Source organism: Chanodichthys erythropterus, chromosome 11 (assembly GCF_024489055.1).
Source record: "Chanodichthys erythropterus isolate Z2021 chromosome 11, ASM2448905v1, whole genome shotgun sequence".
Lineage (NCBI taxonomy): Eukaryota > Metazoa > Chordata > Actinopteri > Cypriniformes > Xenocyprididae > Chanodichthys > Chanodichthys erythropterus.
This window is the reverse complement of record NC_090231.1, coordinates 36,814,643-36,958,821: the sequence shown is the minus strand read 5'-3', so window position 1 is coordinate 36,958,821 and position 144,179 is coordinate 36,814,643. Positions and strand designations below refer to the sequence as shown.

The 144,179-nt window shown below is 37.1% G+C and overlaps 4 protein-coding genes across 7 annotated transcripts; 2 read left to right on the top strand and 2 right to left on the bottom strand.

The window, feature by feature from the left end:
• Window positions 1–2,502: 2,502 nt before the first annotated feature.
• Window positions 2,503–43,288, top strand: tspan18a (tetraspanin 18a). Of its 3 annotated transcripts, none has more exons than XM_067400912.1 (9): window positions 2,503–2,683; window positions 22,239–22,307; window positions 38,629–38,724; window positions 39,239–39,433; window positions 41,532–41,606; window positions 41,700–41,798; window positions 41,887–42,048; window positions 42,366–42,449; window positions 42,676–43,288. In XM_067400912.1, the coding sequence occupies exons 3-9, from the start codon at window positions 38,662–38,664 to the stop codon at window positions 42,721–42,723; spliced, it is 726 nt and encodes a 241-aa protein (XP_067257013.1). In that variant the 5' UTR covers window positions 2,503–2,683; window positions 22,239–22,307; window positions 38,629–38,661; the 3' UTR covers window positions 42,724–43,288. The 3 variants fall into 3 exon arrangements, with proteins under 3 accessions (XP_067257013.1, XP_067257012.1, XP_067257014.1); XM_067400911.1 differs by having other exon boundaries at window positions 22,239–22,316; XM_067400913.1 differs by lacking the exon at window positions 22,239–22,307.
• Window positions 43,289–46,169: 2,881 nt separating this feature from the next.
• On the bottom strand, window positions 46,170–48,916 carry si:ch211-107p11.3 (GT1 domain-containing protein). The gene is made up of 6 exons (XM_067400989.1): window positions 48,470–48,916; window positions 48,241–48,311; window positions 46,981–47,157; window positions 46,839–46,900; window positions 46,508–46,648; window positions 46,170–46,194 (listed from the first exon to the last, which is right to left on the bottom strand). The coding sequence occupies exons 1-6, from the start codon at window positions 48,628–48,630 to the stop codon at window positions 46,183–46,185; spliced, it is 624 nt and encodes a 207-aa protein (XP_067257090.1). The 5' UTR covers window positions 48,631–48,916; the 3' UTR covers window positions 46,170–46,182.
• Window positions 48,917–49,173: 257 nt separating this feature from the next.
• On the top strand, window positions 49,174–85,743 carry ext2 (exostosin glycosyltransferase 2). 2 transcript variants are annotated; one of them, XM_067399641.1, is made up of 15 exons: window positions 49,174–49,450; window positions 50,571–50,911; window positions 51,014–51,237; window positions 53,338–53,427; window positions 55,796–55,912; window positions 55,993–56,188; window positions 60,634–60,773; window positions 62,001–62,094; window positions 67,362–67,493; window positions 72,456–72,645; window positions 75,830–75,996; window positions 78,743–78,886; window positions 79,133–79,261; window positions 82,026–82,108; window positions 82,888–85,743. In XM_067399641.1, coding segments are annotated over exons 1-15 (2,187 nt in total). In that variant the 5' UTR covers window positions 49,174–49,449; the 3' UTR covers window positions 83,027–85,743. The 2 variants fall into 2 exon arrangements, with proteins under 2 accessions (XP_067255742.1, XP_067255743.1); XM_067399642.1 differs by having other exon boundaries at window positions 49,174–49,358; window positions 82,888–85,742.
• Window positions 85,744–87,558: 1,815 nt separating this feature from the next.
• Window positions 87,559–110,090, bottom strand: alx4a (ALX homeobox 4a). The gene is made up of 4 exons (XM_067399643.1): window positions 109,546–110,090; window positions 94,724–95,034; window positions 90,824–90,952; window positions 87,559–88,947 (listed from the first exon to the last, which is right to left on the bottom strand). The coding sequence occupies exons 1-4, from the start codon at window positions 109,889–109,891 to the stop codon at window positions 88,630–88,632; spliced, it is 1,104 nt and encodes a 367-aa protein (XP_067255744.1). The 5' UTR covers window positions 109,892–110,090; the 3' UTR covers window positions 87,559–88,629.
• Window positions 110,091–144,179: the final 34,089 nt, after the last annotated feature.

The window sequence follows — 144,179 nt, the reverse complement described above, 5'->3', positions numbered from 1 at the left end:
ATGTTGGGCTTCAAACAGAGCTATGGCTTATTAGACAACATTTCTCATTAAAAATCATTCCCAGTTTGATGGAAAAAAAAAAAAATGCAACTCAAATGCAATTACTTGCTCATACAGAAGGATTACATCCAACTATACAAGCAAGAAATCCCTATGTTAGAAATACACTGTTCTGTGATTACGAATGAAAAAAAAAAAAAGATGTCTATATTACTCAATTGCATTCACACTCCTTCAGAGAACATTTAATAGCTCATGCAATGCTGTAGTAATCAGCTTTGGTTTTAAGTTTTCAGTCATAAAGGGAGTGAGATTGCAAATGTGAGTTTTACTTTTGCTGTGAATTGTTTTCCATGATTTAAAAAAAAAAGTGTTGCGGCTCAAAAGTTTTCTGTTGCTCAAACAGTATATGGTGCTAGAGATGCCAAGGTCATAGGTTTAATCCCCAGGCAATGCAACTGTTAAAATGTGTGCCTTGAATGCTGATTCCTTTGAGTTGCTTTGTATATAATGTGTCTACCAAACATGCAAATGTAAATACTTGCCTATAGCCCTCTGACACAAAGAAATAAAACTGTGAATTATAGGTCATAGAATATATCATAGTCTTTAAAATAGACAAAATAGTATTTGGTTTACCATTATTGATAATTGAAAAACTGAAAACAGCTGGACACCTGTTACCTTTTGGATGTACTTCTACTAAATCAATATAAAATAATCCTGCAGAATATCAGAATTTGCTGTATGTGATAAATGTGTTTTACATTTATACTATCTATAGAGTCTATAAGTTTAGGAATAATCAAAACTTCAACATCCCCCTGAAATTTTTTTGCACTCATTCCCTTGAGCTTGCTGCTAAGCCCAAAATCCCTCTAAAAATGTGTGTACCATCACTGACTGAATATAGGGCTGAAATGTTCTGTGACAGGAAAGAATAAAGCAAAGAGTGCAACGTAACATTGTACCTGTGTAGTCTCTGTCTATAAAAATAAGCCTCAGGGCTCAAGTGGAGCGTGTAATGATCTAGGTTGGGTCACCTTGCCTTGAAGCATTATTTATGCGGTTCTCTCAAGACCTCACAGAGCAGTCAGATACAGTTCCTAAATGTAGCACTGAGTGCTCACTTGGACGTCACAGTCAATACAGAGTCTGACTGGTCAAGAGTGATGCCACAGACTTGTGTTTGTGTTAATATTCAAAAGAGCACACATATATTATCTGTCTCTCTGGGCTGGAAATAAGGTTTTTGGTTTGAGTCCTGAAAGGAGAAAGCCATGATGAGCCATCTTAAGCCCAGGCTTTGTCATAGTGCATACTTAATTCTTGTGCTATGTGTTCTAGAGGTGTTATATTTTTAATTAAATTACAATTTGATTTAATTACACTGAAATATTTTTATATGCATCATATGGCAACCCAAAGGGCATGGGTTCAGTTCTCAGGGAATGCATTAGATAAAAACTAAATGAAATAGTTTTTACCTGGTATACAGCAAAATCCCCAGAGTTAAATCAACTCTTCTCAGAGTACATATGGTCCCTCTCTAAATAGTGTTAAAGTAACACTGAAGCACAGTTAAAGTTAATGAGACAAGCAATTAATAAGGCTGTGACTGAAGTCAGTCGTAGTTCTTGTGTTTCTCTTTTCTTCAGTGATTCTGCTTGTTAACAGCAGGTGTTTATCACTAATGCATAATCATCACTTAATTGTTTAATTATCTCATTAACTTTAACTCTGCTTCAGTGTTATTTTAACACTATTTAGAGAGGGACCATATGTACTCTGGGCAGAGTTGATTTAACACTGGAGATTTTGCTGTGTAGGTATTTATTAGTATACTTTCTTTTAGGATTTAAAATGCTGCTGGCTGCAAGAATGTTCAAAAATTATTTTCAGAAACTTTTTTGATGAACTGATGCTGAGGTAAAACTAGCATTTTATATTTGGAAGATGAGGAGCTATTAGAATTACAGAGGGTGATGTATTGCATGTTCATTCTTTATTAAGGAGAGACAATTTGGTCTCAACTTTTCTGGACTGTATGATTTGCTGTAATATGTGACTTATCTGTCTGGTAGTTCATAAAAATAAAATCAACAGTAGGCTCAGTTGTGATTCTTCACTCTGAGATATGCTGAGTTTTTAACAAACCATGTAAATATGTCTTTAACAAAGCCTCTGGATCAAAAAGACACCTGCTAAGGTTGGGTCTTTTACTGGAGATTGAATGACTTGATTTAAAGACCACATAAAATAGGCTATAGCTGTACAGATCACTAAATCACTGTCATTGATTTCCAGCTGTATCGAGTCACATTCTACATGATATATAATAGGATAGTAGGTATAGCATATATAGCAGCCCCGTGATTTTGTCTGATTTACAGGACAATTCGTCACCGTTATGTGGAAAATGAAGAATTAATGACAGGAGGCGTGAAGGTCTAGTAGCCGCCCCTGGATGTGTGGCAGAGCAAAATCACACAGAGAGCAGCAGTGAAGTGTTGAGTGGAGTCAGTGCCGCTGAATGATTCAGAGCTGTCGAAAGGAATGAATAAACGGGGCGAAAGATTCACCCAGCAATTGAATGAATCCTAAGGACGTTTTCATCTTCTTGGATAGCTGGAGTTTGCCTTAAGTTCGCCTGTACTTAAACCCGAGGATACCACAAATCACGGTAGGTGTTTTAAACCACTGATAACATTTCTGGACGCTGAGAGCAGCAGATCACTGTGGAGACGAGAGTGTATTTCTGAGGATCTTAAAGTTTCTTAGCGGGCATGGCCATGTTTTTTGATGACATATCAGTTGATAAACAAAAGCGTTTTTTAATTGTTAAGTTGTGTTGCTTTTGGCAACCTTGCAGCAAGTTGCATCTGCTAAATGTCACTATAATACTGTAAAATAGATTGTTTGAATAAACCAAATATTACTAATTATTAGCTATATAGGCTAATTATTTATAACTTTTGTTTTATTTCATATCGATTACTTTACTGTAAGTGTACGCATGTACATTGCTTGGAGATGTGTTAGAGTAGTATTGTTTACAGGTTTAATAATCAGGTAAATATTACTGCTATCCGTTTGCATTGAACAAGGTGGGAGTGGCTACGTGATGTTTGGGTGTAACCTTAGTCATTTTCAGTGTGTTTTGAAGATGGAAGTCTGTTTTGTTTGTTGGAAGGAAGGCTATGTTTGTGGTTGAAATTACTTGCAATCATAGCAGGAGCCAAGGGTTTTTTTTTATTTTATTTTTTTACTTCTGCCTTGGTTAACTTGTATAATCTAATTTGGCAGCTGCCAAACCTAACACATGCTCTTTGAGATTATGTTGTATTTGAATTCATGCCAGCCATGTTTCTCCTTCTAAATATTCCCAGTTGGGACAGAATATATATACAAAATCATCAGCAGGAATTTTAAGTTTATACCAAGTTTATTCGCAACAATCTTAGAAGCAAAATATTTATAATGAATTTCTCAAAAGTGAGATTCAATAGGTATACTGTAGGCTATAGATTACATACTGAAAGAAAATAAACAGTAGGTTTTGTGGAACATGTAAGATGGTTTGTTAATGGTGAAAGGTGGTCTTCCAGGTCTAACCAATTTGATGATGGTCTTCCTAGTCATTCTCTGCGCTTCCAGCTGGTAGTTCACTGATTTATTATCTGGATCATCTTGGACCAGCTGATGGCCATAAATGTCCAGCTTGATCCTGCTGGAAATCTAAACAAGCTAGTCTCCAGCTGGCTTATGTGATCTCATATCTCCAGCTCAGCTTCAGTTAAGAAATATTCAAGTATTAACTAATGATCATAATCCTTCAGAACAAATTTATTTAGGCTGTGATACAATTTACAATAGTCCTTTATGATTGTTGCTTGTCAGATTGTATGAACATGATCCCCGCTGTAAACCATGTCACACTGTAGGATCTCAGTTGTCTTTAATGTCAGGCTATACAACAATTCGTTAAAATCAGACGCAAACAAAAAGACTCGTCCAGAGTTTTTCATCATCAATCCGTAACACGTTCAGTTAAGGTGAACTGCATTTACATGCGGAATTGAAATGCTGGCTAGCAAGCAAAAAAAGTCTCTAATGTTAATTTTGATCATGGCTTGTCTTGAAAAAAAAAAGGAAAACGACAACAAAAAATCTGAAGACGATGTGTGTGGACTGTGGAGTGAGTGGTGGTTTGTTGTCGCACTAATTGTGTCATCAGGTTCTGTGCTCTTTTTATTTGACGGTTGTTGTAGAGAAGCCACACTTGAAGGATATGCCTCAAAACTGACACTGGCAAAATTTCATCGGAGGTAAAATTTAATCGCAATGGTCATTATTAGGCTGTCGGAGAACAGGTCAAACTGGCGATCCATGAACAGAGATTTTAGCCTACGATCAAAGGAATCTTTCGGATTTGTAAAATCTGTTTCAGACCGCCAAAATCATACAGTGTGCACCCTGCTTAACACCTTAAGGCAAAGTACTTATGTAATTGACCATCAAATCATCATTTAAAACTAGGGATGCACTGATAGCGATACCAGTATTGGTATTGGGCCCGATACTGCGCTTGTGTACTCATACTTATTAAAATTAAAACTAAATCTTATGTGCAAGTAAAAACATGAACTGTTACATGATTTATGTATCACAAATGGTTCCCTACATTATTATTGGAAGGCAATACAGTAATCACATGACATTTTCAAGAAGATTTCTGTGCACAAACATCCAAAGCGCACGCCCAGAAAGCTGCTTCTCAGAGAGTGCGCGAATAGCCTATTAAATCAAGTTCTCTTTCGTGTCCTCTTGTGCTTGAATGGACAAATTCACACAAAATTACAGTCGGTACGGAAAGTATTCAGACCCCCTTAAATTTTTCACTCTTTGTTATATTGCAGCCATTTGCTAAAATAATTTAAGTTCATTTTTTTCCTCATTAATGTACACACAGCACCCCATATTGACAGAAAAACACAGAATTGTGGACATTTTTGCAGATTTATTAAAAAAGAAAAACTGAAATATCACATGGTCCTAATTATTCAGACCCTTTGCTGTGACACTCATATATTTAACTCAGGTGCTGTCCATTTCTTCTGATCATCCTTGAGATGGTTCAACACCTTAATTTGAGTCCAGCTGTGTTTGATTATACTTGATTGGACTTGATTAGGAAAGCCACACACCTGTCTATATAAGACCTTACAGCTCACAGTGCATGTCAGAGCAAATGAGAATCATGAGGTCAAAGGAACTGCCTGAAGAGCTCAGAGATAGAATTGTGGCAAGGCACAGATCTGGCCAAGGTTACAAAAAAATTTCTGCTGCACTTAAGGTTCCTAAGAGCACAGTGGCCTCCATAATCCTTAAGTGGAAGACGTTTGGGACGACCAGAACCCTTCCTAGAGCTGGCCGTCCGGCCAAACTGAGCTATCGGGGGAGAAGAGCCTTAGTGAGAGAGGTAAAGAGGAACCCAAAGATCACTGTGGCTGTGCTCCAGAGATGCAGTCAGGAGATGGGAGAAAGTTGTAAAAAGTCAACCATCACTGCAGCCCTCCGCCAGTTGGGGCTTTATGGTAGAGTGGCCCGACAGAAGCCTCTCCTCAGTGCAAAACACATGAAAGCCCGCATGGAGTTTGCTAAAAAAAAACACCTGAAGGACTCCAAGATGGTGAGAAATAGGATTCGCTGGTCTGATGAGACCAAGATAGAACTTTTTGGCCTTAATTCTAAGCGGTATGTGTGGAGAAAACCAGGCACTGCTCATCACCTGTCCAATACAGTCCCAACAGTGAAGCATGGTGGTGGCAGCATCATGCTGTGGGGGTGTTTTTCAGCTGCATGGACAGGACGACTGGTTGCAATCGAGGGAAAGATGAATGCAGCCAAGTTCAGGGACATCCTGGATGAAAACCTTCTCCAGAGTGCTCAGGACCTCAGACTGGGCCGAAGGTTTACCTTCCAACAAGACAATGACCCTAAGCACACAGCTAAAATAAGGAAGGAGTGGCTTCACAACAACTCCGTGACTGTTCTTGAATGGCCCAGCCAGAGCCCTGACTTAAACCCAATTGAGCATCTCTGGAGAGACCTAAAAATGGCTGTCTACTAATGTTTACCATCCAACCTGACAGAACTGGAGAGGATCTGCAAGGAAGAATGGCAGAGGATCCCTAAATTCAGGTGTGAAAAACTTGTTGCATCGTTTCCAAAAAGACTCATGGCTGTATTAGATCAAAAGGGTGCTTCTACTAAATACTGAGCAAAGGGTCTGAATACTTAGGACCATGTGATATTTCAGTTTTTCTTTTTTAATAAATCTGCAAAAATGTCAACAATTCTGTATTTTTCTGTCAATATGGCGTGCTGTGTGTACATTAATGAGGAAAAAAATGTCTGAATACTTTCCATACCCACTGTATGTTAAAATGCCCATATAGGCAAGTATCCTTGTGAAACATAGTTATGTCTTAAGTGAATGTAAACATTTGAGAAAGAAAATGTGTATGTGACGGTATGTTTGATACGTGCAGCTCTTAAAGTGACAGCAGCCTATAATAAACCTACTGCTGTCTTTATCCTCAATGTTAAAGGGTTAGTTAACCCAAAAATTAAAATTCTGTCATTTATTACTTACCCTCATACCGTTCCACACCCGTAAGACCTTCCTTAATCTTCAGAACACAAAATTAAGATATTTTAGTTGAAATCCAATGGCTCCGTGAGACCTGCATAGGGAGCAATGACATCTCCTCTCTCAAGATCCATAAAAGTACTAAAAACACATCTAGTTCATGTGAGTACAGTGGTTCAATATTAATATTATAAAGCAACGAGAATATTTTTGGTGCGCAAAAAAACAAACAAAATAACGACTTATATAGTGATGGCCGATTTCAAAACACTGCTTCAGGAAGCATCGGAGCATAATGAATCAGCGTGTCGAATCCGCAGTTCGGAGCGCCAAAGTCACATGATTTCAGCAGTTTGGTGGTTTGACATGCGATCCGAATCATGATTCAAGACGCTAATTCATAACGCTCCAAAGCTTCCAACGCTATCTCACGACCAATTCGTACTTATTCTACGAGGTGGCTATTTCGTATAAATTCATACGACCTCACTCTTGCGAATTCGTACGATTTGTCTAAACCCCAGTGACGGTTAGGTTTAGGGGCGGGGTTTGGGGTAGGTCATTCGTATGAATTCATACGAATTTGTCAACTCGTAAAATACATACGATTTAGCAAAAAACGTATGAATTAGTACAAGTGAGGTCATATGAATTCATACGATTTAGCCACCTCGTAAAATACGTACGAATTGCCGTGAGATCGGGTTGAAGCTTCATGAAGCAGTGTTTTGAAATCAGCCATCACTATACAAGTTTTGCCGCACCAGAAATATTCTCGTCACTTTATAATATTAATATTGAACCACTGTACTCACATGAACTGATTTAAATATGTTTTTAGAACCTTAATGGGTTTTGAGAGAGGAAATGTCATTGCTCCCTATGCAGGCCTCACTAAGCCATCGGATTTCAACTAAAATATCTTAATTTGTGTTCCGAAGATTAATGAAGGTCTTACAGGTGTGGAACGGCATGAGGGTAAGTAATAAATGACAGAATTTTCATTTTTGGGTGAACTAACCCTTTAATCTAACAACAAAAGACAGCGTAAATCAATCACTGCTCTTTACTGTTTGAGCCCTGCTAGAATAACTCTAAATATTCACTGTGGTATTAAATTAAAAATAAAATATGAGCAATAATATGAACAGTGAAGTAACAGTAGCTTCTACAATACAGTACATTTTAACAGGCATAATTAGGCATGAAAGTCACTGAAGGAAAGGTCTGTTTGCTAATTTGATTCATATTATTTTGGTTTCTCTGCCTAATATTTGTAAAAATTAAAAATGCATAGCAAATACAGGTATCAGTACTTGGTATCGGCAAGTACTAAAAATAAAAGTATCGATATCAGATTCCGGAAAAAGACACTCGTTCAGACACATGTTCGTCAGTACTCCTAATACCTCTGAAATGTGTTGTCATTCATGACGCTTCTGTCGCAAATCCCTGCTTCCAGAGATTCAATGGCCATTTAAACTTAAGGTAGATGTCAGGAAAAAATCCATTTTAAAGCAGCAAGAGCCGTCATCCCCTGATATCTATTGCTATTCATCCACTGGCTTTAGTTAAGACCGGCAAAGCCACTTAAAAGAAGCAGTCGCGCTGGGGAGGAGCTGATTGGCAGGTGAGCGGCTGATTTGGAGGCAGCGGGATTAGAGAAGTGTCTGAAAGAGAGGAGACGAGAAGCTCGGTCAGGACCTGATTCCCCTTCAGTGATTAAACCGATTATATGCATTTACTGGATGGAGAAAAAATCTGGGTGTGGAAGGGTTGACGTGCCAACACAAAGACTTTTCTCGCTGTGTATTTGCTGTTTAGAAGCATAAAACCTATTTCACGTATATCCATCAGAAACAAAGGGGCTCAGACAGTTTAAGTCAATTATATAACCTGTCAGTGTCGAAATGTTGGGTTTAGTAAGGCTTCATTGCTGGCAGGGGGCGAAGAAGAGCAGATCAGCACCACAGGCGCAGCTCTTGAGTGATAGTCTATATCTGTATACCTGTGATGCTAAATACTGTACAGAATATTATGTCTACTGTCTACTTACTTTATCTTGCTTGCAGACATTCTGTTAATGCTTGTCTTCATATAATTATGGTTAAATGTCTGACAACAGCATTACTGAACTACATTGGTATTTTTTTTTTTTTATTCAAGATGATAAACAAAATATTGGGTAACTAATAAAATATTTATCAAGAGGATTATTAAGCATAATGGTTGATACTGAGGAAGCATTTCTGATCACATAAAGTCAGCAGAATTGTACATCATTCTTTTAAATGAAGAAACTTGTTAGTTTCCCAAATTGCCCACATGGACTATCTCTCTCTCTTATGTTCTCTTACGTGTTCGATTTATTACGCTTTTTTTCTGGGGCACGTAAAGGGACTAACTGTTGTTTACTCAACCTATTGTTGTTTTAAACCCGTGTAACTTAAAAGGAAAGTTGACATTAGGTAGAATGAAAGCCTCAATACCATTTATTTATCTGCATTATTCCAATGAAAGTGAATAGTGAGGCTGTCATTCTGTCCGACATCCCTTTTGTATTTCACAGAAGAAAGTTTTGGAAAGGTTTGGAACAACATAAGGATGAGTAAATGACACAATTTTCATTTTTGAAAAATTAAGGACAAATTTCTATAGAAACAAATTTATCTGTCTGCCTGTAGGGCCTATAAAACAATGTTTTAAACTTTCAAACGAAACTTTGTCAAGCCATCATTCAAAGTTTGTCTTGATTAACCCTCCCTGCGTTTATTTACAGTTATATTTCAGTACATTTTAAAATCACTGCCTTCTGATTCAAAGAGCAATTCTGCATCCTGTTTGCTACCTCAATTCAAATTCAGGAATTTAAAAAACATTCTGCACTGAACAACCCTGCACCATGCAACATGTCAGAGCACATGCCCTTCCCACGAGGCCATGTATCCAACAATAAAGAATTCCTTTGTCCAGGTCTCCACCTGCGAGAATTTTGTGATTTTTATTCCCCTGCCATGATCAATGGCGACCCAGGAGATCCTAGATTTCAGCTTGTATAGGCTGGGGCTGTGCATTGAGGCCTCATCTGAAAAGCTTTTGAAGCTTCCAAATGTGGTTGAGCATGTGGATAAAGCTCACAGGTGTCTGTGTTCATTTCCACTTTCTGATGTGAGTCAGGGACCTGCATCATGCAGCGCATTGGCTAATTAGGAAGCAAAAGAGAGACAAAATTTTATTTCACAATGAGGCAGTTCTGTCAATCCATGCCGCATGTATGTGTAGACTGGTGTCTTTGTGGGGAGTCACGGTAAAATGTCCAGGGACACGCAGAAGTCCCATCTGTTCCTGTTTTTCATCTGCAGTCAAAGCCTTGCTGCTTTCTCTAAAGGCTTAACAGAGGGAAGTGTTTGAATTTATTCAGGTGTTACTTTTTCCAGAGCTGTTTGTATTACGTAAAATGTATTTGTATACATTTTATATATACAAGACCTTTTTTATGGAAGCTTTCCATAGACATAATAATTTTTATACTGTACAAACTGTATATTCTATTCTCTACACCTAAACCTACAAATTGCAGAAAACTTTCTGCCTTTGTACATTTTTAAAAAACATAAAGTATATTTTTAAGCAGTTTTCCAGGTTACTAAAAAATCCACAAGGTCAAAGGTTTCTGGTATGTCCCCACAATGTAGGGAATAACACACAACACACTTTTTTACGGGGTTTACGGGGACTCTCCATAATGATTTTTATACTGTACAAACGGTATATTCTATCCCCTTACACTACCCCTACCCCTAAACCTACATATCACAGAAAACTTTTGTAATGTTTTGAATAATAAAAAAAAAAAAACACAGTTTAGTATGTTTTTTTTTTAAAGCCATTTGGTTTTCGAGGACACGCAAACCATGTTTATGTTGTATTACCCATGTCATTACACACACACACACACACACACACACACACACACACACACACACACACACACACACACACACACACACACACACACACACACACACACACACACACACACACACACACACACACACACACACACACACACACACACACACACACACACATTTACATCTGCTGTACACTGATTGTTAGTCAGGCTTTCAAAATATAGGCTTAAATTCTTGTTTTATTTAAAAAAGGAAAAAAGCACCATTAACTCAATATTATGAAGTCAGTTGTTATGGTTTCAGACTTCCTTGTCACCGTCTGCGGCATAATGAACAATGGCCAGGTGGTGCCAGAAAACCTTCTGTCAAAAACAGTTTGATACGGCAGGATATTTTGCTTGTATTATCAGTAAGCTATGTCCTTCCTTAATTGCTTTCTCTGACAGACCTTTTTTGGTATGCACAAAATTAATTTCCAAGTGAAATGAGTTTAGTACATCAATGTACATCTCCCAAACCTTAGAAGTAATAAACTTATAATTACCATAGTCTTAACACTTGTGAGCCCCCAAGCTAAGAAAACTAAAGATGAAAAACGTGTCATCAAATAGATGTTTTTTTTTTTTTTTTTTTATGTACTGAAACTGATGAGCAGGTGGAAGAAGCTGTGTATTGAACATAAGAACTTGTGCCAGAACGCTGCTGTCTCTGTGTGTGCTCATGTTATGTTGGAGACCAGCTGATCCTGTGTTAATATACAGTACTGTGCAAAAGTCTTAGGCCACCACCAGCTTTGTTGTTTTAGCAACAAAGTTTAAATGTCCATCTATATTTATTTTTTGATCTTTATTACGATACAAACAGAAAATGCAGGAATGTACACAAAATGTAATAAAAAATGGCTTTTGAAAAAATATATATGTGGTGATACATATATATAAAAATATATATGTGGTGCGGCTCGGAGAATGAATTACTTGATTTTCAACAATTTTTAAATCGTAGTAGTGAACATCTTAAATTCACCATTGATTATAATGCTTCTCAGGTTAGCTTTCTTGATTTACTTATAATCAAAAATGATAATCAATTGGTGACAGATTTGTATAGAAAGCTTACAGATAAAAATACTATTTTACATGGTCCGAGCTTTCATCCTACCAATTTAAAGAAGAGTCTTCCGATTAGTCAGTTTAAGAGGATTCGTAGGATTTGTACGTATAATGAAAGGTACGAAATGCAATGTAAAGATCTGTGTCAGAGGTTTTATGAGAGAGGTTATGAAAACACTTGGATTAAAGAAGCTGTGGCACGTTTTGAAAATACTGCTTAGAAAGAGTGCCTTGCTAGAACAGTGTCAAAATCAACCAACAATAGGTTGTCTTGTATTATCCAATATTCTGCTTTAAGTAATGAGTTTGCAAACATAGTATGTAAACACTGGCATATTTTAAGCTCTGACCCTTTGAGTCAATGTTGTAAAGATCCTCCATGAATTGTCTATAAACAAGCCCCCAATATATGGCAAATGGTGGTGAGAGCTGACCAAGGGTCGGAACGATCTAGTAACACCTTTTCAGTCCCTGATGGCAATTATAGATGTGGACAATGTGCACAATTTAATTTTACAACAAAATGTCACACTTTTAGTCATCCTCACTCAAGGAAACAGTTTAAGTTTAGGGGATTATTTCGTGTAACACCAAAAATGTAATCTATATGATCAAACGTCCCTGTGGTTTGGCTTATATAGGTAAAACAAAGCATTGTTTAAAAACGAGTATAGCCGAACACATAAGTAATATACAGTTTAAGGACCAAAAAAATCCCATTGCCGTGCATTTTGACTCTTTCAAACATAGTTTGTCGACTCTTTGCTATTTGGGCATTGAACAAATAAAAGAAGGGGTGGTGATATTAATAAAATCTTATTACAGAGGGCAGCTTTTTACATTTACACATTAAATACTTTCTTTCTCCAAAAGGTTTAAATTTGGAATTTGATTTGAAACCTTTTTTGTGATTTGTGACTTTTAGTTTTTATATCTGATTCTATTTGTTACTTGTGTTAATTGGGTTATTAGTTTAATGAGTTGTTGCTTAAATGAATTGTAATCAGGTGTGATTGATTATGTTGATAAAATGATAAGAAATTGTCATCTTTTGATTATTCACTGTTTGTCTGACCTGACGAAGACCTTTTTGGTCGAAACGTTGTCTTTTTAATACATTTTGAGAGCAGCAGTGTGACGATTTTTGTTTTTTTGAAGTTACGGGTTTGGAACGACATGAGGGTGAATAATTAATGACAGAATTTTAATTTTGGGTGAACTATCCCTTTGAAATTCTGTCTGATGCTGATAATTGTTTTCATATTATGGATAAATGGCAATATTAAAAATTCTGTACTCTTTTGTCTGAATAAATGAACAACTATGAACTAAAGTACAAAGAGGCAATTACACTAAAAATTAAAAGTAATCATTTTGAATTCTACAATTGAATTTAGGCATCACAACTATAATGTAATTTTTGTAGGCCAAAATCATTGACTAAAAATTTTAATTGAATTATCAACTTTATTTTTGGTTTTGTTTTTTAGCTACATGAAAACGTTTTCCAGTTTTGGTGTTTCAGGGAAAAAAAAAAATCATTTTGGTGCATCACTACTTCCTGTTCTTAATGCTTCCCTTTATCAATCATCAGTCATTTCCACAAATCGATATCATCAGTCTCTCCACAAACCTCTGCACTGGCTCTATAGTGGTCCCAGCCTCCATAATTGTCCACTTTTATGTAACCTGGAATTTGAAAATGGATAACTCACATTATCACACAAGAATATTTCAGCAGCAGCATATTTCAGTCTCTTTTTTTTTTGTACACTCGCCTTTTTATCTGCACTTGTTTTTGTTTTTACACCGTTGTTCGCGATATGCATAAACATCTTGTTTATCTCTCCAGTGAAACAAAATCATCTTTAATTCCAATTTGGCACTCCTTGTGGACTAAAGTGATGTTATAATTAAAAAATAACACATCCATGCACCATATGCTTGAAATAAAAGCAGAAAGATGAGGATAAGGGGTGAGAAACTGCTTTCCACAATTCATTAGATGTGCTGCTTTACTGCTGTTCACTGTGTCCTACTGTGCTTTAATAGAAAGCTTCATGTAGGGGAAGAGAAACTCTTTAATGATCTTGAGGCCCAAATGGCTTAATTGAGACTGAGAGGGACATGTTCACCTTAGAAATTCAACTTGGCCCGACCACATGCTATATTATACACCAACTCTTCATGAATCCTGCAGAAATGGAAGCAGAATTCTAATGACCTCCTTGTAATTTCAGTCAGTTGTGCTTTGTGATGCTGATTATTGATTGTTATGGTACTGCAGCCTTCAGTTATGTACTTATTCTAATGTTTTAATTTTGCGTTCATGAAGTGGCATGAACTCTCTCCCAGAGGCCGTTTATTGGGAATATGCTGTTCGCTGTGAGGCTCTGAGAAGTGAAGTCAGAGCCTCTGTCGTTGACCAGTGCAGTAATAAATCACATTGACTCCCTCTGGAAGTTCAAATGTCTCTGAAAGTGAAACAGAGGGAAGAAATCTGGCCATGCAGTAAATAAGAATCTGTGACTGCGCCTTTTCCCTTTAGGTATTGCTTCTTTGTCTTTATAGGTGTCTCATGGTTGCTAGTTTAGTCTTTCGTACTGGCATCACTCGAGTTGTAGTAATAAAAAATTAAAAGTCTGTGAATTACAAGATTTTCATACTTTTTTTCCTTCATTGCTGAAGCTGGAATCGAGCTGGATCATTGACTTCTGTTACGTCCCTACGTGTATAGGGGGTTGGACGCAACCAGGGCTTGACATTAATACCCGCCAAATGCGGGTGGATTTTAGCAGTGGCGTGTAATGCAGTCACTCCTACTAGCCACTTTGGTGGGTTCAACTTTATATATAATATATTCTATACATTTTAAATATATTCTTTATGTATTTTAAAAGGGCATCTGAAATAATACTCAAAAAAATCTACAAAAATATAGATTTTTTCGATACTAATACTGAAATATCTGAAACCCTTCCAATACTTATTTTCCGCAGAATAGATACACAATACCAGCTGTGCTTTCTCGCTCTCTCATCTCTCCGACAGCGAGTTGACACACAAGCCTGCCTCCCCTCACTCAAGTGAACATAAACAGTTGTGATAGAAAACGCATGCGTAACAGAATAATGGATCCATGCGTCAGGTCTTAAAGTGACAGCAGCCTAAAATACCTGCTGCCAAATTATGAGATAATATAATAAAAATATCTATAAGGCAGTTTTTCCCCATTGTATGGATGTCAAAATTGTGGCCAGTGAAAATGTGACTATAACTGGAAAACCACTAGCCACAGTGGCTGGTGAGCAAAAAAGTTAATGTCAGGGCCTGGACGCAACATAAAGAAAGTGGAAATGTAGTAGTTATAAGCAGGTGATTACAGGTATTTAAACACTATTTAGAATATATAGATGAAGAGATACAGTTCTTGCTTGTTTATGATATATTTTTGTTAATGCAATAATACTGAAGGATACTTGAATAAGAATGTGGTGCTCTCACTCCATTATACACATTTTTAAATCAAAATGAATGCTGAATGATTTTCTTCTGAAGTCAGTGCACACCCATATATATAGGGGTGTAACGGTACACAGAAGTCACAGTTCGGTGCAATGTCAGTACAATAGAAAAAATGTTTACACCCCCCTTTTTCACAGGACAGTAAATGCAATGCGTATTTTTGTTTATTTACATGTATTCATTTTTATCTTTTAATAATTAGTTTGTAATAAACACTTTAAATGGGTTATAAAAAGTGTTATGTGTAGGTTTTTTTAAACAAGAACAACTATTTTTTACAGGTGCAAGAATAGGCAGAATTTCTATTTATAACATGCTGGCAAATCCTCTAATTATAACAAAGTGTATAATCCCCCTAACTATTAACTACTATAACTTTTGCCTCAATAAACCCCCAATTATGCCTTATTAGTAAGGTAGCTATGTTTAGGTATGGGGTAGGATTAAGAAATTTAGAATATGGTCAATGTAGAGTAAGGCATTAATATCTGCTTTATGAGTACTAATAAACGGCCAATATCCTAGTAATATGCAAGCTGGTAAGCAACTAGTTAATAGTGATAATTGGACCCTAAACTAAAGTGTTATCAGACAAAGGAACAAATCCACAATGCTATGTTTCTTTTAATTTATTTTGAACAGTCAGTAGTGCAAATCAAAGTTTGTTCCACCTAGCAGCATTTAGTCTCCTAGTTGGTAATCTCAGCCTCAGATGTCACGCCCACATTGGCTGAACGTCTGATGCATATGACACACCTAACAGGTAACACTTTAGGATATTCAAAGTTGTCATCTGGTTGGTTGAATTCTACAGGATGTTCAGGAGATACGTTCTTTAACGGTCCACCAGGAAACAAATGCTGTGATTCAGCCTCCTATAGTGTATTGAGCACTAATCAGTAAACAGAATGCATTCTTGTATGGGTCATATTTTTTTTTTTGCTGGGCTGATTAACAGTTGAGTGTGCGAGCCTTTAGAAGTATACTCCTTTGTCCACGAGCGTAGAAAGTTGCATTCGACGCATCTAGCGGACTTTGTTTTCAAATGCTCAAGTCATCCGTGTGCGCTGTTTCCTTTGTCTTTGTTCATCTATTGCTATGGTTTTTGATTTGCCCTTATGTGTTACACCTGTGTCTAATTAGTGTTTCTTTGTGTATTTATAGTCCTGTGTTTGTTTCAGTCTTTGTCAGATCTCGTCATTATTACTGTGGTTGTTCTATTTATTGTACTTTTGTTTCCTTAGAACCTGAGAACATTTTACCTGAGATTATTTTGATTAAAAAATTGCTTGCAAATAGATCCAGCACTTTTATTTCTGTCTTCATTTTACACCAGCATGACATGTATAGCATAGCCTGCATATAGGTTGGCATAGCCTTCGGTTTGCACATTGTTTGCAACAGAACGTTTGCCAAGGTTTTTTTTTTTTTTGTAAAATCCTGAACACAACATTTGTAGTAATAATTGACAGAATAATATTGAAAACGCTGCTAATTATCTCACAGCCTTTTGCTTTCAATGGCCATATTGTGACTTTGATTTAGTCATTAATTAGATTTAGATTAACTGGATTCAGTGTGCAGCCCTAGTTAGGATATTTGGGCCTATTTGATATTTAGGCCTGCCAGAAGATGTTGAATATTTTTCTCCCTTTAAATCTTTGTTTACATAAACTGATTTCGACAGCTGGCCCACAAGTCGATTGCCCATAGGGAAAGATCCTGGTGCTTTGCATGACTTGTCCATCCCTAGATGTTTTTAAGTGACTTTTATAATAGCACACCACCCACACTGAACCACTGCAGTATCCAGTGACTTCATGACGAAGGAATTGTTGAGCCGGTCATTGTTAGTGAAACATCCAAGAGACTAATGAACTTAATTGTCACGATTTATTCGATCAAACACACTGTTGAGTGGATAGTGGAGATCAATGGATGGTTGGTTGTAAATTGGCTGTATTTAGTGAATGTAAAGAGCGTTGTAGGGGTGTTATGTCTGAGGGAATGAAGAGAAGAACTGTGTGTATTAAGTCCTCACATATGTTATAAAATATTAACCAGATAAAATATACAAGATGTTACAAAAGCCATGCATTACTTCATAGGTTTGGAGAATAAGATCAAAAGGTATCTCATTCCTAACACACAAATACATACACAAAAAAAGATAAAAATGAGAGAACTAGTTTTTTTCTAGAGCAAGGCTGGACAAATGTTCCATGGCCTGATTCTGTGTCTCGACAGGAGTGTTTCTCAAACAGTAAGCTTCGGTTGTGAGCGGGACCCCAGGTACTGTATAGTAGCCGAATAGCTTTGTGCTCAGTAAGTGGAAGGATATGGGTCATGATTGATTCCCTTTGCCCCTGCCATACTGGAACGGACTCTAGAGACCGATAGAGAAGCCGGGCTCCTCAGTGTTTTCATCATGTTCTTTGAAGGTACTGCACATAATTGAGTCCTTAGGGTATAGAGCTTGGCCTTCAGTGCTCTCTTTTCATGCCCAAGGTTTTCTCTGATAGCTGTCATCTGAAACGGCAGAAAGTGAGCTTCTCAAAGCCTGATCTACATTTTACCATGTATTGCTCTGAGGGACTTGTACGGGAAGGGAATCCTTACAAGTAGTATTGTGGTATTAGTGATTTTTTTCTTTTCTACTTTTCCCAACTTTTTTTTTTTTTTTTTTTGAGGTCAACCTGACCAAGGACAACTCGTTTCTCAGAAAAACATTTGGGGGGGCTTTACTTAAATGCTAGCTATTTAGGCTTACGTTAAAGTGCAAACAGCCTCTAGTTGCAGAAAAGTGTTGAGAAAAGTGTCCATCAGATCTGTCCATCAAATGACACTGAATGGTGTTGAAGTTAAGTGCAAAGCACATGGTGTAATTCCCAGTGCACATAATGTCAATCTCTTGATGGGAAGGCTGCTTGTAATCTCCTATATTTCTCTTTATCAGTGGAGGTAACATTTATTTTTTGTGCTTTTGCAGTTGAAGCATGCAGTCAGAGTGGCACAGGAAGAATCTAGAGATCAAGATGGAAAGCTGGAGGTGTTGGTTGTTGATCCTCAACAGTGTTGTTATAGTTAACTAAAACTACTGAAATATTTTCGGCATTAAAAAAGATTGAAATAAAATATAAATATTTGAAGAAAATACTTAAACTTAAAAAAAACAATAAATATTGTATTGGCAACTAGCTGAAATAAGTTTAATTTGAAGTACTACAATTCCTAAAATTAAAACTGAAATAAAAATTAATTAAATTGCTTAAAGCTATTCATAGTGTTGTATAATATCAAGCAAGTGCAATTAACCTGCTTCCTTTTTTATTTATTTTAGATGCTTTTACACATTTTTGAAATTGGATAATGTATTTAGTATAGTGCATTGCTTACAATGTTATTGTAACACAGTTCGTATGTACGGGAAGGAGGAGGCGGGAACCGGCGAACGTCTAAACAAACTTTAATTCAAAATAAACAAATACAAAACGAAAGTTCCTCACGGACAACTGAAAGTTCCTCACGGACAACTGCCGGCCACACAAACATAACAAAACATAAAATAAATTCCAGGCCTGGTCCTCTCTTGTCCTTCACTGTCGTCGCTCCCCTTTTATGCTTCCGGAGCTCCTCCGCGAGAGACTCAAGACGGGTGCAGCGCGCAGTTGAAGTAACACGCTAAAGTTTAATACAATGATCATAATGCAAGGCAAGCACATCGCATGTATCTTACCTATTTTTAGTGCCATTCATTATTTGATCTGACTATTCATAATTTAAGTGTTCTTCCAAATGGATCGCATATACAGACTATTTCTGGGGGGCGGAGTTATACTAGTCAGTTGCAAAATTTCCATTTAAACGGTTATGAAATTAGAGTGAAACTGGACTGCCAGTACACAGAAGTGTGCTTATATGTGTGTGTTCAAGGACACAAAGAACTGTGGTTCTACTGTGATTCTACTCCTATAAACTTAAATGGAAATCAGCCATCTTGGTTGAGTTTACTGGAGTTCAAGGACATGAAAAGGTGGACAGCTTGCACCTGCGAGGCCTTGAGAAGGATCTTGGATCTTGGAAAAGTTACAACTTATGTCAATCAAGAAGATTATAGCCTAAATTTGGCGGTTAACAACAGAGTTGATTGCCTCTTTGGATACTGATACATCAGTACCCCCAACGCCTAGAAGCCTAAAGCTGAGGACAAGAAGCCCAGAGCTGACTACTCCTTTGATTCAAGGTGTGATTATTATATTTTATACTTTTGTGATATAGTTTTATTTGCCTTTACATTTTTGTTTATTATAAAAAGAAAAGTAACCAATTAAAACTGCCTACCGAGGCTTTGATTTATAGTGTTTTAAGACTTTGAAAAAGAACATACCATAGAGACTTCCATACATATCATACATTTTGTGTAAATAGCCTGTCTTGTTGGCAAAGGCTTTTTACACTAACTCCACCCACCAATGTCTGGTTGGGCCACACAAGATTACAAAAAAACGCATGCCACTTAACGTCTGCAGTGGCGTAGGCCGTTGGGAGTATGGCGCAAAGAAGTAGCTTTTGACAGGATCGACCCCATTTCGAATCCGAATTTTTGCCAAACTCGCTCTTCTCCCTTTTCCCATCACAAATCAGATCGGAAAAGCATTTATTTTCAGTAAAAATTAAGAAAATATTTGAAAAGTGGAAAATAAGTGCCTAACGAGTGCTCAATAATAAAGTATTTATTGGGTAGGGTTAGGGGTATGCATAGGGAGGGCTTTATTGTCCTGATAAGTATAATCATTTACACTCTGTTATAGTTCAACAATACTGAGGTGCAAATAGTATCTGCCACTATTTATAAGTATAAATAGCATCTAACAACTGTTTGCACTTTTAAGTGCTACTTTTATATAGTGTGAAAATAATATATCACAATTTTCACTGTGTAAATAGCATATCCCTAAGAAAATGCTGCTATTGTCACTTAGTCTAAATAGAATATATCGCTATGTTATTTTTCACTTTGTGTAAATACTATCTATTGCTACGAAAATGTTATTTTCAGTAGTGTAAATAGCATCTATATTACATATAGACACTGCCTAAATAATAAGGTAAACACACCGCAAAACAATAAAAATATAAAAAAATATAAAAAAGTTACTGACAAAAGCAACAAAACTTAAACTATAACTAAAATAAATGACTGAAAATGTAAAATTAAAAGCTAATTAATTAATAATTATTATAATTATTATTAATAAATATTAATAAATACTGTAATAAGTTTCACAGCATCTCTCCACTACCCCTTTGCCTCACTCTTGGCTGCTTTCTATCCCAGTTAAGGAGGGCTACTCTGGGTTCAGGCCAAATTCCAAGCTCGGAGCCCTCCCACGGACAGCACACAAAATATGCATAAATTACTATATTTGATTTCATGTACATGTGAACTTGTGAAAATAGCATTTGTCTTGAGTGCATTTGCTTTCTGTTGCACAAGGATGATTCCTTTTGTCTGATTGATCTTTATTGTCTAAAAGTCTCATGCAGGCCATTAACACTTTGCTCTATTTTGTCACATTGTTCTAGTCCATAGCCTGAATCTGTCACATGGTGTGATAGGTTATATGTTCAAGCAATCTAACAAGCACCTATTTTTTATTTTAACGTAAAATCACACATATATACTCATACTTTGGAGTGTATGCTGTTTTTCTGATAATAGCACAGTACACATCAGCACAATGCTCATCTCTTGTACATAAGTTAATTTCCACCAACCAAACTATAATACATTCATTTCACAATTAGTGACATCACTGATCTCTATACATTTTTGTATTTTAGATAATGGTTATATGGTTTTATTAGTAAATAAATAAAAAAAATAAAATAAAAATGCATAAAGATGCACATGTTTTCTGCCCAGTTGAGCTGAATCAAAACAGACTTACTTTTATTGTTATACTGCTTTTTATAATTGCCATTGTAGCCCTTATGGCAGCTGGAATCAAGTCTTGGTAATGAGTGCTGGTTTGTTTATCACAACTGTGATGAGTTCATCATCACACTGTGTTCCAGCCATGATAATGTTAATGTGCCGTTCTTTCTCAATCATCATTTCTCACAGTTTGTGAAGCATGCCAGGCAGTGGAGCCTACAGAATTGAACGGCTGCTGGAGGATGTAACTCCACTGTGCAACAGCTGGAAAGTTGCTACAGGCAAAGATCAATATGGCTTTGGAGCAGAATTAATGTTCAGGAAAAAGACAGCACATGTTCCTTTTTTTAAGTATTTTTTTTACAGGATATATAACTTAAGCTTGGTCTTTTGCCTCCCTATTCTGGTTCTTCTGAACATTTCATTGTAACCCACTTTGATGTGATCTAGTTGACTCCGTGCACCTCAGACAGTTTTCTGCAACATTTTATTCGTACTCCATTTTCCTCTCTGTTTGTTTCCATGGAAACAGATGAACAATTCAGTCCCTTAGCACCATGCCCTATACGAACTCCCCACCATGGCTAATCTGCTCTTGATGCTCAGAGGGTACAGGTTGACAAAGAGTGCATTAAGTACTCGGGACATAAGTGCCTCATATTGTTTCAGTTGTGTGGCCTCCTAGCTGATAATCAATGTGTTAATAATACTCTGTTCCACAGAAGAAATGGTCCTGTGAAGCATCCTTAAGCTTGAAGGTTAAACGGAATAAACTGATTGTGAGGGCCTCTGGAGAAATCCTTCTTTCTGTCAGTGCAGACATTGTTCATATTAGCCACCAATAGTCTCAGAGTCACTGGTCAGATTATAAGCATGAGGACTCTGTCTTAGTTGGATGCCCTTGTTGTTGCAGAAGGGATCCAAGCAGACTTCTAGCTGATCACACTTGAAGCACTACTAGATCGCATGAATACTAATAGCAAGATGGTTGCATCAAGAGAGTATCTCAATAAAAGTATTTGCATGACAATTATAAGTAACATTTTATGCCATCTAAAATAATCATATGTCATTTTATGCACATTTATTCACAGTCTCAGAGAAGAAGTGTGAAGCAGCTTTCTGAAAAGCATCACATCAGCTGGAAGGAGAGACATTTACAGGTACATATGGTATGGTGATTTTTGATCATTTTTTTAATCATGCCATCAAAATCTGATGGCTCTTGTCACTAAGGTCAGCATGAAAAAAAACATTCACTTGGTTCTTAATTTTAACCTCACATTAAAACCTGGGAATGTATCCTGTTTGGGTATCACACCACTAATGCTACAACTAGGGTTGTCAAAAATAGCAAAGTCGATATTGAGATTTTGAAAACATAGCAATACATGCCTTTCTGCAGTACCGGTAGTATAGTGTGTGTGTAAGCACAATGGCCAATTAGAGGTATTTAAGTTAGTTAGAATCCGCTCAATAGGATACAAACTCTTTCTCTGTGAAATTTTACTGGTATACTGACTAGTGAAATTGTCTGGTACTCTGACAACCCTAGCTACAACTATCCATCTAGGTATTCATCTTTTAATAAAACCCTCATCCTTCATCAGTTGTTATTTTAATCTTGGTTTTGCAGTGTTCCACAATATAATTTACTACACTTTCTATCTCCCTCAACAATTTATTGGAAAAATCAATAGTTTGTCTCTAATGCTTGCTCATATTGACATTATAATAATGGCAAATGCTCCTCCTAATCTTTTAAAGTTGGCATCAAACAGAAAATTGCTATTGTCTTTTTTCCCTTATTGTTACGTACACCAATCAGGCATAACATTATGACCACTGACAGGTGAAGTGAATACCACTGATTATCTCTTCATCACGGCACCTGTTAGTGGATGGGATATATTAGGCAGCAAGCAAACATTTTGTCCTCAAAGTTGATGTGTTAGAGCAGGAAAAGTGGGCAAGTGTATGGATTTGAGTGAGTTTGACAAGGGCCAAATTATGATGGCTAGACGACTGTGTCAAAGCATCTCCAAAACTGAAGCTCTTGTGGGGTGTTCCCGGTCTGCAGTGGTCAGTAGGCCTATCTATCAGAAGTGGTCCAAGGAAGAAACAGTGGTGAACCGGCGACAGGATCATGGGCGGCCAAGGCTCATTGATGCACGTGGGGAGAGAAGTAGAGGTCTGCATAGAGTGCATTAGGCGGGAGCGGGCGGTCTGACAATAACCCGGTCGCTCCCAAGATGCTTTGACATCAGCGCATATGTGCTTGAACTTGAAGTGAACAAAACTTTCTGCAGTGGTGGCGTTCACACAGTCACCAGTTCCCTGTCCTGAGAAACCTGTGTTCTTTGCATTAGAGACGTTCTGAAACGGTCGTCAGTCAGCGCCATTCTGTTCTTGCGTGGATGTTAAAAAAGATTTCATTTTGCAGTAGGCTATAGCTAGTAAGCCAACAGTTTTCCTTAATGTAATTTTGGCTTAGCCTATAGTTTTGAGTGATATGTTGTAGGCTATTTAATTTAGCTTATTTTTCTCTGTGATATTTAGCCTATTAACCTTATTATTCTTTGTGACATTTTTTTCTCTGACATTTGTTAGGGTGTTGACAGCATCATAGACAAATAACAAATACTTGTATATATGCAACATTTTATATTTGTTATCCCCAATCATTCTCTTTCTTTAGGGGAAGTTTAAACGCAACGCAAGATTCTGGAAACGATCTTTAGCGGGACCCGTCGGGTCGGGAAGAAAATCACTATATGCGGATAGTGGGTGAACACAGAGTGAATTTTAGGCGGGAGCGGGTTAGTGCTGAATAGAACCAGTGCGGGAGCGGGACGAAAAAACAGTCCCACGCAGACCTCTAGAGCGAAGGCTGGCCCCTGTGGTCTGATCCAACAGATGAGCTACTGTATGTTAAAGGTACAATATGTAAAATTTTTGCAGTAAAATATCCAAAAACCACTAGGCTAGTGTTATATATTTTGTCCAGCGGATTACTAACAATATCTCTAATGTTTTCAACTACTTGTAAATCATGAGAAAATTCCCATTCTAAACAGTGACACGGGGCAGAGCAGTCGCCTGTCAATGACATCAGTTACCTTTGTTACCGCCTTTACCGACGTAGAAACCACATGACAACAGTGCCGTGGACAAATGCGGAAGTAGTGTCTAGCATCCAGCAAACCACTAGCTTGCTTCAAGCAGTTCCTTATTTACTTCTTGCACGTTTTATAGTGGATTGTGTTACTTATTTATGGAACATAATTACTGTTTACCATCTGCCGCTGGTTCTGTCAACAAGGACAGCTCCCGTAAACTCATGACCGGAAAAGCGGAAGCGGCGCCGGCGGCTGTGTCATAATAAAAGTCCCGCTGCTCGTGAGGCGTGTGTTGATCAATCGCTCCAGCTCCTCGTTCAGCTCCCGCAACACTCGGTCCTGCTCTGCTTCATACTACAGTAACGTTAATAATCGCATCCACGAACATGAGTTCTTCCAGACTCCAATCCCTATTCTTTTGCACCGTCCATTGAGATGGAGACCACATGTCCCAAGTTTCCGCTCTAAAACTTGGCGTCATCAAACTACGGCTTTGTTTTGAATAGGCTTCTAGCGACCTCTAGCGGGAAAAAATATCACAAATTGTACCTTTAATGCTGGTTCTGATAGAAAGGTGTCAGAATACACAGTGCATTACAGTTTGTTGCATATGGGGCTGCATAGCCGCAGACTAGTCAGGGTGCCCATGCTGACCCCTGTCCACCGCCGAAAGCGCCAACAGTGGGCACGTGAGCATCAGCACTGGGCCACAGAGTAATGGAAGAAGGTGGCCTGGTCTGATGAATCACGTTTTTTTTTTTTTTTTTACATCATGTGGATGGCCGGGTGCGTGTGTGACGCTTACCTGGGGAACACATGGCAGCAGGATGCACTATGGGAAGAAGGCAAGCCGGCAGAGAAAGTGTGATGCTTTGGGTAATGTTGTGCTGGGAAAGCTTGGGTCCTGCCATCCATGTGGTTGTTACTTTGACACATACTGATCATTGTTGCATGGAACATGGAAATGGTATACCCTGGTGGCTGTAGCCTCTTTCAGCAGGATAATGGACTCTGCCACAAAGCAAAAATGGTTCAGGAATGGTTTGAGGAGCACAACAATGAGTTTGAGGTGATGACTTGGCCTCCAAATTCCCCAGATCTCAATCCAATCAAGCATCTGTGGGTTGTGCTGAACAAACAAGTCCGATCCATGGAGGCCCCACCTCACAACTTAGAAGACTTGCTGCTAAAAACTTGGTGCCAGATACCACAGCACACCTAGTGGAGTCCATGCCTCAATGGGTCAGGGCTGTTTTTGCAGCAAAAGTGGGACCAACACAATATTAGGAAGGTGATCATAATGTTATGCCTGATCGGTGTACATCCTTGTGGAATGGATTCTCTGACAAAAAAAAATAAAAAAATAGAATTGGATCGTTGTCTCTAATTGCAATAATTTTGTGTGTGTGAAAGGTTGCTGGAGGGGAAACTTGACTGGCAATTGTACATTTTGATTTTATGGTGACTTTAAGATATAATTTTTTTTTTTCACCTTTAAAGTATTTTAGGACCTGAAGGTTTTACATTTTTACATTTTTCCTAGTGCCATTATATGCAAAGAAGTGGAATTTGCCTTCAGCCTACAATCTTGAAAAAGAAAATCACAGCTAAGAGAGAACACACTCTGGACTTGTGTGACTAATTCTGAGCAATCTGAAAAGATGTTTTCAAGGGAGACTGCCATGGTTTCTGCTATCAGCAACGGCAGACAGTCCAACACTTTAAAAAAATGTCTTGTTCTCACGTTGAGTATATTGTGGCTTCTTACTAAATTCAGCCGCTCTCAGAATGTATAAAAAGAACAAGGGTAAATGTAATCTACTGACATGAAAAGTGACCTTTTCCCTTTGTTAACAATTGCTTTCTTCTTCCTTCTGAACTTTACACCAGTATACTAAACTTTCTCAAAACAGAAGCTCGGTTTGAAGTGTTTTAACATTGTTCTGCATTGTTTAATTCATGTTATTGTTAGTATTTAGAGCAGATGGTGCAAGAGGGTTTCATGCTGGCTATTTTCTAATGGGTTTTTTATCAATACTTCTCCCTCCAGCTTTGCTCTTTTTTCCCTCTCTGGCTCCCTGTGTCTGTCAAACCTTATCTCAACAGGGTGTTAACAGACATTCAATATAGCAAATGCTAAAGGTTTTCCATCGGTTTCACAGCTTTGATTGCTAAAAAACATGTACTTTTGAGGTTCCACTCCAGAAAGAGTGTCATGCAATCTGAAAGTTTATTAGAATGTGAGTGAACATTTACCTATAAATAAACCGATAAACCTAAAATTCCCTTGTTTTTAGGAGAACCAGACACCCACCCTATCTCGCGTACATGTTTGTATCATTCTCAGCATGTCGTCGAAAGTACTAGATGTCTTCTGGCAGATGTCTTTCTCTCAGATTGTGACTGGTATCCTCCAGAGAGAGAGAGAGAGAAGAACAGCACAGTTCAATGTCTATCATTTAGCAGATAGCACACAGTTGCCTTCCAACACTAACAGCCTCCTTTCCTTTTAGAATAATTAGAGCTGGGAACATTATGGTAATACCAAAAGGATGTTAATGTTCATGCACTGTCCTTTTTGCGTGATTTTCAGACTTGTTATTCTCTCCGTTGTCATAGTGAGAATTTTTGGACAAAATTAGAAAGAATGAGAGAGAATACACTACATCTAATTTATAGTGCACCTCAATTATAAGAAAACTATTTTTTCCCTTTTCCAAACCTATTTTAAGTTGATTTTTCAATAATTACTTTATTGGCAGGTTTCTCGGGCACTAATAAAGTCTAGTCCTTGGTATTTCAATGGAGAACCAACATTAAGAGCCTAATTTAATATAACTATTTGTTTGTGTGTGGGGAAATTGCTCAATAACCTAATATTTATTGCTGATATTAACTTTAAAATAACCATCTCTAATGAACCTTTGTGTGTGTTCTATGATATTGTTAGATTTCATAATTCCCTCATGTTTATTAACTCTTATTAGTTAGATGATTCTCTGAAATGTATTCATTCTGTCCAGATGAAATAATTTTTTTAGGCTTCATATGGTATGTTTGGTCCTGACATGTCCACCATGTTTTGTCCCTCACAGTATCATGCTTTGGACTTCTACTAAGAGATCTATTGTGTATTTTAGGGTCAGCATTTTCACTTTGTAAAAAAAAAATTCCTTTTGTCTGTCTGACCTTACGTCTGAGTCAAAACACATCATTTGAAGGTCATAACATTTTGTGTGAATCAGAGCAACGGCTCCTGAATACCAATGGGACCCTGCTACCCTGTGAAAACTAAATATACCTAAATATATTTAAAATACTTTTATTTAATTCTAAGTATACTACAAATATATTTGCATTTTTATGTACTTAATAAAAATACCCTGCAATTGTATACTTGATCTGCTAAATTGGAACAACTAATTTTATACTTAATGCATTTTAGTTATCCAGAAATAGTGCTGAGATCCAACTAAAGATATACTTATTGTGCTAAAATGGAACTGTTGCATGTATAGTTTAGGTACACTTTAAATATCTTGCATTTAAAGACTGATATTATACAGAGATCATATTATCCTTACTAATAGTGATTTTAAAACACATTTTAGGCATAATATTAAGACATTTGCATTGTGCAATAAATGAAGTAGCCTACTTAGTTTGAATTATAAAACGGTTAGTTCCTGTCCATGATTCTGATTGGCCATTAGCTGTTTTATTCACAATAAAACACGGCTATGACCGATTCATCCAACGGTTCTGTGTATCACTACACAACACCCTTAGCAACCACTCTTAGCAACGTAAACTGTATGTTCTCAATTGATATTGTTCTCTGAAGCTTACGGTTTTATGTAAAAGAGTATTGTGAGAAAGAGATCGAGTGAGCAAGTTTATTACCTGCATTCAGATTTAGCATTTTCCTTCAGGTTGGTCCTATTTTCATAATAAAAAATCAGTTTAAATGTCTGATGTATTATCTTGTCCTTTTAAAAGTCAAGGGGTTTTCCCGTGACTGACAGCGCTAGTCAAAGCATTTGTCAGTTGCGTCTTGTTCCGTGTTCACAACAATTCAGTCTTTTTATAATGTAAAAGTATTCGCTACTGACTGACACACTCATAAAGACAGTCTTTGCCGCCATCTAATGGCGTAATAATGTAACTTCTGTTGCTGTTCACAGTCAGGGACTATTTTTTTCCGGCGGAAGGAAGGCTTTTAGTGAAAGTTTACTTCATGAAAGCTGCATTAAAACATATTTTTGGTTTTAATATTTGTATTGTGTGTTAACCGTTTTATAAAAGCAATAAGGTGCTCAAGGCTAGTGCTGTATCGTGAATAAGTCACGGCTGAAGGGGTTGCACGCGGTACCTTATTGCTTACATAAATATATTTTAAATACATTTTGGTATAGGTTTTTTTAGGGTAGATATCTTGAGATCTCATACACGAAACTGTGATGAATTAGTCATCAAATCAAAGGCTTTGTAAATTGTACATAAACACACTTCTCTCTAGTGATACTGTATGCCAGATAATTTCGATAATAATAATTCATTTCGTCACAATAGGGAAGAAAAGATCTGTCACTACTTCTGTTACATCGCAGCTTTAAAGAGGACCTATAATGCTTTTTTACATTTTCAACATTCTTTAGAGTGTAATGTTGCTGTTTGATCATAAAAAAAGGTCTGCAAAGTTATAAAGCACAAAGTCCACTCAAAAGGGCGTTATTTTCTATATCAGTAAGCACTGTTTCTGAACTCCCTGAAACGCCTCAGTTGTATTCTTGAGATTTCTCCTGGAATTGTACACAATATTCCTCATCTAAATAATTCCCACCAAAAAGGCCTGGTTGAGTTTCCGAAACAATCAGAGCACATTACACTTTTTTAACGGAAAGGATTGATAGAGACAGGAACTAAACAGAGAATTACTGACAGACTGGGAAGAGAGGTGCTGCAACAATGTAAAATATGTGGAAAAATAAGGTGTTTTTTGAAATTTCTAATAGACCCCAAAAACAACCTCAAGGCTTTGTAAAAGGGAATAATATGGCCTCTTCAAGTACTGTAATACCAGTGATTAAAAGGCCGAACTGGTAAAAAGAATAACTTTGTCTACTGTATGAAACAGTCTGAGCTTTATATCCAAGAAGAGGTGGTGAGAATATTGGTGTAGCAACTAATCAACAGATCGATCCTTATCCTAAACGCATTGATTGCCTCTAACACTGGTTGTAAGCGTCTCTCCTGGGTAGGTTGAGGTGCTGACATAATTAGATACACGGGCATCTCTCTTCAGAAATACCATCCTCAGATACAGCATGCTCTATAATGCAGAGAGCCGTGAATGATTGAAGGTGTCGCGATGAGAAGGGAAAGATATAAATAATGGCTTGTGTTTACTGATGCATGCTATGAAAATAACTATATAATTACAGTAATGCATTAGCAGGATTTTGTGCTGCATCGTTCACAAAATATTATCAAATGAAAAGGTTTTTAAGTGTTGCCCTTTTGCTTAATACACTGTATTCCTTTAAGAAACAGAGTAGCATTTATTGACTGACTAGTTCTGCACAAGAGAGCGGTTCATTAATACAGAGGTTATGATGTATGTGCTGATGCCACATGAGATGTTAAGTTAGACACAGCCATTTCCCAAGGGCTTCAGTAACTGTCTAAAGAGAAGCGGCAAGTCCTATAAATTCACTTTATGCGTCTGCTTAGCATTCAGCTCACCTCGCACAGCAGCCATTGACTCCTGCTCTTTAATATGGATCTTTCCCCCAACCTCCTCCACATTTTTCCTATCAATTGAGAGCCATAAGAAGAATAATATATTTTTGTATGTATTTGATATCATGCCATGCCATTCATTTGAGGTTATTTGGTAGTGTGTGACTAATCATCAAAGGTAAAAGCAAGAGCCGTTTGTCCTCAGTATCAGGTGCTTGGAAATGAAGATCTGGAAGAAAAAGAAAGACCCCTCTGGGGTAAAATGCAATCTTTACTAGGTCAGTCTTAGTAGGAATGCATGCCAAAAAATATCATGGTTTTGTGAAGAGGGTACATTGAGGTAAATAAGTCTATGACAGTAGATCAGTGTATTACAAATAGACTTTTTTTTATTTGGCTAATTAAAGTTAGTGTCTGATCTTTGTGTAGCAAAGTGTTCACAGTCTTTCAGTATTAAGTATTTCCATCTCCTTCACATCATTATGATCAATAATAAAACTGTTGACGGAAGATTTGATTTTAGTCTACATAAGTTTGGCACCATTGAAGGGTCCATTAATCAGGCTTTAACTTTAAGTCATCTCTCTCTTTGTATTCTTAAATGCAAAGGAGAGAGTATTCAGTGCGAAGCGTTTGAAGTTCAATATATTCCACTGAAATCACCCCCCTGCTGGCACAGCAATGAGAAAAGTTAAATGCATTCTGTCTGGTTTATATCACTCAGTAGAATGCAAATTTTCTAAGTGGTTTTCTTTACAACACAGTATAGATGGCTTATTTTTCAGTTTTTTTCCCATAGCAAACATTAGTGTAATAATAGCCAGTGTAGTGCATGTCTGTAAGTCAGCCATTTTCTCAGCAAATACAATAAACAGCAAACAGCACTTAAAGAGATAATTTACCTCAAAATGAAAAATCTGTCACCCTTATGTTGTAAATGTGTATGACAAAACATTATTGGACTTTCAGTGGATATCTCCTTTTGTGTTCCACAGAAAAAAGAAAGTCATATAGGTTTGGAACGACTTGAGAGTGAGTAAATGATGACAGAATTTTAGTTGTTTGGCTGAACTATCCCTTTAAAGGGTTAGTTCACCCAAAAATGAAATTCCTGTCATTAAGTACTCATGTCGTTCCAAACACGTAAGACCTTTGTTCATCTTCAGAACACAAATTAAGATATTTTTGATGAAATTTTTTTTATTTTTTATCTCCCATAGAAAGCAATGAAATTACCACATTTAAGGTCCAGAGAATTAGTAAAGACATTGTTAAAATAGTCAACGTGACTGCAGTGATTCAACCTTAATGTTATGAAGCGACAAGAACACTTTTTGTGCACAAAAACAAAAAAAAATTACGACGTTATTTAACAATTTGAACTGTTGTCATATGCCAGTGGTCGGCAACAGACGGCCCCCGGGCCAAAACTGGCCCGCCAGCAATAATATCTGGCCCGCGCCCGCAGCCATTATTATTTTGATAGTTGCTGGTTCTGAAATATATCTGTCTGGAGAGTGCAGTTCATGGTTGCATAGCAACAGCAGATGCCACGGGAGCGCAAGTGCTTTGGAAAGGAGAAAGCGACACGACGTGTTTTTAGAAGTGACGTGTGAACGGCCCCTAAAATTATATTCTTGGCAAACAGCAACAACTTCATTGCAGTAAGACACACCAGCTTTGCATTCACAAAACTAGGTAGAATGTACGCATAGTTGTCTTTCCATTCTTCTTTGTATGCACTGTTTTCGCGGTCAACTTTCCTCTTTAGACTCTTTGATAGTGCCATTTTGTCTCACCAGCTAGCTTAAATGTTAACATCACTCTGCACACGACGTAATAGCGTACCTCCAGCACGCAAACAATTTAAAAAAATGCAGTTTAGTACGTGAGGATGCTATGGAATAATTCTGAGTGTAAAAGTAGGCTACGTAAAATATTTATTACAATAAGTTGGGCTCCATTGTGTAAAAAGCAAATTAAAATGACACACATTTATTATTCACAATATGGAAAGAGGAAATAAAACAGTTCGTTAAAGCGTAACTCAGTAAGATTTGCGAAGCTCCCCCTACAGTTTCCTTCAGTGAATGACATATCATGTCATAAATACTCCAAGCGCAGCTCTGGACTACAACGACTACAATGCTCACCAGCGCAGTAGTTTTGCAAATACAGTACAAGAAAGAGGAGTCGGGTAATTTGCAAATACAGTACACTCGATGGTGGTTTTTCTAGATTGTCTTATAAAGTCATAATATATACATTGTTTTTGAATTACCGTAAAGCATTTTGTCACTCTCGCGTGAACGTGAACATGAGGTGAGATTATTTCGGGTCGGTGCAGCTCAACTTGCAAGTGCTGTATTCTGGTGTAGACGTGCCAGAGGGGGTTAGTGCTCGCCTCAAATACACCACTACAAGTCCATTAACCATCGTAAGGACTTAAGGTAAAAAAAGTTACTTAGTTCTGCTTTAAGAGCATGACTCAAACATGCCATTAATGGGCTTATTCAAGTCCTCTTTTATTTTTTGAGTTATTTTTATCCATTCCACATCTCCCACATATGTGTTTTTTAGCAAGGCGGTCTGTGTTGCAAGTTGGTTAATGAAGATACTTGCCAGGTCATGTGTCACTACTCTGCTTTATTAATTTATCCAGTGTAAAACCTGGACACTGCCACACAAATGTGGCTTTTTGTTTATGACTGTCCTACTAGCTCACTACGAGTTACAAAAGACACTGTAACAGTTTGTAACAGGCAATTCTAGTTGCATTTCTTTTCATCAATTAATTGTTCTTGCCCGCCATGTAGTGGTGAAATTTTTATTTGGCCTGATACCAAACTTGTTATATGCAGTTGACGTTGTGAATGCAGTGCAGGCTTCCGTGTTTACATCAGAACGGCGGCTAAATATTGGCTGGAGCCGGCCAATAATGCGTCGGCGTTCTGACGTAGAACACGGAAGCCCTGAACTGCGTTCACAACGTCAGCTGCATATAACAACAGTTTAAATTGTTAAATAAAGTCATAATTTTTGTTTTATTTTTGCACACAAATGTATTCTCATGATCGCTTCATAACATTAAGGTTGAACCACTGTAGTCACATCGACTGTTTTAACAATGTCTTCACTACTTCTCTGGACCTTAAATGTGGTAATTTTGTTGCTTTCTATGGGAGACAAAAAAAAAAGAAACTCTCAGAATTCATCAAAATATCTTAATTTGTGTTCCGAAGATGAACAAAGGTCTTGAGGGTTTGGAACGACATGAGGGTGAGTAATTAATGACAGAATTTTCATTTTTGGGTGAACTAACCCTTTAAAGGACTAATAAAATAAGAAAGTGTTGGCAGAACAGTCCATATTTATTTATTCTCACTGAAGTTGCCAGTAAACATTTACCCCATTGCATCTTAATTCAGGCAATACTTTGTTCATGTGGTATTCCTGTTCTTGTTTCACTGAGCTTCAGATTGATTTGCCGCCAAAAGGGGCGATGCAATTTGTTACAGGGAATCGGAGAGAAATGTTAGAGGCAGTCATTTAGTCTGACAACCCTCTTCCATTTTTAATCGGTGAGCGTGACAGACCTCTGACAAAAGGCATCGAGACTTCAGAAAAAGCAGTGAGTAGGTGAGTTTACCAAAATAGAGTTGTCACCCTTTTTAGTTAGAAAACATGATAATCATTCAGTCAGCAACATCTTTTCCAATGCAATTATTTGTTAAGCAGTTTGTACTTCACAACCAGATGGAAAGATCTTACACCAAAGCTGGATCTCATAGGTCAGCTGAGACAAACATGCACAGATGGTTTGAAGAGCAATGTTCTCACGTCACACTCAAATAGCTTATAACGAGTGTTTACTCTCAATTTGAGGAGTGGATGAAGAAGATCCACCATACTGTCTGTCTCTGAGCTGTACCTCCCAGTTGGAGGCTGTCTCGTGATGGATGAGTGCAAAGTGAATTCAATGTTTTGCCAGAGCTCTGTGAAAATACTTCATGTGTATTCTACGATTCCTCCAGGCAGCTGTGACAGGTTGATTTATTCTGTAAGAGGCAGAGGCAGTGTGTGATTGGTTCTCTTCTGTAGCTGCATGCAGAAATCATAGCTCAATCCTGCTCTGCTATCTCCTCGGTCATTGACTTTCATCTACTGTTCTAACAGTGAAATGTTTTCTATTCTACAGTTCAAGAGGTCCTTTCGGCATTAAAAAAGACGGATCAGATTTTTGGGTGCTTTTTGAGTTCAATGATCAAATAACCCAAGACTGTGAAATTTGATATGTAGCTATTTAAGTTTTAACCGAGCAGAAGACAAATTACTTTTTTATTTGACAAATTGTATAATCACTGGATTAACTTTAAAAAGGTTTTTGTATCTTGGGGGATACAAACATTTGAGAGGCTGTGGGGAGAGGCAGTGAAAGTGTAGGTCTCATTTCTTGGCTTCATGTTGAAAGGGTGTTTGTTGTGCTTTGTTTAGCTCTCGGGCAACATTTAAAATCCACCTGTAGGGGAAAATCTACTCACCTTCAGATAAAAGTTGATATATTTCACATATTCACAATATTTGGAGCGGACTTACAAGTTTAAAAAGTTGTTGTTAAAGGATTAGTCCACTTTTAAATACACTTTTCCTGATAAATTTACTCACCCCCATGTCATCCAAGATGTTCATGTCTTTCTTTCGTCAGTCGAAAAGAAATGAAGGTTTTTGAGGAAAACATTCCAGGATTTTTCTCCATATAGTGGATTTCAATGGCTACCAACAGGTTGAAGGTCCAAATTGCAGTTTTTGTGCAACTTCAAAGGGCTTTAAACGATCCCAGACGAGGAATAAGGGTGTTATCTAGCGAAACGATCGGCCATTTTCGGAAAAAAATACAACCGTTTATGCTTTATAAACAAAATATTGCCTTGAACGTACTTTCCTTTTCTGCATTCTTCAAAAAGCTTACGCTGAATGTTCTACGCCTTCCCTATTCAACTTACAGAACGAACGTGGCGCCAGTTTCGTTTTTGTCTGTAAGTTGAATAGGGAAGGCGTAGAACATTCAATATTCAAAAAGCTAAAGCCCGGGACACACTTAACGATTGTAAGGCCGATTATGAATGTAAATTGATACTTATGACTGATCGCGCTCAAACGCGTCCAGTCAGAGCCAGTTGCGTTCAGTCTGCGATTGCAGTCGGTGTTCAAATTCCATGTGTAAGTATTTAATTCGGCTTCAGTCGCAGGAAACAATCGCTTGTAGGCTATGTTGAGCACAGTCTTAGAATGTTTTAGCTAGTCGCTAAATGTGTGCCCGGCTTTAGGCTGTATGTCCTACGCCTTCCCTATTTAACTTACGGAAAAAAAACGAAAACTGCCGCCGCCAGTTTTTGAAGAATGCGGAAACGGAAATTACGTTCAAGGCGATATTTTGTTTATAAAGTATAAACGTTTTTCGAAAATGACCGATCGTTTCACTAGATAAGACCCTTATTCCTCATCTGGGATCGTTTGAAACCCTTTGAAGCTGCACTAAAACTGCAATTTGGACCTTCAACCTGTTGGTAGCCATTGAAATCCACTATATGGAGAAAAATCCTGGAATGTTTTCCTCAAAAACCTTTTTTTCGACTGAAGAAAGAAAGACATGAACATCTTGGATGACATGGGGGTGAGTAAATTTATCAGGAAAAGTGTATTTAAAAGTGGACTAATCCTTTAAGTGTTAGCTTATTATGTTTATGTTGAAATTTTATTAATTTAATTTTCACATTTTTCATAATCTGTCTGTAAATGTTTGTATCTCAGGGGATATGTCACCATTTTAGGGTTAAGAAGCACTTTAGTGATTATGTAGTCATTGTAGTAATTCTGGTTTTATTTGTGTATAAATGGCATTCTGGTTTGTAAGATTCTGGTTTTTGTTAATTTCTATTGATTATGGTTTCAACATGTCACCTACCTTCCAGTTTTACTCACAAAGATGCTCTTACAATTTAAAAAAAAAAAAAAAAAGAAGAAAAAAGAAAAAACTTTTTTGTTTGTGAAAAAAAGTTTTGTTTTGAATACCATTTATTACAACAAAATTTGGTTGTAAATATGTATCTTTAATTACAAGTAACAGTTCCCCATTCATTTAAAATTAGATATAACCTAGGAAATGACTTGTGTTTCATTCACTAATCCGAATTAATCTAATTACATTTCAAATTCTGAAAGTTGTTTATATGTACCCTAAACATTGTAATCTGATTCATGTATTTGCATACATGTGTATTAAATCTATTCCAAAAAACAAACAAACAAAAAAAAACTTGCATGCGCAATGCATCAGTCGGCGCATTCAGAAACAGAGAAGGACATTGCAAGACTGTCACCGGAGCTCTAGTGAGTATAACTGGTGTTTCTTTTTGTAAAGCAAATGTGTAGCAAATATTCTGTCTCCACCACTGACCAGTTCATAAAACATAAGACATAAGAAAACAAACACACATTTGTAAGACGTATATAAATGTCTGTATCATGGCAGTGCATGTGACAACCCGTGATGTACTGTTCTTGTTCTCGGACTCAGAATTATGCATTTCTATGGCAACACTATCAACGCTGAAATGAATCTGCAGCAGTCAGGTGGTACGAGTCAGAGCTCTAAGTTGTTTAAGTACATTATTATATTATATGCTTTGGGTAATTTAAAGAAAGATTGTGTCTCTCATGACTCCTCTGTAGACTCTGCTCTGGCTCTGAAGGGAGGGTGGGATCTAATGCTATTCAATCTCACCGAAATTGCCAACCTTACCTTTAATCAGTCAACCTCACGGAATGATAACAAGACGACTGGTGCCATTGGTGACTAAATTTTAAATCATTGTCGCACATTAGTATTGTGTAGAATCTGTGACCATTTTGAACGATACCTGGATCCCTTCAGAGGAGGTTTAATCAAAACATCACTTATTACCAAAGTAAATGAATTACATAGAATGTAAAGAGACAAATAAATCCTTCCAGGTCCATTAATTGATGTAATATAACTCTTTTGCCCATTATTGTAGTGTCTGGATTGTTGCAGTGAGGTTTAAAGACTGTAGAGAAAAAAGCAGCTGTGGCTCTGTGATAATGGCCTTGAGACTTGAGGGCTGAGCCTTCTAACCTTCTGAGGCTGGTGGTCTTAATCTAAGAAGACTGATACGGCCAACCACCCACCTTTCCACACACATACAAATAAAATTGCTCACCCAGCTGCAAGTTAACCAAGTTTAGCAGGGCTCTTCTGCCACTTATAACACCTGACTGACTCACCGTGTTGCACAGGAAATTACTTTGGAAAAACCAGGCTGGGGGGATTATTGAATTATGCCACAACTGTTCCGTGAGAAGAGAGGTGGAATTATTTGCTGCCACGGCATCTACCGTCAGCTCCCGTGAAATCAGCCAGCTGTTCGGAGCTATTTTTACAGGGACCACAGCTGCAGAAGGCTAGCCGAGACACTGGCTGGCGAGTGCGTTTGTCATTATACGCACCACCTGATCCCAAGGGCCAGTTTTTGAGGCAGTAGCAAAGTCAAAGCTACCTGTGGGAGGTGAGCTCAGGACCCAGTGCACTAATGAAGAACTGTACCATCATTAACCTAAATTCCCCTAATGGCCTGTAATTATAGAGAGTGCATTGTCAGCGAGGGACACTTTAGCTTTGCACAGAGGGAGCACTTACCATCAACCTTATTGCTCCAAAAAGAAGTAAAAGCACCAAACATAATATTTTTTTTTCCATCACACAGCTGCAAAGCAGGACACTGTATAAATGGAGGGCAGGCTAAAAATGATCATTAATTTCAGGTAACCAGAATCTAATTCGACCACTCATTGTGTTGTATTAGCACCCTCTAATAGTGTTTTTGTACAGCGTGCACCCTCTATTGTCTCGTAGCGGAGCAAAGGGAAATTTACAACATTAAAGAAGCACAGGTGATGGAACACCGTTTGAAAGCACCTGGAGCATATCAACAGAAAAGAGCAGAGAGTGCTTGGATGAATTCAGGGAAGGTTTGGGGCACACAGCTTGCGGTCTGGGGTGTTGAAAGGACATGTTTATTTAGCTGGCTGAGTATCGCTCCTGGTGCGAAGATGAGCAAATGTGCTCCAGCAGTCCTGATGGTGTTTTTAAGCCATGCTGCCCGTTTTCAGTACTCCTCCTCCATATTTCCTTTTCGCGAACAACTCATCGCTTACGTCGAGTCAGCATGTGACATGCATGACCAGTCAGTGTGAAATGTTTTTATAGAGAAAAATATAGTGAATTCTGTTTTAACATCCATCTTTGTGTTACATTTCCGTGAATATATGATTACAGGAGCTGCCAGTCATTCTTTGAACTACATAATGCGGCATTATTCATCAGGAACGCCTGAATACAATATGTCAGTCAGTCAATGTGTGTTTTGTCAATGCCACTGTATTATTTAAGTGACAATTCCACAAAATGATCTCACTGAATGAACTTAAAAACACAAAAGCCCACCAGTCACTAACAACGCTGACTCATCTTTAAACGAAACATGTGACTTTCACGTCTCCTGTGCAGTAATGGCTGTCTTTGTTTCTCATGATGCTTTTTCAGGGGCTGGGAGAAGCTTCAGCAAGAGGCACAAGTATGGAGGGGGACTGTCTAAGTTGCATCAAGTACCTCATGTTCATCTTCAACTTCTTCATTTTTGTAAGTGCTCTCTTTCTTTTACTATCTCTTGAATGGTACTGGAACACTCCGTTACATGTTGTTCTATAAGTACTGTAGGCTGAGAAGATCTAGATTTGACTCTATTTCTGACTGATGATTTGCTTTGGTTGGAAGTGTGTGAAGTATCTGTTTTAGAAAACAATGTCTGATGATATGCAGGTGTGGATTCTTGCTTTCCTAACAAAATACGTAAATCAAAAGAGTCTGAATGAACCAAGTTGTTGCTTTGAACAAATATTAACGTTGCGGCATGAAAAAGTGCATTGATCTTGCGCCAACTTGTCTTCTTTTTGCTCGTGAACCACATTGCACTTCCTTTGTTTCTCAAAAGTGTTTTGTTAACAGCCTCATGAACTTCCTACTGCCACACTAGTGCTGTTTCATAGAAAAGTTGAGCATCATTTGATAAGCTCAATATAGCTATATCATAAAACCATATTTTGTGTTTATATTGTGCAGGGATCTTTACTAAAGCCCTTTTCTCCTCCTTTAGCTTGGAGGTTCATTCCTTCTAGGGGTGGGAATCTGGGTGCTGGTGGATCCGACAGGTTTCCGGGAGATTGTGGCAGCAAACCCTCTTCTGTTTACTGGAGTCTATGCAATTTTGATCATGGGCGGGATGCTGTTCCTACTGGGATTTCTTGGCTGCTGCGGAGCCATACGAGAAAATAAATGTCTCCTACTGTTTGTACGGGCTTTTCTTTCTTTCTAGATTTATAATTTTTTTGCCATGTGTCAATATGCAGTGTATATAGGTCGATAGGATATTTATTATTTAATGGTCATTTCCCACATTTGTACATTTTCGATTACCTTTGCTGTCATCTAATCCTTACTTACATTTAATCTAAAAAATAACAAATTAATTAATAACACAATAATTTAGTAACACTAAATGTAATCTTTAGCAAATATCCATATATATTTTTATACTGTACATTATATTATTGTTGTGATGCCTAAATTCACTTGTAGAATTTTAAATGTTTATTCTTTTCTTTAGTGTTTTATTTGTAATTTATTTAGACAAAATTATTTACATTTTTAATATTTGTGATAACATGAAAATTAGCTTATCAGTATCAGCCATAATTATGTTAATATTCTAAATAGGGATCTATTTAGCATTAAATAGCATTGTGTGTAACACAAAATAAAAAAAATATATATACAGTCAAACCAAAAATTATTCAATCATTTTTGGTATTTTGGATATATTTTTACTAGTGGGTGCAGGACATTATAGTTCATTTATGTAAGTGAGGATAGCAAAATAAAGTAAACTGTAACATATTATACCCAAAAATTCTTCATACAGTGGACTACCAGTAAAATTGATGATAATTTGGAACCAAAAATTATTCAGACACTTTGACCATACCATGTTTTGCTTAAGTGTTATCTGACATAATTAAGATTATTATTATTTTTTTACTGACACGGTTTAACTCTGAGATCTTGTCATATTTTATTACCATTTTTTAAACTAAATAAACTGTATTAATGAATGAAATGTTCAAGGTGTCTGAATAAATGTTGGTTTGACTGTATATACAGTACATGTGTGTGTGCTTTAGTATGAGGAACAATTTTCACTTTTAACTAGTTGCTTATTAGCTTGCATATTGGCTGTTTATTAGTACTTATAAAGCACATATTAATGCATATTCTGCATTACCATATTCTACATCCCTAAATCCTACCCCATACCTAACCTTAAATGCCACTAAAACTACCTTACTATTAATAAGCAGTAAATTAGGAGCTTATTGAGACAAAAGTCATAGTTAATAGTGAATATGTGTAGTGAATATGATAATAATAATTGCATCATCAATATCAGCCAGAATTATATTAAAGGATTAGTTCACTTTCAAATAACATTTTCCTGATAATTTACTCACTCCCATGTCATTCAAGATGTTCATGTCCTTATTTCTTCAGTCAAAAAGAAATGAAGGTTTTTGATGAAAAAATTCCAGGATTATTCTCCTTATAGTGGACTTCAATGGAGCCCAAACGGTTGTAGGTCAAAATTACAGTTTCAGTGCATCTTCAAGGGGCTTTAAATGATACCAGACAAGGAATAAGGATCTTATCTAGCAAAACGATCTGTCATTTTCGGAAAAAAAATGTAAATGTATATGCTTTATATAAACAAATGATCGCCTTGCACGTGGTTCCGCCAAAACCGCACTTTCATATTCTTTAAAAAGCTTAAACTGTATGTCCTACGCCTTCCCTATTCTACTTAAGGAACGAATGCGGTGCGTTCGTAAGGCGTAGGACATACAGCGTAAGCTTTTTGAAGAATACGGAAAGCGGAATGGTGGAAGCACATGGAAGGCGATCATTTGTTTATATAAAGCATATACATTTAATTTAATTTTTTTTTTTTTTTTAGAAAATGACATTGTTTCGCTAGATAAGACCCTTATTCCTCGTCTGGTATCATTTAAAGCCCTTTGAAGCTGCACTGAAACTGTAATTTTGACCTTCAGCCGTTTGGAGGCCATTGAAGTGCACTATAAGGAGAATAATCCTGGAATGTTTTCATCAAAAAACCTTGGATCATCAGAAAACATCTTGGATGACATGGGGGTGAGTAAATTACCAGGAAAATTTTATTTTGAAAGTGAACTAATCCTTTAATATTGTGCATTTCTGTTGTTTCAAAGCAGCATTACAGTGATAAACAGGAAAATAACACTAATACATATTTGCTGCATATTTATGCATCTGAACTACTGATTCAAATATCTCAGAATCCTGTTTTTCTCCCACAGTTCTTCATGCTCATACTCGTCATATTCCTGGCAGAGCTGGCAGTGGCCATTCTGGCGTTCATATTCCGGGAGCATGTGAGTATTTTTTTTTTTATAGCTGGATATCATCAAGCCACCTGTAATATACCTCTCCTCTCACTATTCACTATTCTATCTTTGGATCAACAGCTCACCAGAGATTACTTCACCAAGGAGCTGAAAACACATTACCAAGGCACCAATAGCACTGATGTCTTCACCTCCACATGGAACGCCATTATGACCACAGTACATAAAACTGAATAGCTCTACCCAAATCTACTAGTACACAATAATGGCATTCAGGATGTTTAACTGACTGTTGGTGTCTCCACAGTTTGATTGCTGTGGGGTGAACAGTGCTGAAGACTTTGATGATCAGAGTCTCTTCAGACGGCTGAACCCCAGCAGACTAGTGCCAGAGGTCTGTTGCCAGAGGAACGATCTGATGATGAGCAAAGACGAGTGTCTCAAGGGAATTATGCCAATCCGTAACAAGGTCAGCAATGAGTTTACAAATAAGTAAACACATGCATCAAGACATTTACAGTTTTTATTGGAGGAAAAAGGGGTGTGATATTATATATATATATATATATATATATATATATATATATATATATATATATATATATATATATATATATATATATATATATATGAGACATACCAGTCTTCTACCAATATAAATATATTGATTTTCTAACCAATTTAGAATGACAATGCTATGAATGATGAACAAATGAGAAATTCAATATCCATTGAAGCAACAACCTTTGGTTCACTCATATTGAAACTCGCACTTCTTTGAAACAGGGCTGTTATTCAGCAGTGGTGGACTATTTTGAGACATACATCTATATGGCTGGAGCTCTTGCTATTGTGGTGCTGACTATTGAAGTAAGGTTATGATTTTCATTATGAAAGGCAAAGTATAATGTGATCAATTTACATTTGGAATGCGATGGCAAAATGTTTTGCAAGAATTATGAGTTATGATCGCCATCTAGTGGAGAGTGTAAGAGCAGCTTTGCCATGAAATGTCAATCAATATAGAATATTTTTAAAACAGTATTTTTAGTGAACTTTCTACTAATTTTACTTGTTTTTCTTTCTCTTTCATCAGCTCTTTGCCATGGTGTTTGCTATGTGTTTGTTTAGAGGAATCCAGTAATTGTCCGTTACAGTAAGGACATTTTGAGGAGGAGGAACATGGCATGGCATGGAAGACAATTTTTAAATAAGAAAAAGAAGACACTTGTATATTTGCCATCTCTATGTTGTTATGTTGGAATATCTGAGAATTGCCAAAAATGTATCGTACTTCACAGCTGGGACTTTGAGGTACTTGTTTGTGAAAACAAAAGTAAAAGTAATTCGTAAATTAAAGGATGTTATCAATGGAGGGGCGCCTTGCACTGATATTTGGTGGAATATTTATAGATGACAAAAGACTGATTTATACTAAGATGTTTTACCTCTTACCTACAGTAGATTGTTCATCACTGCTCCAGAGCCATGCTTAAAAACCTACACTGTGTGAATGGAAGCGTGTCTGTGAAACCGAGAAGGTTGGTTTGTGTGTGTGCTTGTGTTTCTGTATAAAAGAGGCCAGCAGCTTCTATAAAAAATGTTTTGTGAGTTGCAATCGTGAATATTTTATGTGATTTTAGCAAAACTGTGGTGTATTTGTGTTGTATCTGTTGTACATGACATTGAATGATATTAAATAAGAAAAAAAGAACATCTGGAGAGCTTGTTTGCATCGTGTTTCCCATCATGGGTGGAATCTGGATTTTCCAATAACTAATAATTCTAGATGAAAGCTTTGAGTGGATTAATTTTGTAGCGCATACTACATTAACCAAAATATGGTTTTAAGGAGTATGTCTATAGACTGGGAATGGAAATGTACGATTCAAGTGTATCTCCAGAGTGGTGCATAAATATTGCATGAAGAAAATGAAAATATCTAAAAAGCTGGATTTTAAAACCAACTTAATAGGAAAGTGGTTTACAGTTCAAAGAAAAATAAATAAATAAATAAATAAAAAAGCGCTGCAATCTGATTTCCCTGCCTCCGGCTATACAATCTAAAAAGCCGGGGCTGTGCGTTGGTTCTCAAGACTCAAGCGACTGCAAGAGATGCACACACAAGCAGGTGAAGAAGCCTAAAATCACTGATTATTGACTCAGATGAGATGTATGGAGGGATGAATAGTTCTGGCTCCTTGGGACTAGACAGCTATTTTTTAACAGCTTGTCATTCGATTTGCTGCCAGAATGAGTTTGTTTTTTCCCCAAGTGCTAATCGTAATAATATTTTCTGAATACCAACTGCCTATGTTTCATTTTGTTTTACATATGACTTAATAAAAAGGATTTCTGAAATAAAGAGCACTTCAGTTGTAAAAAAAAAACTGATTTTGCTCAATGTACTGAAAATAATATACAGTACCAGTCAAAAGTTTGGAAACACTATTTTTAATGTTTTTAAAAGAAGTCTCTTATGCTCATTAAGCCTGCATTTATTTATTATTATTACAATTTAAAATAATGGTTTTCTTTTAATATCCTTTAAAATATAATTTATTTCTATGATACAAAGCTTAATTTTCATCAGCCATTACTCCAGTCTTCAGTGTCACATGATTCTTCAGAAATCATTCTAATATCTGATGTTTTAATATCAATGTTGAAAACATTTGCTTAATATTTTTTTTTGGTGACACTTTTCCAGGATTTATTGATGAATAAAAAGTTGAAAAGAACAGCATTTATTCAAAATAGAAATCTTTTTGGACAATATAAGTCTTTACTATCACTTTTTATCAATTTAACACATCCTTGCTGAATAACAGCATTCATTCATTTTTTTTTTTTTTTTTTAAAGAAAGAAAAAATACTGACCCTTAACTTTTAAACGGTAGTGTATATTGTTACAAAAGATTTCTATTTTAAATAAATGCTGTTCTTTTTTTTTCTTTTTTCACAACTGTTTCCATCATTCTTACTAAATCACTATATTATAATGATTTCTGAAGGATCATGTGACACTGAAGACTAGAGTAATGATGCTGAAAATTCAGCTTTGCATCACAGAAAAAAATTATATTTTAAAGTATATTAAAATAAAAAACCATTATTACAATATTACTGTTTTTTTATCAAAATAAATGCAGGCTTGATGAGCATAAGAGACTTCTTTCAAAAACATTAAAAATAGTAATGTGTCCAAACTTTTGACTGGTACTGTATATTTGTTTGTCAGCTATTTTTAACCTACTTGTTAGTGTCTTTTAATGGTAGCTATGTGGTAGATTTTGCATGCTGTAAATCACTCACACTGGACACAACCAACACTGGATGACATTCTTGTGATGCTTGAATTCTTTGGCATAACCAATGTAGGTCATGCAACATTTTACCAATGAGGTAAGGACAATAGTCGAATCAGAATCACAATTGGGGAACCTAGATTAATAATCACTGGTCCAACACATTCTGCATATATAGGCCATTCTACAGAATTGGTTCAAAGTCAGAATCGGAAACGTCTTGAAGAAATATCTTTTTGTATGCAAATTGTATAATATCCAAGGTACACATTTCTAGTAATTGTACAGTTCATTCTCATATTGTATTTTCAGAAGGTTTTAGAATATTTTTCCTCTCCACAAATTTGTCCCTACCGAAACACAATAAATAATTTAATATGAAGGGTTACATTGACCTATTAAGATTTTGTTTACATCTGTCTTGTAAATATATGTTTTGCTATTTAAAAAAAAAAAAAGTTTTCACAGGTAAATCAGTAACAATTACAATTTTAACAATATTTCAAGTGTAATTTATGAGATTTGTTGTATTTTGAATCCAATATTTCTTTGTAAAAAGCATAAAGTTTATCTGAACTGAGTTGTACACACAGAAAAACTAAATTTTATGGAATAACACCCAAAAAAGTTTGCTTAATTGCAGAAAAAACTGTTTGGTAGTGAGTTCAGATTTTGAACACATTTAACTCAAAATGATGGGACCTATCTACTATAGAGAGGCTATGATAGGGAGGGACACAGGAATATTTCCTGATCAAAAATGTAGAAGTGTGGTTAAAATCAGTCTCAGCCAATGGAGTAAAACATACACTGTTTCGGTAATGACATAAAGAAACTTTTATATATTAAGCTTACTTATATTTTAAATATTATTGTGGAATTGAATAGATAATAGAAGGATCTTAGTAAACAATTACATTTGAATATTTAAATGCTTTTTAAATGTGTTTTTGGTTGTGGGACAGCAGTAGAACGGCCCATATAACAGATGTCCACTGACTTTTCAATGTCCGTAATTGTTGAGATCAAATGTGCTAGTGTCAACTCCATTATATACATCATGGAGTCAGTTTTATGTCAGAAATTTTAGCAAGGTGAAAATCCCAACCCATTATGATTCAGTCTGGTGACAGAGGCTAAATATGTCAACCTTTTCTCATGGACCCGGCCATATCTTCCTCCTTGCCGAGCATCTCAGTTTAATAGTGTTCTTGCTACACATAAATGCTGTGAATTGTGAATTTTTAAAAATTGTAAGGAAAACAGTAGATTTATATAAAATGCTTTATTGCATATCAAAGATCAGCCTGTAATGAGAAGAAGAAAAAAACAGATTTAGACTGTTTTAGACACAAAAAAAAACAAATAATCATAATACATATTAAGGTAAGTACACCTAAGCCCACTTTCAACTTTAAAATTAAAAATAATAATAATAATAATTAAAAAATGTACATTTTTAGTTTATACTTTAAAAAGGAAGAAATTAACATAGAAAACAAATATTTTGTCCATCATTTACCAACTAAACTAATAAAAATGTCTGACCACAGATTTTAGTGGGTCTAAAAGGCACGCTTTTTCTTTATTCTGACAATCCACTATCAAAATATCACTTACATCCAACTTCCTGTCCAACAACTGTATTTCCTTCTCCACTTTGCGCATTTTTAAGGCTCTGTATGCCATTTCCTGCTTTCTGTTGGAGATCTCTACTTGGAGATACTTCATGTATAAGGTCTTAACATCTTCCACAGGTTCCTTTAAAAAAAGTGAGCATTAAAACGTTTGCATTTTATAATCACCAAAATAGTACTGTTATGCGCTGCCACATACTCTTTATTAAATAATGTATTAATATAATAATTTGTAAATGTTATTTAGTAAGCATTTATTGTGTATTACATATTTATTATGCTAATTGATATTCCATTAAAAATTAAAAACTTACAGAGTCCAGCTCATCGTCTGATAATATAGGAGGCGGAAGGAGGTTCAATCCATGATCATTCACTGAAATGATGTGATATGAATGAGATATATTTACTGCAGTATTGATTTCAAGAGACAAATAAAGAAAGTGGTGTACATACCTTTGACATAACTGCTGCAGCCAGCCTCATCTCCTGGATCAGAGCAGCAGCCGCCAATTATTCTCTCTATGATGGGACCCTCCTCATCATTCTCAGGGGGCAGCTCCTCTTCATCTATGTACTCCTCTTTGGTTGGGAGTAGTCCCATCTTCTTCAGGGCAGCCTTTCTCTTGTTAGCTAAATTATGTGCATCCTTGAAGTTATTCAATTCAAAAACACTTCAAAACAAATTGTGAGTTTTTCATATAGACCAGGGGGTTTTCAAACTGGGCCCAGGCCACAAGGGGGTGCTAGGGGTCTGCAGAAAATGTCACAGGAAAAAAGTGTAAAACATGTACAAGATAAATTTCAATCTGCTTTCTAAAGAGTCACCAAAGATCATAAGATTTATCTTTATTTACATATTTATATTGACAGCCATAACTAGAAATTGAATAAACAAATCTGTGCTGTACTGCACATGCTTTCAAGAATAGTTTGTATTTGTGCTGTATCATTCTAGAGAGTTTCTCCTGACCTCTTGCAACTCACTTGGGGTTTTTCAAGACCCTTTTTATCTCAACAGCTGTGTGAGAAAATATTTATTATGCTATATTATATTATATTATAGTGCTACATATAACTTTTAAAGGGATAGTTCACCCCAAAATGAAAATTTTGTCATAATTTACTCACCCTCAGGTTGTTCCAAACCTATATAAATTTCTCTGTACTGTTGAATGCCTAAGATGATATTTTGAAGGAATGGAATGAAAAATACTATGGAAGTCAATGGTGGCCCAAAGTGCCCTTTTTACAAACTTTCTTCAAAATTTCTTCCTTTGTTTTCAACAGAACAAAGAAATTTATACAGGTTTGGAACAACCTGAAGGTGAGTAAATGATGACAAAATTTTCATTTTTGGGTGAACTATCCCTTTAAAAAGTGTTTCTCTTCATATTTTTACCTTTATACTATAGGTTTTTTACAGCTGACATAGATAGTGACTAAAAAGAGATTGTCTTTCAGAACTTAGAAACAAACAAAAAATATCCAGATATAATTTTTGAAAACACTGTAAAAGCATGTTATTTAATTTTACAAAAACGTATTTATTATAATACTGTGCATATTATTTTTCACACACAGCATAAATGGGTCTTTATATATTAAAGCATATAGGCTATCTGCGTTTATATTTTAGGAAGGGAGTCCCTAACAAAGGGGATTATCACGGCCCTTGGGCTGGCATCACAAAAACTGAAAAACCCCATGACCTACCACTTTGAACGATGTTCTTGTATTTCGTCTTCACTTGCTGCCACGTTCTTCTAGGTCCCAGAGGGTTAGATCTGTTTTTGAAATGTGGGCGTGACAAAGAGCAGAATATGAGAGAAAGCAGCCTAGACATTAGATTCATACAGTAGTTGTCAACACAGCACAGGCGTCATGTATACTGAACTGTTTAATTAGTGCTCTCCCAGACTAATTACATGTAAAATATACTTACGCATTTAATTTGACAGATATTTTTCGCCACGCGTCCTGACGGACTTTCGCAGCCGCTATTGTATTCCCTTTAGTTTTTATTAAATGTTTAACTTCGTCATATCCTTCAATTAGAAGTTGCAATTCAGCAGGGCTGAAATAAGCAGCACGCTGTTTAGCCATGATGATGTTAGGTTAGACGAACTTTTCAATCCTCGCACGAACGCCCAGTTCTCTTAATAAACAACAGTCTTCTTGAAATTAAAATCCGAGATATTGTTGTTGGAAGAACCGAACAAAACTCAATTTCAGATATCGAGCTAGCTCAATCCGGGATATGTAAACTTATCCGGGCTTTGTTAAACCACAGTCGAAGAACAGGACCCCGTGGATTGTTTCTTGCCTGAAAAAACACCAGACATTTATGAATGTTTGCCCTAATGTCCAAACCAATGCACAATAATAACGTTTAAAGTTATTTACGCCTTAAGAAAAAATGGTGGCTGAAACGGTAAGCTGATTAGCTGTTGTGTATGGTTGTGTCTAAAAAACACGTGAGTTGGCTATCTAGACACATAAGGAACGTGGAATTAACCCCCCCGAAATGTTGTCTAGGTAGGCGGCTCACTAGGTTTCTAGACGCACCCTAATCCTCACATTCGTTCTTCCTCTACAGCAGATGGCGCTACGCGACCCGAATTAAAAGAAGACTGAATGGCACTACACGTGAAGGAGAGACGGATTTCTTCTTTCCTGTCAGCTGTCTGTTTAGCTTACGGAATGTGTTGTGGGATAATAAACAAAATTCAGTGAAAATTTTCACTTTCGTTTTTTATACTATACTGGACCAACAAATGAGATTATGGTTGAGGCGTGCTGAAATTTAAGGCCGTAAACTGGACACCGTGAAGGTTAGTTCATAAATTTATTGGCTAGCCTACGTTACCTGCTATCGTTAGCGAGTGTGTTTTGGATTTACAACTCAAGACGGGGCATATTTTGAGTAAGGCACTGTTTTTATTAATAAATATAAATCATAAAGAAATGAGAGTGACTGATCATAAGAAATTAACTGGAATTTGAGGGATTCATTATGTGATAAATTGTCGGTAGATCAGGCATGTAATAAATAAATCAGAATGAGAACAATCCATCATATAATAAATTATTTGGAGTTTGATGGCTTAAAATCATATCTAATACCAATGAATTTATTAATCCATTAAATTCCTAATAAGTTATTATAATATACAATAATAATTGGATTAATTATATGATAAATTGATTGGAATTAGATTGATTGATCAATCCAATAAAAAAAATATAAATTAGAAAAAACAATTATATATTAAATTTAGTTAAGACGAAAGATTTATGCGACAATGAAGAGAACCTCCCCATTTTTTAGCAACATCATTATTATTATTATAAATGTTATAATTACTTTTATAGTTATTGTTGTCAAAAGTTTTTGTTTTCCTTACTGTTTTATTGTTACACTTGTTATCTGTTATTATGTCTGTTAGATATTCTACTCTTTGATTTATATTTGATTCATATGTCTGCACTTTAACACCCAGGTACACTCACACACGGTCATCGTGACATGTTCCTGGATCAACATATTTTTGATCCTGGAACAACATTCCTATCTGAAAATTGAGTCCTAACCTTTTCCCAACCCCTAAACCTAACCCTACCCATAACTTATCCCTAAAATCAGAGGGAAATGATAGTTGAATAACACTGTTGTGGAAGCACCTAACCCAGGTTGTAATCTTAAACTTGACATAAACTAAACTTGTCCCTCAAATCTGATTGGTTGATTGGAATGTTGTTCCAGGATCAACAAAGATTTTAATCCAGGAACATGTTGTACTTGGTGAAATCACGTTCACCACTCACACACATATGCATACACACGCAAACACGTGCACATACATACACGTACAGGAGTTATTGTACTAGATTTGTACTTATTGTTGGCTGTTAATATATGTGTTTTGTAATGTAAATAAAAAAAAAAAATCTTTACACTTAAAAAAAAAAATAAATAATGTGAAATTAGATGAAACACTCTCTGAGGTGTAGATGTTCATCAGTGCTGTTTGTGTCTTCTGCAGTGGTTTTGACTCTGGACAGGCTCATCATGTGTGCATCAGTGAAGTATGGTTCCCGGGGCCCTGCTCTTATTCCCCGCATGAAGACTAAACACCGGATATACTACATCACCCTCTTCTCTGTGGTCCTGCTGGGGTTGATCGCAACGGGGATGTTCCAGTTCTGGCCTCACTCCATTGAGTCCTCTGCAGAATGGAGTCTGGACCGCCGTAGTGTGCATGACGCTCCTTTGGTCCGGATACCTGTGAGCAGCCCTATTCCTGAGAGGGGTGACCTAAGCTGTCGGATGCACACTTGCTTTGATGTGTATCGTTGTGGATATAATCCCAAGAATAAAATCAAGGTGATTCACTGTCAGAAACTATTGTATTATTGATTGATGTTTATTAGGCTGGATGTCATTGCAGTCAAAATGCCTTGATCTATTAATTGTTTGTGTCCACAGGTGTACATCTATCCTCTTCAGAGATTTGTGGATGAGGTAGGGGTGCCCATCAGCAGTACTGGCCTGTCTCGAGAATACAACGACCTGCTGAGCGCCATCTCAGACAGCGATTTTTACACTGATGATGTGACTAGAGCGTGCCTGTTCATACCCTCCATTGATGTGTTGAATCAAAACTCTCTGCGGATTCGTGAAACTGCTCAGGCACTGGCTATGCTGCCCAGGTATGTATGTTTATTTTTCACTATCTGCAAATTACTATTGCCTACTTCTGATGTACAGGGACCTCGATGGTATTTTAAAGTCTGTGTAACTTTAAAACAGTTTGTCACACCACAGAAAAATGTGTTATTAAAGGGTTAGTTCACCCAAAATTCTGTCATTAATTACTCACCCTTATGTCATTCCAAACCCGTAAGACCTTCGTTCATCTTCAGAACACAAATTAAAAATTTTTTGATAAAATCCGATGGCTCAGTGAGGCCTCCTTTGACAGTAAGTTAATTTACACGTTCAAAAACCGGGAAGGTAGTAAAGACATATTTAAAACAGTCCATGTGAATACAGTGGTTCAACCTTAATTTTATGAAGTGACGAGAATACTGTTTGTGTTCGCCAAAAAAACAACAACAAAATAACGACTTTATGCAACAAATTCTTCTCTTCCGTATCAGTCTCTGATGCGTGTATCACCACAACGCATGTGTGTAGTGATGACACAGGAGCTAGCATTCTGAAAGCATATCTCACATCACCAGACACATGAGTCGTGGTGCTCTCGTGAATGCGCGTTGGAGACTGATACGGAAGAGAGGAAATTGTTGAATGAAGTATTCTCATCGCTTCATAAAATTAGAACCACTGTAGTCACATGGACTTTTAAATATTCCTTTACTACCTTTCTGGGTATTGAAAGTGTAAATTAACTGTCAATGGAGGCCTCACTGAGCCATCGGACTTCATCAAAAATATCTTAATTTGTGTTCCGCCAAGGTCTTACGGGTGTGAAATGACATGAGGATGAGTAATTAATGGCAGAATTAAAATTTTTGAGTGAACTAACCCTTTAACCAGCCAGTCAAATATGAAACAGCCAAGTAAATGAAATAAGTTATCAAAAAAAAAGGGCATTATTCCCTGCTCTCAAATGCTGGGGGAGTGTCTGCTGTTGCCGCTGAAACCACCCCCACTTGCGAGAAAGTTGCCGTCTCTCATCTTACTTGTCTAATGAGTCTAACATACTGATGCATATAAACGAAAGAATCACCTTAGAGGGTTGCAAAATTTAGTAGAGTTACTATGGACTACCTACCAATTATAACATAACATTATAACATGAAGGCCCGGGACGGGAGATAGTCTGTCTGGCCCCATATCATTGGTTGTTGGTGGGACGGGAGGATTCATCCCCATTCACTAGTAACAGTATCTCGCGATTGAGCGGGCGAGCCACTTATGTTAATAAGCTATAGTTATTATAGTGTTAGGGGCAGGGCCATGCTCGTGTTAGCCCCACCAAAAAATAAACATAGAATTGGTGAAAAACTTTTTAACGGTCTAACTCTACAATTCAGTACTACATAGTTCATAGTCTTTATAATGTGTTTCAGCATTACATTTGTAACATTTATAATGTGTTTAGAAACAATTCTCAGAATTGACTTTACAGGGACTTTAAAGGATCAGTTCACTTCAGAATTAAAATTTCTTGATTATTTACTCACTCTCAAGTCATCCATGATGTTTGTCTTTCTTTCTTCAGTCGAAAAGAAATTAAGGTTTTTGAGGAAAACATTCCAGGATTTTTCTCCAGATAGTGGACCTCATTGGGGTACAACAGGTTGAAGGTCCAAATTGCAGTTTCAGTGCAGCTTCAAAGGGCTCTACATGATCCCAACCGAGGAAAAAGGGTCTTATCTAGAAAAACGATCGGTCATTTTCTAAAAAAAATAAAAATGTATGTACTTTTTAACCACAAATGCTTGTCTTGCACAAGCCCTTTGAAGCTGCACTGAAACTGCAATTTAGACCTTCAACCCATTGAACCCTGTTGAAGTCCATTATAAGAAGAAAAAGATGAAAAAACTTAATTTCTTTTTGACTGAAGAAAGAAAGACACGAACATCTTGGATGAAATGGGGGTGAATACATTTTCAGGATATTAATTCTGAAGTGAACCAATCATTTAATTACAGTTGCACCTATCTGTTTTTCTCTATATATTTTATATTATATTTTAGCTTTTAGGAACTCATCAACTTTATTTTTGAAGTCATAACTGACTGTTTCAAGCTATATTCAGCATGTTTATGAAACTTTTTCAGGTGGGACAAAGGCATGAACCACCTGCTGTTTAATATGCTTCCCGGAGGACCCCCTGACTACAATACAGCTCTGGATGTGCCCAGAGACAGGTGAGAGTTAGGAGTAATTAACAGGCATGCAAAATTGTTAAACTTGACAGGAAGTCTGCATGTTCTGAAATCATAATAAGTTTATGTAGACTACAATTCAAAAGTTTGGGATTCAAAGGATCCTGAAAAAAGTGTATCACTGTTCCACAAAAACATTAAGCAGCACAACTGTTTGTAACTGCTAATAAGTGTACATATAATAATGAGTGGTAATAATAAATGTTTCTTGAGCACCATTATCATTCATATGCAGATTTGGCTGCTGATAATTCTGCTTTACCTTCACAGGTATAAGCTATATTTTAAAATATATTAAATAAGAAAACAGTTATTTAAAATGGTTAAAAAATACATTTATAAATAAAATAATCAGAAAGTTACTTTGTTACAAGTAATTGAATATTTTTGGTTAAATAAATGTAGCCATGGTGAACAACTTCGTTCAAAAACATTACACTACCATCAACGGTAGTGTTGATGTCAGATAATCTCTATAATTCTTGTTAGTTGATTACGTATTTTGCATATTGTGAGGACAGTATTCAAATCCTCATATGAATTTATTTTTAACTTTTCAACTCACCAGATCACACATACACAACTATTTTGGATAACTGTTTCTCATTCTGGAATTTTGGTCTCATTCTGGTATGGTGTAACGTAGAAAAGATTTGTTTTCTCACATTTTATTATTCACATTATTCTAATTTCATTTTCTCTCAGAAGAAAATGGTGTTGAATGTGTAACTAATGTGAAAGGATTTTTTTTCTTCATTAAAATCCGCCCTGAAAAATCTAAACATGAACACTCCCAACAATGCCCAAATTTAAAACTAGGACTAAAGCTATTTACTTCTACTTTGAGCCCTCAATCCCCTTGGACAGCGCACCAAATATGCTAATTATATATTTATATTTTTTACTCTATTCAATCATTGAAGTGTGAACTCATGAAAACCATTGCCACAGGTAATCAGACAATATTTATTTATTTGTTAAAGATCGTTGAGAAAGATTGTCTCATCGTAGATTAAAGTCTATAAATCAAAATGCATTGCATTTATGAAGAAAAGGTTCAGCACCCAAGGCTCTATCGCTATTGTCTCAATGGTGTACAGTGTCTTTGGGTGGATTAGGACTGTTTGTGATTTGGTCTTAGTGACTTAGGAGTAGTCAAGAGGACTCCTAACGTTTCACAGATTTAGGAGCTAGTAACTAAAATGCTTTGTGAAATACTCTTAGAGCAAAAATTTAGGACTCCTAAAATAAGGACTGACACGCCCATTATTTCTCAGAGTTTCTCCTAAATCGACAAGTTAGGAGCTACTTTTAGCCTTAAGATGTTTTGTGAATATGACCCCTGGTTAATAGAGTTCTGATGTTATGTCTGCCAGTTGAGGGCAGTGTTGTCTCAATGTTTGACCTTCTGGAGCAGCAATGTCACCTGCAAAAGCAATAAATGGTCCCGTATTCTTATTCTTTTTTTTTTTTGATCTCCAGATAGTTGTTCACAGAAGTTTGCAACATGGCACTATTTTACCTTTTGTAGGTTAGTGAGAGTGGATTGACACATGTATGTCCATGATGACATTGGACAGATTTATGCCATGTTTAAGCAATCAGTGTTGGATTTGAGTGTCTTATTGGTGTTTCAGCACTCTTGCTATTGAGATAAATTGGAATGCTTGCAATATATAATTAAAATAGGCATCCATCCCAACAAATCTATGATCAGTGTTACTGAACTGTTCTTTAAACTAAAACTGTCATCTTGGCTTTTTTACAATTAAATTTCCTAATATTTATTTGTATCGAGATCAAAGATGCAGTGGAAGTGATTATGAAAGAGAAGAACACACTACTGCCTAGAGCAGGCAGACAAACATAATCTCCTGGTATTTACTGCAACATAGGCCATGTTTTTCAGCCTATTACTTGGCTGATCTTTTGCTTTGGGTGGAAAAGGTGAGTTTTATGTACTAGAAAGCCCTGAAATGATGAACACTTATCTGAAGCTGTAGGGAATTTCCTGGGCTCATCCAGCTGTGCTCCATTTGGCATACAGCCTCATCAGAACCAGCTGCCGTATGTGCATATGTGTAGGGTGAGATAAAAAGACAGTGTATGTTGCGTGGCCATATTTGCAGCTTTCCCTATACTCGCTCCGTTCCCTCAAACCGAGCTGTGTTTGAAGTTTTATTGACTCATCATATAACTTGGACGCAAAAGCAACTCTGTTAAATGCTTCAGAGTGGCATGTTCGCACATTTGTCGTGTAAAACCAGATTAAGGACGTGTTTTATCTTCAGCGCCTTTTGCAGATGCTCGCGGCGACAGAGTTGTCATCTTCATTGCGTTTGTTTCACAGAGCCCTGCTGGCTGGGGGAGGATTCTCCACATGGACATACAGGCAGGGTTATGATGTCAGCATCCCTGTGTATAGCCCTTTATCTGCTGAGGTGGACCTTCCTGAGAGGCAACCAGGGTGAGCTGCTCATCGACATTGATTAACCGGTTTCGATTTAATGAGGGAAAATGGCATCAAATAATATGCGTTTGCTCCAGGCCCCGGCGGTACTTCATTCTATCATCTCAGACGGCCATCCATCGGGAATACCGTGTGGAACTGGAGAGGCTGAAGGAGGAGAATGGGGAGGCCCTGCTGCTCCTAGACAAATGCAGTAACCTCTCTCAGGGTTTGGCCTCAGTCAGAAAGCGCTGCTATAAAGGACAGGTCTACGACTACCCACAAATCTTACAGGTTAGTGTCTCTGAATATCCATTCATATTAAACAACATTCAATTCACATGGACTTTGACATAATAAATGTACTTAAGCAGTGGTTCTCAACTGGTTTGGCCATGGGACCCACATTTACCCATAGTAATTAAGCCGTGACCTATTTGGAACCAACCGAATTGGAACCAAGCAAATTTATTTCTCAAAAATGGTTAACACACAGACACACACTCATACTCACTTTACTTAACATACACTTAAGTTGTAAGAATGTCACTAACACTGATGAACAAACAATATAAGGTAAGGCTATTAAATAGCAAACTAGTTTTTTGTTATTACATTAATGTTAGTAAGTTTGTATGAGCCACAGTCATCAGAAACATTGAAAATAAAGTAGTATTTTGGTTTAAGGTTACAGAAACTATGGTTACCATGGTAAATAAATACAATAATTTATTGATACTTTTTGGTAATTTCATGACCTAACTACGACGTTGCATGCTTGTCATTTCATTGATGTATGCCTCCATATTTTACTTCACTATACTTACTTTATTGTTTGTCACATCATTGATACAAGTGTTCAAGGAGTGAAAATCTGCTGGATCCCAGCAGCAATGCACCACAAGAAATGTAACACAATAATTAATTACAATTACACACACACAAAAATAATAATAATAATAATAATAATAATACATACAATAAATACATTTTACACAAAAATACAATAAGACAGGGATGCAATGTAAACGGTAACCAAAATTCAGTAAACGGAATTTACTCCATACAGTCTTATAAGGATATCAACTGGCATTAGGAAAGATGAAGCAGTACAGTGATGGAAATAAGTCTATGCAGATATATTATTCAGCGCCCTAATGGCCTGGGGAAAGAAACTATCTCTGAGCCTACTAGTCCGGGCCTTAATGTTACGGTACCATTTCCGTGATGGAAGCATTGAAAACAATATGTGGCTTGGATGACTTGAGTCCTTGATGATTTTCCTTGCCTTCCCCAGGCAGCGATCAGTGAAAATGTCCTGAAGGGAAGGGAGTTTGGTTCCAATGATGTATTCTGCCGATCGTACTACCCTCTGCAGGGCTTTACAATTGAGTGTAGTGCAATTCCCAAACCAGGCTATAATGCATCCAGTTAGGACACTTTCAATAGTGCAGTTGTAAAAAAAAGGTTCTGAGGATGCCTAGGCTCTCCACTGTTGGTAAACTGTCGCCATTGATGGTAATGGGTGTGTGTACTCCTTTCTGTCTCCTGAAGTCTACTATCAGTTCCCTAGTCTTGGCAACATTGAGGGAGATGTGGTTTTCCTGGCACCATTGTGTCAGTGCTCGTACTGACACACCTTATTTGCGCAATTGAAGAACTCATGCTATGAGAACAGTTTTCTGAGGTGATACTTTTTATTTAGTACGTTATGAAAATAACGTTAGAATATTGACACTAACATACAGAATGACAACAATATCATCTGACAAAAGATACTGAATCAGACGGTGTGTTTTTTTTTTTTCAGGCACGTTTTAACTGCGTCTGACAACTTTTCATGCACGTCTTTCAAAATAAAAGAAACATTCAGAAACTTTTTTTTTTGTTATGGTGGATGTTGTTTCTTTGACTACACACTCTGCGACCCACTCAAAATGGTCTTGCGACCCACCAGTTGAGAAACACTGTACTAAAGTATATTTTAAATACCACCAATTACATTGCATACATTATCAACTACTAGACTAACATCTGATTTAAAATGTTATTATAAACTGTTTTAGTTTATAATAACATATTATAAACAAATATTTCCTTCTTTGCTTTCTTTGCTGGCTCTGCCATGGTGTTGGATTTGAGACTTGCATGTTAGATTATTTCATCTTATAGTTAGCTGTTGGCTAACTCCACCCAGGCTACGAGTAAAATAGTGATGTATGCCGTAAAGCAGGTCACACTCTCCCGCTGGCAGGGGATGGCCGGCACTGTGTGTACCGGCCAAAACACGAAACTTGCAGAGTGTGGTTGTAGCTGCTAGGAGGCTGCTCAGGTGGCAGCGGCAGTAGAATTCACCCAGTTTAGAGTTGTTCTACCACTGAAATAATTTTAGAGACAAAAGGTCAAAAAACTACATAGTGTTGCTTTAAAGGGTTAGTTCAACCAAAAATCTAAATAATGTCATTTATTACTCAACCTCATATCGTTCCAAACCCGTAAGACCTTTGTTCATCTTCTGAACACAAATTAAGATATTTTTGTTGAAATCCGATGGCTCCGTGAGGCCTGCATAGCCAGCAATGACATTTCCTCTCTCAAGATCCATTAATGTATTAAACATATTTAAATCAGTTCATGTGAGTACAGTGGTTCAATATTAATATTATAAAGCGGCAAGAATATTTTTGGTGCACCAAAAAACCAAAATAACGACTTATATAGTGATAAGTGATTTTATATAGTGATTTTTGAAAACACTGCTTCATGAAGCTTCGGAGCATTATGAATCTTTTGTGTCAAACTGCCAGACTGCTGAAATCACGTGACTTTGGCGCTCCGAACCGCTGATTCGACACAAAAGATACATAACGCTCTGAAGCTTCATGAAGCAGTATTTTGAAATCGGCCATCACTATGTAAGTCATTATTTTTTATTTATTTTTTTTTTTGGTGCACAAAAAATATTCTTGTCGCTTTATAATATTATAATTGAACCACTGTACTCACATGAACTGATTCAGATGTGTTTTTAGTACCTTTATGGATCTTGAGCAAGGAAGTGACATTGCTCCCTATGCAGGCCTCACTGAGCCATCGGATTTCAACAAAAATATATCAATTTGTGTTCCGAAGATTAACAAAGGTCTTACAGGTGTGGAACAGCATGAGGGTGAGTAATTAATGACATTATTTTCATTTTTGGGTAAACTACCCTTTAAGCGAGGTATGAAAAACGGACCCCTGAACCAGCTAAACAAGGTCTTACAAGGCATTCTAGGGACTTCCAGGCAGGTGTGCTGAGGCAAGTTTGAGATAAACTCTCCAGGAAGTTTGAGGAGTTTGAATACCCCTGCTTTAATGGGTTGTAACATGAGAGATCAAATCTTCCTTGATCTTTATCTTGTAATATAGCTCTTTGTGCTATTAAAGCATCCTGCAAATCTCATGAAAATGTTCTCCTCTTGTAACACTTCCTCTAGAGCAAGACTTTGATGAAAAGTTATACATCACACAATAAACCCTGCCCACTGTCACTCAGTCACTTAATGGCTGACAACTGTCTTTATTGTTTTGTCGTGTCCTGTTTAAACAGCTCTTTTTTGCTTCTCTGGACTTCAGAAGGACACCCACGTCAGTGGATGGTACATTTTTAATGAGGTCTCAGAGCTTGTTGTAGGATTATATGTTTGTTCAGAGCATTTGAGTGGCTATTATTTTGTAAACGAGGCACAGTGTAAAAGCTGATTTATACTTCTGCGTCTGACCTACGCCGGAACCGCTGTGCCGTAGGCTATTTGTCTGTTTTCATTACTTCTGTGTCGTTGTCTGTGTCGGCATGCATGCAGAGAAGGCAGTGTCCACGGTCATGTTGAGTATTGAGGCAAAAACCAAAGAAGCAGCAGCTTGTCACGTACGTTGGCAGAGAAGCTTACAAATAGGATCGGCAAATAAGTAACAACTTTTGTTGCGGTTTCGACTGTATGTGTCCCCTGAAACAGTGTTTTTTCATTCCTATGGAAGTTGAAATGCTCGCTCTTCTCTGATTGCTCAGTGTCAGTTTTTTAACCTGAGGGAGGAGTTCTAGCAGACCAATCACAGCGCTTGTGGTCCGCGTAGAATTGACGCATTGTTACATTTTTTAAAAGGTGCACCTCCTTAATGGAGAGTTTCGCAAAGAAACATTTGTTGAAAGATGAAGCGGACAACTGTATTGGATTTGACAGCTGCTACATCGCAAACCATAAGTAAACAATTTCGTAATGCTTTTTCTGCAACTCATGGTTTCATATTACCTCAAGGAATATATTAAAATAACAAAAAAAATCCATGTCATGACCCTTTTAAATCTTCAACCCATCCAGAAGCAATCTTTACCACCACAACACATTTCTCCATCAGTGTATACAATAGAAACAAACGCTGTTCCTGTCCACCACTCTCATCTCCCGTCCAGCCCTGTCTAGACAGGAAGTATGCTTATCATCTGGGCTGGGTGCTGCAGCACATCTGGGAGACGTTCCACAGTGAGGAGGAGCGGAGGCCAAATCCCTGTGAGAGCCATCACCCCCCTTTTCAACACAAAGCCCCTCTAGACTCTGATCCTAGCACCTTTCATTACATCCCCTTCATTTGCACCACACACCTAGATCACACTACTGTCTGTTTTACAGCATCACTGAAGACGCCTTGGAGTGTATCGTTATTAGAGATAACAAATGTGTCTCCTGTGTGTTCTGTAGGAGTCGTCGTTCTGTGTGGTTCTGCGTGGGGCCCGGCTCGGACAGGCCACTCTCAGTGATGTGCTGCAGGCCGGATGTGTCCCTGTCATCATGGCTGATTCTTACATTCTGCCTTTCTCTGAAGTACTTGACTGGAAAAGGTAAACATCAAAATTGCAGTGTCATCAGTCACTTTCATCGTGAAAGTTAAAGGATTAGTTCACTTTCAAATGAAAATTACCCCAAGCTTTACTCGCCCTCAAGCCATCCTAGGTGTATATGACTTTCTTCTTTCTGATGAACACAAACGGAGTTATAATAATAAATATCCTGACGCATCAGCTTTATAATGGCAGTGAACGGGACCAAGTTCAAGTAAGTGCCTCCATCCACATCCATCCATCGTAAACATACTCCACATGGCTCCAGGGTTAATAAAGGCCCTTTGAAGCGAAGCGATGCGTTTGTGTAAGAAAAACATCCACGTTTAACAAGTTATAAAGTAAAATATCTAGCTTCCGCCAGACCGTCTTCCGTATAAAAAAAAAAAAACGGAGCTTTTTCCATAAGTTGAATACGGAAGGCGTAGGACGTAGCGTAAGTTTTTTTTTGAACTGCGAGAGGCATTACACTTTCTTCATATGTTGAATACAGAAGGTTGTCTGGCGGAAGCTAGATATTTTACTTTCTAACTTGTTAAATATGGATATTTTTCTTACACAAACGTATTGCTTTGCTTCAGAAGGCCTTTATTAACCCCCCAGAGCCGGTTGGAATACGTTTATGACGGATGGAGGCACTTTCTTTAGCTCATACTCGTTGGTCCCGTTCACTGCCATTATAAAGGTCAGGATATTTATTAATATAACTCCGATTGTGTTCATCAGAAAGAAGAAAATCATATACAGCTAGGATGACTTGAGGATGATTAAAGCTTGGGGTAATTTTCATTTGAAAGTGAACTAATCCTTTAATATGGTCAGTTATCTGAATTAATAATCACCTTATGTATATCTAATGAAGAAAATCATATTGAACACTTTATTATAGCTTTTGAAAGTCATGAGCTAACACTGAATATGTAATGCTTAACAGATCAGTAGTTCATGAACATTCAGATATGGAAATATGACAAACATGGGCACACACACAACAAACACAGCTAAGAAAAGACATGCCAGTGCAACTTAAAAGCACAGATGAAATCCATGATGCTGGCATGTTTTTTCTTTGCTCTGTTTGTTGCGCTTGTGTTTGTAGTATTTCCATATCTGAATTCATATCTGAACTAGTTCTGGTTATGTGTTTTTAACATTCATACAAGGTAATATTGACACAAGAAAATCAAGTAAATAGAATAAATGTCAGTTGCGTGTGCGTACTTGCAGGGCATCCGTTGTCATTCCAGAAGAAAAGTTGCCAGAGATGTACACTATTTTGAAGAGCATCCCTCACAGACAGGTGGAGGAGATGCAGAGACAGGTAAGAATGGGAATACAGCATTGTGATGTTCACTTTTTGAGCTCGATCTTGGGTCAGTCCAAAGGACTGAAAATGAAAGCAAAGACTCTCTCTTTTGTGCAATTCGCTCTGTCCTACACTTGGAGCTATTTGTAAAAAACGGTCCAACAACCCTCAACCCAATGTGACAGTTACTAAACAGTACCAAATGCCGTCAAAACTGATGGCTGAGTTCAATAGCAGCTGAGTCATTCTCAGAGTAAATGCAAGCAACCATCTCAGGTTTAATACAGGGTGAAGGCAAGGTTAAAGGAGTCACAACCTCTCTTCTTCTCCACTACATTCTTTCTTCCTTTCAATGGAGTGCTAGCTCCACTATGAAAATAACTGTTAGACAGGTGGGTTAATGCCAAAAACAATATTCCTGCAAGTGTGTGTTTTTGATTCTCTAAAGATGAAATTTCTCTCTCCATAGTAAATCATGATGAAAGCTAATTTTAAGTATTAGTGATATATCTTTATCCAAACAAATTGTTAACCGCACACTTTCGCTTTAATTTTTCCCTTCAGCTTTTTCAGCTGTACACTTACATTAAAGAGGCTAAACCACATGGAATACATGTAGAGATCTTTTGGTTTCACTCTGTAATAATTATGGCCTATATGTTACCATGTAGAATACTATGTAAGCCTTAATTAATAATGATTGTGACCTGCTTCAATTGTTATTGGCTTCTTGAACAATCTCAAGTTTCTTCATCTCAGTGTTGAACATTTTGTGTGAGGAGAATGTTGTAGTTTAGTTCCACAGGTTTCTGGGTGGTGTTAGGGCTTGGTGTGCAGAAAACACATCTTGTGCTGGAATTATGACATGGCACGAAGCCAGTGAGATATCAGCCCACACTTGAACACATCTTGATCCACTCCTTTCTTACTAGCCTATACCACCTCCAGACAGCAGAGCGATTGTATGGCTGCCATTGTACAAAAGAACCGATTCTTAATATATATACCTTACTTGGATTAAAAGAAAAAAATCCCACTACTTTGTTCTTGATCTTGCCAGAAACAGCCCCCTTGAACTTTCAGGGTAGGACTGCATAAAATGCAGATGCCACAAATAATGTGAGGCAGAAGTATTGTAGACAGTTGTAGTGCAGCTTCTCTGCTTTTTGACCAATAGAGGGAGCAGCCAACTACTGTACTTCATGGTGTGATCTCCCAAGTCTTCCAGCCTCCAGTTTGTGTGCATGTTTACTCTGTGCTTATTACCTTTGCCCAGTGGTCATTTAGTTTCCTCAGCACAAAGGTTGATGTTATTTGTTAAATTGGCAGTTAGTTAGGAAGAAATGATTCACTAAACTACTCTGAGAGTCTGCTGTGCTGCACCACTGCTGAATCTACAGCATGAAATTTATAGCGGGGCCAGTTTAGTCATATTCCCATAACAAATGACAATTATGAGCCGGTTCTTTTTAGAGAATCAAAACCATGCACTGCAACCTGTGTAGTCCAACTGATTCTCCATAATGAATGAACTCTTGTGAACCTGTTTCCAGAACTAATGAAGTCCAGCCTATTCCTAAACAAATGACTCATGAGCTGAATTTATTTTTAAAATGTGTAAATGAACTTTTTGTGGTATGTTGGTCTTAAGGCTTGAGACTACAGTTACTACTGTGTAGTTACTGGCTGGTTGTCCATATTATATTGTGTAGTTACTTTATGCGATACTTTATGCCAATAGTATCGATAGTGTTGTATAAAATTAAAGAAATGCAATGGTACACATTTTTGTTTGTGTTATATAATTTAATATAGTTAGTTTAGTTCACCCAAAAATGAAAATTATCCCATGATTTACTCTCCCCCAAGCCATCCAAGGTGTATATGACTATCATCTTTCAAACGAACACAATCGGATATATATATATATATATTTTTTTTTTTTCTTTTTCTTAATAGGACATATATTTAAAGGGTGTTTATCACACACAGTTTCTGCCAATCTCATGTTAATCTCGAGTACCTGTAGAGTCGTAGTACATCCTTCCGTTGTATCATATATATAAAAGATACATATGCTGTACCGAGTATTTCCGAAAACAGCCGAGTGCCTGGAGGCGTGCCGTGTGAGCGGAGCTAGAGTAACTAGATCGGCTTACAAGCTGTCAATTGTCCGCTAAACATATGTATTTAAACACATGCAATACACCATTGCATTATCCTTGGATAACTTTTGAATCAATATAATGAATATAGCGTGTAGTGAATGATGAATAACGAATTTATGAATTCACTACGTTCGTGTTGTTTACATTATATGCACTATATTGCCAACAAAACAGACATTTGAAGCAGTTTCACTTACCACTTTGCGGTTCCGACTTATGACCGGGATCATTATTGCTGTGTACACCGTCTTTCAGTTTCAGACGATCTGTAAATCCAGTGTAGAACTGGGCCTCGTTTATATAACCATAAGTGCTGATCCTGAGGGCTTGAGCAGCATCGGAAAAACACGAGATATTCTCCATTCATTTTAACCAATACAAAAAAGTGTTTGCAAATATCAGTTTCTGTGGTTATTTTAATAACAAATATCGACAGCGCATCAATGTAATGCGTGAGCACAAAACTCTCAGCTCCACTTAACACTGGGTTCTTTGGGAAACAAGGTTATCTTTCCCTCACAACTAAAAACACACTTCTTTGGTGACATTGTTGATTTTGTGCTACCGACGACTTCTGTAAACCTGAATGTGTGTTGATGGGCATGCTCTTGCTCTCTTGCTCTGGTCAACGTGAGTGCACGCACCCTTCCGGGAGAAGCGCCTGTACAAGAAATTCTGTCCCCGTTTACGTCCCTCAGGCCCATATTCAAAAAAAAAGACCCCGAATCCTGTAAGTATTTGGAAGAGAATTTTTGGCACAGAAATACTCCGTCATTCGTCCAACTATTGTTTTGAAACTTTGGCCATGTTTAGCATGAGAATCCAACTCTTTAACAGTGTAAATAAGCCAGAATTTATAAGCCCCCCCCCCTCCCCCACACACACACTGCAATTTATAAAGCTTTGAAGAGCAAGGATTGTGTTCGTCTGAAAGAAGATGGTCATATACATCTAAGATTGCTTGAGGGTGAATAAATGTCATAGGATAATTTTAATTTTTGGGTGAACTATCCCTTTAAGGCCAATTTTTGGATTGCTTTTATACCACCTAGTAAAAAGTTAGTCGGTAAAAAGTTTGTAATTTTATTTATTGAAAATATCTCATCATTTGGCAATAGAATTGCATAAAAAAAATTATTTCCTTAAAAGTACTCAAGGAATCGTTTATGGAACTATTAGAGAACAGAATCATTAATATGAATTGGAACCGGAATCATTAAATTCTTTATGATTCCCATCTGCAGTTATTATAGCAACAATTATGCTTTATATAGAACAGTGTTCTGTAAAAGTGTAGAGAAAGGAATGTTTCTTGTATGTTCATGAGTGTATTGTATGAACAACCTTAAGTGTGTCAGAAGAGCAGCCAATGTTTTCTCCTCTCACGAGACTCCGTCTCTTCCCTCCTCATAAAAATTCTTGCAAGCGTTCAAACGGGGCGGGTTCAGCACTTGGTGGGTGCGGTTTTCTCTCTGCCTTCTCCTGGTCGGAAAGGAAACTTTCATCACGAGCTGATTTATGGGCGGCTGCGCTCCCCTTGGGATCAGAAAGTCTTTTTGAATCCTCTTCCCCTCTCCATAAAAAGAAAAGCTGTTTTTGTGTAGTTGTATTTCTTTAAGGTTTAAGGGCCAGGCCCTTGGGGGCCGGTGGAAGGGGGAGTGACGGCGCTCCTCTAATGTGCTGAACTGAGTTCTGGGTTGGGAAAATGACAACAAACACACCAACCAATGAAGTGATGTGCAGCAAAAGACCCTCAAAAGTAAATAAATAACCTTGTTGCAGTGATTTTTAGTTACTCAAGTGAGAGTAACTGGAATGGTCAGAGGGTTCCCTGTTTTTAATACGTTGTGCAAACCTCTGTGTCATCAATTCTTTTTAAAGGCGAGACCATTAGAGCTCACTGACATTGTTCAGTAATTGGCCCAGAAAAGTGTAGGAAAGCCATTATTCTTTTTTTCTTTTCTTTTTTTCAATACTCACCCTGGTCTCATATGACTCTTTGTAGTTGGACTAAATCTGACACTGTTTGCGGTCAGACCAGGTAATGAGGCTGCCCCTAGCATGCACTTGGTTGGCCCTGTTAAAGGGAACAGGGTCAAACAGGACCAGGAAGGGTGGAGCTGGGTCACTGCGGCATGGCGCCTCCTAGCAGGAGATAGCACTGTTTTATGGGTAATTAACTCTTATGTGCTCCTCGCCCCTCACTGCTGGAGCCTTGGGTTTGTTAACGGATCGGCAGCGGAGGGCAAAAAGTGTGTGTTCTTGTATTGACAGATTATTTATAGATTTTTATTTCTTTTTAAAGACCAGGGTTTAATTTGTTAAAGCTTTAAGTCAGGTTGAATTTACACCAGCTGCCAGACTTTTGTAGTCACTGGTAAAAGTATAGGCTATTTTATTCTCTAATGGTATTGTGCAAATTATTTCTTTAGTTCATATGTACAGTACAGTTCGAAAGTTTTGGGTCAGTAATTTTTTATTATAATGTTTTGAAGTCTCTTATCCTCACCAAAGCTGCATTTATTTGATTAAAATACCATAAAATAGAGTAATATTGTTCATTTTCATTTTTTTTTAAATGAAATAAGTCATTTCTGACCACAAACATTTGAAAAGTTAAATCAAAAATATAATGTACAGAAAATAAAGAAATTAATACAAGAGTACTATTGTTTTTCTGTATCACATTGGCATTATAGCAGTATTCAAGTAGCATGGCAAATGTGATTACATGTGATTACACTGCAGCACGTCCCTGTGCTGGTGTGGAGTAAAATGACCTGACCTCTGCTCTTAAACTTTAGCTGCAGTCTCAGTGCCACTTGAGTGGAAAAGTTAAAAGACTGATAGTCTAAAGAGCTCATAACCACCTGGAATGGTCCCTGCAGTCATGTCACTAGTGTTTTAATGGGCTGTTTTGCCTTTGAAAGTGTGTAGGGGTCATAAAGGCACGAGCGGGATGGTGGGAGTAAAGAGATGTGAGAGGCCTTATCTTTTGCCTTTGGTTTGTATCTTTCACATGGTCTTTGTGTGCGTATATATTTCTGTTTATCAGTTTGTCTGTGCTTTGCTGCTCTTCTCACAAATATTTGAATCCCATTTATTGTTTCCTAGGCCCGTTGGTTCTGGGAAGCCTACTTCAGCTCCATGAAGGCTATCGGCATGACGACTCTCCAGATCATTAACGATCGCATCTACCCATATGCAGCTCGTACCTATGAAGAGTGGAACAATCCTCCTGTAATTGTAAGTAACCTTTTTGGTCTTTTTTAAATACACATTAACAATGGATTTTTAAATATAAATTTAGTTTCACCAAACTGGCCACATATTATTTAGAACTCTTTCAAATCTAAATTCTATCAGATTGAATTTAGGTGAAGTCTGTTCTAAGTAATTCAGAGTGATTTATTTTATTTGTTTGTTTATTTTTATTTTGCACTCTATAAGAATTAATACCAAGTCTTCATTGGTGACTTTTTTTTCCATTTGAATAATACAATTCAACCTGCTCTAACAACAACAACAACAACAAGTTTTGTTGCAGTACTATATTTTGATGTAGATGTAAAGTAGTTAATGGAGAGGCATTGTTTAATATCTTGTCCTGCATGTTTTCATGACACAAATTCAGTCTTGGTGTAAATGGGCCTTTACCCAAAGCAAAGTGTTAAATCAGTATCAAATATAGTCAACTTTTATCCAGCTCTTGTTCTTTTATAGGCACTGATCCTTGTGTGTAAGGATATTCTCAGTGTTTGCAGAAAATTTTCCTTTTCTAAACTGAATTAATGTGTAAATTGTATGTTAGATAAAGATACAGTGTATGGATAAGTGAGAGAGTGTGCTTGTGCCCTTAAAAACAAAAGGGAGTGGGCCTGTACTTTTTAGCTCTGTGTCATTTCACATGGCGTCACTCTAGTAGTGGCTGCAGACAGCTTTGTAAAGACAACATTGCATATTAGTGTTAGCTTCAGAGTACTGCAGCATCACATGAAGGGCACTTGTCTGTCTGTCTTTCAGTCTACTCTCTATTGAGCACTATTCCCATCTAGTAACTTGCCGTGTGCTGAAAACTGAGTAATCAGATATCTCTCTGATTTTGTACACAGTGAAAACTTAGATGAGAGGATTGCAAAGTTCATTAGGGGTTTAGTTCAATGTTGTTTTGTTGTTCTTCACTAGTTCTCACCAGTTCTCATCGTTTCGCTACCATTCAGATCAGATGGAGGGATCCAGAACCCCAGGAGGCTAATAGTCCTGTCTCTGTATTTTGACCACTAGCATTACGGGAAATATTAAATACTTTCTGTATGTTAAGTAAAAATATGTTGAGCAGAATCAGAGCAGTACATAAATCGAGTGCATTTCTTGTTCTGCTACCCTATATCCACCGGGACTTAATTGAAAGCACATTTCTCCAGCTCTGCCTTAGGAGACGTCATGAGGACAGGCAGCTTTTTGTGCTTGACTTCTGAGGGAACTCACATTCAGCCTCTGCTAACCAAAGAATGCTTTATGTTCCATCATACATTTATTATCTGTGAAGAATTCTTAACATCAATCGTTTTCGGGATGCCAGGTTTTCAGCATTTTGCTGAAATAACTGGAAGGGTTAATAGTGCTGAAAAATAAGCTCCTACTTCAAATGTGTGATTTGTAAATGTGCATCTTATCATGTGCCACAAAGATGTATACATTTCTCATCCTATTTTTTCCTTGCACTGGAAAGAGTGCAAGCACTGTTCATCTCTTTGAGGGACGAAAACTAAAGCAAGTTGACCGCTGCCTGTTCTTGACAGTTCAAATCTGCAGGAAGTCGCTGCCACTTAGAATGCAGCTCTTATTTTAGCCCAGTCTCTGTGATGTTAGCAATCGCTGCCCATCAGCTTCAATGAGAATCTGGAGGTAAATGTTCTGCGCACTGAGCCTTTGCAATTGAACAGGCGTCCATGCTTTCATCTGGGTTCCATTTTCGACTAATCCCAAAGCTGTACTAGTATGATCCCAGCTGCAAGACTCGCCAATCCCCTTCGGCCCACATGAAACGGCCTGCAATCCCTCACCGTCACTCGAGCCGCCTGAAACCTCCTCTTCACGTATGACAAAGAATACTCTTACCCAATAACAATCTCTTCATGAGTAATTATACCTAACATATCCGAGATGATAATAACGGCCTTGTCTTTAGGTGGTGAAATTCCTCTTCGCACCATGTATTTCAAAGTATAAATTAAGAATTTTTGGCATAGAATTACAGACCTTGGAGGGTCTGGTTGGCTTTGGTTTGAGCAAATCTGCATTTACAGAAACAAGCCAAAAGTTGAGAACCCAGTCATTTACGGCTTGTTCCAAATAGCAGGTGAACACTGACTAACCACAAGCAAATATTCTAGCATTGACTGTCGGAATAAAAAATTAGTCTTGTTTTCCTGCTTATTTATTTTAACAAATCCCAAAGACTCGACATACGCCGAACCGCACTGGAGCCTGCCCAATTAGATCAGAGCGTTCTGACTGAGCTTGTACGCACCACACCCCAGTGTTCTTCTTTATTCTTCTTACCACTTATATGTCACAGTGGTACTTTAATTATTTCCCCCTCTGCTTTTGGTGTCCGTGTCAGGCACCTCAAAGAAATTTCCATTGGCATATAAAGTTTGTTTTTTATTAGCAGGATGGTTGACTGATGTTGTATGAAGGACGGCTGTGTCCATGGTGACAGACCGTGGCGGACGCTGCGAGGGAGCTGGTTAACCACGACTCTCTATTTGCGGGCACCTTCAGCAGCTGCTGTATTGGAGGGTGAAATAGACGCACAGCCTTGCTGTAGGCTATCAGTGCCATAGAATCTCTCCTTACGGGTCACAATTTGTGGGGCCTTTTGGAGTTTTTTTTTTTAATCAAATTCACACCTTGATTAAAGGAAGTGTTATTAGTATTGTGAGGAAAATTTAAGTACAATTTTAAATGAAGGCCTCACACCAATAGTAAGAATTTTACATAGACAAATTTAAAGATTTTTTTTCTTTCTTTCTTTCTTTCTTTCTTTCTTTCTTTCTTTCTTTCTTTCTTTCTTTCTTTCTTTCTTTCTTTCTTTCTTTCTTTCTTTCTTTCTTTCTTTCTTTCTTTCTTTCTTTCTTTCTTTCTTTCTTTCTTTCTTTCTTTCTTTCTTTCTTTCTTTCTTTCTTTCTTTCTTTCTTTCTTTCTTTCTCTCTCTCTTTTTTTTGGTAGAAATAAAAACATAATTGGATTTGGGTAAGATGCAAATAATGTTTCTCCCTAAATCGCTTCAAACCAAGTCCAATGCTGATTTTTTTTTTTCCCCTTATGCATTGGTGAGTTTTTGAAAAATTAAAATTGAATGAGTCTCCCAGTCTTTTCTTCTTTTTTTTTTACTGGAGTTGCACCAAGCTTTTAGTTATTTGTCGCTTTGTTTTGTGTCCCTTCTCAACTGACAAAATGGAAGAGACCATGAAACAGCAAAGAACGTCTGTGTACTCCGTTTGCGTTCAGTCCTTATCCTTCAGGCCAATAAACAGCAGTCTTCATGACCGCATCAGAGGCCTTTTAAGTACTCGCAATATTTACTTTACAGCGTCACTTGATCTGGGCTCCAGTCCGTGCATCTTTGGGAGTTTACAGGCTGTTTTAAAGCGGGCCAGGAAGATGAGCCAAGCCCCACACTGGCAGGAGACAGCCACTGACGCCGATAGCGTCCCAGCACCCCTGCTTCACCCCTGTCCTGCCAGGACTCATATGCACCCCTGCTGCACCAGAGTTCACTGCAGTACAGTCATAAAATTCCACTCTCGACAAAACGGCTCAGGATAAATGGCAACAAAAGAAATCCAAATTAGAATCGGAATTGTTCTCATTATTGGGTGTATCACTTTACATTAGAACTTGAGCTTGCTTTGGTGGTGGTCTAATGGATTAAATGCCACAGTAAACAAGATTTATACATACTTAAACTGTTTAAGAAGCATACGGAATAAAGCATATGAAATACAAATATGAGACAAAATGCAGTTAGCACATTACAAGAGCAAGTTTAGATCTTATATCTAACTGTTTTACAGCTCATGGCTTGAGTATGTCCATAATTAATTCTGAATATTATTAATTGATGAGAGATTTTTGGGTTTGAAAGTCTGTAATGGAGATCTCTCTTTTGGAGCTGTGTAGATTCAGCTCATCAGTAACAGACAGACAACTAATGTTGATGGTCTCTTGATAAGATAAAACGTACTGAGTTGGTGTTGACTACAACTAATGGTAATGACAATTGCTGTTCTGTAAATGCTTTACACTGGTATTAAGTTCTCAGTTTCTGTACTTATTTTGTAGGAAGGGAAATATTAAGAGCATTGATGTTTTGACCAAGCTTCAGAGGATACCATATGTTTGCATTTTATTTCAAGAAGAGCACCAGGAAGTTTAACATTCTAATCAAATTCAGATACATAACAGTTAACAGGAAAAGGATGGACTGATGCCATGGAATGACAAAGAGCCTGAGGCAAGGAAGTATTTAATTTAGCTCTTCGTATCTGACCAAAGAGTATTAGATCTTCACATTGTCATCTTCTGTTCTCCGCCAGATTTCACTCAGGTCAGCTAAGGAAAACATTCTCTCTTAATCCGTCCACTTTTTGAAATTTAGACTATCACATGGAATGTTGCACCTATGCACACAAAGCCTTTAGCGATAGGAGTTTTACTGGACTGTCATGATAGAGGTGCTTTATTGGGTAGCTTCAAGTCCAGCTGATAGCAGTTGTCTAGGTTATAGAGTTAAATTCTGGCTCATAGTACTTAGAGTACCTTTATTTTTGCCAAAGTCTGAAGGAGAAGGTTTAGGTGAATGCTTTGGCGCAATGAAAGGTCATGGCATGTTGTTCCAGCTGTTTGTTAACTCTGATCTAAACTTTGTTGGTTGGGTGCTCGACATTCCATGCCACTTTTAATCACCTACCCACCACTGCTGGTTATTAGCATTCTCAGTAATCTTTAAATTTTATAGCCCATGCATGTTTCCAAATAAAGCCATGTTTTGGCTGAGGCTGCTGATTATCTTAAGGCACTTCAAGTCATTAAAAAAAAGTCATGAAAATTGCTTGCATTTATTGTAAAGATAAGAAAAGGAGTACATTTAATTGAGTTTCCCACTGATTTATTTAAATTGGTTGTGTTTTTTCCCAACAGAAATGGTCAAGTGTGAACAGCCCACTTTTCCTTCCTCTCATACCGCCACGCTCACCTGGGTTCACAGCTGTGGTGTTGACATATGATCGAATCGAAAGCCTCTTTAGGGTCATCACTGAGATCTCCAAGGTACCAAGCTTGGCCAAACTACTAGTGGTGTGGAACAACCAGAACAAGAGCCCCCCTGAAGGTTAGTGTCACATTGAAAATAGAGACATATTTCAATTTCTGCTTTTAAAATATTAGGGAGCTTTTAGTTGCTATTAGTAAATGTTTTAACTAATCCCTTTTATTTTATGTTTTGGTGAATTGTATGTGTACAGTGATGTCTGTCTGTATGTTTGTATGTCCTCCAGGAGATTGTTGTTCTCCTGCCAGGTTGTTGTAAATAATTTGTTCTTGTGTGGTTATATATAGGATTAATAAAAAAACAATGCGATAGCCCTTATTGGATATTTAATTGCTCACGTGCCCATTTTTTACTTTTAGATTACTTTTGCCATTATGTAACACTCACTTAAGTTAATCTTTAAAACACTTATAACTTAAAGGGGACCTATTATGCAAAATTCACTTTTACATGGTGTTTGAACATAAATGTGTGTCGGCAGTGTGTGAACACAACCACCCTATAATGATAAAAGCCCACCCACTCTTTTTTTTTTTTCTAAAACCTCAACATTCTCATAGATCAAGCTGTTTTCATTTTCTGAGCAATGTGACATCACATTGCTCAGGCCCCTCCCACGACTGCTGACAGACTCTGCCTTATTAGCATAGTTTCTGCCCTGAGCAAGTTGTACATTGAGTCTGGTTCATACATATGTAACACCACTATTTTTGTTGACAGTCATTTTGCTTCTCCTGATTTCCTATTGCTGTCGTTATCCGAAGCAGAGATGTAAAGGCTCTGTCCTATTCTGGAAACAGTTCATTTGCGTACAAAAAAGCAGTGCGTTTTTTCTCCCACCCAAAAATTTACATTTTCAACATGGTGTAGTAATCGATCTGTAGGGTATTTTGAGCTGAAACTTTACAGACACATTCTGGAAACACCTGAGACTTATATTTCATCTTGTAAAAAGGGGCATAATAGGTCCCCTTTAACATTGTTAAATGCAATCTTTAGCAAATATAAAAATTAATATCCCCCTTTTACACTCTTTTAAAATGTTGTGATGCCTAAACTTTTGGCATTTAAAATGATTGATTTTAGTTTGTAGTACTGATATTTCTTTTAGACAGTATTTAGAATTTAATTTCAATATGGCTTATTGGCCATAGCATAAAAACAATTACTGACATGAAAACTATTATTGATATCTGCCAGAACGTCAACATTAGTGCCATACTTTGTCAGGCTAATAAAATGTATGTACTTAAATTAAATAAGTATCATTATATTAAGTAAGTAATTATTTATTTTAGTAAATAATTTTATTTGGAAAGAGATGACGAAATCTACACTGCTGTACTGACAGCTTTAGTTATTAAAGAATGAAAATGTGACACCAGTATGAAATGCTGTTGTGTGGCTCTCGCAAAAGACATGAAACCCCTGATAAGGAACAGATGAATGATAAGCTAGTGAATTGCCAAATCGTGTTCCTCTTGAGGTTGGAGAATTGAAAGCATGATGTGCCTTGGTCTGGGGCCAGACCTCTCTGGTTTATCTTCAGATATGGAGTGAGAACCCAAGCGTTTGGAACATCCACTGGCATATAGCTGCACGTGAGGAGACAGCAGAAATTTGGCTTTTATCATTGACTGTCTATGAGCTGTTGATGTTTAAGTGTCCTATTACTCCAGACTAAACGAATTAAGTGTATTTTAATTCATTTTGATATATGGCCTGTTTTCACCAGACGTCCACCCTTAAACTTTATTGTCAAACCGAAAGAATCGTTTCAATAACGGCCTTCCTTTCCTACAGCTGTGGTCAAATTTATGGCCCATTAGACATGTCAAAATAAGCTGATATTAGCAGTTATTTATTGTGGCTCTGCCTCTAATGATACTGCTTAACAAGGCGATTAGGTATGCGTCTGTTTATGAAGTCCCTGGGAAAAAAAAGAGGAATGGGGAATTAAATATATCCTCTCCATAGATTTGAGTAATGCCATTATGAAGGGAAATACTTTGAAGTAGACTAATGGTTCTCTGTTGCCTTTGATTAGAGGCGTCGGTGAAGCCAGGCTCAAGCTTTGTGACCCATTAGAATTAATAAGGTCTGTTCACGGGTCAACCTGGGGCTCAGGACCTGATGAGGATGGATTTCCTCCACACCCTTTTCAATTGTTGATGATGTTTGTTTATTTTGAGCAGCCTTAGCTGCCCAATTCTTGACTCTTTGTCATTTTAATGATGTGCTGGAGAACTCTGACAATAGGATTGTGCCTAAGGGAGTTTTTCAATTGGCTTAATACACTTGGATGGGAGGAGAACTTTTATATGGTGTTGTCACAGGGGATATAATTTTCTAAAGCTCTTTTTAAATGTTCATACATAAAGTACAGCCCAAGTGAAATTTCAGTGCTGGGCAAGGAAGTGATTACTGGCCATAAAAAAGCTTTCGCACAAGTTGTTTGGTGCAGTCAAGATTGCTGCTAGTTCTTATGCTGTAGATTTATGATGTGTGAACATCAGTTTGTGCATTGTGCCGTTCTGGATTATGCCGGTTAGGTTTAGTTGTTAAAATGTTACTTGTCTTTGTAGACCATCTTGTCTGTGTTTGTTTTTGTCTTCGTTGAAAACACCATGCCAGGCTTGGATGTGGTGACAGTATCATTTTACTTGCATGTGAAGATCTGGCTCTTCTTTCAGCCTTCGTCTGGGGCCAGGGAGGTTTTCCGGCAGTTAGGAAATACTTTTTCCTTTCTTTTTTTCCCCCCTTCATAGTTTGTTGTGTGATCTTGTGGAAGTACACTGTAGGCTGAAATGCTTCATCTTAACGGAGATGAGCTCATTCCAGATCTCCGGAGATTTCCAGGGTCTATACCCTGGCTTTGGGGTAGCAGTATAATTGCAGACTCTCCTAGTCTTAGGGTCTCTGTGTTTGAGTTCCAGTAGACTCTCTCGTCAGTTTTATTAGGTGACACTGTGTGCCATCTGTCTTCTGCGTGCTCTGAACTCCTCCCAAGCCCTTACACAACTGAAAATAAAGAGCGTTGTCTCTTCTGCCCTGAGAAGAATGTAAGTGCGGTCAGATTCATATGTGCTTTTACTCAGTGATGTGTTTAGATTTATCCACCCACGCTCTCTTTTCCACAGTTGCTGCCATCTCTCATAGTTTTTCATCTTCTCTGAAAACGACAGTGTATTATTATTATTATCATTAGCTCACTGTTTTCTTACTTTGCTTTACTCTCTAACAGAGTCGCTGTGGCCCAAAGTCGCAGTACCTCTTAAAGTGGTTCGCACCAAAGAAAACAAGCTCAGCAATCGCTTCTTCCCGTTCGATGAGATTGAGACAGAAGCTGTTCTGGCCATTGATGATGACATCATCATGTTGACCTCAGATGAGCTGCAGTTTGGATATGAGGTAATGAAAGCACCAAATTCCTTTTTGCATACTTCTACATGCTATGAAAAGTGTACTACACTGATTTAGTTAGGTTTGGTACATACTGGTAGCTTGAAGTAAGTCAGCACAATATTGGGTCTTAAAGCTCCATCAAGCAGCAAACCAGTCCTGTCCTCTTCTATCATAGCACATACACTACAGTTTAAAAGTTTGGAGACAGTAAGAATATTATTATGATTAGAAATGAATACAGTAAGGATGCATTAAATTAATTAATAGGCACACTAAAGACATTTTATTGTTTTCAAAAATGTCTGTTTCAAATAAATGCTGCTTCTTTAAACTTTCTATTCATCAAAGAATCCAAAAAAAACAAAACAAAAAGTATCACGGTTTGCACAAAATTGCATTCAGGGAGAAATAAATACATTTCGCCTCAGATGCTTAGAGTTTGGAGCATCTGATGTTTGCTTCAGAACTTGGTGAATTTTCCAGCTTTGTTTATTTTGTGTAGGAACAAAGCAAACAAACAAACTACAGGTCTGAAAATGCCCTGCAATTGGGTAGACTGAAAGAAATGTTAGCACTCTTAAGGGCTTTTCACACTTGAAATAGTTAACCCTGGGTCATTCACCCCCAGGTAAACTGAATCCTGGGTTATCTTGCGTCAGGTTTCACACTGCTCATAATTTACCCAGGGTTAACATTTAACCCTGGGTATTCATAAACTGATGTTTCGCATATATTCCTAAACTCTCGATTAACATTCTTATTTAAATATTTGTGGTGTCAGTGTCATTGATGTTTACATAAGCTCTAGCATTGCGCTTCCTGGTATTGCCGACTGTATTATTGAGTTCATACTGAATGGGCATTTTGGACTATAAAGTTGAGAATGAAATGGTCTCTTCTTCACTCAAATTGTCGTGTTTTCTGTCAGCATTTGACATTTTTCCTCTCAAACACTGGATCTACTGTTTATATACAATGCGCAGTGTTTCCGTGACTGTCCAAAGCAGGCAAATATGAGGTGTGCGATTGGTTGTCTGTTGCTAAGTGTCTAGCTGTAACATTCTAACACCGCATTGTTTCTCACTGTACAATGCACCTCCAGAGCAGGGTTTCATAACACTGTGTAAAAAGCGTCTCTAACCCTGCTTCTAAATTACAAGTGTGAAACGTTCCTTTACCCAGGGTTAAAGGCGGTGTTTAGAACGCTGATACCCTGGGGTTAAGCGCAGTGTGAAAAGCCTTTTAGTTATGTGTTAAAGAAAGCCATACCTTCTAGCTTTATCATTCTTTTTACTATGCAATATAGCCTCCATGTTGACTTAAAGACTATCACACTGAATGAGCACCTTTTATCTTGATAGTTAAAGGGTTAGTTCACCCAAAAATGAAAATTCTGTCATTTATTACTCACCCTCATGCCGATGGCTCCGTGAGGCCTCCATAGGGAGCAATGACACTTCCTCTCTCAAGATCCATAAAGGTACTAAAAAACATATTTAAATCAGTTCATGCGAGTACAGTGGTTCAATATTAATATTATAAAGCGACGAGAATATTTTTGGTGCACCAAAAAAACTAAATAACGACTTTAGTGTTGGCCGATTTCAAAACACTGCTTCAGAAGGCATCGGATCATAAATGAATCAGTGTATCGAATCATGATTCGGATCGTGTGTCAAACTGCCATACGGATGAAATCACGTACTTTGGCGCTCCGATCAGCAGATTCAACACAATGATTCATTTATGATCTGATGCTTCCTGAAGCAGCGTTTTGAAATCAGCCATCACAAGTCGTTCTTTTGTTTTTTTGGTGCTCCAAAAATATTCTCGTCGCTTTATAATATTAATATTGAACCACTGAACAAACATGAACTGATTTAAATGTGTTTTTAGTACATTAATGGATCTTGAGAGAGGAAGTGTCATTGCTCCCTATGGAGGCTTCACGGAGCCATCAGATTTCAACTAAAATATCTTAATTTGTGTTCCAAAGATCAATGAAGGTCTTACGGGTGTAGAACGGCATGAGGGTGAGTAATAAATGACAGAATTTTAATTTTTGGGTGAACTAACCCTTTAAATGGATTCTATTGAAATAGTTGCCTTTCAGCCAAATTCACAGAATCTGGAGCAACTACGGGTTAATTGTCATCCCCACATGCACAATGATGACAGCGCAGAACTGTGATCCCATAACCTCTTTGGGTCGCTCCTACTTAAAATGGAGTTCTCATGCATCACAGGATTTTTGAACTATCCTCTATTGCCTAAATCTGTGCTCTGCATCTCAAAGCATTCCTTACAGTTGAAGTCTCTATTTTTATAATTTAGCTTTTTATATGTGAAGGTTGACAGGACAAGCAATGCTGTCCATGGTTACAGGCTCGCCTTCAACTCACCTGCAGGCATTTATACACTATTGAGCGAATGAAGTGTAATTTATGGATAATTGTATGAAATGGAAGACAGCTTTAGACATGGCTGCCTGGCTAAACACTAGCTGCTTATGCCACTTGAGAATGACATTGAAGATTTTCTACATCATATTCTGTAGGCCTTGCCTGTCATTTTTGGGATTAATGAACAATTAGACTTAATTGATTTAACTCTTGATATCCATGGTTTAGCATCCTTTGAAGCCTGTATGATCTAAAATGACTCGAAATGTTGAAGAGTTTACTGATTCTTTATGGTCTGAGCGTTTGTGAAGGTTTCTATTATGTCTCAGATGTTCTGTGTGTCTGTGTAGGTATGGCGTGAGTTCCCAGACAGGCTGGTTGGATATCCCGGACGGCTTCACTTATGGGACCACGAGATGGGCAAGTGGAAGTATGAATCTGAGTGGACCAATGAAGTGTCAATGGTCTTGACTGGAGCTGCGTTCTACCATAAGGTACAACACTAATCCGTTATAGACTCCGTCACCTCCATCCAGGGTTGTGCTCTGCCAAAATCATTCTCTTAATATCTCTGTCCTCCCCCTGTGGTGTTCTTCAGAGATCAAGGGAGGTTCTCATATGTAATTCAAAACCCTCAGTGATGTTCAGCTTTCTCTTCCAGAAATCATTACTGCATCTCCACTGAGATTTTTCTTTCTTTCTTTTTTTAATCAAAATGGCTATATGTTGCTTCTTTCCAGTACTTCAACTATCTCTACACGTATAAAATGCCTGGAGACATCAAGAACTGGGTGGATGCTCATATGAACTGTGAGGATATTGCCATGAATTTCCTTGTGGCCAACATCACTGGCAAAGCCCCAATAAAGGTAACATAACGTCAGAGTGTGATATTGTTGACTGTGTTAGTGCCTGTTTGTTTTGATTCTACAACTACTTTGGAGTGAATCTAAACCGTTGTGCTGCTTAACATTTTTGTGAAAACTGTGACGATTTTTTCAGGATTCCTTGATGAATGAAAAGTTCAGCACCATTTATTTGAAATAGAGCTCTTTTGTTGTAACATTATAAATGTAATTACTGTCAATTATGATCAATTTAATGCTTCTCTGCTGAAAATGTATTAATCTCTGTTTAAAAAAAATACGGACACCAATCATTAGCACAATATTAATATAGCAGATTATAAACGCTTTCATGCAGCGCTTTCAACGCTTTCATTCTTTCAGCGCTTTCGAGTCAAGACAAATTGACAGATAGGTCATTAAATCATGTTTTGGCTGTAAAAAAGTATGATCACTTAAAAAATGAATGTGGGCGTTCCCTAAAAGAATGCAGACGTTCTGACAGCATGCTCTGCTCTGTCTCTGATCAGCCTTCGCCCTTCTTCCCCAGCCTCTACAGTCTGTAGTCTACAGTGACTCTGTCCAGGTGCTGGTCGGTCTTATAAAGCCCTGGCCTTAACCTCTGTTATCTGGGTGTCACTGTCTGCCTCTCTCCTGCTCGTTCTGTTTTCCTAAGCTCACTGGGGCACATTCATTCTGCAGTCAGTTACGCAGTGAACCTTCTCCCCTCTCTCCTCCACATCCCTACATCACCCACACCTCCTAGTGCCCCAACCCCAGGATCCCACTGTGGAGAGTGTCAGTCAAGTGTGTGTGCATGTGTTGTTGGAGGAGGAATGGGACAGAGGGGTCGTACATCATCCGTCTAATGAGCGCGGCAGATACGGTCGTTTAGCTAGGCCATGGGCACTGACGGCTCTCTCATTACATCTGACTTATATGGCCTGTCATCAAGTCATCTCCTCCCACCCAGCTCCCTAACACACACACATACACACACACACACACACACACACACACACACACACACGCTCTTCACAGAGGCCCATCATTGCAGCCCCAGCTCATTATTACACAACCTTATCGATGTTGTGTCAGATTTTGTTTTTAATATGAGGAGTGTGTCATGATTTCTTGGCATTAAATTGGGAGCTACAGACACATGTAGGTCAGATATTTTTGTTTTTGTGACCACTTTGAGGTAAGAACAGATAAAAAAAGGAAAGTCTCTGCTTTCTTACAATATAAAAGTCATAACTTGTTCCTCTAAATATTACAAACAATTTTCAGTCATTTTTTTGACAGTTAGATTTATTCAAACATACACTGCCAGGCCAAAAAAAGTTGCTCTTTGGATTTAAATGGGCAAATGCTTAACAGTGTATGATTAGATCATTATTGCAGTCATTATGATGTTTCTAGCATGTTTGGCAACAGTTCTTCTAACCCTAATTGATATAGTATGTAGCTTTTCATTTCTTTAACAACATCACAACATTTATTTCCAACACAAAATTTTGTCTTCCTACATGGTTATTTCCATCATGAGGTGCATCTATTTTTGGTCAAGATTGACAATGCAAGAGTCAAGCACTCTGTAAAATCTACTCCAGCGCATCCTGAATACTTTAAAATAATTTAAGGTCTGGGCTCAGAGGTGCCAATTCATGTGTGAAAATGATTCTTCATGCTCCCTCCCAACCAATCTTTCACAGTTTGAGCCTGATGAATCTTAGCTTTGTCATCCTGGAATATGGCCATGATACGTCTTCCTACATGGTTGTTAAAGAAATGAAAAGCTACACACTCAATCAATTAGGGTTCGAAGAACTGTTGCCAAACGTATAACATGCTAGAAATATAATAATCGGCGTAATATTGATCCAGTTACAGACTCTTAAGCTTTTGCCTATTTAAATCCAACAGCGACTTTTTAGCTGGGCAGTGTACATTAAAAAATGTGAGACATCAGTAACAGGTTAAGTAAATATTTATTGCAATTATTATATAGTCTGAAATCTGTATATTTAACAGTATATTTAAAATTTTAGCTCTATACTTTTCAAAAGTTCTTTTTTTCCTAGCTAACCAGATTTCCTGAGAGAAATGTTTCATTGATGCCTTGATTAAGCGATTACAGTACAAATTACTGATAAGTATGTTCTCTCATGTATAATTAATCATTCTTTCAGATGGTTATTCATGGTTTTTTTTCATGCTATAACTAATGGTAAAGAGGAAGAGATGATTGCTTGATGCGCTCCATGCTGGCATTTGAAATAAATCCTGTAGTTGGAGAAAAATACATCTACCATTTCATGGTGCGCTTAACATATTTTATATGGCATACCAGACTAACTAATAGTATTTGTGGAAGACCCACCAAATGTCACCATTGTTGCACTTCCTTGACTAAAAATTGGGCAGGCCAAATATATGTGTTTTTTCAATGTCATGAAGCAATGAAGGACAAACTTTGAAGGATTTGTTTTATAAGATGGACAAAAACTTTTACAATTATTTTTTTTATAATAGAGTTATGTACATTGTGTATTTTTTTTTAATTTTTTTTTTTTAATGCTGAGTTTGTATCTGTCATGCAATAGCCTGTGAAGCAGCTATGGGAATAAACTTAGATACATAACTTCACAAAACTGTCAGTTTAATAACTTTTATAAAAAAATATAAATAAACATGCATATAAAAATACATACAAAACAAAACTCATTGTGACTTCCACATAAAAACGAGCATGACCCAATTTTTTTTCCTCTCTCTCTTTCTCTAGGTTACTCCTCGGAAAAAATTCAAGTGCCCAGAGTGCACTGCGATTGACGGGTTGTCCCTGGACCAGACGCACATGGTGGAGAGGTACAGTAAAACCAGGGATTCCCTTTAGTTGGGCAGAGGGGGCTCTGGCAGCATTCTTGCCATCTGAAACGCATTGTGGGTTTTACCAACAATTGGCTCATTGGAGCTCAGGACAGGAGATTCTTTCCTGTGCTCTAAGATCAAAACATTCAAGTTCATTGGACCTTACGAAAAACAATCTTTCTCAAAGAACTGTGACTTTCCTCTTTGTCAGAGGTTCACCATAAACATTAATTTATTCAGTTTCAATTCAAGTATGAACCAAGCGAAGCACACATCAGAAAGGCTTGAACTGATTTTCTTTGAAAATCACAACCGTTTCTCGTCCGCTGAAGCATAATGTTGAGTCATGATGATTCCAAGTTGTGTGTTTGAGGAAGGAATTAAAGCAGGAGTCTGGTGGACTCCGAAGCAGCCTGCGAGAGACTGTTTGACCTTGATGTGAATACGGAGTGGTTGCAGCCAATCAAGGGCTCCTTTGACGGCTGAACCTTTCCAGGGGTCACACTTGTTTAGATTGATGAAGGGGTTCCTGCCTCCGGTGATACTTCTCTCTCAATATTTGTCCTGGGAATGCCAGGCATGTTGAAAACATCTGATCCCCGTTGTTTTACATAGTGCATATATCTCTTGATTCAGATGACTATAGAACACTAGTTATTTTCTACCATGAATGTTTTTTCTCAACAGAGCCATTTTTGGAAGACAGATTTTTTGCAGTATTATCCACGATGCCCTTTTTACTCCACTCTTTCAGCCTCTTTCTTTTTCTTTTCCAGGTCTGAGTGCATAAACAAATTTGCCTCTGTGTTCGGCACCATGCCTCTGAAGGTTGTTGAGCACCGTGCCGATCCTGTACTCTATAAAGATGACTTCCCAGAGAAACTCAAAAGTTTCCCCAACATTGGTAGTCTGTGACAGTACCACAATGACTCTTTCCCACCACTTTTATCTCTCAAGACAGGCTATGGGCACTCCAGGATTTCTCATTCTCGTTCTGTATGACAAATGACTTTTGAGGCGTGCCCTTCCAATGGTGGTGTGATGGGAGCTGACGCAATGTATAACTTATTACAATGTTTTCACTCTTGAGAACAGTTGCTGAAACGGGACGACACATCAAGGTGGTTGATTTCTGCAAGGACGGGTCAGAGCTTGGGTCACAAGCTGAAAACTTCCTAGTGGTTGACGGTATATCTGTGTGAGAAAAGTGAACACATAGAGGAGTATCACAGCCCACTGGAAAACAGCGGAGGATATATTAATGTAATTTTACATTTATAGTTTTACTTGTGTTTTTTATTTTAATGATGTGCATCACGCTGAACAAATTGTAGCATAACTGAATATCTGGGCTGCTTGGATGAGGCTATTAGTTTGTACATGGGATATTGTTTTGCACAGTCACTAATAGTGTTTTTAATACTACAGTTTGAGTTATATCAGTTTGACATTTCATTTTATATTACGTTGCTGACTTTTTGAATGTTGCTGGAGAAAAAAAATTATTTTATGTAAATGTTCCCTATTTAGTTAAATTCTTATGTCTGCCTAATTAAAGCATATTTTGCATATTAATAGATGTTAAAAGACACTATTTGCAGAGTTTTATATACTGTACAGCTGATAACATGGTTATATACCATGATATTGCAAAGAACTCATTCATTCATGTATTCTAGTCATCATTTGCTTTTGGTATCTTCATTTCTTCCTTTGAATTATTTAGTAGTTTGTTTGTTTTTTTACATTAAGATGTATTGTATGTAATAAACCGTGGGGGAAAAAAAACTAAAATACTCAATGTAGGAATGTGCATTTTGGTCATTTTGAATACGATAGTGCTTTTTTAAAGGGATAGTTCACCCAAAAATGAAAATTCTGTCATCATTTATTTGGAAGAATGTTTGTAACCAATAACTTGAGGGTGAGTAAGTGATGACACAATTTTAATTTTTGATTGAACTACCCCTTCAGTTGTTGGTCTCTGTATACATGCGTCTTTGCATTGCATCTTGCTGACTTTGCAGTGGCTCGCAATTCGAGTGTTGTGTTTTTAAGATGGTATGTCAAGTTAAAAATAGATCAATTTTAAAAACTATTAGATCCTTCTTTTGGTTTCAACAGTTGCGCTCCACCTTGCTGACACAAGTAGTCATCCTGTTCTAATCTCAAACAGATCACAGAATTAAAAAATGTGGCCAATTTTTTGCACGTTTGCGCATTGGTACTGGAATTTGATTGATGTTAAATATTATGAAGTTTTCATGTGTTCGTTATTGTGTTTTCATTCCTGTCACTTCCGAGTATTCGGGTTCTCATGCTCATCCCTAATTCGATGGTATGTTGACTTAGTGTAGATTTTGGATGAATTGTCTTCTTTTTTTCTCCAGCTGCCTCTGTTGTCTGGGCCCAGAAGCAGATGTCTGAGCACTATGAGTGATTTAGGTTCAGGAGCCTGCACGTCTGAGATAAATTCATTTCATCTCCATGGGGAGTGAACTTGTAGAGAGAAATCTATTCCTGTTCTGACTCTTTCTGCCTGAAGAAAATGAAAATCTGGTAAGGAAGTTTCAGCAACATGTTAAGTATTGGAAATGTCACTGAATGACCAATTACACACAGAGAGCCAGATTGTCTGCAGCTTTTGAAGCATTTTATACACCCCAGGCAAATCGTCATAGGAGCACAGCATTCACTGTTACAAAATGTCTACATCATAAGGAGTTTTTAACTCTTAGTTGATCATCAAAATATTCAGGCCTATCCAAGAGCCCACGGTTAGTGATCAAGCACTGTCTGATTGGTCAAACTTTTACTCTTTTACTGTTATGAAGGCATTTAGTATCACATTTCATGTCGCTTTTTTGGATTTATAAACTTCATGAATTAAAATTTGTGAATAAAGCTACTAATATATTGCACAGGGATATTTAGCATTAGTTTTTTTTTATTATTATTATTCATCTGCATTTAGAGAAACAAACAAAAATGAGCACACAGAAAATGTCAAATGAAATGAAACATCCATAGTAGAATACCCAGAACCTGTAATGGTTTAAATGTAGGCTTTTTTAACCCATTAAAAGAGATCCTAGTAAAAGTCTCTTGCCAACAGGAACTTCATGTCTTCAATATGTCTTTAAAGTAAGATGGCTGTTATATCAGGTTCTGAGAACAATGTGTGAGAAGTCCTGAAGCAGAGTGACTCACTCAAAATTGGTATTCACAAAATATTTCTGATTTTTGAGAGGCTTTGGGCCAAGTTTAAACAAAATATACAACTTGTTTTTTTTTGGATTTTAAACAAATCTGAAAACGCACGTTGACAATAAACAATTTACCAGCCCTCGGTACTTCACCGTCATGTTCACAGAGTACTTGATAGTTGATTGAGTGTACACATATTTTATAGTGATATTCCACTTGAATCAGATGTTCTCAAAGCAATTCCAACAGTTAAAAAAAAAAAAAAAATTGTAAGTGCAATAACTTACGGTTGTAAATCACACAATATATATAGACCGTAAACAAGCTTGAAAGTAAATAATTATTCAAAATGATTCAAAAGCCTTATGTTTAGCTTTAAGCCATCACAACTATTTTAGGTTCATTTACATACCAAAACCCCAAATGTATCGCATTTTATCCCTAGACCCACAATACAACAACAGCCCTTAGTCACACATAAAATAATATATTTCTAATAAGGATATTTTTTTACAAAAGAACGGCTCCAAGGGTATTTTATGCAAGATAGGAATCCAAAGAAAACCATACATGCGACCACACACAAAACAAAGCATAATATTATTCTAGTACTTGGATATGCCTACTTCAGTAGTATAAGTTTTGAGAGATGGGACAGAGACTTAAGCATCTCTGTAACTCATAGGCATCTGCAAGGTACTGTCTGACAATTAACATTTCCTTTAGGTACTGTACAATCTGTTCTTGTACAGTCTACAGAACCGTTTTGACCCTTCTACATGTTTAGTTATGATTTACCTTTTGAATGAAATACAAGAGTATTAAAAGCAAATGTGCAGATTAGCTCATTTAATGGTATGTAAGTATGTGTGTGCTGATACTACATAAAGTAATGATAGTGTTGACCTGAGCTTCGACGTCCTTCCCGGCTCCACAATAGTTAAAGATAGGCTAACACAGAGCCCAGGCTGTCACAGAATCCTTCTCCGCAGATGTCTCGGTGTTAATTAAAAAGACTTGCCGAGAGCATGGGTGTGCATGGACTCGGAGACACTGAGGGCTGAGGCTTTGGCCAGGGTAGCAGACCGGGCCCTGTTCAGCATGGGGCTTTGAAAGAAGAGCCATGACAGCTGAAGGGAAGCATGTGCGAGGTATGTTTGTTTTGCATTTACCCCGCACACAGCTGTGTGGATTGTCCTTTCACAGAACACCGGAACAGTATAGTCACTTCACCCTCACAGTAACCTCTTAAAGGCCAAACTGACAATGTCAGGATTCACAATTCTGCACTGGCAGATTGGAGGTTGAACTGCTACTCTGTTGAATTGGATCGGTGCAGGACGGGTCAGCTTTAGTTCTAATGAAAAGCACATTAACATTATCAAAAAAACATTTTTTTCTTTTTTTTCCAACAGGTCCCTTGAAAGGGTGGGTGATGAGATGCTCAGTCATGAGATGCAATGGAGACTTCTTCCAAAAAAGTAATGAAGCATAGCTCGAACTTCATGAAGCTCCAAAACTTTACATATCATATATACAGGCCATGGGACACAAGACTGAGCAGCAGTAAGGAGGTGATCTCTAATTAACTTTATGTAATGAGGTTCTCTTACAAGTGATTTTTAACATCATATTGTGTCCTATGCATTTATAGTGAGGTTTTGTTTAAAAACATTAAGTAATGTAAGCCAAGTTTCTGTAGGTCTAAAAAAAGACCTCAATATGGAACATGATTCCATGTTGTGACCCCCCAAACCAGGTAAGTCACTGCTCTGGTATTATAACAAAAACGTTGTGTGTGTGTGTGTGTTTGTGTGTGTGTGTGTGTGTGTGTATATACGTATCTCCAGGGATCCAGATAAGCTGCACAGCAGAATGAAGGAAAGGAAATGTGGTTCTCATTTTCAAATTAGAAATGGCTTCTCCAAAGGGCAGAACGTATCAGATTCAGCTCCAGATTTCAAACAGCTTTGTTTTACCTGAGCTAAATCTGACTCGGGAAACGCAGAAAGCTCATAGTACCTTGAAATGGGGCTCGCTTTATATTTCCACCACCTCAGTGGTGGTGCGTGGAAATGTCAGTGATTACATGCCAAAGAACAGTATTGCTTCCACCCAATCAGAGCCATGGTGGATGATGCCTAGATTGGCAAGTTGATAGTTTAATTTGAGATGGTGCAATGAGGACTTCTGCGGAAAAATTAACTAAGCATAGTTTAAATTTCAGGCAGCCCCACAATACGTATTTTATAGCCAGGAGATGGAGAATGAGGGGAGAGTAGCCAAGGCTCCAACATTCACTGAAAAGTTAAAAAGATGCAAGAATATTGTGATCTTCAAAACACAAAGAAAGCAAAACTTTTTCAACCTATTTTTTCATCCTTTTTGTAGATTGTAGTTCTTAGTGATGTTTGACAATTTGACAGCTGGTATGATGGATCCAAGATTTGTGTATCAGATGCTGCTGTCAAATCTTGCCAAACAGCTTTAGGACAACTCTTTCCTGCAGAGAAATTGAAAGGGATTGCAAATAATAGAAAGATAGATTGCAGTGTGGACAGAGACTGCCACCTGTTTATTTTTTGTTCTGTAACTGTATTGCTTTGATCAATACATGCCTTATGTCCCGTGCCCAACAGACTTGTTGTATATCTCTTAAATAGCCGACTTTTGTAATTCCATATGAATTAATATGAACAAATGAATCGATGAGCAGTAGTGATTGTTCAATGAGGGATTTTGTGGGGTTATATATTGGGAACTGGCGATTATACTGTATATATGTTTGGATAAAGGCTGCAATGGGAAAGTTTTTACTGTGAGAAACTATTGTTTGTCCTTTGAAATTGTCTAGGCAGAAATAGCATATTTGGAAAAGGAGACTGTGACAGAACAAGAATTTAATAGGTTTTGATTATGCTGAGATGAAAAAGAAGCCAGATGCGTTTTGATAAATTTACGTGTGTTTTACAAATGGGACACTAGTGGCAGATAAGTGCAGGGTTTTTTTTCTGTTCATTTTTTTCTTTTTTCATTTAATTCTTGTATGCATTCAAATGTCAAGTTTCTGTCGTCTTTCTTGTTTTAAAGCCAGAACGTTCTCAGTTTTGTGATCTCTGATTTGCCCTAGTCTCTCTAGACTTCAAATTGAAATAAATCTCATAGGTTCTCAATTTCTTTTTCTTGTCTTTGTCAATCCACACACTCCTTGATCCCAGGTCATGCTTTGGTGGCTAACTTGTGTTCACATTTGCTCCTCCTTCTCTTGTTTGTTGAGGGACTTCAGAGATACGGTCCTAAAGTTGGGGGAGTCATGTAGCCCAAGAGATGGCTGCGCTGTGTTCTTTAGCTTTCATTCGCAGTGTGGCGATGCTGGAAGATTTCCTGTCGGGGTCCATGTTTAGATCGTACCCATTAATACCAGTGCCCATGCCTGGACTCCCAAACAAGCTGCCCATGTGTGTCTGTCCCATGTGACCTCCAGGACTGGGCACACCCAAGAAGTCAGACACTCCGCTAGCAGCATGTGGATGAGGTGGCATGCAGGAAGTGACCGAGTCACAGGGTACGACGCAGCCTGGCACTGGAGATGCCGCACTGCTGCTGCCTATCCAAGAAGGGTTCTGAATCTGTAACAAAGTCAAATGCAGAAGGTTTAGTTATAGTGCATTTACATTCTGCAATCTCAGCATCAATAACATTAATGTAACTCATAGTCATGAGAGCATTTATCAAGTCCGATGACTCTTGTTTTGAAATATTGCACTGGCGAAAGTGCAGAATCCTCAGTGGTACTCTGTGGAGATTTATCAAGAGCTTTGGGGCATTCATCTGGTCCCGTACTGAGTGGGAGCTGCTTGCCTAGTGTGGAGGAGGAATGCCTGTCTCTGTATGCTCCTTCAACACCCAGAATAACCTCCTCTGCTGAGCGGAGGGAGCACAGAGTGAATTGATAGGGCTGTATTCTGCTCTGGGCCTGGGGAGGTGGGGGTCTGAGGGAGGGCTGTGGAGGGAGATGAAAGCCCTCTCAGGGAGATGCCCCAGATGTGAGCAAAGCTGCATTCCACAGCTGCAGGCGCGCTCCCCAAAGAGCCACCCCTGCCCTCCGACCCGGCCACATATTCATAATAAATCCAGGAGATTCTTTGGCTCTCCTGTGAAGGCGTGTCATCCTTGGCCACAGCCCTGGTCTGACCTGACCTCGACATTGTGTTTCCTTAGGTCTTGAAATTGTCAGTTGTCTGCCTTCCTACTGTTTTTCATTTGATTTCAGGTTTTAAAAAGTAAAATTAAAGGATTAGTTCATTCTAAAATGAAAATGAGCCCAAGATTTACTCACCCTCAAGCCATCCTAGGTGTATGTGACTTTCTTCTTTCTGATGAACACAGTCAGAGTTATATTAATAAATATCCTGACGCTTCCAAATGGCAGTAAACAGGGCCAACGAGTTTGAAGCTCAAGAAACTGCATCCATCCATCATAAACGTACTCCACACGGCTCTGTGGAGCGGGGGTCTTCTGAAGCGATGCGTTTGTGTAAGAAAAATATCCATATTTAACAAGCTGTAAAGTAAAATATCTAGCTTGTTTAGCATAAGCGTTTTGGACTGCGGGAGGCTTTACACTTTGTTCGTAACTTCTTAAATATGGATATTTTTCTTATACAAATGCATCACTTTACTTCAGAAGGCCTTTATTAACCGCCCAGAGCCGTGTGGAGTATGTTTATGATGGTTGGATGTGGATGAAGGCACTTTCTTGTGCTTCAAACTCGTTGACCCCATTTATTGCCATTATAAAGCTTGGACGCGTCAGGATATTTATTAATATAACTATGATTGTACACCTAGGATGACTTGAGGGTCAGTAAATCTAATCCTTTAATCATAAAGGTAACTTGAATGACTATAAAAGTCAGTTCTAATAACAGCTCTACCACATGTATTCTCAATAAAACACTCAGACGGGGTTTCCCGCACTACGTATGTGCCGACGCAACATCAGTACTGAATCTATAGTACAAAACAGAAAGTGCGATCAGTGTAGTCCGATTCCTGAATGAATTAATTGATTCTTTTTAGTGAATTAAAAACATAAAGCACAATCAGTTCTTGAACAAATGACTGTCAAATTAGTGAATCAAACACATACAGTTTACAACTGAATGACACAAATCGGTGAAGTTACTTACTGGTTCTTCATATGACAATGTATAGTTAAAGATAAACATTTTCAGTTTTTCCAATTCTAAAAAAAAAAGTGAAATAATAAAGGTCTGTGTAAAAATCTTTCGTGAGAATGTTTTTAAAAAAAATTAAAATTTGAATTGAAATCATTTTGCAATTGAGATCAGGTCCTAAGTACTAAAACAACTGCAAACGGAATGGAACTTTAAAAAAAAAAACATTTTTACCATTTAACCTTAATCTAGATTATTAATAATTATTAATGTTCATTACTGACATTTCCTTGACTTTCAGCTATTAATGGAGACAGCACCATACCTGAGCATAGTTTTCAGGCCGAGTGAGAAGAGGCAGTTCATAAGCCGTGGAAAAATGTGTCCGGACCTGCTGCATCTGTCCAAAACGCTCTCTTTTCCGCCACTTGGCTCTGCGGTTTTGGAACCATACCTGCAAGCAAGACATCAACCCTTAATCATGAGGATATGGAATTAGTAAGTGATTAAATGACCTCATGCTAACTAGCCCCTTGTGGTGTTACATCATAGAGAGGAAATGTTTTCTTAGTGGAGATATAGTGATGGAGTAATAAACATCTATTATCAAACTTCCCAGTATTACACCGTTTGTTGCTCTGAACACATTTGGTATCAAATGTCCTTTTTTTGGTACCTAGAGAGTCTGTCACTTTAGCTGTAAGTCTAGAGCTCATGTAGGAAGCCCTTTGGCTGTATTATTTTTCAGCAACTTTTCATGGAAAAAGTTTGGTAAGACCTGGCCATTGTTTGATGCTGTGGGAGCTGACAGATTGTGATGGCCTCCTCTGAGTTTCTTTTCTATCAGAGCCATCAGCAGCAGCAGGGGGCAGGGAGGGGAAAGCAGGAACCCACCAGGGCCAGAGGCCTCAGAGAACCATGTCACTCCTCCTCCTCCTCCTCCTCCACTACCACCACATGCTTGCTTTGATGGAATAGGAGATTGCTGCTCGAATTTTAGAAAGGAAAATGTGAATTGAAAATGAAAATCATTTACTCATCCTGACCTGCATGACTTTATTTTTTTTTTGTGCTAAACACAAATGAATATATTTTGATATTTGAATATATATTGATCATTAATATTGATATATGTTGATCATGCAATGAAATTCAGTGGGCTTCAATGTTGTTTTGGACTCCAAAAAATATCTGAAACTTTATTTAAAATATCTTCTTTTGTGTTCCACAGAAGAATGAAAGTCACACAGGTTTGAATATCATGAGAGTGAGTAAATTACATAATTATAATTTTTGGGTAAACAATCCCTTTAACAAAGAGTCATTACTGAAACATTTTATCTGGCAAGTTGCACTCGTTCTTTCATTTTTTCCCCTCTTTGCTTTCCTATAGAAATATGCATTGTTTCCCTGAATAGATCTGGGAATTAGAGAACAAATTACACAAAGTGATTTCTCATGGCTCACAGTCTGAAGAGCTGCCAAAATTCCATTATTTTAATCCCGGCTCTTCTCTGTTTAGAAATATCTGTTTATTGATTTGTGGAATGGAAAGTTTTTTTTTTTTTTTCAAACTGAGACTTTCTTTTGTCTTGCAATCTCGATTCGTCACGGAGCTTGAACTTGGATCTGCCGATGGCTCTTTGGTCAATCAGTTTGTGGTTATTGCATCCACTGCCAGCGAGATGTCAGCCTATCTCTCAGCGTAACTTGATAGCACCTTAACTGTGTTTGCACTTAATGTGGTGGTGGTGGACATCAAGGTCCCTTGGCTCCACATCATATGTTTGTAGAGCTTAACTGCCTAGAGGAAAAAAGAACGTTTGTTTTGCGCAGATATTTTCAGAGAGCATCATCACTCTTGTGGCTCTCCGCTTGCATCCTTATGTTTTGAAATGATGCTAAGTTTTGATGCCGTCTGGACATCTATGAATGCAAAGACGTTTGTTTAATATGCATTGTCTGCACCAGCATTTTTAGTCCTGTTTTTATATTTATCTTTTTTCTCAGACTGTCTTCCCCTTCATAAATCTAAGCGTGGAAGTTGGGAGATCGAATAGAAAGATGTAAGAAAGTTCAAAATGGAGTTTGTTTTCATTCTATGTTTAATTTCCTGACTCTTAAGCCCCTGGCTTTCCATATCTGAATCTCCATCCCAGTAGAGGCGTGTAGACGAGTGGTGGAAAGATTCCCTTGCACCTCTCATACCGGTGGGCCAACGCTGAGGTGTGTTGTATAATGCTTACACCAAAAATTCACCTTTATACCAGACTGACAGGGAGAGAGAGAGCATAGATGGGGAGTTAGTTGGGTCTTTAGTTCAGTTAAAAGTGGTTGTTCATACTTTTTGGTTTCTTTAAAATATTTTCAATCATTCTTTCCCTTTAGTGGTCACTGCTGAATAAGTTCAGGGCTGCCAACATTAACAAGTCAACTAATTTTGGCCAGCACCTGTTAATAACGTAGTAGAAAAAGTCTTTTTAAAAATCTTTTGTATGTTTTCCATGCGTGCTAGTAACACAGTAATTGGTAAAGACGTTGACAGCTAAAGCAGCTTAGAGGCTTATTATGGAGCTTTATTTATGTTCCAGCACCAGGGGACAAAGAACAGAAACACTGAACTAAACCCGGTAGAAAAAACAGCTTTGAAGTCCAGAGTAGCTTTGAGGATTGATGGTCTGCCTCTGCTGTCACTCAAGCTCACCTCTTCTACTTCTCAATCAGAATCATTAATTTTTTGTTTCTTGATTTCCAGAACTGTAATTATAGGAAAATGCTGTTTATAGCATTTTATTTATATTTTTAAGTAAGTAAAGCATCAATATTTCATTTTATTTGAGTGACATTTGGATGTTTTGGGGTGACAGTTTTATCCAGGTCATTGTTGGTATATCTTTATTTCCTTGACATTTTTTTTAAACGTGTGTATTTCTAACTGAATGTTTTGGTGAATAAGTTGACTTTTAAACCCTTAAACTTTGACTAGATGTATCCAGACTTAAATATATTAATATTATCAGATCTTTCTCTTAGAAAGGCAAAGAAAAACCAAACGATCTCAGCCAATTTGTGTAGACTTCAGTAATTTACACTACTGCTTAGTTGAGTAAGTCTGTTTGTACATAAGTGCTGTTTCTTTATAGACTTTTTTTTTTTATTTATTATAATTTTTTGCCTTCAATAGGATGGGAGAAGCCACAGGAATTGATGGGGGGGAAAGGGGGGTGGAGGGGTGGGTTTAGCAAATGACGGCACCAGACTCTGGTTGCTTGCACAAATGCATCAATGTCGGCAATGTCGGAGCACATGCAAACCTAAACTGAACTTTTCGCCAAACGAGTAATTTGTTTTTTTCATGTTGCTCTAAAAATGTTATGGTTAGCATTAGGGTAATGTACAGTAAAAATAGGTATCTTTTTGTGCTGTCTCAAAGTAGAGAGTAGATGAGAAAAGGCTATACTTGTAAGTCCCAAAAAGGTTTAAAAGTGTTCATTGTCCCTGGAACTGAACCGTTGTGGTTCTTTGGCTATAACTAAAGAATAATGGGAAACATCCAGTGTTGTGTGCATGGATATTAGTCATAAGCAACCCTCACCATGTGAAGGAGCTTCAGGCCAGGTTCTCTCACCTACCCTTGAGAGCAAGGAGGGACACATTCTTTCCTGAGTGGGACATTAATGAAAGACAAACAGTGTAAATCCAGGGCTTCTAAGTAAAGCGCACATTCGGGGTCGGGTAAAGGGATCTCCCGGTCTGTCTGTTGGTGCAGGAATGCAGCAGTAGTGTTGGAGGGATTATATGCAAATGTAGGGATAGGGGGTGGGGGTGGGTCACATAAAGGTTCTGGTTTTCCGGACCTAGGCTGAGTTTAAAACAGCGGGGCTCAGAGGTTCTGGTAGAGGCTCGAGATAAAAGCAGACCCTGCCATGTCTAATCTGAAAGCCCCTTTTTGCTTTGTGATCTCTTGTGATGGCCAATTTTAAACAGCTTTTTCTTTGTATTCACCATTTACATTTAATAATCTTTGCACTGAGTGAAATCACTCTTCCTCCTGGTGTTGCTTTTCAACAAAAAAATAATTGTGAGTCCTTATTAACATGACTCCCATCCCTCATTTTTCAAAGCCCAAATGGACTAAAATTAGACTTCATTATTGATCTAGCCTCAAGATAAAAGGTTATTCAAAACTTGGTACTGGATATGTGGAGTTTGAAGGAGCTCACACCTGTACACGAGCTTCTGTCAGGTCTGTCCTCAGTGCAAGTTGTTCCCGGGCGTAGACATCGGGATAGTGTGTTTTCTGAAAGACTTTCTCCAGCTCCTCTAGCTGATAGCTTGTGAAGGTGGTACGGTTGCGTCTTTTCTTGCCCTTGTTGCTCTCTCCCTCTGCCTTGTCCAACGGAGAAGCCAACTCTGAGTTTGGCTGTTGGGGGCTCTTCACTCCTGACTCCTTTACGCTGAGGTAGCTGCCATCCATCCCTGCAGGATCACTGTTTTGGGGCAACTCAGAATCTGTCAGCCCTGTGCTGTCTTTACCTGTAGACAGAAAAAAATGTTTGGCTTAATTAACATGAAATATCACATTTAATAAAATATAATACAATACAATACTATATATATATATATAAAATATAATCACACACAGTGTACAGCATAAATAAGTACACGCCTCTGAACAAACCCAAAAGATGTATTTTCTTTATGATCACTAATACAATTCATGGAAAGATGGCAAAACTAAAATGTATATGTAATAATAAAACTGAGAAATATGTCATTAATAGCCATAAAATAAGTAAATAAGACAATATTGTTTAAATTAAGGATTGCAGAAATGACTACACCCTAGATTTAATTCAATAAATGTATAATATTCTAGCACTTAGTATGCCCTCCATAATTTTGAATATACTGCTCTGACCCGTCTTGGCAGGGAGTGTATAAGTTCATGACGAATTGTCACATCTGTCCTTTTTAACTCCTGGATGATGAGCTCCTTAAATGCCCTGATCTTTAATGGGGAGTGTTGCTCAACTCGTCTCTACAGAATCCCACACAGGCGCTCAAGAGTGTCAAGATTGAGTGCAATACATGTCCACAGAAAGTTTTTCACCATGGGAGAATGCATATCCTCATTATCAAAAATGCCCAACAATGCAGTAAATGAGGGAAGGGTAACATTTTCTGTTTCAAGTTTGTGTATTAAGTTACACAGTGGTGTGGGAATTCATGACAGCATTGATAAGGCACAACTCCCTCACACCTTCAGCACTCATACATCCCCATATAAGAGCTTACCACTGAATTTTACTGTGGGAACCAGGCACTTCTCACTGTACTCCTCCTCTAGCAACACCAGAACATTTTGGATGCTGTTAGATCCAAAATGATTGATTTGGTCTCATAAGACCAGAGTATTGATTCCCAGAATCTGTATTTTGTAAATATGGGCTTTGGAAATGGCTAACTGACTTTATTGTGCTTTGGCTACAGCAGGTAGTTCAACAATCATGCATGTCATTTCTGCAGGCTGCATCTTACTCTGTGAGATAAACAGTCACTCTTTTCATAGCTTTTGCTGGCTCTGAGACACTCGCTTGGTGTTTCTCTTGCTCTTTGTCTAGCAAAAAATTCCCTCATCACTAATGAAAGCTTAAAATGAAGGCCGGATTATTTCAGGGGCCATTGTTTTTGAATTTCTGTGATACTTTTGCTATATTTTCACACTTAAAACAATGATTTGGTAATCCTCTTGTAGCACTGTCCTCTTTTGTGCTAAGAAATAAGTATCCTGACTGTTCTCTCCCAAGTGCTTCCATTGTTGTCAGCATTAAGTCTGAGAATGATTCAGTGGGCTATATAACACTTTTTTTAATTGTCAAGAAATTACTTCTCTTTAAATGTTTTGGTTCAACATACTTACCTGTTGATCAAACATTGCCTTAAACTTACACCGGATTTTTATTTCGTTTTAATTAGTAACTTTTAGGAGGGTGTACTCATTTTTGCTGCACAGCATTTTATCACCTTGATAAGAAAATCTTATTTTCCTGAATAATTTCTTCTTGGTAATTGAGTAAGTTTCAGAGGGGGTGTACTCATTTATGCTGTGCACTGTAAAAAAAAATGACCCTACATTAGTGAAGTATTGTTCATTATAAATTCACTTTATCTGCATTAACAAATGATAAAATCCTATGGTATCTAATCTAAGTTTTAGCTACAATATTTGTCAATATAATCTAATATTGGATATCTTGATTGTTCCTAATTGGTGTGTGAAATGAGAGAGTCCGTAAGACCCGTGGCTTGGTGTCAGACTCACAGCAGTAACTGCTGCCAGTCTCAGCTCATAAATCAGCTGCTCATGTGAAACAGAAACCGTTGCTTTAATTGCAGACTGATAGAAAATTACAGGTTTCCTACTTAGGCACAATCCGAAGACTGCAGCCCTGCTTGATGAGCGCAGCCTCAAACATACACACGGTCTGCGGCATGGGTGCAAAATAGAGCTTGGCTCATAATGAGGCCACACTAGCCCAGCGACAAGACCCTAGAGTGGTAATTTTCTGCGTCAAGCCACTGGAAACACACAGCAGCTCAGCTGTGAAACCCCAGTCAGCGTGCCGGTCATAAATTCAGTCAGATCAATCAGTGTGAGGATTCCAGTACATTAGGTCATTTCTCTAGTGCTCTCTCTGTGCTCATTACCTGTCTGTGCTTTGTGGAAAAGCTGTACTACAAAGACTGGCATGCTCTCTCAAATCATAAAGCTTTCAAATTTGATGGCCGTATTGGCAGACTTTTGGCTGTTTCGTCCTGTTTCACTCACTTGGCTGCAAGGAGGAATAGGGTGTAAAGCTGGATTAGAGTTCCTTTGGGAATGTTCTCTTATGTGATCCAGTGGCGACCCTGAGCTTTATGTCTTACTTTAGCTCAGCTCTCAGTGACAGAAAGTTATTTTCGGTGATGCAGTGTTGAGATGTGTTCATTTTCTAATGTGAGACTTCATTAAAGCCTTCTCGGGTTTGAGCTGAGGGGCAGATGGGTAAATGCTACTGGCACACATGCTTTTCTCAGCACAGTACACCTCCTCACAGAACCATGTTGGGTAATGTACAGAGCCGGATTAAGGTATTGCGGTGCCCCTGGACACACTGCTGCCCACACACTGAGGAAAATTGTCAACAGCTTGTAATTGGCACAGTACTCTCAAAAGTACTCCTTAATATTTCATCCCCAACATGGTTCATATCGGCATCTAAAGGTTCTATATTAAGGGCGTAGTCCACCCAAACAAAAATATTCTGGCATCACTTACTCGTCATTCCCAAACCTGTATGACTTTCTCCTGTGGAACACAAAAGAAGGCATTTTGAAATGATATGCAAGTCAACAGGGTCTGAAGTTGTTTTGGACCCCATTGAATTTCATCATGTGGTTTAAAAATAGTCAAAACATTCTTCAAATTCTTCTTTTGTGTTCGAGGGAAGAAAGTAAGTCATACTAGGACAGAATTGTAACTTTTGGATAAACAATTAATTTAGGGATAGATAAGGCACACATACAGCTATGGAAGACCACTTAACATTGATTTCTGAACTTGGAGTGGTCTCTTAATTTTTTCCATATAGCTGTATGTACCTTTTGAAGGTACTGCCCCAGTGATGAGCAAAAAGTAAAAAAAAAAAATGCACCCTTTGTCACTCTTTCACATCTCCCACTATTTGAAAACATTTGTATGGCCCTGAATTGTACACACCCTAAACTTGTTGCCCCTGGTCACGTGCAAACTGTCCATATGGTTATTCCAGCTCTGGTATTGTGTGCAACAAGAACATGTTGGCACAACCAACCTTTCACTCCTCCATCAAGTTCTACACTTTCAGTTACCAATAACCATGTGAACTGTGATCAAGACAACGGTTTGTGGCTTTGTGGAACCTGTGTGGTGTCAGTGATTTGAAAATTGACTCTGCCTAGGGAAAAAAAACATTATCTTGATATATAACACACTCCATAAAATGGAACCAGCTTTATGGCATATAACATTTGGATGAATCTGTCTTAAAGGGATAGTTCACTAACAAAATTAAATTAGTCATTCCAAACCTCTTCTATGAACGACAAAAGATGTTTTGTAGAATGTTGGGGAAGGAACCATTTTGGTTTCATTTACATGTGCATTTATATATTCCAAACAAAATTTAAGTACATGTGCAGTGCCTCAGTTACCGCATTCAGAAGTAGAGAAAGCCACTGCTATAATATCACCAGAGCTACCGTGAGAATAAATGTTGTTTTTGCCTTAATGAGATGCCTGAATGGGAAGTTGACCAATATGTCAGAAAAGCTTATTTTAGCAAAAATTTTGTAAAAAAAAAAAAAAAAAAAAACCAAAAAAATCAGTCTCCTCCACTGACCAGTTCCTAAGATGTAAATAAACGTAAAATACGTAAAAAGAGATCTTATTGTAAAAGAGGTCTGGCAAACTTAAGCACTGCTCATGTGCGCGAGGTATTTTTTTAATCCGATTGATCATATTATTTCAGGTCTACACCATCCCCTTCAATCTAATCAAAATTTAATTTGGATCAAGCTCAATCTGATATATGTTTATATGAAGAATTTTCAATCTAATTGAGCCTTCAGTCCATTTACTAACAGATTGTTTGGGTGCATGTAAACGTAGCTACTGAGACATTTTTCTTTTTATGTTGTGTGATCAACATTAGGGTGAGTAAATGATGACAGAATTTTCATTTTGTCTGAACTATCCCCATAACTCGTGTTGTTCAGTTTAGATTTAGAGACTTTTTGCTTGATAAATATAGCATTTTTGTCTTTACCTTATAGGTATGCGCCTTATGGACTGCTCCTATTACTGACCACATAGCAGGTTGTATATGCTTCCTTTTAGTTGTCTCCCAATTTGCCTTTTCTAGGCACCATGGGCTCAATCATGACAGACATGGAGCCAGGCCTGGGGGTATAATGGTTCCCACATTGCCTCTTGCCCAGGACTGACACATCTCGTTAAGCAAGTAGGAGCAGTGTATTTACTCAAACATAAATATTTTCAGCTCGTTCCTTCAGATGCCTCACGCCTCTTGCCCCCACACGGAAAAGCTGACAGCCTGTTTGAAATCAGGACCTAGCGATCAAAGGCTCTTGTTTATACCCTATGTCACTGATGGCTTTTGGCAGACCTAGAGTATTGTGACAGTCTCGTAGTCCACCAAGGGTTCAACCCAGGCTCTCCGCTGCTCAAGGTGAACAGAGACTTGGCTGCCTCGTAGCTCCACCATATGGGCGAGTAACATGACCTGCCTTCTGGGCAAGAAATCTCACGGCAAAATGTTTCTGTCAGAATAGAAGAAATTTTGAAATGGAGCTCCGAGGGGGGTAATGGTTGAAGATTGCAACAAGAATGCAGAGCAGAACATGGTCATGCTGTTTTACCCTGTTTGTGGTGCTGTTAGACACACTGAAGTTTCATGAGGTCATGTATGGCTTTAGGAACACATCTACCACAGATGATACCAGAAAAATCACCTACATTTTCCAGTGAATTGCAAATGAGAACATTATTTTAGCAGAATTGAAGAAATAAAATGTTTTGAATATTGCCTAAACCTCAACACTGCCTGTGAAACCATAAACTGACTGAATAAGGGATCTATTCAGTGTCCATTTTTTTACACTCATAGCTTTTATGCTACTTTTTTTGGTGCGTTACCCATTACTCTGTTTGCTAGTGTACATGGTGAAATCATGATGGTATATGTTTGTGTATACCACTGTGTATATAAAGTCCACTGCTAGTGATCACTGATTTTTCTGATTTATTCATTACTTGATGTTTTTAAATGTCTTACATACACTACCATTCAAATGTGTAGCGTTGGTAAGATTTATAAATGTTTATGGAAGAAGTCTAAGGCTACCTTTATTTGATTAAAATGCAGTCAAAAAATGAATATTCTGAAATATTATTACAATTTAAAACCACTGTTTTCTAATGTAATATATTTAAAATGTAATTAATTCTTGTGGTGGCAAAGCTGAATGTTCAGCATCATTACTCCACTCTTCAGTGTCACATGATCCTTCAGAAATCATGATGATTTGCTGCTCAAGAAACTTTTGATGCTCATGAAAACAGTTGAGCTGCTTAAAGGTGCTAAAGAGGATCTTTTCGTCGACTGAAAAACCAAAGACTGTTAGTGAGTTTTTGAAATGAGCGCATGCGTAAGAACAACCCCCCTCCTTCACAGCTCATTTCGAGGGAACGCCTCCCAAAACTTGTGCACGAGTATTTGAACACGAGTGTTTACCACCGGCATTCGCTGTGTCGTGTTAGTGGATTCATTATGTCGGACTCACCGCAGGTAACTCATAATCTGCTGTTGTTATTCCTGTCTCCTGACAAAAACATTGCATGCGGCGCCTGTGGAGTGTGGAAAGTTACTGGAGCGCGCAGGCTCTCCGCTACGTCTCTCCGCTACGTCTCTCACAAGGAACGTCACGGCAGTGATTGAGGGCCAATTGTTTACGCGATCATGCCCTACCTCGTGCACAGATGATGTATATTCATATTATTCCTTTCAGTGCACCTAATAAATAGTCTTTTATCAGTTAGTAAAGACAGTTTCAAGTAATATTGCAAAAATTTATTAACACAAAAAATCCACTTTAGCACCTTTAATATTTGTGTGGCAACTGTGATACAATTTTTTCAAGATTTTTTTTTTTTTTTTTTATGAATATAAGCTCAAAAGAACAGCATTTGATTGAAATAGGAATCTTTTGTAATATCATGTCTTTACTGTCACTTTTGATCAATTTATTGTCCTTGCAGAATAAAGGTATTAAAAAAAACGGTAGTAACAATAAATAGTATGCATGTTATTTAGCATGTTCTTGTGAACTTTGGTAGTGTGTGGGATCTTATTTCTCTTCTGTTTATTAGTAGATCCTGCTTGTTTTGGGTGAACGAGGCTTTCTATTTATTACATTTTCCATGAGGACACATAACGGTATTTTTGCATTTTCCATTTAGTTATTTGTGCATCAGCTTTTATAACACCGGTTCCAAGACAGCACATCCATTTCTCCTTCTTTCCTTACAGAGCAATGGATGTGTGAAGTCTTTTACTTTTCCATTGCAATGAGGTAAGAGAGACATGGCATCAGTTGCCAGGGCAGGACGAGAAGTTCAGCTCTAGGTTAGGAGACGGTGAGGTTCAGGAAAAAGACTAATTGGCATTTTAACCCGAGTATATTCACACCTGTATGCGTAACAAGAATGGGGCTTGTAAACCTATTTTACAGCATCTACTTTTACCTCTGACTCCAGAGTTAAATATCTTCAAATGGCTCGCCATTTGATATTTCCTATAAATCAAGAGAAAATGGCACCACTATATATTTTCATAAAATATGCATGAATGGCTTGCACAGTGGTTCCAGATCCACTTGCACTAAAAAGGTGCCTTGCCTTCGATGGGAGACGCCAGTGGTTCCTAGCTTTGTAGGATGTCGGTGCTCGACCCCGTGAGTTAGCGAGGGTCAGATCTTTACAAGGGGCAGCCATTTAGTACCAGCTGAAAACGGGGGAACACATCAAAGTGTAATTTAACTAGCTGTAAAGCGGCAGGGCATCCTCTATGCTTTTTTACAGAATCTGATTGTTAGGGTCAGCAGCAGGCAAATAAAAGGAACACTATAAATTAGGCTACCTGGGGTCACTGTGAAGGGTTAATGGTGAAATATGCCAAAGCCCCTGAAAATGTTTAAAAATTAAAACGCATAAATAAGATGTAGCCGGGCTGGGTTTTGATCGTTATTATGACTGAAAGCAAATGGTAAAGGAAATTGGGGAAGACTGTTTGTTCATCTAAAGCTTTTATTTCTATTTGTAATTAGGTTTGTTTTCTGTGCTTAAAATATGGATTGAATTGTAATAGGCAGCTTTGTGCTCTGAAGCCAGGCCAACAGTCTGAACTTTCCTTCCGCTATCTAATTATTTCAGGCTCTTACAGACGGACACGGCAAGGAGAGATTGATAGGTTGTGATATGAAGAGTGGCTCCGGCTTGTGGCATATGGAAACGGTGAAAGATTTTTTTTATTGGTGATTGTGAGCGTGACACCACAAGATATTAGTAGAGAAGGAACCTCATTAGTAAACGTCTGCACATGCAGCCTTTTGCAAAACCAGAGCAAATCACATACTCAAAGGCAGATGTGACAACAGCAGCACGATTCTAAACATAGCCCAACCAAACCACAGGGACCGTCTCCTCCTTTGACTTGCTTTACGTTTGAGGGGTCACCTCTCGTTCTTGAAGTTGCAGACTTCTGAGTGAACTGCATGACTCTATTCGAAAGACATAGACACGCATAAGACCGCAGTTGTTTTTGCGGGAGAGTTGCATCTCTGCTGGTGCAGACTGGAAAAAAAGCCCGGTAGTGAGAATCTGATAGGTATCCGCAGAGAAGTCCAAACACACCGCTAGTCCTGAAGGACGATTTATCCCAGCAGGCTGCAGCAAAGAGCACATGCTGGGCAAGAAAACACAGCATTTCCTTTAAGCTGCTTCTCGCGATAAATCACAGCTCGCTCAGCTCGCCCGCCTCTCTTGGAGTGTCAGGACAAAAAGTATTTGAACTGAAGGCTGCTTAAACCTGAGGATGTTTAGCAAATGCCATGTGAATCAGTATGCACCGTCAAAAAGAACACATGGGGTGTCAGATCAAAACTCTTTGAGCTGGTTTTACAAACACCGCTTGGTTTGGTTGCTGCCTTCCCAAAAATTATGATTATGGAGAGGTCGGATTTGGTGGTTTTCTGAAAAATACATTGAGTTAAAGTACTCTGTGTAAGGGCAGCATTTTGCTGATTTCGGCTGTGGCTTTTCTTTTGGAACATCCTTCAGCACAAATATATCTCTGTTTTCAGAGAGCATCTATCTGGTGCAAGGGTTACAGAATTAAATCAGTTTGTTGCAATAGCTTGCCTTGTACGGTTCTCCCTTTTTATTTTTTATTGTATTGTTTTGTTTGTTTAGCAGTTGACATTGCATTTCCCAAACCCTCAGTAAAGTTTGGAATCTCCTGGATGGCATTAGAAACCACATTGGAGCGGTGCTGTAGTTAACAAGCACAATGGAATGCTGTAACAACCTAACTAATCTCTGTCTTGTAAGATGATAATGTCAAGAAGAAATACAGAAGAGCCAAAAGCTAAAAGTAGTATAAAAGCATACATTACAGTATTAGAAACTTTAGAAACATTTTTAAATTTTGCTTAAATGGTTAGTTCAGCCAAAATTGGAAACTCTAAACTCATGACTTATATTTTCTTCTGTAGGAAACAAAAAAGAAGATATTATGAAAAGTTAATGGAGTTTGTTCAAAATACTTTGGAAAAACACGGTGAGTAAATGACACAATCTTCTTTTTTTCATGCACTATCCCTTCAAAAAAGAATGTCTACATTTATTTTCTTTTCATATCAGTAAGTTCCAAATCAATAGTAAAGAATTGAAACAATAAATTTCCATATACTCGCATCAAAAAATTGCTTTCACCTTTGATCAAATGTTCAGCCGTTCACTAGTAGTTCAGGACCCGTTAGAGGTTCGATAATGCTGTTTAAACAGAGGCCTTGTCTTTGAAGCCTATACTGCTGCATTCAGGCAAGCACACTGAGAATAATGTAAACTGTAAAGCCAAATTTCAAGCTAACTGGTAAAATGATCCCAAGCCCTTGTCACCTCTCCTTAGATCAATAGACTATGGGAATATGCCTTTTTTCCTTAGTTGTGCTGTACTTCTGTTCCACTGTGACTGTATTATTATGACATGTTATTATTATTTCAATTTATATAATTGGAACACATCAATCAAAATATATAAATTCATATATCGCATGGTGATAATTCATACAATTGATATATAATAAATTAAATGTAGCCTTGTAGTACTTCAGATGTTGTGTAAATTAAAGTAGTTAGTGATGTTCTAAGTACAAAAAAAAATCAAACTGTCATTTCTTTATACTATATTCAATTCAATTCACATGTATTTGTATAGCGCTTTTCACAATGCATATTATTTCAAAGCAGCTTTACAGAAAATGCATGTCAACATAATCTGTTATCAGAGGTGACTGTCAATATATGCATGCAATATCTCATTTTTAATGTACTTTTATTTATGATTTTCTATTTATTTTTGTATGATAAAGGTGACTGGAAAAAAGTGGCTTATTTTGAAATTTTAGAATTATTTTCGAATCCCTTCCTGCAGAATTGAATCGTGTTTTACAACCGGAAAAAGGTTTTGCTGCTTTGTGAATGCTCATTATAGAAATGCAGCTGAGCTACTTCCTTTCATATAGTTATTCATCATATCGGCCAAGCGCTCATAAAAACATAGTTTGCTGTTTATTGAGAGTGTTTAAAAAAGGTTTGCAAGCAATGAGAATATATAAAAAGCATACGAACACAACCTAGGAATATAAAAGGCTTTTAAACGAAAAAGTCACTTTTATTATGTAATCTCCAACTATTATTTTATGCATGTTTAATGATTTTTGAGAGTAGTTTTTCTAAAAGATTAACTGAGCACAAAAGTCCACTGAACAAGGATGACAACGTTCGTCTGATTTTGTTTTGAAATACTGCCATTCCCCCACCTGCTATAAAGAATATTTTGTATCTTGCTGTTGCTCTCAGCAGAGCCAGTAGAAACAAACTGAGCAAGCTTGAGCCTAGATGATTCACGCAACCACCAAAGTACAATCTAATACTGAAAAAAGAAGTGATAAACCACCAATCTGTTTTGCCTGTAGCACAAGGTTGTCAATCAAGCTATCATCATATCTTATCTGCTTAAATTTACCGTAAAAACTAAATGTTTTAGCCCTTGAATACTGTTTAGCCTATTAATTTAAAAAATCAATACTCTAATGCTAAAAACCTTGTTCATCATGACCTAATCTAACGCAAGCACTAACACTGTGAGTGCATCCTTAATTGGTGCCTTTTAATGTCAATATTACCAAAAGTTTATGTGATCTCTTCCATCACCATCTCAAGCCAAATGCAAATGCTGCGATGGTGATGCGTTGTATATTTGCCAAGGCGTTTGTTTTACAGGGTTTTGTGAAGTCATCATCCATTGACATTTCATGGTCTCCCTTTGGTTTTGGGCTTAGTCTTAATTAACAGGGACCATGTCAATGTACATCTGACCTAGATAGCGACCTTTTTTGTACGCGCAATTCTAGTGTTCATGTTGGCTAATGGAGGACAATGCTGTGGGAAAATTGGGGTTTCATTGACGAGGTGATGAAGGGCACCCCTTTTAAGGGTGTCGTTTTCTTTTGTTATTTATGCTGACCACAAAGGAGGAATTAGTCGAAAGCATGTTATGAAAACCACATACCATCTAAACATAAAATAATAATGCCCATGGGAAATTGATGCAAGTGTTAGTCTGTGACTGCAGAATTATGTAAGCCACACTCGATTCTGGTAAGTGGTATTTATACATTCATTCATTCATTCACTAACTTATTGTCATTCCTCTTTAGGCATGACACATCATAAAATCACTAAACAACTTTCGTTTTGGCCTTAGAAATTTCTCTGGCAGGACAGTTTGCATGTTGCACTTTTTGAGTTGCTGTAGTGACGTGGAATGAGTCATTACCTTTTAACAAGCTCTTGTAAATTAAAAGCACATTTGAATATGATTTACTATTTTATAATCATGATAGTTTTTATGTCAAATTAGACCACATTTTGGAATTTCATTGCCCTAATGAACTGTAGTTGTCTGTATCGGCCAGCCTCATCAGAAGGGATTGTTATTCTTTGTGCTTTGAAGTTGATTATTTCTAATTATATGAGTGACATATTGTCTCAAGAGTTCAATTTGAGGCAATGTTCAATTACAAATAAAAAATAGCATACAAACAGTCATAAACCCATTCATCTGTGTAGATATGAATAAATGGATGAAATGTGTTTTCAATTTAAGTCGGTTATTCGGTGTTCACTAACCTCTAGATCAATTACAGTGATGCATTCATTATCCCTAATTAAAAAAATAAATTATCCCTTTGAACTGAGACTCTGGAGATGCTGTTATTTACAGGATGCCACCAAACGCATGCATTCTGCAGCAACCCATTTACTAACAGGCATGAATAAAACAGGATATTGTTAATAATATCAACACTACCTCACCATGCGAGGGTTTGTTGTAACTGATCTGTATTAGGCTAGTACTACCTGCTCTAAATAGACATATTTTTAAATGTATAGTGTTTTTATTTTATTATTATTATTTCTGTTTTCTATTGTGCTGCTTTTTGCTATATATTTTTTCATGAACGATGAGCTATATTTCAAAGTGAGCTGCTGATGGTAAATCCTTCACTTCACCACTGACACTTAACATATTACAGGCAGTAATATTATAGCTACCTGTGTGAGCAGATCAATTATTTATCATGATATGTGCTAGAGGATTAATTGGAACTGCTTTTCTCACCATCAGAGAGTATCACTTTATAACTTTCATTTATTAACAAACTTTAATGTATAATGCATAGCAGGTCTTTTGTTAATGTACATTTATATATTTTGAGTATCATAACACTTTGGTTCTTATAAGATTCAATTCTCAAATCAACTGCTAGTTTTTTAGGCATTACATCATGTCATGGCATTGAAGTTAATGGAAAGGTTTTAAACGGGTTGAAATTAAACTAGCTATTTTGCCATTCACTTGTACGATTCTGTTAATCAACTCCTATTGTCCTTTTTTTCTGTCAGAGAGGTTTTAATTATAGTTTGGGAAATAGGACTTTTATTTGACGACATCTGCACAACAGACCATTATTAAATGTAATGTATGTCAATATCTCGTTGCGTCATCCGTTTTTGCAGCGAGTTCACGAAAGCTGCAGATGTAAACAGATGATGGCTTGTGAAGGCTGTTTGGTCGTTACGAAAGTGTCAATACGATTACAATTACCTAATTATAATATCTCTAAAAGTGTTACTATTAATGCCGTTGTTATTGTGTTAGGCCTTCTGCTGCTTTTTTTTTCCTCACTTCGATGTTGCAACTGATTATAATTTCGCCATGTTCTCACGGGTCTCTTTTGCAACTCTGTTCCTCCGATCTTTTTGACAACTAAAGCTAAAAGATGACTCCGTAAAGCATTCTTCCCCCATATAAAATTGTCGCATGTCTTGTGGTTTTCAGAGGACACAAGTTTCTTAGGCCTGTAACAGACTGAGATGTAGCCCTTTCTTATTGCAGCCAGTGTTATGCGTTTTTCTGGTAAGGCTATATTGAATGATTATCGTAGTCCTGTTATATAACTGTAAGAAAAAATTACCAAGTGTAGCTTATACCTATTTGAAGATGCATTTTCACTTTATTCTTGAAAGGCGAATCATGTTTTTAAAGGTTTGGTTATAATGTTATAATAGCTATCGGTGAGCCATTTCCAAAACTTTTTTCTCTTCATTTTTTTTTTTAAATGGGCATTATCCTCTTTCGAATAAGCCAAACACAATGCAGTCTTAAACTATTCACTTATTGATTTTAAGCCTTTTTTTTTCTATTATTTTAAACTCCTGACAGCTAATACAGCGTTATAGTCGCACAGCACACCTGACATTTTACTTGTTACGTCGATAAAATTCGTTTAATCTCAAACACATTAGTGTCAGTTTAAAGTATGTGTATTGTTTAAAATGCATTAACTAAAACAAACATTTGCAAAAGTCTTTTATGGACACATTGAAACATTTTTCCAACCTCATTATGGGCTACCGCTACCAACTCTTTGGCTTCCGTATCCGGAAATATTTTGAAACGTTTGTCCCTCCTGTTTTAGACTTTTTAATTTTAATAACAAGGTTATTCTTATTGCATTAGCCTATTTTTATTTTTTTAGGCCTATTATTATTATTATTAAACATTCTAAATAAGAATGTGGTAGTGATGGATGTCAGAGGACGGGAATCCTGAGAAAAGCTCTCGTGCAGCTATCTAATGTTGAACTTATTTTGTTTCCTAGCTTCCTTACAAGTCCTCAGGGCCGTTTCCATCCACGAACACTAGCTTCGTACACACGTGTTGAAAGAAATATATTTTTGATACATCTGTAGAATATTAAATGCCTTTACGGTGTATTATTGAAGTTGCAACGTTCTCAATTTCAGTACCCTCGTTTGATAGGTTATTGGTTTGAGAGGTGTTTTGATTTAGTTGCCATTTAATTTATTATTATTATTATTTTATAGCCTATGCCATTTTCATATATCTCGCGACAGTGGCTTTTTTAGCTAATTCCAAATAAAAGCACATCACTTAATTCCCCGAGTGCACGAGCTTGTGTAGCCTATAGGCTAGTTGTGCAAAAAGTCTTGACTTTGTTAGCTCAGAGGGGTTTCATATTGCTATACAGATCCGAGCCTGCAATCATATAAGTGAGAGAAAATTTCAAAATACTTATTCTGTCGTCGACAACTTGTAAAAGCTTTTAAAATTAGTTGCGTTTGCCTTCCAAAATGTGTTAATTCAATTGTCTGCTTCAGATCCAGTATTAAGAATTGTAATTCAGATTATCGCATTAAATATAATTTGATTCAGTCTTCAAAGGTAAAATGTAATAACGGGGGAGGTTATGCCTCTTCCTAATTGTGTTACTGTGAGAGCTGAGCCAGATATATTGGTAGTAAGTTGTGAAGTCAATTGCATTTGCTTTGTAAATATTAGCCTACTGATAGACTTTACTCTGATGTGATTATCAATATGAATAACCGCCTCTCACGTAAATGTAGCTTTTTATTGAAGGGCTTTGCAGATTATCCTGTCTTAACAGAGTCATAAAAACATTAATGTCATTGAAGTTAAACGTTACGCTGACTAAAATCTAGTTGCTGTGAATTTCTAGAAGACATCTTGAGTTGCTTCTCTCTGCATGCTAAAACTTTATTAATCTGAAACTCACCATAACACGCGATGAGCCCTCCGTTGTGTCCGCTTTCCTGCTGGAGTTTGCTGCTGTCTGGGGGAGTTTTGCAGGAGGACCTCTGCATGAAGAGGTGGTATTTGTTAAAGGTGCCTTCCCCAGCAGTGGCATCCAATGACTGGCATTCCTGCTGGAACGGACTCCCAGATTTTTCCCCGTACGCCTGACCTTTGTTGGTCAGGAAAGCGGGGCTGTATTTGGTGTCACTCGCCTGGAATGTCCTGAAAGGGTTCGCCTGGTGATCCCTACCTTGCGGTGCAGATGGGCTATAATATGAATCCATGGATGTCATTTCGCAGTATGAAACGCACGTCTCGGCGTTCATTCCTAAAAAAAAAAGTTTCGGGAAGAAAAAGACCTCCAAACGTTTTTTTTTTTCTTTCTTTTTTTGGAGAGCAAAGCGAACAGATACTCTCACACTCTCTCCCTCTTCCTCGTACAAACGAATACACACACACTCACACGCGCACGCATAGACTTGTGCAGCAGCTGGCTTTGGTTATAAAATGATTCAGATGTTTTCCAGAAACGGATAGCTCACCAAAAGCTAAAAAGCCCCCTTAAGGTTAGAGGAGTAACGAAAAATGCGTCTTCTGAAGATGCAGCCCAGATCTCCTCGGTATAGACCACTATGCACGTCAAGACCTCTCCTCGGTTATTATGTAGATGAAATGAATGGGTGAGGTCAGACCTTTTGCTAAGAAGAAAAAAATGTTTTGTTCGAAATATGTGGGGGGACTTAACACATGACATTAATGTCATTAGGATATGAAATATATAACTGATTGAATGTGAAGGGCAACACGGAGGGAGCAATTTAATGGTTGATTCGCAATGCTTTTTAACTAAAGGCTTTATCCTGCTAACAAAGAAACAAGCTTGAGCTCTATATGCGTGTTGCGTTTTAGCCATCGATGTGTTTCACTGTTAGACACTTTTCTTTATTGTTAAATATTTTCACGTTTTGGCGTTTTTGTCTTTTTAATCAGGTCTGATTAAAGGGAAAATGCCTTTGCCAATCTCAAGATCGACTTCATATGCATTTCTGTGCATTTAAATATTTTTATCGAAATTTGAGAGCACAATTAAACCCGAATTAATTAAAAAAGAATAGAATAAAACTTAATCTAGATAAAAAGATTCAGGCCACAGTAGAACTTGTCACTGAATGTTCTTCCTAAACACTATATCATATTTCGTTTATAGTGTTGTTGGTCTGCCAGATCTTTTTGTTTGGCGTTTTAATAATTAGCATGAAATTCTTTAGTTTCCAATAATAAAAAAAGACTAATGTTTTAACATTTTTCGGTTGGAATAGCAATCCTTGCTGAATCAACATTTATGGTTGAGGTGGCAGTAAAACCTGAAGAACAAGTGTTTTTGTCATTTAATTATGCAAATTAAACATTGAGTAAGTTACTGTGCGTTCGAAATCTTTTTTATTTTTTTATTTCATAAGTTCATATCACTTCATAAAAGTTCATGTCGTGTGTGTGTGTGTATATGTGTGTGTTTTCTATTCTGCTGTCATTCTCGGGTACATTGTGATTAGTCTAAATTTGCGGTAGGCCTACTCACTCGTGTTTATTTGAATTTGCCACCAAGCGAACAACACCTATGTGATCTTTGCAGGTTCTTAATTTTATCTTAAGTTAGAGGTTTTTAAGACCCCATTTTTCCAGATCTACAGAAGAGAAGAGCAGTCCCGAGGCCTATTCATGGTCAGCATTTTTGTTTATTTGTTTTGTTTTATTTTGAGTGAGGTGTCTATTAATTTGTATGCGACAATTACAAATGTATAACTTTTTTATTACACAGTCTGTGTTCTTTATCCACAATTCTTTTCAAAACGAGAAGCTATACACTTGCGAGTCATCATTGGTTAAAAAACGAGTCGAGTGAACAGCGTTAGACATCTAATTATTATTTGCGCTGAATACGTCATCATGCATGCAACTCAGTGGTGATGATGTAGACTTATGGTAAAGTACGGCTGCTTTAATTATATGATAATCAGAGGGGAAGCCTGGGCAAGATAACAAACCTGTCTAAATTACACACCCACCCAGCAATGGCGATGCCCTGTTTGATGCTGAACTGATAGAGCATTCAATAAAATTTCATAATTTACCTCACCGGTTTGTCAAAAAAAATATTAGCCTATTTAAAAATGATTTATTTTCCGTCTGTTAGCCTATTTGTTGTCTATTTTGTGATGGCTTAGTTATCAATTAATTTATTTTTAAATAGTTTTTTGACGCCTTGATTATTTAAAATAGCCTAGTAGGTTAAGTGTTTGTATTATTGAGTGGCATTGGAAGGCAGCACTTAAGCTAAAATGTTAGTGAGGGGAAATAAAGAGCGTCATAAAACAGTGTCAGCTAAAGCTGCCTTCCTTATAAAATCCAATAGAGCATTTATTTCTGGTGCTGCATTGAAGTTCGTTTTACATCAATTCTTCCGCTATCAATGAAAAAACTATCGTCTAAAACTAGAAGTGACCATTCTGTCCACCGCAACCAAATATTTGACTTAATAAAGGACATATGAGCTTAATTGGATTTCTGCAATGCACCACATGTGTTGGTTGCTTGCAGTTGTAGGCTAACAATACTGAGATGATCGTTTCTACTTACTGGTAGCCTACTGATAATAAAACATCGCAACTAATAATTTTTATTATTGTAGCCTAATGTTTTAAGTTCATCACTGATTTACAGTTTAGCTGTAAATTATCTATAAACGAAATCAATTTTTCACTTTTTGATCATTGTGATTTATTTACTAAATATTTCTGTATTCTCATAGCTTATTTTATAATAATGTCCCCTTTGCAATTAGATTTTTTAAGCCCGTGACTGATTCACTTGTCAGATTGTGTGTAGTTTGAAGCATGTAATCCAGTTTGCATGCACTATGTACAGTCGAATTTGAAATGCATGCGTTTTTTTGTTTTTGTTTTGTTTTTTGGTCTGTGTGTGCACTTTTTCATTGAGAAGCAGACTAAGGTTAGTTCATGTGCAAATATCTGTCGCAAATTTCACTTTCAAAGAAAAGCGCATTGATTAAATTCGTTTCAAACCCAGGGCTAAATGTAGGCTAATTGAATTAGCTCAGGTTAAAAGTTTTGGGTCTCGATTTTCAGACTGCCCTCGTGAATGATAAACATAAAGCCATCAAATCCGGCTCCATTTTCATGCCGAACACTCGTTATATATATATATATATTTCTTTTTTTTTTTTTTTTTACATGTTTGGGCTATTATCTCTTGAGTTATTTATGGCTGTCAAATGTCTCACGCACGTATCTAGGATCATTTCATTAGAGGTATTTTTAGAGTAGCCTGATGTTGCTGTTTAATAGGCTTTGTGTTACATTTTCATATTTTTTGTTTTCGTGTGTTTTCATGTAGCCTACTCTAAATTACGTCATTTTTCACAAGTGAAATATAGTATAGTTTTTAATTCAAAATTTGCTAAACTAATTACCTATTTAGTGTTTCAAATATTAATATTTTAAATATTTAAATTATTTCACTGCTTTTTAAGATAGGCTATATAATCGTACACGATTATGCCAAACTATCATAAATTGAAAATATTCAGGCTTACATAGTATGAAAAAGTGCATTCATTTTCGTATGAACTGCATTTTAATGTAGCCTATTTTATAGCCTGTATCTTCATAGATACGGACAAAAAAAAAAGAGAGCCTCTTTTTGTTACTCGATATGCTAAATAATTTACCGAATCTAAAATTCATCATCCGTATGAATCGGTAGTTGTGAACGTCCTGCGATCATATAATAAACGCGAAGCAATAGGTCAGCTGCCGATACAAGCACACACACTGAAGCACTAAAGCCCATCCGTTTTTATTGTCCGCGCATCATGTTAACAATCATTTACACGCTGAATAAAGCAGAACAGATTTAGCCCTCTTTATACATTTTTATCTAGTCTCTCATGCCCTGCAGAAAAAGCACAGCTGCGCTGGCACAAACAAAACTGGCATCAGATGGAGAATAAAACAGTCGCTTCAAATGAGTGAAGCATCTCTCTGAACCTGCCTCCGCATATGGCTCTTGGGCAAGATGAACTAGAAATAGTCTAAGGAGGGTGTGCAGGAATAATGTTGTGTTTGCGTCACATGACAGCTTTCAGGATGTGGTTGCCCCTGTGGACAGGTATTATAGGAGACATGATGTCACATGTGCAATTTTACATCAGGTTGTGTGCAGTGTCCTGGCATTTATTGTGGTAGAGATCAGTCGCTTGACAGAGCTGCATTGTGTATCCTGCATGTAGAGCACAGCAGAACAAATGTGAACCAGCCCCATGCAGTCTGTTTCCAGTCCTTTCTCCATCTGATTGGATATGAAGGGCAGTTAGTCCACTGAATAGGTGCCTGTAAATTTATATATCACTGTCTCCATATGTCAGGGCAGATTATTCTGAGCAAACTCTGCCCTCACCTTTCATAAATCATTCCTCCCGTTCAACTCAGTGTTAATTATTTCAGAATTTGCAATCAAACAGCATTTAGGGATGATTAGTATGATGGCTGATGAGATGTTCAGATTAATTGTCTTGGACCATATGTGTCTGAGTGTTAAAACAGCTACCTTTGTGTTTATTTGTCATCTAATCTTAAAGGGTTAGTTCACCCAAAAATTAATTACTCACGCTCATGTCATTCCAAACCAGCAAGACCTTCATTCATCTTGGGAAAAAAAAATTCAGATATTTTTTTTTATCTCCCATAGAAAGCAATGAAATTACCACATTCAAAGTCTAGAGAAGTAGTAAAAGAATCGTAAAAATAGTCAACGTAACTACAGTGGTTCAACCTTAATGTTATGAAGTGATGAGAATTCTTTTTGTGTGCAAAAACAAAACAAAAATATCGACTTTATTCAACAATTTCTTCTCTCCCGTCAGTCTTCTACACAGTTGACGCAGTGCAGTGCTTCCGTGTTTATGTCAGAACGCCGGCTCAGTATTGGCCTACGCTGTTCATGTGATGCATGCGTGTGATACTGACGCAGGAGCCAGCCAATACAGAGTCAGGGTTCTGATGTAGAACACGGAATATCTGCAAAGCGTCTTCAAAGTAAATTGTGGACTTTTTAACAATGTGTTTACTACTTCTCTGGTTTTTGAATGTGGCAATTTTGTTGCTTTCTATGGGAGATTTAAAAAAAAAAAACCTCTTGGATTTCATCAAAAATATCTTAATTTGTGTTCTGAAGATGAACAAAGGTCTTATGGGTTTGGAACAGCATGAGGGTGAGTAATTAATGACAGAATTTTCATTTTTTGGTGAACTAACCCTTTAATAGTGAATTGTGGAATCACATTTACTCTGCTTTCAAACTCCCTGATTTCCTACTCTCTTACAATTAATTGAAAAATACAGTTTAAAAACGAATAAATTTGGCTTGAACTACTTCTGCCTACTTTACAGTTTAAAAACTCCAGGATCTTTTGTAATGATTGGGATTTAATTCAGAATTCAGAAAAAATCTTTTTGCAGGAAGTTACTAAAATAATATTTCTTTGCTTAATCATTTGCATTTTACATGCTTTAATCCACACACATATTTGACAAATTTGGCTGCTCTTTCTTTGCGAACATATTTAGACAATGCGAATTTAATCTAGGTAAATAACATATAACTGTGTATCATTTTACATACACATCTGTTTTGATAAATGTAGATGGGGCCATTAGCGCTACACTCAGAGTGGTTGGTTTTGCTCTCATGCCCAGCTTCATTCTCTGTAATTGTTTTAAGTAGCATGCTCCATAAATGCGAGTTATCGCCTAGAACAGAAATGTGGCAAATGCAAATGGCTACAGTGAAAGATAACACTGTCTACCTAAAGTGTCAGCTGAACCACATATCCACCTGCCTTCAACAATTCAGCGCACTGAGCATGGCATTTTAGTGACACAAAATATATATACATATAGGCAAAACTATTTTTTTGTTGCAGTATTTCAGTGGCATTTTATGGAAAATTGGATAAGTGTGTATTATACATAAGACATAAAAAGTTTAAGTGAATGATTGGTGTTAATTTCTGTCATTTCTTTTGTACATGGGGAAATGTTTGATTTAATTATTGTTTCTTGTTGTCCAATCAAATGTTTTATGTGGATTACTTTAAATCAAATACATTTTGTGTAAAACAATCAACCATAGCAAACATTTGCTATTCTCTATTCCCTTAATTAGTCATTTTTCTTTTTTAAGTATTAGCTCTTTTTATTTGTCGTCTCAATAAGTGTTTAATCAACTACATCTGTTTTCAGATCCATCAAATTATTTGTTCAGAAACAATAGAAATTCTTCAGCCTTAACCATGCGTAACATTAAAAGGAGAGCTTGGTAGAAATGTTGTCAAATTTGCTGATATATTAAAACTAGAAACTTATTTGTTTGAGCCACAAGCAACAAACCATATCCCCGTGGTAGTGTGAAACCCCATGAAAGCCTTGATTCTTGAATTTCACACTGTTTTCTGTTTTAATAGCAGTGAGGTCTGGCAACAGCAAAAAAAAAAAAAAAAAAAAAAAAAAAAAAAAAAAACATAAAGTTAGTATTATTAAAATTATTGCACCCCAAAAAAAAAAAAATGTAATGACTCATACTGCCAGATTAATTATTTGCATATTTTGCTCCAAATAATGCAATGTGACTTTGTTCTCTCTAAATTCTTCGTGCTTTTTTTTGGACCATGCACCATATAAATGTTACATTTTATTATGGTGCAATTTGTGCAACATGTGCTTTCGTACGCTTGCACAATATACTCAAATACGGAGCCTAAAGTCTCAGTTTAAAGAACGTTTTAAGTAGGCCTACATAATCACAAATTGACTGATCCCAGGACACCTTACAATGAAATTTGACAGTTTTAATGATACAAAACCACAAGGTGAAAAAAAGTGTTTGCTCAACCAGAGGTAGGATCAAGAATATCATAATAAAAAGTCAACCTTTTGACATAAAGATAAAGAATGGATTCAAGCCATGTTATGAATCTTGTATTTATAGACAGTGCTCTGCGGAAAACCTTACCATATGTGTACTAGAACTTTTAACTTGCATATAAAGCATAACAGATTTGCTTCTTATTGTTTGTGGTTTGCATTGAGGTAAAATAGTCTAGTTGAGATACCACGGGTATTATATTATGATATTGCTCTGCCCTCATCTGAATGTCTCTCTTTCAACATGAGATTTATGACAGATGTGCTCAAAAGCTGACAAATTTAACCCTCCTCTAAATTTAATGCTAGTTGCACTTATTTTTTATAATATTTATGCTTTCACTCTGTCATTATCAAGTGTGATACGAGAGGGGTCACCATGTCGCATCAAATGACCTTTGACAGCATTTTCAATGAGACTTATTTAAGTAAATTTGGGGGTCATCTATTTCTGTATTTTTCAAAACGCATTTAAAAGTTATGGAAGCAGTTTCAAGTTGACCATTGATGAAAATACATTGTCGGTCACAGGGGCACTGGCCTGTGGCAAAGGCAGTGGATGCTTCCGTTTGAAGATGTTAATTGGTGTGACAAGTGAGTCATAATTGATGGTTTTGTTCATAACAGCAGCTCACAATAACTCACAGTGCAGATGCAGCGAAGACAGACAGCAGGAAAAAACAAGCAAGGAAATGATCTTTGTCATTTTATTTGGAAGAGTCACTTCACGCTTTATTAATCGATTTGGCTGATAACATTAAAGCAGTTCCTCACTTTATTTTAGTACTTGTGACTCACTGAGTAGTTTGCCCAGGGCCTAAGAAATAGGATGCCATTGTGCTTAAACTGCGCCTATATCTCTGAGTCCTCAGTATGAAGTGCATCTCTTCCAGAGTCCAAACAGGCCTTAATTCCGAGGCGGTAAACAACACTAATTGACCATCAAACAAACTTGACATGCGTTTCAATGTTCAGATGAAGTGCAGGCCTCGTTTTAGTTTTTCATCTGTGCATGTGCATATGTGCAATACGTGTCATGCATTCATTCAGAACATGACCCAAATTTGCTCTAATTACTTGTGCCCGCTCTGACAGCATATACTTCTGTGTGCCGTTTGATTTGCAATTTATCCTAATTTCTGAATCACAGTTAACACCAACAGTCCCCACAGTAATGTGTTTGATTACGCACATGGATGAAAGCTGCAATGTCAACGTGCTGTGCAGAAATCTGTGTCAAATTATATTGGATAATAAATGGTACAATGCAAAAATGTGTAACTTATTTGAATTTTTCAAAAAGAGTGTTTTTATATTTGTGTTTTAGCATAGCTGGTTGTTAAATATAAGATGCATTTTAGTATATTTGATCAACCTTTACCATAATAGAATATTTTAAGAAAATATTAAGCGAATGTTTTACAGACTGATTGTGAACTTTTTATTTCCTGATGGACCTACGCTTTTGCTTTTCACAGTTTACAAAAAGCAGCTGTTGTAACTTTGTTCCAATGGGTGACAGCAGCTATTGAGGTGATGAATACATGATAAATAATCCATTTAATTTATTCTTCTCATTGAAATAAGGCATGTTAAGCAAATGATTTTTCAAGTGCTCAAATGATTCTCTCTCTTATTATGTTTTAAAAGTCTTTAATTAACTTTTTAATTAAGATTTTTAATTTCAAATCTATTTTGGGTTCCTTTTTAAGCTAGCCATATATAATATTTTAAACAATAGTTGGGCTAAATAAAACTGCCCAGCATGTTTGGCAAACATTTAAAGGATTAGTTCACTTCCAAATAAAAATTACCCCAAGCTTTACTCACCCTCAAGCCATCCTAGGTGTATATGACTTTCTTCTTTCTGATAAACATAATCAGAGAAATATTAATAAATATCCTGATGCATCCAAGCTTTATCATGAGGTCATGAGTATGAACTTAAGAAAGTGCATCCATCCACATCCATCCATCATAAACGGCTCCGGGGAGTTAATAAAGGCCTTCTGAAGCGAAGCGATATGTTTGTGTAAAAAAAAAGTTATGAAGTAAAATATCTAGCTTCCGCCAGACCAGCTTCCATATTTAAGTGTAAACTAGTGTCGTGTCAGTTACACTTTTTCCGTAAGTTGAATAGAGAAGGTGTAGGACGTATAGTGTAACTTGGTGAACTCCACAAGTTTTACACTTTCTTCATTTGTTCAGTGCGGAAGGCGTTCTGGCGGTAGCTAGATATTTTACTTCATAACTTGGATGCACTTTCTTTCACTCATACTCGTGACCCCTGTTCACTGCCATTACAAAGCTGATGCGTCAGGATATTTATTAATATTTCTCCGTTTGAGTTCATCAGAAAGAAGAAAGTCATATACACCTAGGATGGCTTGAGGGTAAATCTTAGGGTCATTTTCATTTGAAAGTGAACGAACATTAATCCTTAAACCCAATCGCTGGGTTAAAATAACCCAATCACTGGGTTTGTCCATTTTCAACCTGACTAGGATTGTTTTTAACCCAGCATTTTTTAGAGTGTTGGTTGAAGTAAGTATTCATTGTATAGTATAGTGATCAATATACACTATACTTCAAAAGTTTGGGGTCTTTTTATTATTATTTTATTAATACTTTTATTCAGCAAGGATGCAATAAATTGATCAAATGTGACGGTTAAAGCATTTATAATGTTACAAATATCTGTTTCAAATAAATTCTGTACTGTTGAACTTTCTTTTCATAAAGAATCTTGAAAAGATGCATCACGGTTTCCACAAATATTAAGCCGCACAACTTTTTTCAACATTGGTAATATAAAGTAACAAATCAGCATATTAGAAAGATTTCTGTTAAGATTTCATGTTAAAATATATATTAAAACAGAAAATTACTTCTAAAAAGTTATTTTAAATTGTGATACATGCAGCCTTGGTGAGCATAAGATATTAAAAAAAAAACAAGTCTTACTGTAGGCCTACAAAAAACTAGCTAGAGGACACAAATACAGGAAAAGGAAAGGGAAAAAAATTAAAGGAATACTCCACTATTTTTGAAAATAGGCTAATTTTCTCCTTTAATTTAACTCCCCTAGAGTTGAACAGTTGAGTTTTACCGCTTTCGAATCCATTCAGCTGATCTCCGGGTCTGACGGTACCACTTTTAGCTGCAGATTAGCATAGATCATTGAATCTGATTAGACCGTTATCATCTCGCTCAAAAATGACCCAAGAGTTTCGATATTTTTCCTATTTAAAACTTGACTCTTCTGTAGTTGCATCGTGTACGAAGACCGACGGAAAATGAAAAGTTGCGATTTTCTAGGCCGATATGGCTACGAACTATACTCTCATTCTGGCGTAATAATCAAGGAACTTTGCTGCCTTACCATGGGTGCAGCAGGCGCAATGATATTACGCCGTGCCTGAAAATAATCTCCAGCTAGGTAACTTCCAACGAATCTGCTCTCCTCCCTTCTGCCCCAGTCTGTTCAGCCACACTTTCTTGCCTTTCATGTTCCAAAAGCTCAACCTCAGTGTATTCCGGTTCAAATAGATACGGTTCAGGATCTGCACCAAAGTAAATATCTTCTTAATCGTCTCTCACAAATGTCTCCATGGTTGCAAGGCACGCTCCATGTGCAAACAGGTGGTCACGTTGGTTATGTTGACGGAAGTTAGCCTATTTTCATGTGCTGAAATGAGAGTATAGTTCCTAGCCATATCGGCCTAGAATTTCATTTTCCATCAGTCTTAGTACACAATGTAACTACAGAAGAGTCCAGTTTTAAATTGGAAAAATATCGAAACTCTTTGGTCATTTTTGAGCGAGTTGCTATTGGTCTCATCAGATTCAATAATCTATGCTAATCTACAGCTAAAAGTGGTACCGCCAGACCTGGAGATTGGCTGATTGGATTTGAAACGGTAACTCAACTGTTTAACTCTAGGGGAGTTGGAAAATGAGCCTATTTTCAAAAATAATGGCATGTTCCTTTAAAGGTGCCATAGAACGTGTTTTCAAAAGTAGTAATGTAAGTCTAAGGTGTCCCCTGAATGTGTCTGTGAAGTTTCAGCTCAAATTACCCCATACATGTTTTTTAATTCATTTTTTTAACTGCCTATTTTGGGGCATCATTAAATATGTGCCGATTCAGGCTGCGGCCCCTTTAAATTCTCGTGCTCCCCACCCCCGGAGCTCATGCTTTCCTTAAACGGCATAAAAAAAGTTCACACAGCTAATATAACCCTCAAAATGGATCTTTACAAAGTGTTCGTCATGCAGCATGTCTAATTGCATAAGTACAGTGTTTATTTGGATGTTTACATTTGATTCTGAATGAATTTGAGGCTGTGCTCCGTGGCTAACGGCTAATGCTACACTGTTGGAGAGATTTATAAAGAATGAAGTTGTGTTTATGAATTATACAGACTGCAAGTGTTTAATAATGAAAATAACGACGGCTCTCTTGTCTCTGTGAATACAGTAAGAAACAATGGTAACTTTAACCACATTTAACAGTACATTAGCAACATGCTAACGAAACATTTAGAAAGACAATTTACAAATATCACTAAAAATATCATGTAATCATGGATCATGTCAGTTATTATTGCTCCATCTGCCATTTTTCACTGTTGTCCTTGCTTGCTTACCTAGTCTGATGATTCAGCTGTGCACAGATCCAGACGTTAATACTGGCTGCCCTTGTCTAATGCCTTGAACATGGGCTGGCATATGCAAATATTGGAGGTGTACATATTAATGATCCCGATTGTTACGTAACAGTCGGTGTTATGTTGAGATTCGCCTGTTCTTCTGAGGTCTTTTAAACAAATGAGATTTACACAAGAAGGAGGAAACAATGGTGTTTGAGACTCACTGTATGTCATTTCCATGTACTGAACTCTTGTTATTCAACTATGCCGAGGTAAATTAAATTTCAATTTTGACATTCTTTAGTCACCTTCATGTCATGTGCAAACATGTATGACTTTCTGTGTGACTGAAAGATTGATAGTGTGATGTTTTGTGTTGTTTTGGTCTCCACTGACGTTCATTGTATGGACCAAAACAATACTTCATAATATGTTTGTCATCTTTTATGTTCCCAGTCATATAGTTTTGGAACGACATGAGAGTGAAGAAAGGTATGAACTGTCCCTTTAACCTATTTGCCTGTGATAATGTCACACTGGTAGAGCAGATGTTCAACAACATTTATTATTGATATTTATTATTTATAACATTATATTAACATAGGGACTTTAACTATGATCAGGAACTGGATTACCCTGGAATCATTCGAAAGCCTTTTTCCCATCAGAAATTATTCCTATGTGTGAGACGAAGAGAATGCCTGGGAGAGAGAAGCGGAATCTCTGCCATCACCTCTCCATGGTAACCAGATGGTGTTCTTCCACCACAGTCATGTTGTGGTCCTGCTCATATGCAACATGACGCACAGACTTGGCTGTAGGCTTGTTTATTTCATTGTGTGTGTTTTGTGGTGGTGTCTGTGCACTCTGAGACTCAACCCCACCAATGCTGAACCCAAGCCTGCTCAGGGTCTGGCTCCTGACCTCTGCACGGTCACATGGGTATGGTGCTCTCCGACTCGCCCAGACATGAGAACATCTCCTGGGCAAGGATGAGCCATGTCTATTTGGAGCTCTGCTCTAGATTTTTATGTGTAGCTGAAATTGGTTTCACATGAGTTGGGGGGCAGCCTGCATCAGCAGATTTTCTGATCAAATTAAACCGAGAAAGAGAGCGAAAAAGGCAGCGGTTGTACTGATCTTTAATTGAATAAACAGGACTTGAGGAAGGGAGGCGAGAGAGTCATCAGTACTCGTTCTCACCACTGTCCTCTTGGTCAAAGATAGCTTAACCCCCAGTAGCAAAAGCAGGCCTTCAATACTCCTTCCTGACCAGCTTCAGTCAGACTTCATAAAGTTGTGGTTAAGACCAAAGAGCCATCAGATGTGTGCATGATAAGTGTCATCTTTCATCCGTGGAGAGAAATTCAGGAATGTAATTTTTCCCTTTCAATTTTTAGACCCAGTGTTGGCTGTTCAGTATCATTCACTGGTGCACATGCTGGAGAATGCACAGTCAAACCGTTGTGATTTTCTCAACTTTTTATCCAGAACCGGGTGTTTTTGTGACACCTCACTGGATTCGGATCTGCTTATCACATTGGAGGTCTCATGCTTGTGCCCAGGACCCCCTTAATCTGTTGATGAAAGTTTATTAAGATTTATTAAAATGCTTCCCATATGTGACTGGTGCCGGAATCTGGTCTTGATCTTACAAACGCTTCTTTATAGTGATATGATCAGTTGGGTGAATTAAGCCACTTCATCAAATTCAGAGCACACCCGACGTGAGCCGTACGGCAGTTAAAAGGGAGGAAAAAAGCGCAAGAGAAATGAAGAGTGATGGAAACAAGGGAAAAAAACCTTAGAAATAAAGTGAGTGGGATTATTATCATCATTCCGAAGCAGGATAAGAGAAGCACCACAATTTCTTTTGGATTATTATTGATCAAAAGCATTACTTTGGAATGAGAGTCCTCAATGCAATGGACAAAAAATAGGCATGTTCCATGAATCAATGTCAGTGCAATTATTCGTCAAACATGTTTGGTTCAAAACAGAGTATGTTATTGTATCACCAGTTCTCTTGTGAAATGCAGAGATGCACAGAAAGACTCCAATCAAGAAACACCAATCATACCAAAAGTATCCAGCAATTGACCACTGGTATGTAAATAACTGGTGTTTCTCATGCTTGGGCAAATTTATGAGTGCTTTTAGTGTCTTGCGTTTAATTTTTATCCCATGGCAGCCACTTCAGCATCATGGGTTAGATGAGTTTTACCAGTATGTGAAAGCATAAGAATGCTAAGCAAACTATTTGGCAACATACCTTTTTATACACTGCCTTATATTCACTTATATTCTTTTTATTTATTTATTTATTTATTTATAGTTTGCTTTATGGATTTAAAAAAAAAAAAAAAAATTGTAAGACAATTACAATTTCCATTCTGCCGCTCTCTGAAAGAAATAATAAAAGTTTATATTAAAGTCTGCATGAGTGCTTGACACCCCAAAAGGCATTCTGGGCTTGTAGCAAAGGAAATCTCCAAACATTTCTCACAGATAATGCTGTGCAAATGGCTTGCAGACAGCAATTTTGGTAGCAATTTATTCTGAATAAATTACACAAATGTCCAGCAATTGTCTTTTTTTTTTCTCTTCCCTCATTCCTTTGGGAAAAGCCAGATGTGGGAGTGTTGGGTGCTGTGGTTGGTTCTATTATGTTTGAGCGTCTGATAATAAAACAACAGTTGTGCTTCTGTAGACATTTATTATTGATTTGGTAACTATTCTTATTGTGAAAAGATGATCTCTTGCTTTGTGACCAGCTTATGTTGTCTCGGATCATAATTACTCATGTTCTTCATTGAATTATCTTTGACACATAACCAATCAGAACCAGTATAATCTAGAGTTGTAGAATATGTTTTTGTTTGTTTGTTTGTTTGTTTTTTTAAGAATAGTCAAGGACCCCTCTTGTGATGGTAAATCTCTTGACTTGACCAACCACTGCAGCACCAGGATTTGAATTTTCTTTACTTTGAGAACCGGACACATGGCTTTCTCAGCTGTATCTGTACATTATAGAAATTGTGAGAATTGAGTTAGAAATCAATTTTTTTTTACATTTGGCCTGTAATAAGATCCATTTGACTTGATTTATCTTACAACTTGTTTACAATGGCACTTTCATTTTTAAAATCTCCAATGAAATTGTCAACTATTCAGAGCGTTTTATGTGAGTATATGAAACTGAATGTGTTATATATTTTTGTCTGTATTGCTTTTTTACAGAAGTTTTTTAGCTGAAGTATGCAGGGCTTGAGCTTTTTATAAAGGTTTTAGCTCTTTATTCTTGAGAAATATGGTTGTTTATTGTACTCATATGAGGCTGTTACTCTGACGTTTATTATTGTTCAGCAGCATTTTGCCAATTCCCCTCTGTTTAAAAAAGAAAACAAGCCCATAATGTTCAAATGAGCCCAATTTTGGTTCAAATTGTGTGGAATCAGGTGAATAAAAAGGAAATGCTATTAAGACACTGACTGTTTTTAGTCTGAAAAGATGGAATGCCGGTTTATTGGAAAATAGGTTTATTGGAATCAAGAACCTAAATGTTTAAGTAAACTTCATTTAGTCTCATGAAGTAGTTTGATTTGGGTGTGTGTGGCCTAATGCACGCCTAGCAGTTTAACGCTGCCTCCTCACTATAAATTAGATTTTTTTTTTTTTCCTAGTTGAAGTAAAAATGATTTAAATGGTGGTTCATTTACTATTATGTGGTGGTATTTTTTTTCCACTTGGCGAAAACGGAATCAAATGAGAAAATATCATTAAGTGCCTCATACTGAACACTATTGAACAACTTGAAATTTGTTGTTAAGGTTCATGTGCAATTTTCAGAAATGATTGGCCCCATATGTATATGTAAAGCACTGACATTATATATAATATATATATATAGCTACTCATATTTGATAATGGGGTCATTATACAGTATATTGGTATATTGAAAACAAAAATGATACCATTCCCAGGCTGCTCTGACATGTCTTCACATCTGCTCCATAATGCAATATAAAACCTCATTGGAGAGGAGTTCTGAATTCTGGCACAAAATTATATTACCCTGCTATTTCCATGACCACCAGAAGGACTTTCTTTTTCAGTTTGAATACATTTGTTTTTGGGTCATTAACGTCATTGTAGAATTGGCTTTCAAAAATTCCAGTTCAACCATGAACAACTGTGACTATGTTCAGAATTAAACTTTCTTTTGAAAATTATTTACATTTACCACATTACAAATGCTAATATTCCATGGGATTTCAGTGGTATCAAGCAAGAACATTGTCCATTATTGACTGCCAATAATGATGGGTGTGTATAAACATTGTGCTGGGAGTCGGGGAGGTCAAAGATTTGTGATGCATCCCAGAGAAGAACTGATTTGTGACCACATATTCAAGGCATTTCTTTCACAATTAGGGACTTATCCTTAAATTTTCCTGCATGAGTTTATATAACTTGATTTAAAATCCTTGATTTTTATTTTTTTTTTCTGACCTGTTGTCTTGAATGACTCCCTCTTATATTTGATGTTGAAAATCTAGCTGTGGAACATCCACATGAAGTGGAGAATCATATACTTTGCAAAGCTTTAGTGTCTTTTTATTTGTATCCCAAGACTATATTACATCCATAGCTCTCTCACCGCAGTCTTGCTCATTGAACATATCTAAATCCTTAGAAGAACAGATCAACTCAACAAACATTGGCTTTGATTTGCTGTGTTTATAGTTGCAGGAGGACACACAGTATAATATGGATTGAGATTTGTTTGAATTCCCAAACAAACAATGTCAGTGAATGAAGGTGAAAGTGATGTCCATTTCATTGTGAATCACAATATCAGTGCAAGATCATTTTCTCTTTTTAGTCTTTCAAATGTTCATGAATTTAGCAAATGCATAGTAATGTTGTAAAGTAAAGTGAAGAATAAATAATTTGTTTCTGCCAGTGTCAAACATGATTCCATTGCAAGAAAAACAGGGTAGGTCTCTCCAGGCCTGGCTGAGGCAGCTTTCCTTCTCAGTGCATTTGGAAGGGATGAAAGCTCAGTGTGATCCCAAAGGTCATCTGGTGACCCTGTCTCTGTTTTCACAAGCGGAGGCCTGATTCTCAGTTCTGCTCTTGGAAGTTGGTGAGCAGATCGGCTGCTGTTGTCTTAGTGAGGTGGGCCACACTCTCACAGTGAGGTGCCCGCTGTCATCACTGTGACCTCTGAACTCACTGATGGTCAGACCCAGGACTCCTGAGGCTGAAAGCAGTATTGCAGATGACCAAGGACTGAAATTCATATAGGGGTCAAAGATCAAGATCTATGGACATATTTGTATTTATTTACTTGCATTTTAGCTCTCTGTAACTTCTATTAGGGTTGAACAACATATTATTTGTAAATTTTACCTCACCATCTTAAAATGTGATGATACACGGGGCAACTTTTTGATTTTTCTTGGGCACTTTTCCATTGAGAATAGGCAACACATTTCTATCTGGATACTTTAGATTGAAATTTGTTGCCCATTGTCAATGGGAAAGTGCCCAAGCAACATCACCGGGTGTTGTTTCAACATTTGGCGCATCATTAAACGAAAGATGACCATGAACTGTTCAGCAGCTGGAAACCTATGTCAGGCAGGAATGGGACCAAATTCCAACACCAAAACTCCAGAAACCCATAACCTCAATGCCCAGACATCTTCACACTGTTTTGAAAAGAAGAAGAGATGCTACACCATGGTAAACATGCCCCCGTCCCAACTATTTTGAGACCTGTAGCATGCATCAAATTTCGAAATGAGCTCATTTTGTGCATAAAATTGTAAAATTCCTCTGTTTAAACATTTGTTGTATTATCTGTTCTATTGTGAATTAAATATTGGCTCATGTGATTTGAAAGTCTTTTAGTTTTCATTTTATTCTAATTCAACATTTCCAGAATTCGGGTTATATTTAATGTGTTCTTACTGATTTTTGAATGGTGCACTCTAAAAATGCAGAGTTATTTCAACCCAAATTTGGGTCAAAAATGGACAAACGCATTGGGTTACATTTTTTTAAATTACATTTTTAACCCAATGGTTGGGTTTGATCATATTTGACCCAAATATGGGTTGAAAGAACCCAGCATTTTTTAGAGTGTGGTGTATTTTAGCTAAAATAATCACAATTTTCCTCATTATTGAAGTATTTTCATTTGTGGTCTCTATCTCTGCTGAAATAAAAATCTGAGGCCCAGTTTCACAGACAGGGCTTAGACTAAGCCAGGATTAGGCCTTAGTTCAATTAAGACATTTAAGTAGCTTTTATAAACGTGACTTACAAAAAAAACATTATTGGTGTTCATCTTGAGGCAAAACAATGACAGTGACATATTTTAAGATCTGTCAGTGCTAGTTGCTTTCAGTTAAATCAGCTCAAACATGCATTTTAGTCTGTGACTAGCTTAAGCCTTGTCTTTAAAAAAACGGAGGTAAGACTTTCACTTAAAGTAAACCTGCAGTCTCACCTCGTAATGAGCGAATCAGATGAAGAGGGTAACTTTGAGTCTCAGAATCTATGCTGCTTGTGTGTTTATGCAGGATTTTACTTCATTCACCCAATGTAGAATTTTGGTCAAACTGTTAAGTCAATCATCCAGCTTTAAGCCAGTGCCTAGATGGATAAGCTGAGACAGGTCGGTCACCTGCCTTTTGGCAGTTAGACATAAACCAGATTGCACTTTCTCTTTCTTTCCATGCCCTTCTCATGCCCCTTCTGCCACCGGGGCTGTAAGTGGAAATGTTATCATTGGGGTTTGTGTCTCCCCTTTGTCCTTGCCTTCCCCTCGGGCTCTTGACCATAATTTAATTAAACATTCGTTTAAGAGGATCATGCAGGAAGAGACAAGCTGGTCACAGACAGGTCAGGGCAAAAGAATGCAGCCAAACTGAACTGCCTCTGTGTAGAAGAATTCAGCCCTTTTTTTTTTGTAATTGCACAATATTTTATATATAAATGCATATCCTGATTTTGCTCATACTGAGTTAGATGCGAAAATTTAGGCCTAACCAAATTCATACACTCTAAAAAATGCTGGGTTAAAAACAACCCAAGTTGGGTTGAAAATGGACAAACCCAGCAATTGGGTTGTTTTAACCCAGCGGTAGGGTTAAAGTTTGCCCAACCTGCTGGGTAGTTTTATTTAACTCAACTATTGTTTAAAAATTACTGTATTGCTTAATTAAAATTAACCCAATGTATGTTGGAAATTAACATTTATTAATGTTCAATGAATAATTATTAAACAATAAACGTTTATTAAATTGCTTATTAATACATTTATATTAACAAAATATTAAAGCTTATTAATAAACATTCACCTTTTGTCTATTATTGTTGTCTCTAATTGCATCTAGTTTTTAATTTCCCAACTATTTTGGGTTCGTTTTAAGCTAGCCATATAGCAATTTTTAAACAATAGTTGGTTTAAATAAAACTGCCCAGCAGGTTGGGCAAACATTTAACCCAACCGCTGGGTTAAAACAACCCAATCGCTGGGTTTGTCTATTTTCAACCCAACTTGGGTTGTTTTTAACCCAGCATTTTTTAGAGTGTACCCTTAAACCAAAGCCTACCCATAAGTTATCCCTAAAATCAGAGGGAAATGATAGGTTAAAGGATTAGTTCACTTTAAAATGAAAATTAGCCCAAACTTTACTCACCCTCAAGCCATCCTAGGTGTATATGACTTTCTTCTTTCTAATGAACACAATCAGAGTTTTACATTAATAAATATCCTGACACGTCCAATCTTGATAATGGCAGTGAACAGGGTCAACGAGTTTGAAGCTCAGAAAAGTGCATCCATCCATCATAAATGTACTCCAGACGGCTCTGGGGGGTTAATAAAGGCCTTCTGAAGCGAAGCAATGCATTTGTGTAAGAAAAATATCCATATTCAACATGTTATAAAGTAAAATATCTAGCTTCCGGCAGACGCCTTCTGTATTCAACTTGCGAAGAAAGACGTCAGTTACGCTTTTTTCGTAAGTTGAAGACGGAAGGCGGTCTAGTGGAAGCTAGATATTTTACACATTTTCATTTTAAAGTGAACTAATCCTTTAATAACGCTGATATCGAAGCATCTAACCCTGGTTGTAAACATAAAAACTGTAAATTTGCCCCTCAAATCTGATTGGTTGAATGGAATGTTGTTCCAGGAACATGTTGCACTTGGTGAAATCAGGTTCTGCTACTTGGATATATGCTTAATATACTTAATATACTTTTTCCCACATTTATATTTTATATTACTTTTTTTTTTTCTTTCTCTAGTATCTTTAAAACAAATTTATCCTGTATAATGTGGTCACTAATTTTTCCTATCTTTACAATATAGTTTGTATCTTTGGTAAAGATTATCATTAACCATTTCATACCATATCAAAATTACACATAAAATTACACATAAGACTTTGTCAGTAATTTTTAAAAATAGATAAATTACTATGCTTCATTTTAGTAGATTCAGGCTGTTTTAAAAAAAAAAATCACTCAATAATATGACTATGCATCATTTCAAAGGAAGAGCAAAGGATGTCCAGTGGAATAGATGCAGGATCTGAAAGGGTTAGCAACAGAGAAATCAGTAAGGTGTCCTTTTTTTAGCTCTTTCTGGCTGTATTCTTGTGGGAGAGAGTTAAAACCATCTATGGTTTATTGAATCGGGACCATCTGACTTTAGTCTGTCTTTGAAATGTTGTCTTTCTACACTTTGAGTCTTTTACATAAATCTGAGTTCTGCCATGGAATTCTGGCTATGATAGTTAATTTCCAGTAATTTCCAGACTCTAGTCTCAAGCAGGTTTCCAGTGATCTCATTAGTTTTGGAAAACAGCAATTTTTTAAGATTGCCCTGTTGTCTTGATTCATTAGTGTCCTCATTACAACAGTATGTCTTCTATTATTGTATATTAGTCTGTACATTAGTTATAATATGTCGATCCTGGTATAAATAAATATATATAATATTCTTTCTTTCTTTCTTTCTTTCTTTCTTTCTTTCTTTCTTTCTTTCTTTCTTTCTTTCTTTCTTTCTTTCTTTCTTTCTTTCTGTCTTTCTTTCTGTCTTTCTTTCTTTCTTTCTTTCTTTCTTTCTTTCTTTCTTTCTTTCTTTCTTTCTTTCTTTCTTTCTTTCTTTCTTTCTTTCTGTCTTTCTTTCTTTCTTTCTTTCTTTCTTTCTTTCTTTCTTTCTTTCTTTCTCTCTTTCTCTCTTTCTTTCTCTCTTTCTTTCTTTCTTTCTCTCTTTCTCTCCCGCTGAATGTTCAACTGAAATCTTCTGCTCATTTTGTGCAGTGGTGAAGAGAGACGCCTGTCTGTCTTGCATCTGCAGTAACACCGAAGGCTTGTAGACTCTCTCTTTTGGTCTTGCTGTGAGATAATTACCATGACCAAAGGAACATTTATTTTGAAAAAGAGAAACCGTTTTTAAAAGCTCTCAATGACAATCTCAATTTACATGGCTTGCCACATGAAAAATTTCAAAAGTGATGCCACAGAAAAAGGCTTACAGTATTTGGTGAGGAGTTGGAGATTTGGCCAAGTGGCATCAGACTGGGGTGTTTCAATACTGCGCTCTTACTATGTTCACCAGTTTAACAAGCATTGGACCACATCACTCACTTTGCCGGGTTAATTTTCGGCGGACCAAATGCAGCGATATTATTGGGTCTAGACTGAGGGAAAGCCAAAAAAAAAAAACAGGTCTTCTCAGAGTTCGGACATAGTGTAAAGTTGCTGTTTCAATTTTAGGAACTTCTGTAGGAAGCCCAACAAGCTGCAAATTTTATGGATATCTTTGCCTGTGTTTTAATGATAGAGTGGGTGTTTCTGACATAAAACACTGCTATTAAACTCTTCATGATGGTAGAAGCTGTTGGCCATGGTTAGCTACCATTTTTTATTCTTACAAGCAGTTAAAGTACACTTCGAAGCAAACGTTTTGTTGTTTGTTGGGGTTTATATACTGGCTGGAGTGAATTTAGTGTGTGACATCAAGGTTGTCTGGTGACTCAGAATGGACCACAAGTCTCTCTGGTCAGCCACTGCAAATGGTGCTGACATCATTTTGCCATCGTGTCATCACAGATTTTTGAAATAAGCAAAGCACTGTCTGGATACCCTTTGGGTCTGTAAAGTATCACTTACTGGTTTCTCAACAATTTAACAACATATAGCATATTGAGTATATACGGTGGCCCCAAAAAGTATCTGGACACAAGTCACACTTAAAAATGTATGAATTTTTGAAAACAAAAGGACACAGTGACAAATGGGACACTGTATAGCTTAACCATCCAAAATTAATTGAATCCTTTCTCCATAATGCCTCCAGATCCATTTCAAACACCTGCTGGTTTTCTAATAATGATATAGTCTCTTAAAATAATGTGAATAATTCTAAAAATCATTCAGATGTAAAAGAATAGCTTGGTGAGTCCTCACTAAGAGGACTCAGAGGAATGATATCATTGGCATCACTTTCACAATGATTTTTTTCCAGCTGATGAACCATAAAAACATTGACAGCCAATCAGAATCCAACATACTTTAAAGGGCTTGAGCATTTAAAGGACAACTACAAAAGCACGTGCTTATATTGATGTGGACGCTAATATAGTAAACGCTATAGTTATCTTTATAGTTGCCCTTACAAAAAAAAAAATAAGTATACTTTAAATTAATTTTATTAAGTATACTCCAGTAAATTATATTTTTAATTATGCTTTATGTAGTAAGTATACTAATATCAATGTGCTAGTAGTATACTTGTAAGTGTACTATTTCAATACTATTTGAGACAAAATTGGCCCACTTTTTAGTGTATAAAACTCTATTTTCATTTTTGGGTGAACTAACTAAGTGTAATTTTAAAAGTATAAAAAGTAGACTGAAACTATACTTATTTTTTAGTTTAAAAGAAGTTTACTATAGCAGACTTTTTTTTTGGAAGGGTTCTTGGTGCATACGGCCCTTAGTATTAATAATTATTAGTGTTGTTATTATAAAACTTCACTGCATTTGAAGTTCATAGCGAAGTTCATTAGTTTTTGGCTTAGACAGGCATAAGGCAAGAACAAAAGCATTTATAATATACAATAGATGTGGGATGGATCAAATTATTTGTGTTTTTTGTTTGTGTCATAAAAATATCTTCTCCTGTTTGATTCTGTCTAACAGATGCTGTCTCTGCTGCTTCTGGCAATGTATTAGAAAATACAGTCTTATAAACAATGATTCCAGGAAATTCGGTCTCTGCTTTGAATTTTAGACTGTGTGACATGGATCACCTGCACCTGACTCAAGTTAACCCAGAATGTTTTGAAATGCTGTTGTTCGGAAGCTCCCCTGGACCACACTGTGTGGCTCATGCAGTTATTGTGGGCTCGGTTGCCAAAGTTTTACCAGAACTGTCAGGCTTGCAATAGCGCCAACTCCCATGGCAGAGGTCACCCAAAGCAGGAAACAAAGGGAGTCTGTCTGCCACTAACATACCAGAATATCCTGGAATGAACAGAAAGAAGCTCTTTCAAATAGGGTCCTAATCAGAGTCATGTTCCTTATTTAATTTAGGAGGACACTTGCATGGAAGAACTTGTCTTTTCTTCACAGCTCCATTCATTCACAGAGGATGGCAATAATGAACACTTGGTTCTACTACACTCATTTACCATAAAATCATATTCATCCCAGATGGTACATATTCTTCAAATGCACGTATACATATTTGTTTTAAGTGGTTCTCATTCATTTCATTCTTTGCTTAATGTTTAGAGGGTAAGAGTGCAATCTTGAGTGTCTGGTGAGTGAGAGTTAAGAATAAATCTTAAAATAAAAGGGTTTGTATACTCATTTTTGTTTTCTAAAATAGCATCCTGTATTTTAAAACAGCAGAACTTGCATTATAAAGTGATAGTCAAGTCATTCCAAACCCGTATTTTCCAGAAAAACACAAAAGGACAATTTCTATAGACTGTGGTCGCTCTTTTTTAAGAAATTGCAACAAATAGAAAGAAGAAAGTCACACAGGTTTGGATCAGCATTGAGTACACTGTTAAAAAAATAAAGGTTCTTTATTGAACCTTTAACATCCATGGAACATTTCCATTCCACAAAAGGTTATTTATAGTGATGGTTCTTTAGATTATTAAAATTAGAATTTTCTTCAAACCAACAAAAAACAGGTTCCAAATTGGCTTCCCCAGTGATGCCATAAATAAGGGGTGTCCAATCCTGTTCTTGAAGGGCCACTGTCCTGCAGAGTTCAGCTCCAACCCCAATTAAACACATCTGAACCAGATAATCAAGGTCTTAGGCATGCTAGAAACTTCCAGACAGGCGTTTTGAAGCAAGTTGGAGCTAAACTCTGCAGGACGGTGGCCCACCAGCACCAAGTTTGGACACTACTGCAGAAGAACCATTATTGGTTCAACAGTGAACATTCCAGTGAGCAGTTCTTAAAGTAAACTTTTTTTTCTCACAGTGTGAAGAACAGTTTTATGATCTAAAGAACCTTTTTCAACTATAAAGAACCTTTGTGGAATGGAAATGGATGTTAAAGTTTCTTCATGGAATCATCAATGCCAATAAAGAACCTTTATTCCACTGAAAGCTTCTTTGTGGAATGCTTCTTGCATGGCATTGATGTGAAAAAACCCTTTGGAACCTTTATTTTTAAGAGCTTAAATGATAACAAAATTATTTTTTTTGTATGAACTAGTCATTTTAATATGCAACAAACTTAATTTATCTGTCCTCACAGTCTGAACAGTTGTAGTGCATGATGATCATTTTTTTCTATATGATAAAAATAGCTTTTGGCTGGTGCATCCAGCTGAAATAATGCAGGTAGTGAAGAGAGAGATTGCTCTCAACAAAGCTCACTTCATCTTGCTTAGGTGCAAGTGATTCCAATTATAGCTACAAGTGCTGTTTACTGGCTGAGGTCGAAGGGTCATTTGTGACTGTCTGATCCTCACAGTAGCAAAGAGCACTGGAACTGGGCCCTTACTGGAGAAACTTCATATGTTCAGTTCTTTTATTAACATTAATATGGCATTTTCAAAAGATTTTTTTTATTACAGGTAGATAGATAGATAGATAGATAGATAGATAGATAGATAGATAGATAGATAGATAGATAGATAGATAGATAGATAGATAGATGATAGATAGATAGATAGATAGATAGATAGATAGATAGATAGATAGATAGATAGATAGATAGATAGATAGATAGATAGATAGATAGATAGATAGATAGATAGATAGATAGATAGATAGATAGATAGATAGATAGATAGATAATCACTAGTATATCACATCACATCCAGAAAAAGAAAACTTTGCGATTCAGTTGACTTTTCACCCCTGCTTCCCAAAAGAACTCCAAAACCCACTTCCTCATAGTATGTTGAAATATAACCAAAATTCCCAAAAGCACTAGAACAATGTCAAACCAATTAATCAGATTAATATGTGACCTCGGAGCACAAGAGGCAAGAAAAATCAATTTGTTTTAGCATGCAGAGAGTTCCGCCAGTGAGGCAGGAGAGGTGGGATAGCCAGAGAGAAGAGAGGAAGCCGGGGTAAGGGTCTGCCGTGCCTGAAGGCTACAGGCCTTCCTGTCAACAACGGAATATGATGTGGCAGTCGTAGAGGACCCGGGGCATTACAGAACTCCCTCCAGCTTATCCTGTCCACTAAATAGCCAATAGAACAATTTCTGTATAGAGCTATTGTTTGGTGATGTGACACGTATGTGATGCGTTGATGATCTTTAGGGCATTTTAAAGATGTTTTTTTACATTTAGAAATGGTCAAGCTTTGTTTTATGCAGAGTTTTCTCGTAATTGTACATTATTGAGAGTAAATTCAAATGATTTCAGCTGGAGCGGACAGATCAGGTCAGTTTAGAATATGCAAGGTTATTTCTTATTGAATCCTGTTTCAGCTTTAGAAGGGGAAATGTGTCTCACAGTGTTTCTTTATTTCTCATAGTCTAGAAATTTAGTTACTTATATCTGTGACTTTACAGATCTTCATTGTGACTATATACAGTGCCCTCCACAATTATTGGCACCCTTAGTAAATATGAGCAAAGGTGGCTGTGAAAATAAATCTGCTTTGTTTATCCTTTCGATCTTTCATTCAAAAAATTCACAAAATTCTAACCTTTCATTGAAGAAAAACAATTGAAAGTGGGGGGAAAATCACAATATGAAATAAATGTTTTTTTCTCCAAAACATGTTTGCCCCATTTATTGGCACCTTTAGAAATTCTAATGAGTAAAATATCTGAAGTATATTCCCATTCATATTTACATTTTTTAGCACACCAGGGTGACTAGGAGCATGAAATTGTCCAGCCATGACTTCCTGTTCCACAGGAGTATAAACATGAGGAAACACAAAGGCCAAATTCCCTTAATCATTCATCACAATGAGTAAAACCAAATAATATGGTTCTGATGTGCAGCAAAATATTGTTGAGCTTCACAAAATAGAAAGTGGCTGTAAGAAAACCCCCATTTTCACTATCAGGGCAATAATTAAGAAGTTACAATTAACTAAAGATGTTACAAATCTGCCTGGAAGAGGACGTGTGTCTAAATCGTCCTAATGCATGGTGAGGAGGAAGGTTTGAGTGGACAAAGACTCTCCAAGGATCACAGCTGGAGAATTGCAGAGATTAGTTGAGTCTTGAGTCTCAGGAAGCCTAAAAAAATGATCAAACAGCACCTGTATCCCCACAAGTTGTTCGGGAAGGTTTTAAGAAAAATCCTCTGCTCTCATCCAGAAACAATCTCCAGTATATTCAGTTCAAACAGTTCACTTCTAACGGGACTGGCTTCTATGGTCAGATGAAACAAAAAAAAAGAGAGCTTTTTGGCAGCAAACCCACCAGATGGGTTTGGTGCACACATGGATAAAAAGTACCCCATGCCCACGGTATAATATACTGCTGGATATTTAATGTTGTGGGCCTATTTTTCTGCTGGAAGTCTTGGACATCTTGTTCAGATACATGGTATCATGGATTTTAGCAAATACCAACAGATATAAAAAACAAAACCTGACCACTTCTGCTCGAAATCCCATAATGGGCCGTGGTTAGATCTTCCATCAGGACAGTGATCCAAAACCAACACAAAAATCTGTCACTGAGCACAAAATGAAGCTTCTGCCATGGTAGTCCCAGTTCCCTGACCTGAACCCTATAGAAAATGAGTGGAGTGAACTGAAGAGAAGAAGCACCAACATGGAGCTGGGAATCTGAATGATCTGGAGAGATTCTGCATGAAGGAATGGTCTCTGAACTCTTGTCAGGTGTTCTCCAAACTCATCAGGCATTACAGGTGAAGACTCAGAGCTGTTATCTTGGCAAAAGGAGGTTGCAAAAACTTTCGAATAAAAGGGTGCAAATAATTGTGGCCAACATGTTTTGAAGAAAAACATTTATTTCATATTGTGATCATATTGATATAACCCCCCCCCCCACACACACACACTTTCAATTCTTTTCCTTCAATGAAAGGTTATAATTTTGTGCATTTTTTGAATGAAAGATCAAAAGAATAAACAATGCAGATTTATTTTCACAACTGCCTTTGCTCATAATTACAAAGGGTGCCAAAAATTGTGGAGGGCACTGTATCACATTATAAAATGGTTAGTTCCTGTCCTTGATTCTTGGTCAATAGCTGTGTTTTATTCACGATAACCCAACGGTTCTGTGTATCACTACACAACACCCTTAGCAACCACTCTTAGCAACACAAACTGTATTTTCTCAATTGATATTGTTCTTTGTATCTTACTGTATTATGTAGAAGAGTATTGTGAGAAAGAAATCAAGTTTATTACCTGCATTCAGATTTAGCATTTTCTTTCAGGTCAGTCCTATGTTCATAATAAAAAATCAGTTTAAATGTCTGATGTATTATCTTGTCCTTTTAACAGTTAAGGGGTTTTCCCGTGACTGACAGCGCTAGTCAAAGCATTTGTCACTTGCGTCTTGTTCCGTGTTCACAACAATTCAGTCTTTTCAATGTAAAAGTGTTTGCTACTGACTGACACACTCATAAAGACAGTCTTTGCCGCCATCTAATGGCGTAATAATGTAACTTCTGTTGCTGTTCACGGTCAGGGACTATTTTTTCCGGCAGAAGGAAGGCTTTTGGTGAAAGTTTACATCATGAAAGTTGCATCGATACATATTTTTGGCTTTAATATCTGTATTGTGTGGTAACTGTTTTATAAAAGCAATAAGGTACTTGAGGCTAGTGATGTATCGTGAATAAGTCACGGCTGAAGGGGTTGCAGGCACTCTGCTTGGCGTCGTACCTAACAACGCCCTTCAGCCGTACCTTATTGCTTACATATACCATCTCTTAATTGCTACTTTGTTTTTTGCATTTGCATCTTTATATCTTGCAATCACAATTTTGTTTCTTATATTTGCAACTTTATCTCATAATGTGACTTTGTTTTTCATTTTTTTAATATCACTATGTCAAAATTACCTTAAAGATCATAGATAAAGATAAAGTTTTTTACTCTGACTCAGAAACAAGGTTCCATAATTTCTCTCTGTCTCAGGACAGGAAAATTAAGAAAAAGAGCATGTGGTGCTCTAGCATACCACTTTGCATTCTTCCTTTTTTCTTCACCAACTGTTGTAACAAGCCCCACTTCCTGCTTGGGAATCAGGGTCAGTGATTTGAAATAAAATTTTACTGCCAGTCAAAAAAATCAAGCCTTTGCCGCATATACAGACACAACAGGGTTTGCCTTACCTACTGCCTATAATGAGCTATACATCTAGAAACACATGTTTTCACTGTACAACTTTATGATTTATTAAAACAGTGACCAGTAGTTTAGAACTTTATATTGCCATAATGACTGCTTTTTTGCCAGAAAATATGTCTCTGTTTTATTATTTTTAGTTTCTGTAATTAGTGGATTGGTCATTTTAAACAAATTGAAAAATTCAGCAGGGCTCCTTTTTGGATCTTCCCAAGATATCATGTTAATTCACCTCCAATTAAAGGCATGTAGATTCCTTTAATGGCATAATTCAGACTCATAAGACTTTGCACATGAGACTGTGTGAAATCAAAACGGCCTACGTTCATTAGCTAGATGAAAGTTTGGTCAAATGTTAATTTAATACTTTGCACGAGTTAATTGGACTTGTAAGTATGAAACCCGATTACAGAAGACGCGCTCAGATGAGAGTTGTGGGCCGTCTGTGTGTGTACAGCAGCAGAAATAAAAGTGGGAGTCATTAGTAGATTAAGCCTGTATAAAGGGTGCAGGGGCTGGAGTGTAGCCGGTCATCTTGGCCATGTGCCCATTAAGACTTGTGACTTGCGCTCAAAGGTAACGATTGTGACTTGGAGACAAAGGCTCCACTCAGCACACTTACTTTTATTTTCTCCCTTACATCCATGCACTCTGCCCTTCAATTGCTAATTCAATAACCGCTAATCACACAATTAAAATCACATGCACCCAGCAAGTAAATAAGGCCTCTCGATGGGCCAGAAACCCGCAGACTGAAAACTGTTGTTTTCCTCTGAAACATTCTGCTGGTGGAATGTGAAGGGAACGGCTTCAAGTCATTGTTCTATCTATAGCACCAGTCAGTGCAAAAACATCCCAATCGGTGCAAAACTATTAAACTTAAAGACATCAGTTTACAAGGTTTGCTTTAAATGCCCATTAAGCTACCAGAATGTCACACCAGTGCAAAGAGCCTTTAGTTTCCAAATGCTTCTCAATGGCTTTCTGCGGTTATTTATTTTTATTTATTTATTTTTTTTATTCTGTGTCTCTTAATTCACTATTTAGATAAGTTGCTATATGTACAGTATTGTTCAGAAAGTTTTGGGTCAAAATGATTTTTTTTTTTTTTTTTTAAAGAAGTCTCTTATTCTCAACAAGGCTGCATTTATTTGATCAAAACTATAGTAAAAGCACTTATATTGTGAGATATTATTATTGTGATGTATTATAACTGTTTTATAACCCTATTTTAATATATTATAAAATGTAATTTATTCCTGTAATGGCAAAGCTGAATTTTCAGCATCATTACTCCAGTCTTCCTTCAGAAATTATTGATCCATTGATTGATCCATTGATTTGGTGCTCAAGAAACATTTCTTCTTATTATTAATGTTGAAAACAGTTGTGCTACTTAATATTTTTGTGAAAACTTGTGGTAGTTTTCAGAATTCTTTGATGAATATAAAGTTCAAAATCTTATTAACATTATAAATGTCTTTACTATCACTCTTCATCAATATAACGTAATATAATAAAAGTATTAATTTCTTTAAAAAAAAAAAAAAAAAAAAATCTTACTGACCCCAAACTTTTGAAAAGCAATAACTCCTTAAAAACCACAGCATTGCATCCCACAGTTTTAGTGAGAGATTGCTGAGAGTAAAAGAGAGGAGGAAAAGGAAATGGGGCTTGGCATGTTGACTCAGGAGAAAATCCCCCAGGACCCCTCAATGGACAGCTATTGAAGTTTAATTGCTTGCCTGTCTTGCCTGTTTTGGAAGTCATCATGTGTTTATGTAAAGTTGCTATCCAGAGGTAGCAAGCAAAAAGAGGCTGAGCACAAGGTTACCGACACCTGTCTGTAATGAGCATTCAGTCCTTCAGAATAACTTCAGCAATTACAGGCAAAGCCCTGATGTTTTTCAGGGAACATTGCAGATGACAACAGCTCTGAAAATTTCCACAGTCAGCCCTATTCCCCATTCCCTCACAGGAAAAATAGAGAGTGTCTGAGCTTTGTAGCTTTACCATTTGCATAATTCACTTTGATGGCAAGATATTAGCCCTCCATCTTTGCTCTCTTTTGTATCTGAAGATTACAAAGGGACTATTTCCAGCGCCACGCAGACTACCAGGAGGAGACTATCAAAGGAAGGGAGCGGGCTTTCAAGTTAGGACACTTCGATTGTGTTACAGATTGGTTCCAGGTGAGGCGGCTTTGGGAGGCTCAGCCAGAGGAAAATTGCCCTCCACGAAGTACCGGGTGAGAGGCAGAGGGGCTTCACGGTTGGGATGGCATTCCAGAATTCCAAAACTACTCACGTTTGGAGGGATTTGAAAGGATGAAGGCCGGGCCTCAAAAATCTTGTTGTGGTGATTGCCTACATATTAAAACTGAGGGTTTTAAAAGCATGCTAAATAGCCTTTGATTGTCCCTGTGATACTGCTGAACAGATATTTTCCAGATCTGCTCCTTATTTTCGTTGCATGCTTTTTTCATGTGGTTCTCGATAGTGACAATTGTCAGTATAATCCTATGCTGAAAAACAACTACATATATGGTAATAATGTTGTCTTAAGTTTTTTTTTAATGTTACTGAGAGAAAATGAGCTTCACAGTAATATTTTACCTCATTTTCTCTGTCATCAGAATGCAGAGAGTTCCTTTACTAATAAGAAAGGTGTGAATTATGGGTGTTTTTCAAAGTTTAAAGTTTTCAGACATTTCAATAAGTAAGATTAGAAAGTTAGTTAAGGTCTGAATTTTCTCTTGACTCCAAATCCATTTTTGTTAGGATTATATTCAGAAAAAAATAATTGAAAAAACAGAAATAGTTAGGCATTTATCACTTTGTTTTAGATACCACAAACATATCATAAAAGGCTTTAATGTTTTGTATTTAAGACTGTAGAAACAACTTTGTATGGCACAAGATAATCTTTTTTTAAGATTTAAAAAAAAAAAAAAAATTAAGATTGCATCTTGATAATTTGTTAAAGTAACACTTTACAATAAGGTTTAATTTGTTAACATTAGTTAACTATTATTTAACATGAACAATGAAAAGTATAGTTCTAAAGAATTTATTAATCTTAGTTCATGTTAATTTCAATATTTTATTAAAATCAAAAGTTGCATCTGTTTATATTATTTAACAAACCTCACCTAACATTAACCGATAATGAACAGTTTTATTAACTAAACTAAACCTTAACACTCAAAATAATTAATTGGTTTGAGTAGGACAAACTTAAACAAATTAGTTCAAATGAACTTTTATGAGTATTTAGTATTTTGAGTATTCAAGTTCACAGAACTGATATATTTTAAGTACACTGAACTGTTTAATTGTTTTGAGTTTTATGAACTTATTTCTTTTAATTTAAGAACTTAAGTTTAACTGAAGCTAGGCTGGGATTTCTATTTCTTAGCATGCTTTGCCCATGGCACTCGAAAGTGAAAGTAAATGCTAAAATTAAGTGTTATATAATGTTTTGTGCAAGATTATTGTTAAGTGGGAGATTTAGTAGTGATTAATGTTTTGTTATGCTAATTTAAAGTGGATTTTTGGAGATTTACCATCATGGTGACAGTGGTACATGCGGCTTGGTAATGTTAAATGAGCAAGTAATGTTAAATGCTTTATGTTTCTGCACTCATTCAGCAAGTGCTATTGTTATTGTTATGCTATTGTTAACATGTTAGCAAATTAGCAAGTTAGCATTGTCTGAATTAGCTTGTTAGCTACGTTTACACTAATAAAAATGTTCACATTGAGGTTATGAATTAATGTACTTACAGAACCCCGTGCATGACATGCAGGAAAAAAGTAGTAGGCTAAATCGTGCGCATGATTTACTAATTCGTTCCCTCGATTTACTAAATCGTGCGCACGATTTAATTTTGTTTCTTGCATGTCATGTGCGGGTCTCCATATGTACTCAAACATTTCAAGTTAAGAACAATTAAAATATATGAGTACAAAATAAAAATCTGTCAGTTCTGTTTACTTAAACTTTGAATTTCTTAACTCAAATTTTTGGAATTTTGCCAACTTATTCGGGATTACAGTGTATAATGTTAATACATACTCTAACAAATACTGCTGTTAATGTTAGTTAATGCATTAACTAACGGAACCTTATTGTAAAGTATTACCAAAATTCCTCTAAAGGTCGTTGTATGATTTGCACAGTGATGACGACTCTAACATTTATGTAAATAAATTTTACAGAACACTATTTATGTAACATTTCAATTACATTAAAGCTATAACGCTTGCCTGGCAGCAAGTTGTTCTTGATCATAGCTTTCAACCCCTAGTCTGGCTAGTGAAATATGATCAATGGACATCACTTAACGTTATTGCTTCTACTGTAATACACTAGCAGCGGTCGTCTTCTTTCAATAGACTGGCGCCTCTCTTGCCAGGTTTCAGAGCCAAACTCGCCTGCACAGTTAAACGCATCATAAACCAATTCTCACTGCAACTGTACAGATCTCTAAATGTCTCGAGTGCTGAATCTGTAGAGATGGGCTCCTGTGGCCACCGCCGCCCACCGTTCATCATGTCAGGCTGATCTAAAGCAGACCGCCGGTGGGAGACATGTTCAACCAGTACTGTGCCAAATATCATTGAGTCTGCCAAGATCTTTCCTTTCATTCACCTGGTCTTCTAGCTCACTACAAGTAGGTACAGTAAATTTAAATCAGGAGTTAATTTGTCTACAAATCAAACAAATCTTTGAATCAGGTTCTTTTTACATTTTTTTTTTTTTTAAGTACTGTTATCTAATCTATATTATACTCTTCTCAACTGTCCTCAAAAATGATTATACTCATTATCAAGTTAAAGCAGACAGCTGAGGTTAAATTAGCTGTCTGTTAAAAAGATCCAGTCTTTAGGAGTTATTAACGTGGGAAAAAATGAAATCTTGTAATGGTTTGCTGATTCTCCACTGATTGAGTTTACACTAAGAGGAAAGATTGTTTCCACCTTCAGCGAGGGATGAGGCACAGTGAAGTGGATCCGGCTGGACTTTAGCACGCTGCTACGATCCCTCCGCCCTCTGCAGAGGCCACACAGAACAAATAAGCTGTTATTCCACTGTTGTTTGAAAGGCTTGAGGAGGGATTGGTCCTGTAATGAAAAGAAAATAGAGATGATGTTCCCATGACGGATATGGTATAGTGAATGGTGACGGGCCGCACTGCAGTGTTCAATTCACACCTCTAATTCTCAGAACCCCCGACAACACTCGTCCAAACACCCTCACCCCCTCAGCTGAAAACCTCATTGCCTGACTCACTTTCCCAACAACATGATCTGGCCCAGAGGCCCATGCCATCACTTCCTGTGCCTGATTTGTTTGGGAACTTTAATCCATGCCCCTGCCCGGCAATGCTTTGTTTGTCTTGCAGAACAACCAGCAAACTTGAGCTGGAAACCCAGAGGCCTCTAAAACTCTCAAATATGATAGCTGGGGATCGAAGTTAATGCTCATGTAGTCTGTGTTCAAAGAACAGGGTTTTTTTTTTTTTTTTTTTCTGATGAACACTTTTAAAGATTTTATTTGAAGAAAAATAATTTCTGCTCTCATCTTTGAAGGCTGTTTACTTAAAACATTTGGGTGTTTCTTCAAAATTTGGCAGTTTTTTTATTCTTTTTTTTTAAGTCTTGCAATGCAATATTTTTAAATTTATTTCCCAAACTGTCTAATCTAAAAATATGAATTATGTTAAAAATATACTAAACAAAGAGTGAAATAATCATTAATATGTATTTCTATCAGTTAGAAAGTAGATATAGCTGTTCTGTTATTTCCACCAATTCAAGATCTAGCAAGTCAAAGAAGTTGGTCATTTGCAAAAATGTTTTTTTCTTTTCAAATTTCTTGTCCAGGTCTGGTGGAAATGACATTGTGGAAGAAATTTTTAATGACTGAAAACTCTGTTGGACATTGAAGACAAATTTTTGAGTTTTAAGAAAATTTATTTTTTAAGAAGTCCACGGAGCCAAAATGCTCAAAGTTAAAGAAACACCCATTAAAGGATTAGTTCACTTCAGAATTAAAATTTCCTCATAATTTACTCACACTCATGTCATCCAAAA

Bases quoted from the DNA above. Each gene is read 5' to 3' on its own strand.
- tspan18a (XM_067400911.1), top strand. The intron at 38,725-39,238 runs GTAAGTGCTCTC...CTCCTCCTTTAG, and splicing joins TCTTCAACTTCTTCATTTTT to CTTGGAGGTTCATTCCTTCT. The intron at 41,607-41,699 runs GTGAGTATTTTT...TTGGATCAACAG, and splicing joins CGTTCATATTCCGGGAGCAT to CTCACCAGAGATTACTTCAC.
- si:ch211-107p11.3 (XM_067400989.1), bottom strand. From the start codon at position 48,630: ATGGCTAAACAGCGTGCTGCTTATTTCAGCCCTGCTGAATTGCAACTT. The intron at 47,158-48,240 runs GTAGGTCATGGG...CACATAATTTAG, and splicing joins CAAGAACATCGTTCAAAGTG to CTAACAAGAGAAAGGCTGCC. The intron at 46,901-46,980 runs GTATGTACACCA...ACATCATTTCAG, and splicing joins CTGCAGCAGTTATGTCAAAG to TGAATGATCATGGATTGAAC.
- ext2 (XM_067399641.1), top strand. The intron at 51,238-53,337 runs GTATGTATGTTT...AAACTTTTTCAG, and splicing joins GCACTGGCTATGCTGCCCAG to GTGGGACAAAGGCATGAACC. The intron at 62,095-67,361 runs GTAAGAATGGGA...ATTGTTTCCTAG, and splicing joins TGGAGGAGATGCAGAGACAG to GCCCGTTGGTTCTGGGAAGC.
- alx4a (XM_067399643.1), bottom strand. From the start codon at position 109,891: ATGAACGCCGAGACGTGCGTTTCATACTGCGAAATGACATCCATGGAT. The intron at 90,953-94,723 runs GTGTGAGCTCCT...TCTTGCTTGCAG, and splicing joins TGACAGAAGCTCGTGTACAG to GTATGGTTCCAAAACCGCAG. The intron at 88,948-90,823 runs GTATGGTGCTGT...ACTTTGTTACAG, and splicing joins GGCCTGAAAACTATGCTCAG to ATTCAGAACCCTTCTTGGAT.